A 144,179-nucleotide genomic window follows, 5' to 3' on the forward strand; every position below is an offset into this window, starting at 1 on the left:
GTCGCCGTCGATGTAGCTTAGCACAAGCACCAGCAGGCAGTGGGTGGAAATGTCGTCTCGTCTGTTTGAATGGTGATAAAATCAGCGCTCTTTACTTCTTCCAGAATGTAATCCTTCAGCAGTGACAGCATGCAGTCCAACAGCTCGTTTTGTACCGTCTTTGACTGCCTTTAAAAACAGTAAGTTAGCTGTCAAGGTGCTCCTCCAGCACACTGTCTAGGGAGGCAACAAAATGCACCAGTCCCCTGAACATGCCAGGGTTGTCCGAGGAGTCAGCCTCGTCATGCCCACGCAAGGCCGACCCAAAAGCCCCACAAAACTTCACACAATCGATTATTTTTGATAAAATATGCCTGTTTTATTCACCTCCTCGCTGTGTTTCCTCACCGCGATCCTGTGGCCATCGTCCAGCTGCGTAGCGGTGTTCACTGTGCCAAATGTGGCTAAGGTTAGCTTGACAGAATTATCCATGTGTGCCATGGTGTTCTTATGCTTCTTTACTTTCTCAGACAGGTGCTTAATATCCCTCACTCCCATAACTGACCATGCTGGATCTGATGACGAGGTTTTCCAAAGTTCTCCTCGAGAACTTTCTCGATGGAGGTCCTGACCATAGACTGTATAAAAGAAGGTCCTGACCTACTAGCAGTGGCTCGCTTGGAGCGCTTGGAATCACCGTTTTCGAATTAGATTTGAGGAATTTTATGTCATAGGTTCATATCTTTGACTAAACTGTTAGTCAGACCCGCCTCCTGTGGCCGATTTCTCCGTCGTCCCAGAGCTGCTGAGACATGCAGACAGGCGGAGGGGACGTGTAGGAAAAGCATGTATGTTGTGCAGATGATTTTCTATCATATTTTACACACATTACTGGGTGCACTCCATATTTCAAACACACAAATACTGACAATTTGTTTAATTTATTATTATTATTGTTAATAATTTTTTTTTGTGGCTCAAAGGCTCAAGGAGGGCGGCGCCTACTAATGGCCAGCCCCACTGGTCTCTCTCTCTCTCTATATGTTTCTCAGAGCTAGATCAAATTAATGATTTGTAATTGATATGTTATTCTTAATGTTTAAATAATAGGTCTAAATGAACAATTTGATAGTATTTCCGATCTTTGCTGAGAAAGAGCTTTGTGCGAAAGGAATTAAAGGCCTTTAAAGGCCTGACCCATAGTGTCCTGTCTCATAGATAGGCAGGGTGAGTTCAGTGATTGAAGCAAATAAAAGCCTGTGCTTTTAATTGAAGTTTTAGGTTAAGTGTATTTCCCAATATGTTGAACTATTCAACATGTATTTTAAATGTTTATTAGATGCTAAATATATACATAGAATGAAAAAAACCCATATTTTCTCACTTACCTCTAGCTGTATGTATACTGCAGCGCTGTCATTCCGCCATGCAGATAGTTTGGTTATATTTACTCAACTGTTTTCTTAGGAACTATTTCTTTGGTAGAAAGTCGTTCCAATAAAAACAGCAAGGTCTGTGGATTATCTAGGGGTGGAGGCAGAAATCCCAGATTCAAAACCTGGACAAATAAAACCAGAACTATCTATAGGCTACTACATTGCTAGATACCACTAGAGTTAAGTGACCTAAACCTTTAATTTGAACTGTGACACAGTCTCTCAGCAAATGTCCACATGGATTAAAAGAGCAGAGTTCCTCTGATGGTCCAGATGTCATCGATCACACTGCTGGTAGATTCCTAACTAGGGGTCCTCATGGAACACACCAGTGCACTCTTTGTCATAATGTGGCTATATATGTAATATTACCATGCATTACTATATATTTGATGCATCTTGCGTACTTGGTTATTTTCTTTGTCTGTTGTAATGTGTGTTTATTTTCAGCTTTTGTTCCTAAACGTGTCATTCAAAGGTTGAAAAAAATGTTTCAAGAAGATTCCTTACTGAAAGCTTTCCTCAGTAAATCAAATGGCACAGACTGTAGTGTGGGGATGCTCTTCCTTATATGTTGAATATCAGCTCCAGCACCTCCAACAAGCCTTTATCTAGTGACCGGTGATCTTTATATATTAAACTGAAGGAAACCTGTCCCAGCACAGGGACCCTCTGGGGTGTGCTCCTCTTTGCAAACAGCTACCTCCTCTGGAAGGAAAGATGAGTGTGTGTCCTGCTCTGCATCATGCATTCATCATTCATGGAGAAGATTACAATCAGGCGTCCTTCAGCCATCCCTCAGCGTGGTCTTGGTCTCATCCAATTCCACTTGTGGTTCCTCCTGCATGAAAATAATTATCTGGTTGCACTCTGCAGGCTGTAGAAGCATTGTCCCACCTCAGAATGAGAATTTGGAAACAGTAACAAAGCACTAATCACACAGGGCAGAAAACTAGTGCTGCACTGGCCTCTACAGGTTCAACACAGGTTATTGCACTCACTTGGTGGCAGTGGAACCTATGATTAAACCTGCAGAGGCCAGTGCTATGCTGGCTCCCTGCAACATGTGACAGAGCGGGTTTGTAACTGTGGTGTAGCTCAGACTCCTACCATCCGTTATTCATTCCAGGTGTTCAGCTGTCTCTCTGACAGTGTGGATCTTTAGAAACTGTATTATTCATCAGTTATTATTCCGACATCTTTACGAACAATAAGGGTTATGAATATTCAGGTTGGTGGGTCACTCAGTTTGAGAAAGCAGAACTATTTCCTGTTCTGATTTTGTCCAAGAACTCACTACAGACATGGGGGGGGGGCACCACTGATCTACTGTGATGTCATATACATCTTTGTTTATGCATTTAATGCATGCCACTGGGACTCTCTGCCATATATTGTGTAAAAACCCTAAAGCATTGACATGGTGTCCGTTCTGTCACCGACAGGTTTGTTTCACTTTTTACTTTTACCGCTCGCTGCCATCTGGAGCCACGAGCGCTTGATTTAGTCAAAGAGGGTGCAGTCGAGGTGAGACGAGCGCGGGAAACCACTGCTGCTGCCTGTTATAGCCGAGACCCCTGCCAGTGTACCAAACGCCTCCAAAATATACTTCTATTTACAGTTCATTCATTTTTTATGCCATTTGGGGGCAGCACAACAAAACTATAAAAAACAACTGACATATTTTTATTTTATAGAGTTGATATGGCGAACATGTTAGCAAACAGTTGTCTGTTTTTAGGGGTGTAAAGATGAACTGATCTGTATTAGAAAACCATCACAGGAGTCAGAGATTTGACCAGGTTGATACACAGCCACATGAAATTCAGAAAATAATCGATGTATCGATATATATAGTCAAAACCGATATTTCGAAGTAAGAAAGGGGTAAGACCCGCCTCTTCCTGCTAGCTTGTTTGTTCCCCAATCACATACGTGCTTCACAGCATTCCCACATGTTAGCAGGTTAGCAGCTGATGCTACTTCGCCCGTGAAGCCGTGTGCAGTTTTATTCACGCGGACAGGCGGCCGCACAGTGCTGCTGAAACAGGAGCAGCCTGCAGCATTAGTGAAGAATCCATCCTCCGCAGCGACTGGACAACATGTCGTCCAGCGTATCACTGCCTGTGTTTGTTTGTGTGGAAGAAGATAGAACTTTCTGGGGCTTGAAATAAAAATGGAGGAAATATGTGATTGTGTGGGAAAGGCATTGGTGATAGTTTGTTTTTGTTTTATTTGCCCAGGTTCTGAAATATCTGTCTCTAAGATTTCTCCATCCACCCCAGTACAACGGAGGTGAATGGAATTTTGTGTAATAATGATTTAATAACAATTTCATAGGGATGATTTGTTGGGTAGAAAGTAGTTCCGATGAAAACTGTTGGATTATCCAGAGGAACCAGGACAATGATTCCGAAAAGACACTGCTTGAATTTTTTAAATAAAAAATACTGTGAGCACCACAAATGAAATTCCACTGACGTCCATTGTATTTGGGTGGAGGCAGACATCTCAAAACCAGGACAGATGCAAATGAAACTATCTGCTTGGCTAGATACCACCAGAGGTAATTGAGAAAATGTGTGTGTGTGTGTGTGTGTGTGTGTAAACAGGTATTTTCCTCCTGGTCTTTATACTTCTCTGCTGCTGAATACACAAACTTTGTAACCCAGTCTCTCACAGTTTCTCCTTGAAATAGTGTGACCCCGTGCATGACACTGGCCTCTGACCTGGTCGAAAAGACCAGAAAATGACAAGTGCACGTGCCGAACTGAGCACTGACACATTTGAACACATTAAATCAAAATAAAATGATTTACTGGGTTTATAAGGACTGTTGTTCTGTATGCATGTGTGCCTCTGAGATGTGGTTGCTATAAAAGCCTTTTATTTACTTATTTGTTGGTTTCCTGTCATGACTATCTCAGTTATAGTCCGGGGACAAACGTCCGTGGGCAAAAAGGTTCAAACAAATATTTTTACTTGGAAAACCAAACTGTGACTTTGGTTGGATCTCGACTGGAACATGTGGACCCGGAAAACGAACTGGTTTTTCGGAAGTCCCAGCTCTGGGGCCTGAAATGAGGACATTCCTGTTAGACAGCCTGGGTGGAATTTGAATAGTTCAGAGGAACCGCCTGACGCTGATTGGTCGAGAACCACATATTTCGAGAGCGCCAGTCTGTCACTCAACAGATCCCAGGCAGCTGATTGGCTCTTCCTGAAGAGGGCGGACTCTCTGGCTTGCCTATATATATTTATATATATATATATATATCTTCTGGTTTCAGGCCATCTGCAAATGAATGCTGGCTTTCAGAGGGAGGCGGATCTCTGTGTCCAATGTTTCTCCACAGAGCTGACTTGAAGCGCTCTCCTCGAACAAAACGATTCCCACTGAGAGAGCTGAGAGTCGGGTTTCGTCTCCCGGAGAGGAGCTAGAGGTGGACCGGGGCAACAGAATAATGATCAACACCATGGAATGCGCAGCAGACGCGCAAAGCCTGATCTCCATTTCCTTAATGAAGATCCACAACTCCAGGACGCAGAGGGGGGGGATCAAGCTGCACAAAAACCTGCTGGTCTCCTATGTGCTGCGGAACGCCAGGCAGGTCTACATCAAGGAGAAATACGCGGAGATATACAGGATGCAGCAGTACGAGGAGGTGATGACGGTCTGCAACGAGATCCAGGAGCTCAACCCGCTGGATCTGGACTCAGAGGACGCCGACGATGGGGAGCGGGCGCAGGCTGCTTGCTGCGGCGAAGAGGCGAGTGTGTGCGGCTCTGCGTGCCACCGAGGCGCGGCTCAGCCAGCGGCGCACGCCCGGACGGCGAGCGCTCTCCCCGGCTGCTCTCCCCTCGAGGACGACAGCAAGGAGCCGGAGCCGGAGCCGTCCTACTACCGAAGCTGCTGCATGGAGGCTTCCCCCGTGTCACACCGCGAGCCGTTTCCTGCAAACAGCAGCGCGCACTGCAACAAAACCACGGTGCTGGATTTGGACACGCATGTGGTGACCACGGTGGAGAACGGCTACCTCCACCAGGACTGCTGCTGCGACGCGCTCCAGTGCGGCCAGGGCGCGCAGTCCGCGGCCAGGAAACGGAAGGTTGAGTTCGGCTGTTGTATTTCCGACGCCGAAGAAGTATCGGATTTTACAGCGGCTCGCAAAAGGGCCAAACGCGAGGACTGTTCCTACTCCAACCTGGACTACATGGACACGTCCAACATCTCCAACCTGATCTCCATCTTCGGTTCGGGGTTTTCAGGGCTGCTGAGCAGACAGGCGGACTTGGAACAGATCTGTAGCAAACAGGTCCTGGCCAGTCTGGGAGCATGGACCCGGGCGATTGTGGCTTTTTGATCTAACACTTTATTTTAGGGGGGACCAGGGTCAGTTGTAACACGTCTTTCCACAAAGTAGGCCTGTTAGCAAACAGAAGTTTGTTCTGAGCTCAGGAGAAGGTTCCTGTTCCACATCTCCAACAACTTCGTGTTGAAAAAGATGTCCAACCTGATATTTGTGTACCTTCGCATAGTAACACTATGATATTAGGAACACTGAGCAAATGTGCTGCGGAGACAAGAGTCAGTGATCGTTTCTGAAACCTTCCAGGAATGTTCTTAGGCCAAGCAAATCAGACCAAAACGGTCCAGAAAATAAATGGGAACCTTAGGGGAACGTTACCCCTGCACAGTTTCTAAAGGACGGTTCCACGTCCTCTGGATGCGTTCATGTGGTACTATCTAACCCTCTTAACTTCATGTTTGAACCTAATACATATTCATTATTCAATATGTTAAACACCAACAAGAAATTTGGAACATTTAGCTAAATCAGTATTAGCATGCGTTTCAACCGACCCCCCAGGGTCAGCCATAGTAAAACGCCATGTGCTGAAATCACAACTATGACATTAACCGCAGTACAGACCCGTAACTAAAGACAGACATTCAAAATGTACAGCAGATAAAAGTATCAAGGATTATACCTCAAAGCACACCTTTGTCTTAAAAAATCAATACCATGTGAGTGCGGTTCACTGGTGTGCACTGGGTGACATCACTCACACTCGTTTCTGATTGGAGGAAGTGGAGGTGTTACAATGGAACCCGGTCTCCCCTGCAAGGTCTAAATCAACTTTATTTTTGTAGGAAAAAGAAAAGCTATTTAAAAACTGAGCATTTGAATGACAATAGTTGTTGGGAGAGGAGAGAGTTTGTACAGGAGACACGCGTCTGCAGAGTACACCTTTGTGGCTGATGAAATGGAGTGACTTCCTTTGCCTTAAATCCAGTGCACACACTGCGAGCTGTCGTCCCGAACTGAGCGTACACAGACAGTGACTGGACGCGCCTCCTGTCCTGGGCTGAGGAGCCTTTTGGAAAAACCCCTTCTCCGGTTTGAAATGGACCTTGCACATTCTGAGCAGTTTGTTGTCACGTGAAACACCTTCAAGACTCCCTCCTCAACACTCTTTAGGTACATGGACTGAACCAGCTCGTATCACTTAGTGGAGTGCCAACGCTTCCATTCTGTAACCCTTTCTGGGCTGTTGCTGTGGCCATCGCTTCACCTCCTCTCCCAGTGTGTGACAGTAAACAGTTTGACATCCTCTCTGAATCACGGTTGTTTCTCAAAGACTTCACAGCAATTCATAATTCCAACATGTCTTGGTTTTGTGAGTTTTACTTGTTTTGTAAAAGAATGATCTTAGTCCTTTTGTTTTAAAAAGGCAAACTCATGATTTAGCCATAACCTGAGGATCCACGCATTAGCTTTATGAGCACTATGTGTACCAAAATAAAGAGAGTATTCAGCCATTCTCTACATATTTTGTTGTTATTCTTGTATTTTTGTGCTTACTAAATTGTATATCACCGGGTAAAACTGTTTCAGAAAATATTTGTTAAAAATTTATAATCTTAATAAAAAATGAAAACCTTAATCTTAACTGTTGTGTTTGACTGCGGTTATGAAGCCGTTTGTGAAGATTAAAGACTAATGCGGTACCAGGCCCACGGTGGCTGACCATCGGCACACATGATACCGTTATGAAAAACACACTTTGTAATACGCAAGCAAGACACCCTTTAAAGAGGGCTTATAAATTGTAAGTAATGGCTTTATTACTAGTTAATAAATAATTTATTAATGCTTTATAGACCAGTTACACACCATCGCTAACTTTTGTTCACATGGTGAAACATTTCTTTGGCTGGTGTGTATCCCAACGAACAAAACTAGTTTTTTCCAGGCTAGCTGTCTCCAGTCTTTGAGCTAAGCTAAGCTAACCAGCTGCTGGCTGGAGCCTTATATTTAACGGACAGTCGTCGGCGTGGCGTCAATCTGCTCCTTTAATAAGTTGTTAATAAGTGGATTGTGGTTCAGATTCTGCACAAGCCTTTTCCAACATTAATAAAGCCATTTGGAACAACTTATTAAGCCTAGGAAAGTGGAAACAATACTATATAATATAATGCAATATAATACTGTCCAATACGACGCCACCTATTTTTTTTTTACTTTGGAAACAGTAGTAGAAAAAAGAAAAAAAAAACTTAACTCAGGGTCCACTTGTTTTTCCGGGCTTTCAGTTGCATGTAATGGTCTTCCTCAGTGGATGGAGTTTGCATATTATATAAATTCCACTCATTATAATATAAAATATTTCATACTTGGGTCACATGATGACAACTGAGCAACCTCTACTGCGAGAGGCAGTTGAAAGCTCCAGAAGAAGCTATTAAGTAGACATTTAGTTAGTTATTCATCTTTTCACAGACTACAGCTTCTGAAAGTCTCTGACCCAAACTGAGCTTTATAACGGCACAGCGATGGGACGCATTGCAGGGCTGTTGTATTCGATTGCATTAGACTGTACAGGGGTGTTGTTTTACTGCTCGCAGTGGATACACTACTACAAAGATAAATCATCAAATACTCAATGATCTAAAACAGCTAAGGTTTGGCATTCTATCTCTGCTGAACGTCATACAGGCCCGTTCTCCAGTTTTGCTGCCTGCCGTCACAATGCACTGTACCAGATGTGACTTAGCCTACACTTCATCTCCCCGAGCAAAACTCTGAGGCCTGTTGCCTCTGCTCTGTGCCACTTGGTGGTGTTCTTTAAAATCAATGAATGAAGATATCAGTAGGGTTGTGTATGCAGAGCAGAGCCACCTCAGGCTGACCCCCCCCCGGCTGGCTCGTACAGCGCGGCATCGCTCTGTCTCAACACATCACATACACTGCAGCTGCTCGTTCGCTCCTCCAGCTCTGCAGTGGCTAGTTGGGAACGGAAGTGGCAACGGGAACAATGCATTGTGGAATTATGCAGAAATGGGATGCAGGTATTTTGGTGCAAAACAATAAACACAGTAGAAATATAAAGAAACATAAAGCAAGTACTGCAGGTCAAGAATCCTAACTATACAATTGACAATAAGATATTAAAGAATATTAAAAAATATAAGAAAATAATAAAGAATATGTACAATATGACATTGTAATAATATTATTGTGCAATGTGCAAAATATATTGCAATACTGCATTAATACACAAAATCTTTGCTTGGAAATAAAAATTCCAACAAAACAAAATTTGAAATTTTATCAGAAACCAACCATGGCTCAGCCCTCTCGCTCCGGTTTTGTTTCCAGCTGTATAAACAGCTCCTCCAGCTGGAGTGGGAAAGACTGACACCCAACACACAATCAAAATCTTTGATTTCCTTTTGGCATCAGTGATTTTTCATCAATTTTATTTCCCATATTTGTATTTACCTTTGCATTTAGGTATTTTCCCCTCAGTATTTTCATTTGGTTTGGTTTGATTCTGTCATAAAATATTGTACAGGCTACCTAATATATGCAAAATATACAGACAAAATAAAAAACTCAAGTATCCAAAGTGAATAGTGTATGCAATGTGGGAAGACAAAACATCAATAAAATAAAATCTATACATTTGAAGCATGATTTAGGATAAAAACACTAAAAGTCAACTTATTGACGTGGGGGTGGGGGTGGGGTGACTAGTGTTGGTGTGTGGACATGCTGGGAGGAGGAGGGGTAGACAACAGAGGGAGAGGTGAGAGGTGCAGCCATGAGGGGTTGGGGAGGACGGACGGAGGGAGGGAGGGAGGGAGGCATGCTTTGTCAGGAGAGGGAGTTGATGTGTTGGGGGTTTGCAGAGGGGGAGGCCACATGTGACAGCAGAAGGTGGGGGTGCACAGAGGTCTGTGGGGGAGGGAGGGGGAAGAGGAGGTCAGGGAGGGTGTTTGTCAGAACGATCTGATGCGGACACATCTGAACACTCCGGTTTTTAAACCGGTTTCGGTCTTCCATGTAAACCAGGCTGCTGGTTTTCCGCTACTTCGATGTTTTTCTAAAGTTTTCTCCAGATTGGACAAATCAGAACACTGCTGTCACATTGCTGTGAACAGTTAACAGCTTTCTGAAAATGCTGTTATGATGGTCAAGCTTTAATAGACGTGTTGAATCAACCCTGTAACATTGCTGTCAAAGGGTTTATTTAAAGGTCCAGTGTGGAGGATTTAGTGGCATCTAGTGGTGAAACTGCACTTTGCAACCATTTGAATCCCGCTCGCCTCCCCCTCCCCTTCCAAGTATGTAGGAGAAACTACGGTGAAGCGAAACTCACGAACGGCCCTATCTAGAGCCAGTGTTTGGTTTGTCCGTTCTAGGCTACTGTAGAAACATGGCGGTGCAACATGGCGGCCTCCGTGGAAGGGGACCCGCTCCCTCTGTAGATAAAAACGGCCTTTTCTAAGGTAACAAAAACACAACGCTTCTTATTTTCAGGTGATTATACACTAATGAAAACATTCTTATGAATATTATGTTCCATTTCTGCCAACAGCTCCTCCTAAATGTTCCACACTGGACCTTTAATATTAAAATATTATTTATTCACCTGAATTAACTTTGTCAGAAAGATCTGATGCGGACACATGGGTAACTTTGTTTCATGGTGCGAGCAGAACCATCTGCAGCTCAATGCGACAAAGTCTAAGGAGCTGGTTGTGGATCTACGAAGGGCCAAGGCACCAGTGACCCCGGTTTCCATCCAGGGGGTCAGTGTGGACATGGTAGAGGATTACAAGTACCTGGGCGTACACATGGACAACAAACTGGACTAGACTAAGAACACTCAGGCTCTTTACAGGAAGGGCCAGAGCCGCCTCTATTTTCTGAGGAGGCTGAGGTCCTTCAACATCTTCGACAAGGCTGAGGATGTTTTATGAGTCTGTGGTGGCCAGTGCTGTCCTGTATGCTGTTGCATGCTGGGGCAGCAGGCTGAGGGTAGCGGACGCTAACAGGCTCAACAAACTGATCTGTAAGGCCGGTGACATTGTGGGGGTGGAGCTGGACTCGCTAAACTACACGCCATCTTGGACAGCGTCTCCCACCCGCTCCATGACGTGCTGGTCAAACAAAGGAGCGCCTTCAGAGGAAGACTCATCCCCCCACAATGCACCACAGAGCGCCACAGGAAGTCATTCCTGCCTGTGGCCATCAGACTCTTTAACTCCTCCCTCTAAGTGTCAGTCTGTATGACCCGAAGTCACTAAACTGGACACTGATCATTAACATCTCTGCAATAATTAATAATTGTGCAATATTCTGGGTACTACTTCCGTGCAATATTAGTTTTCCCTTGTTAGTTTTTCTTATTTATTGCTACTGAAACTATATACCTCAATTACTCTTCGACAGTACATGCACCTCCGCTTATTAATATTATTTATTACATAATTAGTTACATTGTATTTTAGACTGTACTTTCATCATCAACCAGTAAACCCACTTGGTACTCGACACTTAGTTTATCTTATACTTATAGCGACATGATACTTAATTTATTTTCTGACCTGTTTTATAGTGTTTATAGTGTATCATATCGTTTGCTAGTACTTTCTCCTGTGTGCACTGACGTAAAGGCGAGCTGCTGGAACAAAGAGTTTCCCTACGGGGATCAATAAAGTATTTCTGATTCTGATTCTGATTCTGATTACAAACAAACAAACAAAACTTATTTTCTCACTTACCTTTAGTGGTATCCAACAATGCAAATTTTATCCATCCAGGATTTGGATTTCCGCCTCCACCCCAATACAATGGGCCTGAACAGAATTTGGTTTATGGTGCTTACAGCGTTGAAAACTTGTAATTTACACACGAGTCTACAGTCATGCTAGCAGCTCTGAGGCTGTTCTTAGGGACACCACCATGCTCACCAAGTTTGCACGCTAATTATCACTTAACACAAAATACTAACAAAGCGAAGGCTGATGGTTTGGTAGGTGTTTGGTCATGAACCAAAAAAGTACTGGACAAACAACTTTGACCTGATGGTGGCGCTAGATGGAAAGTCAGAGGATCACCAGAGTTATTACAGTTCATCCTGAGGGGAGCATGAATGTCATGATGTCCATTCAATAGTAACTGAGATAATTCAGTCTGGACCGACGTGGTGGACAGACTGCCTGTTTAACCTCATCACTGTTGGGTGTGATCATAGGTGCAACACGGCAGACTTCTGACCACACCCATCAGTGATGTCACCGGGTTTTAAATAATAATTGTAAATGATCATAAGAAAGGGGGATTTCCTGGGACAAATGCAGCCACAGCTTTCAGAGTGACTCAGTGTGACGTGTGGACTCCAAGCTGCTTTCACAGCAGTGCTTCTGATGAGGGTGGAAAGCACGGACTCCGCTCTGCTCCAGCATGAACATGGGTTTCTGTGAATTAACAAGGCTCATCAGTTTTGGGTTTAACCTAATTTTGTTGGTTTTGTTTCCACATAAAAAAATGTGTTTTCTGCTACAAGATGACACTGTTCACGGAAATTTACTTAAGGGTCCTCTTGCTTCTGCAAATATAGTGTTGAGAAGAAATGGTAGAACACACAACTGAGCTGCTGACTACTTGCATATTAAATATAAATATGGCACCTGTCCTATTTAATGAAAAACAGGCCACAGCCCTATTCACATATTTCTATTTTATACAAGATGACATAGATTAAGTTACGCCCAAACAGGATCGCACTCTTATTTGCATTCTGAAGAAAAAATAGACCACATCCGTATTTACATATAGGCCACTCCCTTATTTGCATAATACCAGAGTGGACCGCTCTATATTGCATATCAACTAGGCCACACGGCAAGTTTCATAGAGGAAAAGATGAAAATAAAAAAAATCGACCACACCTCTTGTGCCTACGTAAGGAAGAAATGCATTTTGATTAAAAAGACAAACCACACCCACATTTTAACATTCAAAGAAACGGGCCACGCCTCCATTTGAATATTAAATAGCCATTGGACCCTATAGCATATTGAAAACTAGGTTACGCCCTTATTTGCATATGGGGGATGAACTATGCTTATTTTCATATCATAATAAAAACAAATCAGGTCACAGTCTTACTTGCACACTGAAAGGAAAACATGTAAAATAGGCCACACCCATGAGGAAATTCTGGAAGAAAATAAATCAAGATCATTTTGTATGTACATTTTAAAATGATAGTAACTTTAGCTAATAAAAACTTATATCGTGATATGATTATTACTCATTTCTATTACTATTTCCCAATGAAGCCATTTGGGGCTTTTGTACCTTTTATTCTTTTTGCAACAACTTGAAGTTACTGGCTCCTGGACTGGACTGAGGTAAACCGTTGAACGTGTTTGATGTGAGCCTTGTGTCACCGTGTGTAGCTCTTTGGGCAATAACCAGCCCTGCTGAGGTTAGACCCTGTACAGATAGAAGGAAAGTGGCTGGAGCTCGGATGGGAGAGGAGGTCGGCCATTAATTGCAGGGTTGGTGGTTCCTGTCCACATGTTGAAGTGCCCTTGAGCACGACACTGAACCCCATATTGCTCCTGATGAAATGTGGATGTGAAGAAACGTTAAGTGGGAACTGTGAACACCGGGACAGGCTGACTGGATGCCTGTGCTGAGCATGTGTTGCTGCTCTACAGATCCTTTCCTCAGGTAAAAGTATTAATGCAACAATATGAAGATAATCCATTACAAGTGAACGTTCTACATTTTAAATCATACTAGCAAAAGTACAGAAATATTATCAGCTAAATGTACTTTTGGATACTTATACTATCAAAGCAACAGTACTTGGCCCTGTGAGTGTTATTTTACTAGTTTTAACTAATTTACATGCAGTTTCTACAGGTCACTTAGTTCAGTGGTTGGCCCTCCTCCATTTTTATTTTCTCTAATCTTTGCTTTTCTGTGAAAGACGGTAATTTGACCTCTTTTAGCCTTTATTCAAATGAAACCATCTGAGAAGTTAAGAGGGAGAATTCACTCTTTGGTGGAAACAACAACTCGTAGACCTCTGAAACATTTGACATGGGCCCCAAGGGGTCACAAGCCATAAAGGTTGGGACAACTGATTTAAGAAATAAGGCACTGCATTTTATCTCTCTCTCTCTCTCTCTCTCTCTCTCTCTCTCTCTCTCCATCGATAGATAGATATTAAATTCTTAACCTTGAAAGTAGGGCTGTCACGATATCAGATTTTAACTACACGATTATCATGGCCAAAATAATGATAATATTATCGCAATATCTAATTTAAAAAACATTAGCTAGATAAAAAGTAGCTAAAAGCAAGCTAGTTACTGCACCTTCCTTTTTACGTTTTATGGCGGGTGGCAACCAGCGTTAAGGTGCATCACCGCCACCTACTATGACAAAGCGAGGACGTAAAGAAAACCGGAAATGATTTAAGAGGTGCTGGATTATTTACACGACATTATCATATGTGTATTATTAACAGGATATCAATATTTCATTTTTAAATGTCATGATTATCGTCAACACCGGTATATCGCGACTCCCCTACTTGAAAGTAACTACAGTGTAGTGCAGTAGAAGCATAAAGTAGCATCAAATGGGAATATTCGAGTAAAGTACAAGTTCCTCAAATTGTACCTAAGCACAATACTTAGTTACTTTCCACCACTGCTCTCCTCTATCTTAAGTCTGCAGCTGCATCCCATTTCAGAAACCGCCTCCATGGAAGTCCACGTTTCAAGCCCAGACATGTGAGAACGGGTCGACGCAGCTGTCCCATTCCAAACATTCCTCCGAGCGAGGCCAAGAAATCCAGCCTTTTTCCTCAGATTTGTGCCCCAAATCCATCATGCACACTCACTCGTTCCATGCTAACACCTGAGCGGTAAATCCCAGTAGTAGACAAGTTCTGTGATACCTCGACATTACTAGTTGTGATGTTTCACTTCAACACAATGCACAACTGGCAAACAATACTTCTAAATTGTCAATATAAGAGAATTTTTTCCATCACGATGTGCGTAAGATGGTAAGGCCAGCAGCTCAGCGTATTACTTTGTTCGCAAATCCACCAGTTTGCTTGTTAGAACAGGCATATTGACTTTCTGAGAGTCGACCGCTGGTTTGGCAACATGTTCGGGCTGTTGACAAGAACAAACAGCGGCGTTGCAGCCTGGCTTCCAGTGGATCTATTTACCACTGACTGAACACGAAGACCTGAGAGAATACCACCTGAGGATTGGCAGACTTGGTAAGGTGAAGAGGATCGCTTGAATGCACCGGTGCTTTTCTTTCTCTGCGAGTGAAGGGGCAAGAGCTCACGATACTACGTTGATTCATGTGGGGAGCTTTGATGCCTCTAAAGGACACACCTTCACGGGCTGCGTCACACACTGCGTCCCTCAGTCGCCTTTGGACTGCTGTGCTTTATTCCACCACTCTCTGCACTGCAGTCCAACATCCTGTATGTAAGGGGAATTCCACCTCAGTCCTTTTCAGGACTCATTGTAAGTGAAAAAAAAAGGGCTGTTGCATGTTGTTTTGGAATTGTAAATTTGACCTGAGCTGGAGTTCCCCTACTCCTGGTAACCACGTCTGTTAAAAAATAATCATCCTTCACATGGAGGAGTCCTTAAAGTGTCCTGACTCATGCAATATTCAACACTTTCTCCCCTCATCTCAGAATCCATCTGCCCCACTCCGGGGTTCATCTCTGGGTCACAAGCAAGTCAAAGTCTTTTTCCAATAAAACAATGGGCCTCCTGCAGGAACCACTCACACAAACAGAATCTTCTCTTGCGTATGAACTAAACTGGTCCGGACCTGCCGAACGGGTACAAATAGTAAAACACTCATTAGATCTGAAATCCTAAAGCCTTCATCTGAATGGTCTAGGTTAAATATGAGGCCAAATTTAATCAAGACCAAACTTGCAATGCAAAATGTAATTCTGTTAACCATATCATCATCATCTTCTTCTTCTTCATCATCTTCATCATCATCATCATCATGACTGCCAATTTACTGAGAGTTTTTAGATTTTAGGTTAGTTTTTTATTGACATATTCCAGCACAGCTTATACATTTCAGTCGTTTCTGGAGAAACTCTCTCTCACAGCTGCCAGCGTCTTAAAGCAGGTCTCTGTCCAGCAGCATCCTCCCGACAGTGCATCATCATCACTGCATCTAATATCTCCATGGCGGTCACATGAGCACCTCTCCCGTCAGTCATGGGCTGCTTTGCTTCTTTTACTTCGTTTCAAATCATTCCCTCTTTATTCCTCTCAGTACGGCGCTTCTCTGACGACATGTTGATGACAGCTGTACTAGTAATACATTTTAAAAGATTTTTTCAGAATTCAAACCAACCAAATTGAAGCCTGTTACACGTGATGCAGCTGAATGAGGACGGAAAGACAAAATGTACTAAATCAGGTTTGACAGGTCAGCGTCGAAACACCAAAATAGCTTCTTTTATTAAATGATCTTGACTTCCCAAAGGAAACACATGCAGAACTTAACACTCATTTAAAACTGGATTCAAATCTGGGGTAAAAAACTACAATACTTGAACTAGGTTGAGAATTTTGAGAAAAAAGCTGCGCAGTAAACCCACAAGAATTTATTCAAGTGTGGTCTGTCAATTTACAATGTGACGTAAAATAAATGGAACTGAAGACTGGGGTGAGCTGGGACTATGATGAAGACATGGGTGTAGACTATTGACAGTGACTGGTCAGGGAAAATAAAACTAGCAACAAAGATTTCATACAAAGATTCTTACCTAAACGGACTTTTCATTAAATTATGGTGAATGGAATTCTGCACATTCCATTTTGGACGAGCTGTTATGGAAGCTTTAAAAATCTCATCTGTGAGCAAGACACTGAGATGTCAGGACATTTGGTTTAGGAAAGTGGGCACTTAAAATACCGGTACATTTGCAACTAAATTAAAACATTTGGCCTTAAAAGCAAAACCAAGAAAATACCTAAAACTGAAGAAGAAACTGAAGAATTCTGAAGAAGTCACACAAAGTCTTATTTGCATCACCTCACTCTGAATGAGCCTACTGCTCAGGAGGTAAATTCAAGCATTAAGCATCAGTGAGCACACACAAAAAAATAATAATCCCCTCGTCCCCTCAAAAAGGAGCCTGATTCAAACTTTATCCATTATATAAATAAATTGACAAAAATATAAAGTTGCTCCAAAATCACAAAGGCCATCCACAACATGCTCTGCATTCAAGTCATGGATGACCTACAAGCTTTCATGACCACACGCGTTCACATGTGGGAATGCGTGTGTCAAACTACATGTGGTTGATTTTTGCTACGGTTGTATTTGCATGTGAGGATGCCAGAGGAAGGGCGAGCTGTTGGGATTTTGGTCTCTCCGTCGCGTGCGTGGCATGAGCGTCAAGGCTTCGTTGGCTGGATGGACAGCAGGCTACCGAATTTGAAGTGCTGAATCACAGGGAACTTCTCCAAGCACTGGAGATGGGAGGAGAGAAAAGAGAGGGACTGTTTTACGAACATGAGAAAAATGAGAAAAAAACAAGCAAGCATTTAAACGGAAGATGGTTAAAGCCTCAGAATGCCTCAAACAAAGGGCAGGCAGCATCCGACAAATGTCGTAACTTTCCGAAACTGACACTGATGCCTGCTCTTCTTTTATCCTTCTACAACTACTAGTCACTTTCTCTGTGTACAACACCATGAATGCTTTCCAGGAAATACTGTCCTTAAAGAGTAACTAAAGCCCCAAAGTAGTCTAATGGGCGAGTTATGAAGGCGTGGATAACAGTTTCCAGATTTTTGAAAGAAATGGTCTAATCCTGGCGATGTTTCTGAGATGATGAAAAACTGAATTAACGTCTGTCTTTGTCTCATTACTGAATGGGAGACTACGGCTGGGTTAACATTCTTTCTTGAGCTACACCCATAGATTAGCCATACTGATATATCAGCTGATATTATCTCACTGCAGAGATATTGGCACTGGATTTCTTTACCTCAAATATTCCTATCGGTATTGGCCTGAAGAAACCCGGTATCTGTTAGGCTATAGCTTTCATTCACTGGGACAGGGAGCAGTGATGGCGGTGAGCAAAAGGTTGGCCGTGCCTGAAGGTTAGAGACAGGACAAGTCCTCGTCTTTAAGCCCAAACGCAGAGTTAACCTTGACCTAAAGCGTTGCTGTTAACTCTTCCCTCGGGCCTTTCACTCTGAACACGTTCAAAATGGCCGTGGATCAACCCAGACGAGGCCCTTTGTGTGTGCTGACATGGACCCAGTGTTGGGGAGCAGGGGTGGGGGTTTTGGGTGTCTGCAGTGGGGGTTGGGAGGCTGTGGAATTGAACTCTTGTGCTCAGTCTGTCTGTGCAGTGACACTTTCAGTCATGATCATCTGGGTGGAATAACGCGCCTCACAGAACTTTGATCTAAACAGATATTTAATCAATGCCAATTTGTCAAATCACATGCCGTCAATGAAATCTGTGTTAATACATTTTAATAAGCTAGTTCTCTGAACTGAATAAAGTTATGGCAAACCCATTGATGACGTCTCCGAACTTAATCCACACGTATAGTTGTTTGTGCTCTATATCGTACATGGCTTCCCCAGTGTTTTTAAACGTTTTACTCCTTACCTCCAAAGCACACTTTACATACTGCTGGCCGTTTTCTACGGCATACCATAATGTCAGACAGACAGGTAGGTTTGATGACATTCTATATTTTTCAGATCCCATAAAAAGCCTCAAAGCAACAATGAATGTATCTACTGACAAGTGTTGTGTGTGTATAAAGCCTGACATATCTTCTATTAAAACCCATCAGCGAGCCGCTCTGCTGCACTGGCTGACATGTTCCTTCATCACCATGAACACACACACTGTAGTTTATTCTGCCTCAGCCCCACACACACCGTCCTGCTGCCCCAAACACTCACTGCAGCACCACATGTGGATTCATCCAACTTTTGCTAAAAACTACAGCTTCCTGTTTCAGGAATTTACTAAGGCTTTTTTGAAAATGAAAATATTTTTGTGAATCTTTTAGATTCATGTCTTCAGTAGGAACCAATGTGCTTGGAGCTGAGAGCCACACAGTCAGAAGGTGGTGAGAGACGGACTAACACTGTTTGTTTTGGTCTCTTCATGAGATTTAACAATGAGAAAAGTATAGATTAACACCAGCCTGATCTGGTAAGTGCTTTTTTGAATGTGTTGCCTTCTTTCAGGCAGTCTGGATTTCATTCATTTCCCTCTAGTATGTAAATGAAGCTGTTGAGACTTACAACCAGCTTGTTTTTAACAACAACAATCAGACATGATGTTCACTGAGACGAATTATCCATCTCAAGCAAGTTTCAAGCCTGTGCAAGTTGATTGTTGTCTATAGTGCAGTGAAATGTTGTGAACCCAACAGCTGCCTGAAAAACCCCCCACTTATACACGACTGGTAGTAAACGGGCTAAAATGTGCAAAAAACGCTAGTAGGGGCCTTTAAAATGTATAGGTGGTGAGAGCTGGGTGGCTGATCATCTTTTCAAGTATGGACAATACTGTGAAATTCTGTGTAATCCATTCAAGTCAAGCTAACAGGCCAAGTCCATCCACCAGTTTCCCTGAGCGCGTGTCATTTCACGCACTCAGTTTGTTCCAAACAGGCGTCAAGGCCCCAGAATCGCCTTCTCTCACAGAAAATGGTGGATTCTGCTCTCTCTCGGTCTAGTACAACTCCCTGCCCGGAACCCTGTGTGGGGCCAGGAAAAGGGAGAGAGGAATGCAAGTCTGCTGATGGTTGCTCCAGGCTTGGAGGAAGGTCGGGACAGAGGGAGGGGAGGATTTAATGAAGGGAACGGCAGGGGTGGGGGTGGGGGGGACAGACAGCTTGGCCCCTCAGCTCTTTGGGAAGACTCACAGGCTGCTCTGGAAAACACAGGATGTGGGCATGCAGGCGGGGAGAACGGGCTTAGACATCCCACCAACCCCACCCCCAACCGCCCACACACACACACACACACACACACACACACACACCCATTCTTTCCATTCCTCTCTTAACCCTTTCCTGCCTCTCTCCCAGTGTTCGGGCCTTTAGCTCATAAGGAACCTGCAGTCGGCTTTCAGCAGAAACCTGATTTCTTTCTTGTCATGTAAACAAGAAAACTCAGTTTCTGTAATCAGGGTGAAGGATTACAAGAAATCCAGTTTACACAGCTTCTGGTTCTAGTTTCTTGACCACGTATTGCCTAACCGGGTTTCTATTTGAATATGTGCATTTCAAAGCCGTCATAGGAAAAATATCAGTGCTGAGGGAGGAAAGAAAAGATCATTACATGTAGCTATGCCTCTATGTATACGAAATAATCAAGTTCAAACTGAAATCGAGTCTGAAGTCCAATCGGTCCAAAAGCTCCAAATAGAAAAAAACACACCGTCAAGCTGCAGCGTAACACAATATGCTGGTAATCTTTACTTAAGCCATTCCTAAGGTGTAAACAAGACTAAAGGCCTTTTTTCACAGAGACGCTGCAATGCTGCCGTAAAGAAGACCTGTCATTACGCCGGCTTTGCTTTCTTACACTGAACCAAACAAAAAAAGGATTCTGGAAAGGTGGGCGGAGCTGATCGTCATAGCAACGCTATTCCAGCAGTTGGGAAACAACACAGGGAGCTTTGGTGCTGAGAAGCTGCAGCCTTTATTCACTGACAGACTGTAACCTCCACTGTACACTACACACACACACACACACGTGTGCCTCCGCTGCCGGCTCAAAGGCGGCACAACAATGCCCCCCCATTCCGTGCTCGTATATATGACTGCGTAAGAATCCCACCTCGAACAGGCTGTAGAAAAGGGGCTGGTCGCTGCGAGCTACATGCTTACACCAGCATGCTAACATGCTCACAGTGACAATGCTAACATGTTGATGATTTGCAAATGTACCCTTTACTATGGTTGCCATCTTTAGTGTTTAGTGTGTTAGCATTGTAACATTTGCTAATTAGCATGAAACAAAAGTCCAGCTGAGGCTGATGTGATTGTCATTAGTTTGCAGGTATTTGGTCATAAACCAAACAAAAAACTAAATGATTTAAATAGTTTATTACCAGCTAAAGTAAATGACAGTGTGCATATAATATCGTGCAAATTATTATAAAAACTAATAAATAAATTCAATCAGCTGATTAAAGAGTGGGATGCAGAGTGGCAGCAGAGAGAGGGAGCGTGTGAATATGGACAGAAGAGTGGACGTGATATAAAAACTCACTTCAGTGATCGTGAAGCGTGATGTTACTCTACAGTTGTGCTTCATCAGTGAAGTGTGTGACTGTGGAAACAGTCAACAGGCAGACAGATCGCCGCTCGAGCCGCTCGTCTCTGTGGAACGTCTGTTCCGCACTGCGCCGCATTCCTCTCAACTACCATCGGCTGCTCGTGCTCACTCTCCCTCTTCACCTCCTTTCACTGCTCGTGCATTACTTCCTGTTGTTGACCGTATGCTGCTGTGCTGCTTTGACATACAGTATTTGGTGTTCAAGCTTGCTGTCTGCTGTGGTGTAAAAGTTTTCAAATTGTTGTAAATTGTTGTTAATAACTATTAGATATATCCTGGCCATTCCAATGAATTAAAAAAACATGAATATCGCGCACCATTTAGTATGATGTCATTATATAGACGGACCTTCTCTCCGCACCCCCAACTGTGACCGACCTCCAGCGTCCCTGGTTTGTACATATAATGTAGTGCAAAAGAAAAACGAAAAAATAACAAAATGTAAGATTAAACTAAAATGAAGATAACATTTTGGGCATATAATTTAGTGCCAAATATTATCAAAACCAAAAATGTAAGATCAATTTAAAATGAAGATAAATTAAAATACACACAGTAGATGGGGCTTATGGCCTACACAGAACAGGCATTGCTTTCGTTGTAACACTCGTTTCTTTGCGAGACAGTGAGCGCAAACAGCAAATGACCCGCTTATTCCAATGTTTTAAAATATTACTGTAAATCTCAACATTTTCATTAATTAATGGGTTGATGGCAACTGAATATGAAATAAAAATATGTAAAAAAATAAAAATCGGTCGGGTCCAATCAGGTTCGGACAGAGAATAAAAGCTCTAAAGGGGATCGCCAAAGTCAGTCATTATTCATTTTCTAGGGACAATAAATGTCTGGACCTAATTTCATGGCAATCCATCCAAAAGTATTTCAGTCTCGCCCACAAGTGTCAGCCTCATGGTGGCGCTAGAGCGAAAGTCAGCGGATCACCAAAGTCAGACATTTAATGGTTCCAAGAGGACGGAACCCAATGACTTTGTTGATCCTCTGACTTTTCCTCTAGCGCCACCATGAGGTTGACATTTGTGGTTTTTAGTGTAATGTCTCAACAGCTATTGGTGCAGTCGTTCATGTTCCCCTCAGGATGAACTGTAATAACTTTGGCGATCCTCTGACTTGTCATGTAGCGCCACCATCAGGTCAAATTCTTGAATTGTCCTGTGCTTTGGTTTCAGCCTCTGCTGTACTTTCTGTATTTAATGCTAATTAGCAAATGTTTGCATGCTAACATGCTAAACTAAAGTGGTGAACATGGTAAACATTATATATCTTAACATCAGCATGTTAGCATTGTCATTGTGAGCATGCTGACATTAGCATTAACGTCGACGCACTGCTAAGTACAGCCTCACTGTGCTGCTAGCATGACCAACTCTTCTTCTTAAACATCGTTGAAAAATCTTTTTAGACAGCCTTTCTAACAGTCATTTTTCAGACTCAAATCAGTTCATTTCAACAGAATTGCCGTGATCAGTGGATTTCTTTCTGCAGGCCAAGTAAAATCCTCACAATGCTTTAGCACAGATTTCAACTTCGGTGGTAAGAAAACTCGCACCGTTGAGCGAATACAAATCTCCACAGTGCTGACTTTGAGGTCCAAACTGGATGGAAGGATGCAGTTTAAGTTTTGTGGTTTTCTATGTAAGTTGTAATTTATGTTCTTTTCACTTTTTTAAATTTTGGGTCAGCCAAGACTTCAAGCAGCAATATTAGACTGATGCTTTAAAACCTGCATGGACTCTTTGGCCACCAAGCTATTTATCAGACTGATAAATCACTGAAGAACTGGACTGATCCGTGACGAAGAGAGAGAGCGCAGCAGGCGTACCTCGGCCTTGTACATTCTGATCAGACCCTGGTTGACTTTGGACCAGGAAGGAACAGCGCTGATGTTCCACAGCTGGTTGGAGTGTTCAGCAAACGGACCAGTCTTCATCTACAGAAGAGGGAAAGAGTGACAAAGATGAGGTGAAGAGGGACAAGTGAGACGTCTGGTGTAGCTCATCCACACTCATACAAAAGGACAGGACTTGGCACTGGACTTCACACTGTGTTGATTATGTAGGAGAATGACAAGGAAATGGAGCATGTTCATTATTGCATCGAAGCAGGCAAAGTGTATGTTTGTGCGCAGGCTTAAGTCACAAAATTATGCTTAATAACCATCTAACTCCAACCTTTGATTAATAGATATTGTATATAAATCACAGTTCACCTCTTTAGTTAATTCTATTGCACCACAAGGTTTGAATGATTTTTAACAGGACAGCTCTTAAACCTTCCTTTTAGTCCTCTTGAAACCATCATTAAAGCCAAACTCTGTTTTTAGAGTAGCAAACACTCAGCGGCTTTGAAGAGGTTTGCGTTTCATCAGTGACGGAGCTTTGGTCAGCCTGAGTTGAGTCAGCTACAGTGGCTCCAATGATGACCCATGTTCATGGCAGAAAAGCCATGTTTTGGCAAAACTGAGTTTTTGGAACACAGCAAGCTTATCCAGTGGAGAAGCACACGGTGAAAATGGGTCACCGGTGGAATCCACCGTAAATAACTGAATTCAAGCTGACTGAAGCTGCTTTTTCCCCAATCAAACAAATTTCAGTGTGTAATTCCCAAAACAAATACTACACTGTAACCCAGACTACTTACACACATTCCATTACCAAATAACTCTTATAGTACCTGCCCCTTTCTCAACAAATACAGATGCCCCCCCCCCCTTTTCTTTTCACAGATTACATAAAATTCAATACATACTCAAAAGTCAATGACAGTCATCTTAACATAAATGTTACTCAGTAAGATCATGTCAGATACATTTTCTTAAATTGAATAATATTTGAGCAACATTTTAAGTCACCGTCCAGAGAATTCCACAGTTTCACTCCATATAGTCAAATACACATCTGCTTTAATGTAGCAAGTGCATACGGACGTTTGAAATTCAATTTCCTTCTATGATCCTCGCCGTTTAATCTTAATATAAACACAACACATGATTAATAACGTTTTTAAATCAACTCAATTTTTTAAATTTCAGCCTACTGGTATGTTCTCTTACATCCACCTTGCTTATTATTCTCATTGCTCTTTTCGGTAATACATACAAAGACTTAACCAAAATATGGAAGAATAAGTGATCAGTACACAATATGAAGTGCAGCAAATCTAAAATCCTTTGCTTTGTTCAAAACTGCAATACTTTTACACACTTTTCTCCTTATATATTCTATAGGAGGTTTCCAACCAAGGGTGTGGTTCATTATGACTCCCAAAATTTGCTTCAAATACTTTCAATGAACTCCCTCTATAGCCATTTTGAATTGATCATCCTTTTTCAATTACCGAAAACCATAAAATGAGTTTTTTATTTTTGTGCAAACCACTTTTCAAGCACCTTAGAAAGCAGAGAAAGCAACAACTCTGCTCTGTAGTTATTCAAACTGTTGGAATTACCTTTGCTATTTTCTTCCATGTGCCTTTTATGCCACCTAGTTTCCTTCAACCTCTCATAATATTCGTTAGTTTGTCTCATTATTGTTGTCAACTTATTTTTGTACATTGTCCATTTCTGCAGTCTTAGTTTGATATTTAACATCATCTCTATATAATTGTGTTTCTTCGTGCGTGCCTTTTGGAATCCCTGCGTCAGCCAAGGCTTTTTTTAACCATAATTTTGTTTCCTCCCACACAGCAGTATAGGACAATTCTTGTCATACAGTGATATGTAAGTCATATGCTGCTTCGCCTCCTCCACATATACTCCAAACCAGTCTTCTTCTACAAAGGTCATTCTGGAATTTATTTTTTTATTGTTTCATCTGTTCTTAATCTAACAAATGTGGGCCGATATATTTCCTTATTTTTCTTGAGTTGACAATCATTTTATAAAAACAGGTAAATCATCATTTATTTATAGCTCACTTTAAATAGTATTCTGAACTTCATTTGTGAAAATATCAATTATTGTAGCACAAACTAGTCACTCTACCGGGCTGAGTGATCACTGGGTGTATGCTCCTACTATATAATCATCCATGTCTACATTGAGGAAATGGATATTGAAATCCCTACATATTAACCAGGCTTTTCTGTAATTTATTCTCTCTACTAAACTCTTTCTTTAAAAAGGTCTACATTTGACCCTGGTGTTCTACAGATACAGGCAACAACATTTCTTGTCTTTTCCATCTCACTTTCAACAGCTATACATTCCAACACAACATCCGTAACTGTTCTACATGTTTAGCCATGTTTCAGATAAAGCTATTATTTTGAACGAACTTCTGAATGTATTCAAATATTCACTGATCTTATTGAAATTTAAGACTAAAGACTTCTCCAGTTGAAATGAATGAGTGAAAAATGATCCCCTAACTTAACGCTCACATTAAATTGATCATCAGTTTAATAATTCCAAGTGTCATTGATACAATTAAACACATGGCTTTCCGGATCGACATCATATTCATAATCCTGCATCCTATGTTCAGTGAGGCCTTTTGTACAATAAATAGTCATATCGTTTCCTTCACAATTTTCAGGCACCGAGTAGTTTCTGACGTTCTTCCTTCGGGCTCGTCTTTCAAGATCCTCACAGTTTGCTTCCAACTGTTTCTGCACTTGCAGGGTTTGGATCAACACTTTATTAATATTCCTTTCATGGTCTTCATTTTCTGAAATCCTCACTTCTGCTGCATCCATTCTTTTTTCCTATCTCCAAGAGCTTCCCGTAGTTCAGTAATTTCTCTCCAGTGTTCCAAAGTTTACTGAAGTTTTCATGCGGAATTCTCTCAATAATTCAGCAATGCCCGACACGACTTCCACGCTCTCATCGGTTGAGTGTTCTCGGGAGATTGTTTGTGTGTGCCAGGCTCCTGTTGTTTGGTAGAATGTCTTTGCCTCTGCTTTGACATTTTCTTCCTTCTCACTACTCATCTACAATAAAAGTTTCTTGTTTCGATTGCGATGATATATTTTAGAAGCATCTCAATCCAGAAACTTAGATAGTTCCGTTTGCTTGCGGAGAGTAACAACTAGTTCACCAGTCAGGCAGCCATCTTGATTCGGGAGCGTCGGTCAGCTCATCGTTTTGGTTTTCTTGGCCACAATGTGGTTTTGATTCACTCTCACTGCTCTCATCGCTTTGGCTGCAGCAGGTCTGAAAACTACCTGCTCAGCAGCAAACAGCAGACAGACACTGTTAGCGACTAGCTGGTGAACACAGGAGCGTTTAGCAGCTAAAGAGCCAGATATTTTTCTCAGGAGTCGGTGGAGACCAAACACAGAGCTAACAGAGAGAGAATCATCAGATGACCAGTACAACAACTCCAAATGAATGCTAACGCTGTTCTGTGTCTGTTGGATGTGTGTATTACGCCACATCAACTTTAAGGGTGATAATATTTGCTTGTTTGTGCTGCACCCAAGTGGCTGAAAATCAGTTATTGCATGTTTAAAGCTGCATTCATTACATTTTTTGGGGCACATGAGGGCAGCAGAAAAAGCTGTAAACAACATTGTGGGTGAAGTCACAGACGTTACAGCCAAAACAATGAGCTGAAAGATGCTCAACTCTGTAGAGCTGGGGGGAACGGCACAGCCGGGTGAGAATTCTCTGCAGGCTTGTCACTGTGAGCGACATCTGTCACATTACATGTAGTCATTTGACCTATTGTTAATATTAAAATGTTGATTAGTGCAGCTTTAAATATGACATATGAGAGGTGGCTGTAAAACAGTTTTGCACTCACAGGCAACTGATAAAACTTCTCATCAGGGAAGCAATTTTCCAATAGGACAGCATCGTTTTGGCATACTTTTTAATTAATCTGCACATTTGGCTTTATTTCCATGTAGATATTGAAAGATATTGAAATGGTAAGAAATGTTTTGGAAGGGCAATATTAATGCCAGAAAAAAAACGTGGAAATTGTTACACAAACCTAAGGCAGTGTGGGATACATTCATGACTTACAGGTTTGAGACAGAATTTGTTACAAAAGATTTACTGTATTTATATACTTTGATCACAGATCTCATATCCCTTTGATCTAATACAGAAAATCTATTTACTGCAGGGAGTGTAGTCCCTGTGGAGTTTATTGATGCTGCTGGCTGGCTAGTCAATGATTATAATTTAAAAGCTGCACTCACCAGCACCCAGTAGTGCCCCCACTGTAGATGTCTGGAACAGCAACTGTGGAAATGATCCTAAAAGCACACTGAACCTGGTTATGTAGCCCCTAATGCTGTGATGGTACGGTTGTTTCTGATTATTGCATTTTTCTTGGCTCCGTTATCATCTTTAGTAATATGCTTAAAGAAGCTGAAGGAAAAATACAGAGCAAGAAGAATGAGTGTGACTGCACACAACAGCCTGTTTTCTCAGTCCCCCTTATAATGAAAACATGCAAAAAAGCTACTGGTTACATTGCTTTCTTATTACATTGATTACTCTGCTTTCAGCAATATAATGAATGTAGTAAAAAGAACATGCAGAATTTAAGAATACATTCTGGAATCAACGAGTGAGTTGAGCTTACAGACAAAAGAACAATAGGTAGAAAGCCACTGTGACATGTAAGACTGACAAAAACAAATGAATTCATAAATGAATGAAGTGAGCACTATAGACTGTTTTCCCACCATTTTCTCCCAAGAGGCAGAGGAACCCAAACCCAGACCCTGCGGCATCAATCTAACAGCTCCTCCTCTTTCCACCCCCCCCACTGCTGTAGACACTTTCCAGGGCCTCGCATGAGAACACATGGGGGAAGGGCATGGAAGAGGGAGGAAAGGGGGGTGGAGACAGCCCATATTCCCTGGAGGAAGGAGTGATTCACAGCAGTATGTGGGGAAGGAAGTGACTCATGTTCAGGACGATGCGCGTACGTACGTACACACACACACACACACACACACACAAGCCTTGTGTGTGAATTAAAAAAAGAACATGAGTTTGAAGTATCCACATGTGTGTGAATAGGAGGAAAATACTTGGGTGTACATGTGGAGTGTTGCATGCTTCCAGGCCCGTCTGAGCGACAGTAAACAAAAGAGGAAAAACAAGTCTGCAGTCAAGACTGAAGTCGAGTAATAGATCCAAGAAAGGAAAGAATCATTTACCAAAAACAAATACTGTATATTTAACATGTTTTGTAACCATCATTTCACCAGTGAGAGTTAACTGGTGAACTATTACGCCTCGTGTTGTTGCTATGGTTACCGAAACCTTGCACTTTGAGTTAGAATGGAACCACCTTTAATGTGTCCCCGTGTTTTAACCACTATTGTGACTGACTAGCACTAGCGGGCCAGCTACACCAACTAGCCCTGCGAGCATATTCACGACAACAAGCTTCTAGAACCAAACATTTCGCAAACAAGTGCGTATGAATTTTGCTGGACGACTTTCTGGCGTGACCAGGCCTCCACTCTTCTCTTTATAACTAAATGAGCCATTTGCAGGTGACCAGCTGAACTTGTCAAAAACAAGCAGTACACCACCGCCTTTTACTGGTCAGCAGTGTCATCAGATGTTTCCACCTGGGCTCTGTTCTTCGAACACGGATACGCGAGTTAGCTTGATTTGATCCTTTTATGATCTGACGCGAGTCTGGATTTTTCAGTTCTTCAAAAGCTGGCTTAAAATGTATCTGGATCTGTTGTCATAGCAACAAGTCCTTAAGCCCAAACCTGCCAAAGCAGACTCGTTTTATATGAACTCATTTTCAGATACAAATGACTCCTTTTCTTAGACGTATGGTGAATTGTTTTTATATAATCATGATTTTAGATGAGAACATGTAGGTTACTGAGCCATCATGTTGGTGTAAGTATCAAAATATAATATCATTTTCACAGTAAAGAGTTAAATATACTATATAAATATACTTTGATCAAAGTTTACTAAATTCACTTGCCCAACTGGGCAAGAGAAAAAATACATTAACGTTGAACCCTGGTATGACAATAATGGAAATGTGAAAACAGCGGAGCACAATGTATGGCACACCACCAGAATATTGACCACTTTCAGGGGACGTTGTACTGGAAGATGGTGAAGGATGCTGTGCAAATCTTTCAACACGTTTTACTGGTTAGCCTGAGTGCTCTGCTGCTGTCAGAGACCAAGGTAGTGCTTCTTCGTGGTTGAAAGGCCACCATGTTTCCTACACTAACTTACATTTCAATTCAAGGGAAAGAAAAGGGAGAGAAAGCCAGACTGAAAACATATCAGGGCTGTGACTAACTATTATTTTCATTATTGATACATTTTGATTCAATTATTTCCTTAATTGTTATATAGTTAGTTTATTAAATGTCAGGAAAAAGTGAAAAAAAAAGTCTATTTTCAGAGCCCAAGGTGACATCTTCAAATGACCAGTTTACAATGATATAAAAACAGACAAAAGCAGCAAATCCTCAGTTTGGATAAGCTGCAATGACCAAAATGACTAATTAATTATCTAAATAGTTGCAGATTCATTTTCTGTCAATCGACTAACTGTTTAACCAACTCATTGTTTCAGCTCTAAAACTCAGTCACACCAAAGATACCAAATTAAAGTCAACAAAACTGACAATGAAGAAGACAAAACGACAGAGTGAAGTCACAAGAAATTCTAATTGAGAAACGGATGAGGAGGACCACGGAGGCCCTTCTTGACACAACAGCAGCATCCTTTCATGACCGTGAGGAGGAGGGAGAGGTCAAGCAGCAGCAGGAGGAGGAGGAGAAAAAAGGGAAGGAGGTGCTACGTCTGAGTGGGAAGGAGGAAAAGGATGTAGCTGCTACACCAACGCCCTCCTCTACTACCCCCCCCCTTCCTCCAAAACCAAAAACAAAGCACACAATTCCTGCTCTGGCACTCTACCAACAGAATCCATCTGCCTTACCCCCGTCTTCCTTTTCCTGGACAAAACCACATTCAGCTGTGGTCCACCAATTTAATTCCAACAGCTACATCAGTACAAAGTAGATAGGATACAGCAAGAAAAAAATGGAAATGGTCCAGTGTGGAGGATTTAGTGGCATATAGTGGTGAAACTGCAGTTTGCAGCCATCTGAATACCGCTCGCCTCGCCCTCCCCTTCCAAGCGTGTAGGAGAAACTACGTTGGCCGCAAAACTGGCGAAAAACGCCAACGGCCCTATCTAGAGCCAGAGTTTGGTTTGTCCGTTCTGGGCTACTGTAGAAACACGGCGGTGCAACATGGCGGCCTCCGTGGAAGGGGACCCGCTCCCTCTGTAGATAAAAACGGCTTATTCTAAGGTAACAAAAACACAACGCTTCTTATTTTCAGGTGATTATACACTAATGAAAACATACTTATGAATATTATGTTCCATTTCTGCCAACAGCTCCTCCTAAAAGTTCCACACTGGAGCTTTAAAGAAATTGGAAGAATTCAACCACACAATGAGGGTAATGTCCATTAGGGGGCAGTACTCCATTTTGATACCTCCCCACGTAATGCAGAATTGACAGATTGTTCACACCCTTTGTCAGGAAACAAAAATAAAAAATAAACAACTTATAAAACAGCAGGAAAGCTGAGGTCAACTAAACTAACCCCTGGTTTATGGCTAATTTCCAGCATTAATATACAAATTTAACCTGTCAGCAATTTTTAACATTTTCTATCTCTTGACAATTTTATCTCAAAAGAGATATAAGAGATATACATTTGGAATGAGGTATTCCAGTGTTTCAGTTTTACTACATTTGTATCACTTTCAAGAAAAAGATTTTCAGTGTAGCCCCGAGGTTAGCATCAACTTCAGCCCTGGAGGAAAACAAAGTCTTCCCTGTGCTTCCCGAACACAGTCTTCCTCCAGGGCTGAAGTTGATGCTAACCTCGGGGCTACACCGAAAATCTTTTTCTTAAAAGAAAAAAACAAAACAATGATGTCATCATTCATCCCAATGTTTCACTGATGACATCGTCATATGCCAATTTGGTAGATATCGCCCACCCTAATCTGGAGTATCAGGGACACTGTGTCTGGAAAGAGATGATGTTGTTAAATTATTTGAATGTATTTTTTCACAGCAGCACAAACTAAATTCCATTCACCTCATTCATGAATGCTAGTCCAATATTCACTCTCTCTCTGTTTTGGTCTCCACCAACTCCCGAGAAAAATATCTGGCTTAGCTGCTAAATGCTCCACTGTGTTCACCAGCTAGCTGTTAACTGTGTCTGTGTGCTGTTTGCTGCAGGGCAGGTAGTGTACTGTGGGTTTATCAGGGCTTCTTTTGTTGAAAAGAACTGGCTGCTGCTGCTGGAAGCGAGGTTGATGAGAACAAAAACAGTAAAGTTGTGGGGTGTAAAGCCAAAACAATGAACTGAAAGATGCAAAAAGCTTCCGTAGAGCTGAGCAGATCTGCAGATTGCTAATTCTCTGTGGGTTCATCACTATGAAAGACACCTTTCACATTACACATGGTCATCTGAGCCATTGTAAATATAAAAATATTGATTAGAGCGGCTTTAAAGTATTCTATTCTAAAGTTGTCCTGTTTTGTCCATATAATGCCACCATAGCATGGACTCAAATTTTAAAACCTATTTGACACTGCTCAAAAACATTAGAAGCATAACGAGGGAGTATATATTGCATGCCCCCCCCCGTGTACCTTCAGTTAGTATACAGTAGTAACTACCATTTTGTAAGGTGAATATGCAGTGTGCATGTTGAATAAAAGTACACAGATCACACGAGTACTTGTTTGAGCAAACAAAAAGCAGATTCAAAAAAGAAATCAAATGTGACGATTGTGAAAGTCATTTTCCCACCTCATTTATGAACTTGATGCAATCCAGAAACATGTAGTCTTGGTGATACTCGTTCACCACCCTCTCATCGATAAAGTGCCGAGGCTCCAGTGTTGGGTGATCTGAAGGGAGAATGAGCTGTAAGTGCACATGTTCGCCACCCGGTGTCACCATTCACCTACCCATTGACTGACATCAGCCTGCTCTCCCTACGCTGTGGAGAGGTAGGGATGTGTACATTTATCAATATCATGGGGACTCTGTCCCAAACCTGACCTTCTACCACTACACAGGATGAACAGAACTGCAGCAATGACTTCTAATCAGCATTAGCAGAGTTTTCTGTCTTTCAGCACAGGTGTAAATAATCAAATGAATGACAGCTGAATTCCATTTAGCTGCTTCAGTTTCAGGCTCCTGGTATTGTTCATGCTGGCTCACTCATGGCTTACTGGGACACCTGACTACGACAGAGCCAATGTTAATGTAATTAGTAACACCTGTGGTTTTCCTACGATGAGTCAAAATGACTGCTGTGAAAAAGTCTTATTGTCTACAATTCTAAAGATCATGTCAGCCCTGTTTTAGATTGGCTTTTAAATCTCAATGTTAAGCACTATTGTTTTATAGCATTTCATGGCCTAATACCTACCTATACGTCAGAGCTTCAATCAGTTCCTCAGACAACAGGGACCTCTGAAAGGTGCTTTCACACCTAACCTGGGTGGTGGAGTTCGTAAACTCATCATCAGTCACTTAGACTGGGGTGAAAGCTGTCAGTGGAACCCTGGTGCAGACCACTCAACCAGACACTGGTGCGTTTTTTTGTTTAGGTGTGAAATCAAAGCAGACCAACCACAGGATTTGATGATGATGATGATGATGATGATGATGATGATGATGATGATGAATGTGATTTTAGCATAAATTCAAAAGCTAAACTACTATTAAATCCATCTGCTGATCGTGAACTGTTGAGGAGGCGATCTCCTGATCAGCAAGCTATAAGTAATGTACTGCCTATATTTATGCAAGATCATTTGGTAACCATGGTAACACATATGTGCGTCACCACAGGAGTGCTGTGATTTTCCCTGATCAATCAGAGACTGAGTTAAACCAGAGGTGCATTGTGCAGTTTCACAATAAAAGGTGAGTGAAATGTAGCGACCACGTAATATTACGGTACAAAATACTTCTTTCTTGTCCCGTTTCTGCACGTTGGTCACTATTTATATATGATAATGATACATGAGGACCAGCTGCAGTCTGGATTACTAATGCTCATAATCAGTTACTCTTTGGTGAGCTCTTTGTGACACCAGAGAGGTAAGTAAACACATCAGGCCATGTAGCGCTGATGATGCAGGATGACATCACCAACACTGTCCAATCAATGAGTTAACAGTCAGTCCATATGACCTCATGTTTACTCCTTTTGGTTTGTTAGTAATAAGTGTGAGTGTAGCTTTTTTTTCTTGGTCTGGACCAAATTAACTGAACTACAGGTGTGAAAGTGGCCTAAGCTGTCCCCGAATCCAAGTTAAAAAGTACGGGTGGCCAAGGCTTAGCGGTCAGGCCCTGAGCGGGGGCGATTGTTAAATTGCGATTGTCTTCTATAAATCTAACTAAAGGCCGGTATTTGTGGTCGACATTCTATTTAAACAAGATATGTTTGTACCGAAAATGATCACATATTTGTTGTTTATGTCCTTTTTTCTGTTATTGTTATTATTTTTTTTAATCACAGAGAAAAGTCTTGCCTAGTTTTCTATAGAAAAGTTTCACACGCTGTGGTTAAGGTCTGGTTAGGTTTAGGCACATAAACCACTTGGTTAGGGTTAGGGAAACAGCACGATTTGGGTTCAAATACCCCGTCGCCAGAAAGAGGCCAGCAAATGTCCCAACGTCTCGCTAAAATACCCGGTGGTGTTGGTTGAAATGGTGGTCTCTGCTGCTTTTGCTTCCCCAGCTATCTGACTGTCGGTCGAACCACCACCCTCATCCAGCTAAGAATGTCACTTCTTAAAGATGTCTGAACCACGTCACGTTACCTATGATACATATTGTAGAAATGCTGACATGATACGTATTATATGTAGTAAAATGTCAATATTCAACGTGGTTTGCAGAAACGTACAAAGCCAACATTGGCTTTGTTTCTGGCATCATGCTATATGGGTTGTGTTTGAATTACATGTTAGTTTGAATTTGTTTGATCTGGACTTTTTAAGAAAGTGACGGTCCTACCACCGATCATTTATGTAGAAAAAGACTCTCCACTCCTCTGGTCAGGCGTAAACGTACAGACAGCGGCATGCTGAGAGCATATTAACCAGGCAGCAGACAGGATTTCTTTCTCGTTTCGCTAACTAACAGATTTAATGTGTAATGACAGCTCAGTAAATTTGCTGTTGACCATTGTCATTATAGATGGTGAAATGAACAGTCGCCGGCTTAAACAGTAACCTTTTACAGCTTGTTAAGACACGGTTAATTATGTAAGTTAGAATATAAAATTGTGGATCTTGTGATTAGAAAATTGCACTTTCAAATCAAGATAAAAAATGTAAAAATCTGTATAAAAACAATGAATCATTCAGCCCTAGTAACTCCTGTGTGGTAACAGTTCCAGCTTCACATCAACCTGTATTTACTAATGCCACTTTAGGCTCCTTTCACACATATGGAATTCTTTGTTTGAATGGATTAGTTTCCACACTTGTGTTCCCCATTCTGACAGTGTAACATCAACATTATAGCACTACATGTCCCAACCTCAATTACCCCATCTGCATCCTCCTCAGATACAGCCAGGCTCTTACCTATAAACTGGGAGCTTCCCCAGATGAAGGGTAGAAACTGGAAGTCATCCAGGCCCCACACACCTTGGCTTCCAGCTGGCTCCATTCTGTAGGTCCTCTGCAGCTTCCGCATCACTGAGAGATACCTGCAAAATCACATTACAACACAACAGCGTACACACACACACACACACACAGAGCAGGATGTTGTAGGAGGGTTAGAAAAGACAGTGATCAATATCAACAGTTAAGCTAATACCGTGCTAGCTGCACTCTGAACTAGAGATAATGTTGGGATTGTTAGCAGAAAGTAGTGTACATATCATGGACACTACTGTTTTAGTTCCACTGTTGGAATGTTTGAGGACACTAATAACTATACTCCCTTCATCCAAGGTCTCTGCCTCTTAAAGGAAGTTTTTCCTTGCCACTGTGGCCAAATGCTTGCTCATGGTGGGATTTGGTGGGTCTCTGTAAATAATACTATAAAGAGTTCGGTCTAGACCTGCTCTGTAGGAACAGTGCAGCGAGATAACTTCTGTTATGAATTGGCGCTATATAAATAAAATAAATTGAATTAATAAGTAGATACATTTCGCACAGGATTCCGGCACATGGCAGAGGTAAGTAAAGTGCACTGTGTAGTGAATATGGAGTGATTGTGGACAAAGTCTACAGCTAGCGGCGCTGTGAGGTTTTAAAGCTCTCTGTAAAGAGAACCAAACTGTTAAGACAGATAAACCAAAGTACTGGACAAATTGAAAGTTTGACCTGATGATGGAATTACATGGAAAGTCAGAGGATCACCAACATTATTAGGATTCATCCTGTGGGGTCCATAAATGTCTGTACAAAATCTCACGGAAATCCATCCAGTAAGTGAAATATTTCAGTCTGAACCAAAGTGGTGGAGCCGACTGGCAGACAGAATGAAGCACACCGTCACATTATCTGTATAGCAGTGCGTAACATGAAGCAGACCACAGCAGTAACAGCTCACCTGTTAAAAACCTTAAAAATGATAGCCAGCTGATCATCTACCCTGAGAGCTCCAACCTTACAGAGACAGCAGAGGAACGCAGCAAAAGCAGCTTCATGACCTGAGAAGATAAATATACACACATTACAGATCTTCAGACGTGAACAGATCTGCGTGAGGTCCCTTCCTGGATTTGACAGTAACAGGAGGAACAAAACTTGACAATATTAATCAAGCTACTAATTCTGCTTTTAACTATACAACTTACTACTACTACAATCAGTTACATTACTTTTAGTTTAGATAATACTACTGATACTAGCACTACATTAACTTCTGCCTGAGTAACGTTAACAGGATATTTGGCCTTTTGTCCAAATGTCTTCTTTACAAAAAGGTTCCAAGGAATCAATTTTAAATTTCTTGACTCTTTGCAAAGAATGACACTCCTGCTCCATACATTATTATAACCTAGTTTCCAATGTATCTACAGGACATTTGGCTTACACATATTGCAAATTTGTTTTTAAATTCACGTGTAGTATTTTAAAACACTCAAGGTCTTTTTCCTTGTCTAGTGTTATTTTTTACAGCTTCACTTTTGTAGGACTAAATGCCTGCTGACTTTGTAAAGCTCTGGATCAAGCCTACTTTGTACACAGTGAAACATACACTATTGTCTGTGTTGTATATCTACAGCCTGAAATATAACACGCAGCTACGCAGTCATCTCTCAACATGACAGATCTCAACAGGGTTTTGGACAGAAGTGCTGTGACTGGCCTGCAAAACTGGAAGGTGGGGATTAGGGAATAGATCAACTGTTACATTTAGATATAAATCATGAAATGGTTGTAATGTTTAGTTTAAAGGATTGGTCCGCCCAAATTACATTTTCTCACTTATCTCTAGAGGTTATCTGTTCTTACATATATGAGTTTCTGGAGCTCACAGCTAAAAAATATTTTTAAAATTCTACACGAATGTTTTTGCAGAAACACTGTCCCTGTTATTGCAGATCATCCACAGTACACACTGGGAGTTTTCTTGGGACTATTTCTTTGGTAGAAATGTGTTTCAATGAAAACTGTTGACAGTGAGGTCCGTGGATTATCCACATTAAAGTTTTAAATATATATTATATATAATTTTTCAGCACTGTGAGCATCACAAACTAAATTCCATTCACCTCTATTTTTTGGGGTGGAGGCAGAAATCTCAGAGACAGATACATGAACAAATAAAACCAAAATTGCATGGAAAGGTAACACTAGGGCTAAGTGAGAGCTGACTCTTTAACATTAAAGATGGTGGGGGTTATGCAAAGGTTTGGTGCAGTTTTAATGTTAGCGGGAGAATGTCGGCAGGAACAACCCAAACTTTTCTAATGTAACACCGCAAAGAACCGCTAAATGCAATACAATATGACAGCAAAGTTTTTGCTTTACGTTTTTAGTGAAAAATATGTTATTTTTTTTAGTATTGTTGGGGCATTTTAGCCTTTATTAGATAATACGTAGCGGGAAACTTACAGGAAAGGAGGAGGGAGAGGGGCAGGGATGACATGCAACAAAAGGTCCCCAGCCTAGGTCAGCAGGGCCTCTGATTTCTCTGTTACTATGATTTTATACTGCCCCATAACTTCTGCTAAACAGCTGATTAACCTGAGTGCCTAGTATAGAATTATAGTATTGGACTGAAACATAAAACACCAACACACAGACCTGTTCCATAGTCTATCCTGGTGGCATTCCCCACAGACTCTTTCAGATAGACAGCTATCTCTGGAGCTGCAGCACATCTGTCAGCAGGGAGCAGTCCTGACACCAAGGCCTCTGCTTCCTACACACACACACACACACACAAGGCATCTACATACAGAGCATGTGGTCGTATGCATGGCTGTGAGAGAGCGTGTGTGTGTTAAATTAAACATGGGGAAGCTGTGTGGATTGTGTGGAATGAGATTAGTTACAGTCTCATTTAGGGATGCACTGTGTTGGCGCAGACACTGACCTAATTAAGCGGATTGGGTGTCGGCCAGACGTGGCTGATCCACAGTAAATACAGTTTTCTGTTCTGCTCGGTTCACTTAATGTGGTGAGCAAATTATGCGTAATGCTACTGCTGATACTAGGTCACTTCCTGCATGAGCCTCACAATAAGTGCATTTTAATGTGAAAGCAGTGGTAGGCCTTTACTTTAAAACTGGATATTCGCTGTAACATTAACTAAAATTAATTAAAAATTAAGTTTTAGCAACTGCAGTCATAAAACACTGCGGAGGAGCTACGATGCTTCAGGTCGGTTTTGGTTTGTGAGAAAAAACAGGCATGAACAGGCACAGTGTTTTGGTGAAGAGGTGTAGAAACATGTATCTCCACATGGACACACAGAACAGCATGCAGCGTCAGCTGTGGTCACAGCCACTCCCTGCAGCTCCGCGCGGTCTGTATCTGCAGGAACTGTGTGTGTAACATGCACTAGACGAGCTGACCGTGATGGCGTGTCTGCTGCTAAGAGGTTAATGCAAGAACCTGCCAGTTCATAAATCTTAGCTTTATCTTTCTTTATATATTTCTACTGTGTTTATTGTTTCGCACCTAAATACCAAAGCAAATCCCTCATATGTGTGAACCTACTTGGCAATAGAGCTGGTTCTGATTCTGATAGGCTATGACTGAAATCTGTACAACCCTAAAAAGGATAGTGTGATCCGCCTCACTTGTAGTTAACAACTGATATGTAGTTATGGTCTGTCGTTACCTTACCCATAGCCGAATGATCGTAATCAGTACCACGCAGAGGTTTACCGATTTTACATTTTGGAAAATGTAGAACGCTGGTATCAGATCGGCATCAGGCAGTGTTTAAAAAGTGCTAGAGTAACGTTTATTTTCCAGAGATCCCACAATACTGCCGGAAAGAAGATTACGCCGGCTTTGCTTTCTTACACTAAACATACGTTCATACAGAACGGAGAGGCAGAATAGCCGCGCAACAATCCCGCCTTGAACAGGCTGTATAAAAGGGGCTATTGTCTGAGCTCTTGGACGTGTGTGTGTGTGTGTGTGTGTGTACTAACCTGGTCTAATTTGGTGTACCAGGTTCTGTAGGCCTTATTACCAAAGCGTGATGGCTGGTCAACAGGAGGGGTCTCGTTGATCCATCGGTCCAGAGTCCCCAAAAGATCTAGTAACTTCTCCACTGTCTGTGAGACAACAAGACAACAGTGACTGTAGCAACACTGTAACTGATATTTATCATCATCATCATCACATGATGGGTTTTAATGAGCATAAAGAGAAAAAGGGCAAACAATAAACTAGCATCTTTAGCTCAGGGGTGGGTGTTATAGTCAGACCCTGCCTGCTGAGCCTCAGCTGGTCAAACCTCTGTGGTCACTTACTTTGTGTTTCAATATAGCAGAACGTCAACTGAGTTGTTCCCATGGACACGTTTTTCTGTTTCTGTTCTCAGACAAATGGCCAAGTATGAAAAAGTGATTATTTCCTGGCTCATAAATGCGGCTTGAGGGAGAACAGTAACTCCTATGCTGCTGCACCGAGACGTCGATCACAACACTATTTTATACTGTGCTGTCATCTGATGGCTTAAACAGAAATACAGGTATGTTTACATTTTAAATGAGTGCTTGTGGAAAAAACGGGAGGCAACAGGAAGTGGTCTTCTACCACATGGTACCTGACCATGTGTGAGCTGGCTTACAGTATGTCACAGTTTCAGGAACACTCTGATTTTCCCATCCACTCTACAACAAGAGACCTGCGGTTTCAAATTCCTCCGCTCTGGAGAGCGTTATTGAAAAAAGCTGGTCAGATAACATGACTGAGCAAACTCTATCCGCTGATGAAGACTGAGATGCGGTTGAAAGTTCCAGAAAAGAAATTGTAAGTGGACATTGAGTTGAGTTTTTTTTTTTTTGTCAAACTACTATTACCAAGGTCAAGAATGATTTTTCACACATGTTGTACTTAACTGGACTCTTGCTGAAGGATGAGTAGCGTCAGCTCCATCACGCACTGTATATACAACTCAAGTCATTTAAACATACTTCACACACAAGCAGATGTTCACTAAAGTGAAAACAAAACAGACTGAAAGATCAAAATAATTATTGATTTGTATGTGATCATCAAATGTTCTCAGCCAAAACTGTTCAAATCAAGTTATGAAACGTTGCCCCCTCAAAAACATTTGTATTCATGACGCCCGACTCTTTCAACGAAACACGGCCACGAGTATTGTTTTCCTATCCTTTCACCCCCAATAATAACAATAATCCTTTTAAATGTCAAAGGTTACTAGCACATTCTTTTAGAGGCCACTGATAAGAAAGGCAACATACCTCTGACACCTTATATTCACATGTGAGCTTCTTTCCCTTCACACCTTCATTCAGTGTCAGAACGAAGCCCATGTAGTCAGCATACGCCTGTAAGGAGGAGAGGATCTGTTGGGTCTCTGTAAATAATATTATAAAGAGTTCGGTCTGGACCTGCTCTACAGGAAAAGTGCAATGAGCTAACTTCTGTTGTGAATTGGCGCTATATAAATAAAATTAAGTTGAACTGAGATGTGTTGAAAACTGGAATGTATCAGGATGAGTAGTCAGACGAACTGCTACAAGACCTAAAATAATGTGATACATTTTTACTAAATTGATATTGATCACGATAAGGAAAATGTTGTGTCACACATGCACTTCAAGAACTTAATAACTTAGTCAACAATCATTTTCCTAGGTTTTTATAATAATTTGCTTGGAATCAGAAAATAACAATTCTGCAAACCATAAATTACAAGAAACTCCCTACAGGAACCAAACTACAGGTGTGAACAAAGCCTAGAACTGCTGATCATTTTTGTTGTTAAGAGATTAATTTAACGCCAAATTCACTTTTACTATGTAAGAAACCAGTGAGCATTAAAGGGTGATTTGAGAAACATGGGCTGGTCCCAGTGTCCACATGTTATTTCTAACAAAATAGACAAAAATAGAAGATTCTGAAACATGTTCACACAGCAACCTACTTGAGATCGCTTCCACTTGCCCATGTCAGGCACCATACTGATTTCTTTCTTGGGTACCATGAAGGTGTCGCTGGCTGTGACTTCAGGTGCTTCATCCTCAGGGGTGGATCCTAAATAATTAAGCAGAGACGGTTTTCTTATATGAATGCCAATTGATTTAAATAAACCTATTCAGAGATAATTCCAGTTTAGATATGCAGCAGATATCTTGTAGTTTTGTGGCAGCTAACTTTAGGTTTTCCAAATAAGTGAATTAGGTATTCACTGGATCAGATCTTGTTAATTGTATACATGTTCTACTATAGATTTATCACAGGAAACTGGATGTTTACCAAGCAGGGATCGTCTAATGAAAAGATGCTATTAAGTTGCATTATGGGAAATGTAGGATCCAGTATTTTCGGAGCTTGACCCAAACTAGGGACTACTATTCGGGGTATTTCGTGTTTAAATCTGTCTCTTGTGACTCGACCAACTCTATGGAAGTGAAATACTAAATTGCTAGATCAGCCCTTTAATCACAACGTTCATTCAATGGCAACGTGAATACTTGGCTCCATTCGTCATATCAGTCTTTGTGACGGCTGGTTTGCATTTATAAAGCGCAATCGTGGAATAATTGAACCCTCCGACTTTTAAACAGAGTTTGTCCTGATGATGTTCTCAATGAATTAGGAAAAGGCAGTGGTGCAACACTGCAAACTGTCTCCTGCTAACTCCCTCGACGTGCTAGCTAACACATCCCGGACAGTAACGCAAGCGAGTTGGGTTTTTTTTTGTTGTTGTTCTGTTGTGTGACAACGGCTGCTAACGAAGCAATACAGAGTAACTGGTTGAGTAATTAAAGTAATGGCAACTTCAGTTATTCAAAATATAACGCTATCTTGGTAGCTTTGCCTGAGGACAGCGGTGACATGCCTTCTGGGCTTCCCTAACTAACATAAAGTTGATTCGTTAAACGTCCCGTGTGGCGGGGTGCCGTACCTGCTAACGCTAGCAGCTTTTAACGCAAGAGAGCAAAGGTGATACAGAACTTGCTGCTGCTGAGCAGAAGCATTGAGCTGTGCGTTTACAATTACCTGACTGCTGTTCTGTTTCCGCCATGGCGAGGCTGACAGGCTTCTGCGTGGGTTTTAGGCAGATTTAAAACAGCCGCAGCTCATTACTGCCCCCCGCTGCTCGGAAAGCACAAGACATCCCGGGTGCTCAGCTCTGCTGCCAGTAGAGGTGGTAGTACAGTAGTAGTACAGTAGTACAATAAACATAGTAGAAATATAAAGCAAGTACTGCGGGTCAAGAATCGTAACTATAAAATTGGTAATAAGATATTAAAGAATATTAAAACAAAAATATTATAAGAAAATAATAATAAAGAATATGTATAATATGTTATTCCAATTACAGTGTGTGCAACGTGCAACATATTTCCAAGTGAATGTGCAAAGATTTACAGTATTACTATAACGGTGGCGTGAGGTTTGGGTCCAGAGGCTACAGGTCCTGGACGGAAGGCCAGCCACCTTCTGTGCACGCTGCAGGCTGCGCTCGTCCTTGGCGGGGGCAGCAGAGTACCAGATGGTGATGGAGGAGGTGAGGATGGACTGGATGATGGCGGTGTAGAAGGCGCCATCATTGTCTTTGGCAGGTGAAACTTCTTCAGCTGCCGCAGGAAGAAGACCCTCTGCTGCGGTCCTGGGGGGATGATGGTGCCCAGGAAGCATCTCCACTGTCTGAACAGCGTTGGGCTCCAGGTGGTTCTGGCTGCACCAGGTCCACAGGTGGTCAATCTCCCACCTGTTGGCGGACCCATCCCCACCAGAGAGGAGCCCAGTGAGGGTGGTGTCGTCCGCAAACTCCAGGAGCTTGACGGACTGGTGACTGGAGGTGCAGCAGCTGGTGTAAAAATGGACTGAAAGTATCAAATATAACAGTGTTTATGCCGCCCGTTAGTCCCTCTTTCAGAATGACATATTGTCATGTGTTTATATTATATATTGCAAGATTGCTCAGTATTCATTTACTGAATCTGACTGTCAATAAGTCCCACCCGGCGCTTGTTCCCGCAGACGGGCGTTGACAGCTGAGCCCCCCCCGCCGCTGTGTGCTGGTGAAGTCAGCGGCGCGTCCAGTCTGTCTCCAGTGGGTCCGGTGTTGACCAAGCGCCGATAAAATACCTAGCTAAAAGCTGCACTTCCAGCACTGACGGACCTGACGGACCTGAGTCTGTGGGCGGGTCTTTGAAAGCACAATGTGGGGCATTTGCAGCAGAACCGTGGTAAGTAACGCAACCTTCACCTTTAGTTGACCATGCTTGTTTACACTGGCCAAAAGCCAACTTTTGCTTAAGTTACTGCAATTTATTAATAACTTGATAACTATTGTCACCGACGTATCAGTTAACGCTGGTTAAGCTAGCTAACTAGGTGGTGAAGGGATGTTTGCTAGCTGTTAGCAAAGTTGGCTAACTTAGAACGTAATGAACTGAAATAGCGGTCGTCAACAGTTAGCGTTAGCTAACCTAACTGGGTCAAAGGTGACTTGTGGCTAGGACAAGCTTGACTGATCATGTAATATTCACTTTTATTTGGTCTAACGATACGTATCTGTATAGTGAATCATAGTTAACTAACGTTATATATGGTGAGTGAAGTTGACATAACGTTAACTTAATGTTATCATCAGACGGATCATGCTATTCGATAAACGAACGATGTCTGAAAACCATTTAATTTATTTGACATAAAGATAGTCCAGTAAGCGGCAAAAGCTGTAAATGTGGTTCCGTTTCTACGACGCTGAACTGGCTGTTTCCTCATCCTCGCCAGGTCACACGCTAACAGTGACATGCTGCGGAGACCTGGCTAACACCTGCTCGTTAGGTTCTTTCCAGTAGAATCACTTGAGTCGCACGTGCACTGGGAACCTTTTTGAAAATAGCTTCTTAATACATTGTCATTTACTTCTTATTACTTTTGTTGACGTATTTTTCCTGCTCTAGTCGAGATGAAAATGAGTACAGACTGGCCTCTACCGGCGATACGTGTCGCTTTTAAGCCTCATTTGGTTTTAGATAGGGTCATAATTTATGATAGCTGTTATGTTAACCAAAAATAGCTGTGATAGCAGAAACGACTGTAACACCAAATTCCAAGGAGAATCTTGCAAACAAGTCAAGTCAGTTTATTTAGCACATTAAAAAACCTAAAAGTTGACCAAAGTTATTTAAATGAATTTAAAAAAACAAACATTGATCAGATTCAGCATGTCGTGTTGTATAATGTCACTGAATGTGTATGTGCAGGACATTTCTCCCATGTCTTTTGTATGCTGCACCAGAATACAACAACAAAAAACTCTATCAAAAATAAGAAACAAGAAACATACTGTACATACGGCAGCAACAAAGACACTATAAACACCAGTAATAGCAAACATCAAGTGCAAGTAGTAGAATGTTCAAAGTGCAACAATGAAAGGTGGACTATATTATATAGATAATATAAAACTCTGGCTACAAAATTGCTGGCATTGCAAAATAATGATGTTCAAGTGCAGACTGTTCCAGTAAGTCAGATGTTTTGCAGTGTTATTTTTCACAGTTGAATGGGGAAATAACCACAACACACTCTCAACAAAATTACACTACAAACTTGTATTTAATGTACACCCTTTTGTCTCTCAGGTGAAGGTGGGAATGGCGAAACCCTGTGGCCTAATGAAACCCTGTCACTTGGTGAAGCCTGTATCAGCGACTCGGGTCAGTGGCAGATACCTGACCCACCAGAAGGGACTGCCCAGTCTGCCTGTCCCCCCTCTGCAGCAGACCTGTGAGCGCTACATCACTGCCCTGGAGCCCATCGTGGAGGTGGACGAACTGAAGCACACTAAAGAGCTGGTGGAAGAGTTTCAGAAGGCAGGAGGGGTTGGAGAGAGACTGCAGAGAGGCCTGGAAAAGAGAGCACGCATCACTGAGAACTGGGTGAGTTTAACAGCCGGGCTGCGGACACTTTGGATTAGAAAAGTGTTGTGACGTCGGAATATATGATTTACATACGATACAATGCTTCCCTGACACAACCTGTCTGCTTTCATTCTCTACACAATTTAATTGCAAACTCCACTGACATTTGACTTATTTCCTTTTTATGAACTTTATCATTCTGCAATTATGTTGATCTGTTATTGACCGTGTCTGTATCTGTGTGTCTCTGTGTATTTGCAGTTGTCAGAGTGGTGGGTGCAGGTTGCTTATTTGGATTACCGGATGCCTGTGGTGGTTCATTCAAGTCCTGGGTTGGTCTTGCCCCGCATGAACTTCAGTGATAAGCAGGGACAAATAAGGTGATCACACACAAAAACAGAGCATGTGTTTGGCAACAATTATGACAACCTTAAGATGTTGTGACTTTCAGTCACAGTCCCTTTTTTAAAATGTATTTATTTACTAAATATGTTTTTACAATTGTGAGTCACAGTGGATGTAATTGCCCCTGTACCGCCCATGCACCTCATTTACAACAGTTTGATAAGCCTCCTTTAGAAAACAGAGATTGCAGAGAATTACAGTGTTTTTGTTACTGTTGACGAATTGAAACCATTTACACACAGTATTTCAGATATATATATATATATATATATCTCAACTCCGGTTTAATACAGTATGTCTCATTACTTTTTCCTACGTATTACCACCACATACTGTGGTGATACTGCCGTGATCAATTCTGTTTTTTAAAAGTGAAATGTTCATACAAGTTAACATTTAAATGAATATGAATCACGTTCTCTCTGTTTAGGTTTGCTGCCAAACTGATAGCGGGTGTTTTGGACTTTAAGACAATGATTGACAAGTGAGTACTGAGCTTATAATATTGTCCTTATTGACTTTATGCAGCCCGCCCATTTTTTGTTTGTTCCATTTACGGTTTTGTCTTTTAACGTCCGGTTGTTTTTACTGCCTATAGGAAATACTAGGGGTGTAATGGTAAACACAATTCATGGTTGGATATGTACCTCGGTTTCAGGGTCACGGTTCGGTACGTTTTCGGTACACCAGGGAAAACAAAAAAAAATAACCTGGTTAAACGGGCTAAGCCGACTAGCATACTAAAGCTGATAGACAGCAGCCAAGCGTTCGGGTAAAATCTGCGCTCTAAAGAGGAGATAAGGCCTGACACCACCACATCCCCAAAGATATCAGATTAAAAAGATAATATTTGGTGCAAAGGTAACTATAGAGTTAACTAGTTTACAGCTAAACTAGCTCAACTAGCTTACTGTGGGTTGCAGCAGCTCTTTCTATGGTGAAAATGTTTTTAAGAGCTCTGATGCTAACTTATCAGTATGATGATGCAGGTTATTACATTTTTTACATAATTTGCATTCTTCACAAACAATCACTAAATCAGCTGATTTTTACTTTGTTGGTCTGGAATCAGATTTATCAACATGGATAAAAACACATCTTTTCACCCATCTATGTGATTATATAATATATATTTTATTGATAATATAAAATGGAATAATTAGCTTGTTGCACAATAATAAGCCTATATCATGGAAAACTGTGACTGTATTTTGGGTGAAGAAATATTGTATAAACACATGTTTTGATCAGCCACAATCAGACAACTTCTGTTATGATATCATATTGTTCTAAACACATAATAAACAAGACTAGGTCGAACCTAGTATATGGCTGGCCCGTGCATGGTCAATGTGCTCCTGAGGACGCCTCGCTGTAAAGCTGGGTTCATGCTCAACACACTGAGTTGTTTATACAGAATAACACTACTGCAGTACAGGAAGATACCAGTGAAATGAGGAGATTCAGTATGCCTTGGATCTGAGGTCTATTAGAGGTCTGGCAAGCTCCATTCAATGGTATGTTAGGAGTAGGTGGAGGAATAGGTGGCGCTGAAGTGGGAGAGAGATTGGTGCGTCTCCTCTTGTTCCCCTCCTCTGGCTCACTGTCTGAATCACCAAAGATGTGCCTTAAAAAATAAAGGAAAACACACCAAGGCTTAGTTAACGATGTGGCATGTGCAAAAACCAAACAGAAGCTAGTTGAGACAATAAAAAATGCAGATATCAATGTACACAATGCAACACATTCCCACTTCCGGTGTAGATGGGAAGTTAAAAGACAATAACAACAGAGTCAAAGCAAGTCAATACCAGACACGAGAGCTACCTAGCTACCATCCGGCCACTTTTAATCATTTTTGTCTCGGTAAAGCAATGTATTGTGGCACAAAATGTAATATGACTATGCATTGTCCTTTACATTAGATGCTGTGAGAGGATGCAGTGAGTTGGGTTTGTTGACCAACTAAGGTGACTGTAGGATGTTAGTCTGATCAAGTAGGTCGCTAATCTTTATAAGAACACTCATCTAGGCATTTTTTGTTCTTTAGTTTAGTTTATGTGGATAATAATCTGTATGTAGCACGAAGAGCTATAAAAAAATCTATCGATAAACTCTCCTATAAAACCTTTTTTTGCACTCATTCTTTATGTCTGTAATGCACATGGAATCCTCTACAATTCTAGTTTGTTTTTCTTCAAGCCTTTAAATATTGTGTGTGCATCAAACCCTGAACCATGTTTCATGTGTCAGGTGAACTTCATAATTTCTCTTATCATGCAGATGATAAGGCGAAACTCGAGTCAAAGATGGAGGCTGCACTACTTTACTCAAAGTAGTCCAGTACATCCAGTAAATGTGGTAACTTCAGGGACATGTGGTGATAGTGTTTAATGGCAGAGCTTGTATGTTTTGCAGTGAGACACTACCAGTAGAATATCTGGGAGGGAAGCCCCTGTGTATGAATCAGTACTATGAAGTGCTGTCGTCCTGCCGTATCCCTGGTCTGAAGAGAGACTCAGTGGTGAACCACGCCAAGAGCTCCAGGCCCCCCAAACACATCACTGTAGTACACAACTTTCAGGTGAGAAGCACTGGTCAAAGTCCCACATCTGTGTCTGAGCTCTTCTGGCACCAGGGGCCTGCATCACAAAGCGAGTTCGACTTAGTCTGGGTCTCTTTGGGATCCCTGGCCTGACATTAGTGCGCCAGGATAACCGATATCAACAAGCACACTGAACTCTGGGTTTTCCAGTGTGTCTGGCATTTTCAACATGTTCAGTAATCTAGATTGAGTAATATAATGACAAGTCAGTCCTTTGTCACATGAAAAACAAACTATTATGAATAAGTGATGAAGTTAATCACAGTTAAAAGCTAAGTTTCTGCTGCCAAAGCAGAGAAGAAAACAAACAAGATAGTCTGTGCAAAAAAAGGCTTGAAGAATTGCTGCTTACGGTCTAAGCTATAATCACCATTCATTAGGCTGTTAGTGGAGTAAACTGTAATCTCTCTGTTTGTTAGAAGCCTTGTAGACACGTGGTTGTGTAAAAAATGGTTCTGCTATTGTGGTAGGCAAAGTTATTCTACTGATATATAAAAATGTGCTCTTTATTACCTATCCCTTGATTTTAAAAACAGTAGTCTATGTTTGTCCCTCTCAGGATGCTGTAGTAGTGATGACTCAATTTCTCCGGTGATCTGATTGGTCAGGAGGTGGGTGTGTCCATGTCCAGGTTCAGTCCTCTGAACTGAACCTGTTATGGGCAGGTTAGCCATGTAGCATAGGTTACCATGGTGATCTACTTAAAAGTGTGCCAGTTTTGTGATACCAGAAAACTTGAGTTAAACCCAACGGTAGCTGGATAACTACCACTACTCTTGCTTTGTGGTCCAGGCCTCAGGTCTTCAGATTTTCATAATTTGTTGGGTCAGGAGACCTATAAGTCATTTTTGAGTTAAGCTTAAGATCATTGTATTTTATTTATATATATATATAATTTGTATGTATTTATTTATATATGTGTATATTTTACAGACATCTATCTATCTCTCTATAGATAGAGAGAGAGAGAGAGAGAGAGAGAGATATATCAAATAATCATATAGATGATATAGATTATTAGTGTTATCAGCTAGATGTAACAACAACTGTAGCTAATTAATTAATTAATTAGCTACAGTTGTGGTTACATCTGGCAAACCCACAATTGTCAACTAAAAGTGAGAAGCTTGACTGAGCCTTTTCTTGTCTTTCCTCCTATTGGATTCAGTTCTTTGTGTTGGACGTGTATAACATTGATGGGACTCCACTGACAGCTGATCAGCTCTGTGTTCAGCTGGAGAGAATCTGCAGCTCCTCACTACAGACCAACATGGAGCCTGTCGGCATCCTCACCACCCAGCATCGTGACTCCTGGGGGAAAGCCTACGTCAACCTCATGAAGGGTGAGTTAAAATACCATCGACACTGAGCCCAAGGACACTGGAGTCTTCTCAAATACCTGAAAAGCAGTGAGCATGGAGCACCAGTGAGAGTGATTAATTGTCATTGTTAACTGCAGTGGAATTTTTCTAAATCAAATTTAAATTAATTATAATAACATGGGGGTAACACATTAAGTGCATCCCTAATATGAACATTATGAATAGATACAGATATCTAAATTAGTTAACTGTTACAATCTGATTACAAAATAACATCATGTTTGTTTTGTGTGCGTGACCTTGATGTGTCCAGATAAGACCAACAAAGAATCAGTGTCAGCTATCCAAAAGAGCATCTTCACACTGTGTTTGGATGGAGCGATGCCTTCAGTGTCTGATGAGATGTACCGCAGCTGTGCTGCCATCCAAATGCTGCATGGAGGAGGCAGCCAGTGGAACAGTGGCAACCGCTGGTTTGACAAGACGCTGCAGGTGACACACAGTCGTGTTTCCATAACTTCAGAGGACATGACATTGACTTACATTCATTTTCTGGAGACATACCCTAACGATAACCACTGCTTGCCTAACCCTAACCCTAACCCTTATCCTACACCTAACCTTACCCTAACCTTAAACCAAAAGGACACTCCTTTTTTTTCATGCCTTCACATCAGTTGTCAGCTCTGTTTCTATCTTCACCTGAGTTCTAAGACATACAGTGGAAGATCTGATGATACAGCTATGGAGTTAATAATAGATATTAGGTTTTCTGGTACCAAGTACACTTAAGAACTACTGTAAGCTCAAATGTAGTGTTTGTTACGGACATTAGGCAGGCTGGTCTTCCCAGTCACCCCCAGGTTCCACACTTGTTCCCCACATGATTATTGAAGTTGCAGAATTATAGAATCCCCAGGCAGTGCCCTCGAAAAGAACTGTTTCGTCGTTTGGCCACGTCAGAAATCAAAAGTGTTTATAGCTGCCACACTGTAAGGCAAGGTGAAAAACCTGCTGTCATAGATAGGAGGCTGACGTGATAATCATTTAATTGGGGATAATCGCGCACATTTTCAAAGAGTCTCTCCCAGTATAGACATTCATAGTTTTGCACTCGTTTTTACACACGAAAAGTGACAGAAGTAAACATGAGACTAGGTCGAAACTTTATAGGCTGGACCTTGTTTGGTCAGTGTGCTAAATTGTGGTCAAATTGTTACACAGATAGTCAGTGGTAGTGTCTATAATGTGAATTCCAGGATATTAAATGTTCATGTGCAATTTTCTGTTGTAGTCTCAGTAATATTTGTTCTTAAAGTGTACTGTAGCATATCACATGACATGGTTAAGCTATGTTTGAGTGAAAAATGTTTGAGTGTTATAAATGCAGTTGCAAGAACAATACTTTCTACTCATGTCTTAATTCAGTTAAATTTTATTTATATAGTGCCAATTCATAACAGAAGTTATCTCATTGCACTTGTCCTATAGAGCAGGTCTAGACTGTACTCTTTATAATATTAATTACAGAGACCCAACAAATCCCACCATGAGCAAGCATTTGACGACAGTGGCAAGGAAAAACTTGCCAGAGGCAGAAACCTTGGACAGAACCAGACTCAATGGTGGGCTGCCGTGTTGGGGGGGGCACAATGCAAAGACCACGTATAATTATTATTCCTGTTATTTTTTTTAATAGTAGAATACTAATTGTAGTGTTAATATTAATAAATTAATAATAATAGGAATGACAGCCATAGGAAAAATAATGCCAGTATTAGTAACAGAGCCAATAACAACAACTGTAGTAGCAGTTGTCGAGCAGGAACACGGGGGCAGCAGGTGGCCCACAACCACAGATCCAGACTCTGCAGCTCCGGAGGCAGAAATACCTGCTGAAAGTGACAGAAGGAGAGAGGAGAGAAATGAGAAAGCACAGAACTACAGGAGAGAGAAGATGTCGAGTTAGTAACATGCAGTAATGGGATAAAAATGCATACAGTTGGAGAGGGAGAGAAGGTGAGAGGAAAGAGGTGCATCATGGGAAGTCTCCTGGCAGTCTAGGCCTATAGCAGCTTAAGATGCTTGATTTGAAAGAGAAAAACAAATGACACTCGAGTTGATTAATTAGCCAGTATATTATACAGTTTAGACAAGGTGAAAGGTATGAGTGTAACATACAGTATGTAAAGTTGAAAGTATTTTTCTGTTTTTTATTGGAGAATGTGTATTAAAAGAATACATGGTACAATTGGTGTGTAACAATATATTCATACATAGTAGGATGATTAATAATGATGTAGGTTAATGACAGAGATTGAAGATGATGTAGTGGGGTTGTTAGGAAAGGGGTGAAGATCACAGAAATACGTAGAACATGAAGTTAGATGTAATTCTTTTCAAGATGTTGATGAGTTTAGGTTGTATTATTTTATGTAATTGTTTACTCCTGAGCTTTAAAGAAGGAAGAAAAAAGCAAACAAGTAGCAGCAAGACACATTTAAACCAACAAAGACAAGATGTTGATCAAATTTGTAAAGAGTATTTATTTGTTCTATCTCAACTGTAATGGAAATTGGTTCTTGATCTAGTTGTAGCAAGTTTTCACTGGCATGTTTTTGCACTCAAGTTGTGGAGTCAATCTTATCGTAAATTCTCAAATAGTGGCCAGGGCCTTGATTTACCTCAACTGCAAAGGGTACCAGGCCTTTATTTGAAGCAGGCTTGTTGTATATTAGAGACAGGCCTTTATTTCTAATTCCCTCTCTTTGCTAAGTATATGTGCTCATATTTTAGCATGATGCCTCTTTGTTTTCTGATCTGTTGTAAGTTCTGTTACTGCATTATGCAGTTAATACAAACTCAACACTTCCTGTATCCATTTCAAATTAAAAGCCCCCTAGCGTTGCACGGTTCCCAAACAGTACTTCTCATGTAGCTATTGCCATCTTTTGGCACTTATACGTTACTACAAAATACAGTTGGGCTGGGACATTAACATACATACTCCCACAGTGACTGAAATAGGACAATAACACTTAAGATGAGTAATCCAGAACATCAAAGTGTTGAAAATAGCATTTATATTGTTGAATCTATTAAATTAAAGCAATTGGAATGTACATTATGCATACACATTATATGACAAGCCTCTGGAGGATATTCATTATTTGAGACCCATTGAAATAAAACAATTATTTCTCCTCATAACGTTGCTTGGCTTCTACCAGCAGTTTGTTATAATATTCTGTGTCTCTAAAATCTGTCGCCATCTATAGTGGATAGAAAATGAATACACCCCCTTCAGATTATGTTGACCTATAGCCTGGAATTAAAATGAAATAAATCTATGTATTTTACACTACAATCTACACACAATACTTTGAAACACATTTCAAAGTGAAAAAACAAATTATAAAAATGTTCTAACATTAATTAATAATAAACAATTGCAATTAAAGTACTTGGTTTGATAAGCATACACCTCCTTTACTGAAGTATTACTTAAACTATCTCAGGAATAGCCAAATCCCTTCAAGATCAAACAGTAACTCAATGTGGGATTTGTTGGGTCTCTGTAAATAATATAAAGAGTACAGTCTAGACCTGCGCTACAGGAACAGTGCAATGAGATAACTTCTGTTATAAATTGGTGCTATATAAATTGAATTGAATTGTTCAACACCTGTGTGGAATCACCACAATTAACTTGATGACATGAATATAAACTGTTTACCACAGTCCCTCTGTTTGGAAGTGCAGTCTCACACAAAGGGCTTTGAAGGCTTTGAAGATACCTCAAAGTAATGTTAAGACCATCATTAAAAAGTGGAAAGTGTATGACTCCAACCACAGTCTACCAACATCAGGGCGTCCATCTAAACTAGATGACCAGGAGAGAAGTCATGTGTTCAGAGAGGCTACGTGGAATCCAATGTCAATCTTGAAAGACCTACAGGGTTTTATGGCCAACAGAGGGCAACGTGTGCATCACACAGAAATGGTGGTGGTGACAAAGGATCCAGGGTTTGAACTTCTCTCTCAGCTCTGTTTTTTTGTTCTTGACACAACTGTTTCTGTCACTTCTCATGTGAACAAACAAGTCCAACACTAGGGATATCTTCCAGGAGAGAATGTCTGAAAATGTGCACCCTTATCCCCATATTTTAATGATATCTCTATGACGGACGGCTTTTCACTCCGCCTCCCAGTGTGCACATTCGGAACAACTATAAACACTTTTGATTTCCGCCATAGTCAGACAACACATCATACAATCTAGTTCTTCTCTAGTATAACCCGGCCTGCTTTGCCTTGGGAGACCTAGCACCCAGAGTCACAGACACACAGAAACTCCTCCCCCACGATAAAGTGGACATTCACATTCACAACATTTATTTAGTCAGTATGATTACAATTATTTGTTTATGAAAACTTGATACTTGATTTTGACTGACTTGACTTGCTTAAAAAGACTTGAAAATAAATACCAATGTAAAACTGGCAAGGTAATAACCGTTTCTGGTCTTTCTTTCAGTTTATCATTGGAGAGGACGGGACATGTGGTGCGAACTACGAGCATGCCCCAGCCGAGGGCCCACCCATAGTGGCCTTGATCGACCATGTAGTAGAATACACGTAAGTAGGTCAAAGCTTATTTAGGCTCTGTAGGTGTCTATTTGAATTTTTTGTTGTTATATGTTTGAAATGTCAGCAACAAGACGGAGTGCACAGACACTCACAACAAAATCCCAACTCTGCTACTAGCATGGACGGGTTTGACAGACATTAAGTATGACTTTGGTTTTTCACTACATTTGTTTTTGTTCCATCTCATGAGTCATTTCTTTTCTTTCTTGTTTGTGGTAACAGGAGGAAGCCAGAGATGATGCAGTCTCCCATGGTGCCTTTGCCCATGCCCCAAAAACTACACTTCAACATCACACCTGAGATCAAACAAGACATTGAGGAAGCCAAGCACAACATGAACATGTGAGGGCAGATTTTACAATGACACTCAGTGACCAGTATAATAAGTACATACATATTTATACTTCATGTCATTAGGCATAAAGAAAGGGTATCACTGTCCTGACATTTCTCCCACCACAGACTGGCCCAAGACCTGGATATGAGGGTCATGGTATTTGGCCACTTTGGGAAAAGTGTTCCAAAGGCCCACAAGATGAGCCCTGATGCTTTCATACAGATAGCGCTACAACTAGCTTACTACAGGTGAGATGCTGAATAATCGTGTGGAAACAGACTTTGTATGCAGGCTTTTTACTATTAAAATTCTACATCAATGCTAACTAGAGAGCTTCATGCAAAAAAAACCTTATCATACAGTTTCATACATATTCTTGTATCCATTAATTGAGATGAAATGGACTCACCCAGTTTTCAGGTACTCATAATAATCTGGGCTGATACGTACAGTATAACGATCTAAATAATGGTCCTGAACTTTGACTCACGAGTCAGACAATTCCTGGTAAAAAGTAAGACATTGTATAAAGAAGCTAAAAGTCCATTTTAGCAAAGTTTTAGTGTGATTCTTCTGTACATGTGCACTGGCATGTTCATTTAGAATAAGCTTTATCACTGTAATTTCTGCATTTTTGTCTTTCAAACTCAGCGGAGTTTTTGTATTTCATAGCCTGGATAATGTAATTTAATGTAAACAAACAAAAGTTATGTTTACATTCAGTGTTACTCACCAAAACACACTGTGTGTACAAACAACAACGATGTTGACTGCATCTTCTTCCTCATAAAACGTTTCAAATGTTTCCATGTTAACCGCTAGCAGCCTTCTTCTTCCCTGCCTTTGTTGGCGCTTTTCTGCATGTACTGGTGCGTTCCCACCACCTGTAGATCAGTGGAGTAGTTTGAAATCATTGGCAGGAATGTGTATCGTGTCACCTGCGTGCATGTGTGCGCACATGTGTACTCGTTCGCATGCACACAAACAAAACAGGGACCCACTATAATCCATAACGCTAACAGAGGCCAGAAACTCCACAGGGTAACTTTAAAGTGAACATTAGGAAGAATCTCACAAGTGTGTGAATGTTTGATTGCATCCATGCTGAATCCATCATGTCCTGAATTTTATCATTTCAACTTTGTCATGTTGTGTTTTATTGTGGGCAGACCTTGTGACAGACCTTGTATCTTTTATCAACTTACTGTATCATCATACATTTCCAAAATCTCTATTCTGTGTTGATAGTGCTGCTGCTCTCTCCACACTGACTGAGGAGACCTCAGGAGCTCTCTGAAATCATTTGCGAGCTGAGACCTGAAGTCTGCACACTTAAAGTTGTTTATGCATGGCATTTACTCTCACTTGGAAATGATAACTGGACTGTACTTGTACTCGCCTTTCTAGTCTTCCGACCACTCAAAGCGCTTCACACACTACATATCACATTCACCTACATATCACATTCACCCCATTCACACACTGATGGCAGAACTGCTCATCAGTTCAAGGAAACTAACTAATCATTCACACACACTCACACACCTCGGGCGTCTTGTCCAAGGACACTTCGACATGTGGGCTGGGGGAAGCCGGGATCGAACCGCCAACCTTCCGATTGGTGGACGACCCGCTCAACCACTAAGCCACAGTGTAGAATAAGAGCAAAATGACATCATTCTTAGAATTTTTACGCACTCCCGCCGATATTTTTGTCTGAGCGGCTTTATACGTAAAGGCCCTGATGAGTCTTAATGTTAGACACCGAGTGTGTTACAGAGTTTTCTCACACTGTCTCTCTTGTCTCGGCAGGATGTACCAGCGCTGCTGTGCCACATATGAAAGTGCCTCCCTGCGTATGTTCAGACTGGGCCGTACAGATACAATCCGATCAGCTTCAACGGCCTCAGCCACCTTTGTCAAGGCCTTTGATGACCCCAGCAAACAGGTCTGACAAGACGGAACACTTTAATGGACTGTATTTGTATTCACAGCAACAGTTTTGGCAGTAAACTGACCAACTCTCTGACATGCTAATACTGGGCTTTATCAATCAACTTAAACACTAAGTGGCACAACAGTCAGGTTAAAAGAGAACTTATAGCTGTGTCATACAACAGCACATGACCACTGAACCTGTCCTGAGCCAAAGACAAGATGATAATGTATGAGAACCATTTGTTCTTGTAATGTTGAGGAATTTCAGTTTTACACATAAAGTGTAAAAAGTCAACTTTTCCAATATATTTGAACACTGTTAAACAATAATCTACTATAAGACATGTTGTAATGTTCCTGCCTTCTTCCTGTTTTTCACAGAACACAGAGAAGGTGGATTTAATGGAGAAAGCTGTAAAAGCACACAGGTCATACACTAACATGGTGAGTAGTCACAGTGCCAAAGTTAAGGACAGGTCTGGTGACAGGTCTATATTTTTCTTATTGTCAACACATCCGATGTGCAGACCCAAACCATCATGAACGTATCTGCTAACGAGTGTGTGTGAACACAGCTGATGGATCTTCTTCCTCCACTGTTGTCCAGAAACTGTTAAAACACATCAGTGAGCCGCTCTGTTGTTCCTTCATCACCATGAACACACACACTGTAGTTTATTCTGACTCAGCCCCACACACACCGTCCTGCTGCCCCAAACACTCACTACAGCACCACATGTGGATTCATCCGCCGCTGAAAATAGTCCCCAACAGATGCTCTGTTTCCTCCTGTTAGTCTGATAAAAACTACAGCGAGCAGCTGTTTGAGGAAATATTGTACCTAGTGTTTACTGCTAGGTGTTTGCAATAATAAAAATAAAGAATATTGCAAGCCATATTTTTTAGTAGTTAACATCTGGTGACTGACATCATGAATTCTCTCCATCCCCACAGGCAGTCAGTGGCCAGGCCATAGACAGACACCTTCTGGGCCTCAAGATGCAGGCTGGAAAGGAAAAAATCTCCATACCTGATATCTTCACAGACACAGCCTACGCCAAAGCCTTACACTACCAGCTATCTACAAGTCAGGTATGGGCCAGGGTTGAAACTGACAAAAAAGATATTTTCTTCCTATGACAAAAAAATCACAGTAAAGAAAATGCTTGCTTCGTGCCACAACATTTATATAAATACACATCGGTTCAAAGAAGTAGTAGGTGGTAGTAAATGGAAAATATGCCTCAAGTATTTGACCATATACCCAAAACTGTTTGCTAACTAACCACTACATTCTCATTTCTTCACAAGGTACCGTCCAAGACTGACTGCGTCATGTGTTTCGGCCCGGTTGTACCCAACGGATACGGCGTGTGCTACAATCCTATGAACGATCACATAAACTTTGCAGTGTCGTCTTTCAACACCTGTGAAAAAACGAATGCAGCGCGTCTGGCCCAGGCCGTGGAGACTGCACTGCTGGACATGAGGACACTGCTGGATCAAACCCCAAGAGCCAAACTGTGAAGCTCCTCCAAACTTCACTTACTCTGCGTAGATGAAGCGGATGCTACAGGGCTAGTCTCAGTGGTGGCGCTAATGAGTCAGACTTGATAGGAATACCACTCTTAGTGTGATTGAGTGACATTGAGATGACCAGACCTCACACCTGGTGCAAGACTACCAAGCTCCAGATGGTAGTCTGAACCATTATTCTGTTTTCTCACCATATTATTGATCGCCATCATGCACTTTAAATGATGCTGTGATACCTGCTGTGTAGTGACTGGGAGGTGCTGTTCCTCTGGCATTAATAATGAAGCACACACTTTTTTACCAGACATTTCTGTTTCAAAGTGTAACACTCAAATATCATCAACAGAAATGATCTCGTTAATGGATATGGATGGATATTTTATCTTTTTATTGTCATGAAATCACCCAGTGAGACCAGACTCTACAATCAACTGATTGTATTAACAAATATTGTCTGCATAGCCACAAACTGGTTTATGCCAAAGTTCCTTAGACCCCCATTGTCTAAAAACTGTTAAAACTATTGAAACCACAGCTGCGTTCGATGACATTTTGCTTCATTACGGCGTGGTTTACGATGGCATTTTTGATTGCACCATTGCTGCATTGTACGGAGCCCGCCAGAAGTCCCATGGTAGAAAAATACAGGTGTGGAAACCCGAGTGCATAGATTTAGTCTCCACAATCTCCACGGACTAATAATCCATGTGAACGGATTGATAAACTGAGGACATTTGAAACAAAGACTTCCAGACTATGCATTTGCCGCTTAGAACACGCCTTTCATTTAGTGGGTGTAAAGATTACATAATAAATTACCCTTTTAATCTGAAGGTCCGTATCATGAACGCACCTTTACTGAGCGTTTTTTGGTTTTTTGATTTTTTCACCTCTCACATCATTCGTCCGTGTGCACAGATTGCTACACTGAACATATGGTATATACAGTAAGTCCACACTCTTTATTTAATTAGTTTTTTAATCTCTCCGCTCTGATTTCCACATCCACATTTAAAATTTCTACCATATGATACCCAGCGGGCTCTGTAGTATTGCATTCTGTATTGCTGTCTTTTTTTTCCTACTACCACTGGGAGTCACGAAAGTCCGAATCGAGTCCTACAAATAGGATCTTTATTGATTTGATCAGTTTAAAGTTGCCATGTTTGAGATGATGTAATATCGGCTTTTTTGCAAAGCCAAGTGATGTGATGGTTTGTTGTTCAAATTGTTCAATACTTCCTCCCAAATTAAATGCATATTTGTTTTGTCCTTACAGTAGCATGTTTCTTAAGTTGTAGTGTAGCACCGTTCTCCTTTTCAGCCCCGTCTCAATGCACTCGTGACATGCCAGCAGAAACCATGGCATAGTGAGATTTTATTAATCCAGTGGTTTACTATTGCATGTCCATAAAGTTGGGGGACAGATATTAATAAAAGAATGGACAGAATCTGTGCAGCAGAGGCCGAGATATCCTGACTTTTATACCTCATTTACATCTGGTGTGAAAATGCGAATGGAGATAGATTTGTCTCAGTGTTATTTGTGCGAACAGATCGACAGTCCGTGAGTAAATGTGGAATCTGTAAATATAAAACACCTACCACAACTACAAAAAAGATTTGTAAACTCACAAAAATATTTTTCAAATACACAAATTCCACAAATATATAAATATCTGTTACATTAAATTGTTTTACAAATAAATGAAAAGCATTTGTGAATATCTTCGAGCAGGCATTTGTGGATCTCAATTCTACGCTTGTGGATTTGCATTTTACACACACAGGTTTGAGACCAACTTTCTGCCTGCCTGAACGAAAATCCACTTTTATCACTCGGCCATTTTTGGATAGCACGATTGCCTGCTGAAGACGTCGTTTCCGTATTTCAAACTAAGAGCATGCAGTTTCTCTGAGATTTAAAAATAAATAAATAAATAAATCAGTGATAACTAACATGCATTTATTATTTTATTATATTAAGTGTTCTTGGGCAAGACACTGAACCCCAAATTGCTCCCCAGGTGTCCTGAGTGTGTGTGAATGATTAGTTAGTTTCTTTGGACTGATGAGCAGTTAGCATCTGCCATTGTGTGTGGATGTGATATGTAGTGTGTGAAGAGCTTTGAGTGGTTGGAAGACTAGAAAGGCGCTATACATTTACCATAATGTTAATGTGACTCAGTGAGTATTAGTGGCACGAGGATGCTTGTGGGCAACTTTCTGGTGCCTAAAGCGGTGGGCTTGCACTGCTTTCCAAACCTATACCTTTGGAGCCACAGAAGACTTTAGATTTTAGTAGTAGTAGTACTCCTCATTATGAGTTAATCTGCCCTACAAACTATGATTTTTTTTAAAATAAGTTTTATTTCTATTGAATGTTCACTGTGTGGGAGGTGTAATGCTATGACTTTCCAAACAGCTGACAACAGATTAGTCAGTGTGGCTTTTACTGGTACTGAAGTCCCAGCCCATCCCTGAACAGCCACTTTACTAGAGGAGCTACCGTCTGTAAGCAAGGAACTGTCGCCATGTTCTTGTTTAAATGATTTAAACTGGACACTGTACGTATGGAGACCCAAAGTGTTCAAAATTAAATAAATAAATGAGATAGTGAAAAAAATACAAGGTATGAAATATAATAATTATATTAATAAATATAATTAAATTGATACACCAATTATTTTTTACTTTCATTAACAGTGCGAGTCTACGGCAAAATTAACTGAATTTGTCGCACGTGCACGAACTCGTCATAATTAAAGTGAATGGCATACAACAAAACATAAGAAACACCTCAAACATCGCTGTAGAAACAAATGCAGCAGGTATGTAAGAAACAAGCATTTTCTTACCTGAAAATTTCACCCACGTGAATCATTCAGATCTGTAAAAAAATATTTTATGGTCGCGCTAGCTTCTCTGTCCTCTTCTCTGTGTGTTTGACCGAGGGTGGGGCTCAGCTCCTGCACGCGCACACACACACACACACACAGAGCAGAGAGGCTGCTGTGTAGACAGTAAACCAGGTTATGTGAAGGTAACCTTTTACAGCAGTTGACGACAACTCGAGGAAAAAGTAGAAAAGCGATGTTTCCTGCAATTGTTGTTGTTACAACCACAGCGCGCTTGCTTGACAAACTGTTATTCTAATAGTTTTGGAAATATATCCAGACATATATAGTGGTTACGCTTGCAGATTTGCATATAATGGAAGACTTGGTGGAGGTCTGCGCTCCTTCTAGTTTCACAATGCAGTTCTTCCCAGTGACCCGTTTATAGCCGCGTTTTCACCCAAAGTACCCAGAACTTTTATTCCCAGGAACTACTTTCCAAGGAACTAAAAAGTTCTTCAGCCCATTGTTGTGTGCGTTTCCACAGCATTCTGAAGACTCGCGAAGATTAGGCAAATGACACCCATTAGGTTACACCATCACACAGCAAAACTCTATTGTTTTAACGTAGAAAAGGTTTCAGTTGTAGTCATCTGGACACTGTTTTCAGAATCAAGACATTTCGGCTCCCATCCGGAAGTCATTCTCAATTGTGAAAAATGGTCTGAGAACTCAGAAATTTAAGCTACTCTGTGTTACTTAAGCCCTGCCCTCTCTCTTGAGGATTTTTGAGGAAAATCCATCGGAGGAGGTGATAGACAGGCCTCTGTACTACAGACTATACCCTGGAGAAGCCATTCCATGCATCTATGGCCTTCCCAAAATTCACAAAGAGAATGTTCCACTCAGACCCATCGTGTGTAGCATAGACTCCATCACATACAACGTAGCCAAACATTTGACTACAATCTTGGCTCCGTTGGTGGGGAACACAGAACATCATGTGGAAAACACACAGAAATTTGTGGACAAAGTGAAACATCTCCAGTTGGACCCAGATGACGTAATGGTTTCATATGATGTTGTGTCCTTGTTCACCTGCATCCCGACCTCAGAAGCAGTGACAGCGGTGAGGAGGAGACTGCAGGAGGACTCCACTTTGCAGCAAAGGACCAAGCTTACACCTGAACACATATGCAAACTATTAGACATCTGTCTTAACACAACCTACTTCCAATTCCGGGGACACTTCTACAGACAGATTCACGGCTGTGCTGTGGGCTCTCCGGTCTCTCCCATCGTGGCCAACCTGTACATGGAACAGTTTGAGAAGAAGGCATTGTCCTCGTTCCCGGGCACACCACCAAGTCATTGGTACCGCTACGTGGATGACACCTTTGTGAAGATCAAGAAACAAGACTTGGAAGCGTTCTCAGACCATGTCAATAGTGTGGACCCCAACATCAAGTTCACATGAGAGGATGCCAAAGAGAACCGCCTGGCCTTTCTTGATTGTTCTACACTCAGAGGAGAGGACGGAAAGCTCCAGATAGAAGTGTACAGGAAACCAACACATACGGATCAATACTTGCTCTTTGACTCACACCATCCACTACAGCACAACCTGGGTGTAATCCGGACATTACAACATAGAGCCCAAGAAGTGCCCACCGGCTCAGAGGGTAAGAAGAAAGAGGAAAGGCATGTTCAGAATGCACTCTCAGCCTGTGGTTATCCTACTTGGGCTCTCAACAAAGTTCTCAAAGAGCCAAAAAACAGGACAAAAGTGTAACAGAACCAAGAAGGAACGGCGTCTCCATCCCTTATGTATCTGGACTGTCTGAAAAACTACAAAGGATCTTTAGACAGCACGATGTTCCTGTTTTCTTTAAACCAGGCAACACTTTAAGACAGAAACCTGTTCATCCTAAGGACAAGATGCCCACACAAAAACAGAGCAATGTTGTCTACTCCATTCAGTGCAGTGAGGAAAACTGCAAAGAACGGTACATAGGTGAGACTTTATCAGCACAGACGACATGCTAACTCAGGATTGCAGAGCGCCGTGCATTTGCATCTAAAAGCTACAAACCACACATTTGATGACAGTGAGGTGAAGATTCTAAGTAGAGAGAAGAGTTGGTTTGAAAGAGGAGTCAAAGAAGCCATTTTTGTGAAAACAGAAAACCCCTCTTTGAACAGAATTGGTGGTCTGAGATTCAACCTGTCAACGATCTACCACAGTGTATTATCACCATGGTCAAGCCAATCATATGCTAATCAGGTACTTAACAGTGATGAGGGAGGTGCAGCCAGAAAACAATAGGCCTGATTACTGATTACTGGGCCATCATGGAAACAAAAGAAGGTCAGTTTCAAGTGAAACTAGGCAGGGTAAACAGCAGAAACTCAGGAAGACTCCTTCCTGAGGGCAGGGCTTAAGTAACTCAGAGTAGCGAGAGAGTTCTCAGACCATTTTCACAATTGAGAATGACTTCCGGATGGGAGCCGAAACGTCTTGATTCTGAAAACAGTCTCCAGATGACTACGACTGAAACCTTTTCTACGATGGAACACTCCTGGACGAATGAGGGACTACACCGTCTCTATTGTTTTAACTTATTAAACACATCACCTGCAATTCAGCATAAATTCCTTTGCTTTTTTTAACCTGTGCACTCTCACCTATTTTAAATACTGAGCTTACTGGTGTATAATGGTGAAACTGACAGCCACTGCTTCCTCAGAGCGCTGTAAATATTAGAACATGGTAACACAAGCATTACATGTCGTTTTACATATATAGATGCACTATACACACATTTGGTTCCACAACTATTTATTAATCTGCAGAAATATAAATGTGCAAAATACAGCGTTTGTGTGCTTCAGCAGGAGACGTGGGTCGAGGGCTGCTGTTGGTCACAGGAGTAAACACTCCTACTACTGTCTCTGCAGCCTGCAGTTCAGTGTGTGCACCCGTTTTATCTGAAAAACATGGTGAAAAAAAATAAACGTTGTGTCTCAATGCGACGACATTAATAAGATATCATTTTGTCCCTGGAACTTAATTTAGACCCTGGTCCCTGTGGTGGAAATGCAGTTCCTCCAAAGGTTGCTAGTCCCTTGGGAAAGTTGTCACTTTTCATCATGAAGTTCAATCATAAAGTTTTTGTCTGTCACGACAAACAGGGCAGAGCTAGTTATGTGACTGGCTGTTGTTTTCATTTAAATGAGTGAAGAGCCAATCAGCCAACCAGTGGTGGAAGAAGTATTCAGATCCTTTACTTCAGTAAAAGTACTAATGCCACACTGTGAAAATACTCCACTACAAGCAAAGGTCCTGCATTCAAAACCTTACTTAAGTAGAAGTATGTAAGTATTATCAGCAAAATGTACTTAAACGTACATTTTCAGTATCAAAAGTAAACGTATTCGTTGTGCAGTAAAATTGTCCCTGACTGTGTTTTACTATGAAAAATGATATTTCTGGATTAATATTACTATAGTAGGAGATTAAAAGTATGAGAAATCAGAAAAATTCTAATTCACAATCACAGAGATACATGGGTTTCACTGGACAGGAAAGGTATGAAAAATTGTAATCTGAAAAGTCACTAAAGCTGTCAGACAAATGCAGTGGAGTAAAAAGTACAATAGTTGCCTCTGAGATGTAGGAGAGTAGAAGCTGCAAGCAGCATAAAATGGAAATACTCAGGTAAAGTGCCTTAAGTACAGTACTCATACTTTGTTACATTCCACCACTGCCAGTCACATGGCTTTATCCACCTTGTTTGTCTTGAGTGGCAGACATTTTGAAATAAAAACTGCTGTAATTAAAGAAAAATGACCCGAAATGTTAAGGAAGCAGATTAAATAACATTTTAATAATAATCACCTGATAGTGACCTGACCATATTTTGTCTGTATGTATTCATATAATCATTTATTTCATAATGTCTTGTTCATTTAATTTTTTTAATATTGACCACTTTGGGCCTCCATAGCTGTGAGTGTTGTTATGAGATAACTTCAGCTTTGAATTGGTGCTATAGACATAAAATAAACTATAATGCGATATGCTTGATTCCATCTTTGGTGTAATGAGTGTTATGATCACTCATTAGATAGAAATGCACTGAACAGTGACAGTGTGTGAATTTATACTGTATGTTCAGTTTAGGCAGCTGGAACTGCTTTTGCTTATTTTTGCATTATTTCAACCTAAGAGAGATGTGATGAAGTTTGACTACCATGCACAAATGTGTGTATTGTGTGTGTATTTGAATGACGTTTAGTAGAGCCCATTACAGAAGAGGAATTATGAAGATACTATCTATTGTGAAATGTTGTGCCACTACCAATGAAATACCAACCCGCGCTTCCTTAACTTTTCCTTAAAATGTAATCTTCCTGTTGCACTTTTGTAACTCAGTGGCCTCAGCTTCCTCTTCTATATTTACTTTCCTCTGGAAACTGCTCACTGACAGGAGTATTTTGAGAAACATTTACTGTACGTGAACTGATGGAAATCTCACACTCAACATAAAAGGTTCTCACTTGGTATTAAACTATTGTGTATACTTAAACATTAAATAAATAAACATTTTCAAGAAGTAGTACAGATTCTGGATTTCGCTCTACAGTACAGCTGGCACTTTGACCCATGAGAATTAATCATAATAAATAAAGTGGAATTTTCTTACGGTCTTGATGAAGGCCCACTGCTCTGAGATCCTGACGCGAGTTTTTGTAAAGTTCTTTCCAAGTATCAAAACATTCTGAGTGCAATTTAGGCATGTCTGGTCTGGCCACTGTGACTCACGATTACCAGTAAGCAGCCTCTCCATTTCCTGCGTTGAGGTCCACATGGATTTCACAATCATTATGAGCTCAAACAGCAAATGGATTTTTCAAGCATGCATCATTGGCTACTTTTGAAGGGAGTGTTGCTTCAGGGAGTAACTTGACACTAACTTTTTTTTTTTGATTGTTAGCCCTTATAGCCTTCAATTTAAATGAATTCCCTGTGTAAGATCCACAACAACCAGTCAGACTTGCTCATGTGAGTATTTGAAATCATCTTTATAAAAATGCCTTGGTAATATGCTTTTCAATGAAGTAAATATTTTACACTGAACAAATGGATGTTTTTTTAAAATGTTTTTTCTATGATGAAACCGGTAAATCCATCAAGACTTGCCAACAAGTTTACCTTAAAGGATTAGCAACAACTGATTGAAAGGAGGATTATAATGGTCGCATGGTTATTACTGGTCTCACTGGCCATTTGCACACAAGATGCAAATGGCCAAGAAAATGGTGAGTATGTCATCCTTTAACTTCTGATAGCCTGCAGGTATAAAGAGTGCTATTTATAGCTGTAAAGAATACTATACTGTATTAATAGCATAAGAATGTTGCCCTATTTTCAAGTGAATTTATAATGCTATAATCTATAATTACTTTGTATTTGAAATAAGATAATTGTGTCTTTACTTGTTTACATTCACTGTACATATGCAGCCTATTGACTAATAATATTTAGAATTACAGTAGAAAAAACAATTTTTGGTTTTCACAGTGCTTTTAAAATTGTTTTCTTGTACTGACATGCTATTGGCAATATGAATAGATATAGTATATATTAGACTGCTTAATTTGCACTAGCATGCAGTGTTGGGTGGAGGTGCAGTCATAGACCACCTCAGCCAAAACTTTAATATATGCAAAGATCAAGGCAGTAGCCAGGAATTCATTTCTGAGGGTCCGAGGGAGGTGGACAAAATGTCTTCAAGATCATCTAAGGTCCACTAGATTTAGTAGATCTGTGTGTTTTTTCTTCCTTACTTTTCTTGAATATAGGGCAGATTATTTGTCCTCATCTTGAGTCTCAGGAATGCAGATCAGAGGGCTGGGTCTTGGGGAAAGACTGTATGATTATACTTCCCTTCAGGTTTTGCCTCTGACACTCATAACAGAGGGCCCTGAGCATACAACAAGACTAAAGCCTGTTTCACACTACCGCGTGGCAACCACCCTGACAACCGCCAACCTGCAAGAGCGTTCCCCTAAAAAAGCAAAGTGTTTTTAAAAGGTGCTTTAAAAACGCAGGCAGGTGCTTTGGTGAATGTCATAGCGTTGGTACAACCCACCCAAAAGTCACAGCACATACGCTAGCTTGCAAATCACATCGAAAACCACGCATTTGCCATAGTAGTAGCTGTGCAAGCTGGCTTGGCACCGTGTAAATAATTCCCCAAGAAAATAAGCGTTATTGGTTCCACAATGTGATGTGCAAGTAGAATATATTGTTTAAAAACAAAACAAAACACACTGTCGTACGATGGTGTGGTATGTGGACCCAAATGCAGATGACCTGGAAGCGCTATGAGGGTGAAGCAGCCGGATGGGTGATGAGGTTTATAGACAGGTAAGGCAGACAGACCGGCAGGCAGACAGGCAACAAACAGGTAACAGGCAAATGGGCAGATACAGGTCCAGGTACAAGAATAAATGTCGTAAACGTCACGCCCTGCTAGATTGAACTAATCAAATCAAAATGCATTGAATTTATGTGTTAATGAAATAATGTTATAACCCACTATATTGTGTATATCATCTAAAGTTCCTTATAAGTAGCTAGTGCCGTGTTGTACAACTCTGTGTATTCAGATTATTATCAGCTCCACCATCGCTTTTCTTTCTGACCCGCAATGCTTGCTTTCTTCTATTTCAGCGATGCTTGCAGCGGGCAGGCAGGTGGGCAGGCAGGCAGGTGGGCAGGCAGGCAGGTGGGCAGGCAGGTGGGCAGGCAGGCAGGTGGGCAGGCAGGTGGGCAGGCAGGCAGGCAGGCAGGCAGGCAGGCGGGCAGGCAGGCGGGCGGGCAGGCAGGCGGGCAGGCAGGCAGGCAGGCAGGCAGGCAGGTGGGCAGGCAGGCAGGCAGGCAGGCGGGCGGGCAGGCAGGCGGGCAGGCAGGCAGGCAGGCAGGCGGGCGGGCAGGCGGGCGGGCAGGCAGGCGGGCGGGCAGGCAGGCGGGCAGGCAGGCGGGCAGGCAGGCGGGCAGGCAGGCAGGCAGGCAGGCAGGCGGGCAGGCAGGCAGGCAGGCGGGCGGGCGGGCGGGCAGGCAGGCAGGCAGGCGTGCAGGCAGGCAGGTGGGCAGGCAGGTGGGCAGGCAGGTGGGCAGGCAGGTGGGCAGGCAGGCAGGCAGGCAGGCAGGCGGGCAGGCAGGCAGGCAGGCAGGCGGGCAGGCAGTTTAGTCTTCACTGATTGGTTACAGAAACTTTAAACGTATTGGCTATGCAAAACAGAATTAGGGGCTCATTATCCTATGGAAAGACGGCGTTAAAAGCTGCGTTCTGAATGCTGTCAAATTCGTCATAATATACGTCATAAAAATTTCTGAAACGCCGTAAATAACGTTTTTAAGGGTTTTGCACATTATTTCTGCCCGTAGATGGAGGCGTAAAAAAGTTGCGTTTTGATGGATATTACAACGTAAATAGGAGTGTGCTGTTGTAAAGTGTGTGTAAATAGAGGAGAATTATGGCACTAATGGCTTTCCATAGCCTATCAAGACAGGACGAGTGTGCATGTAGACAGACAGACAGGTGAAACTGAAATTGAACTTTTATCTAATAATAATATAATAATAATTATTGGGTATAATTCAGTGTATTTTTCAGGTTTATAAGTGAAGTGTATGGAACTAAACTGCAGACTGGAGTCTCTGCTAACAGTGAGAAGCAGGGTGACAGCTTTGTCACATGAATGGATCCAATGTGGGTCAAACGCATGAGCAGAGCTGCATCATACACACGCCTGTTGTCTGAAAGGGGTATATTGGGAATATAGGTACTTAACAAATTTCACTTGATAATGGTGCTAGATACCAAAGATATTACAATTCATCCTGAGGAGAACATGAATGACTGTACCAAATTCCATGGCAATCCATAATGTAGCCGAGATATTTCACTCTGACCCACTTGCTGGTGGTACTAGAGGGAAAGTCAGGGGAACATACGGTCATTAGGGTTCATCCTCTGGGGACCATATCTGTACCAGATTTCATGGCAATCCATCCAGTAGTTGTTGAGATATTTCAGTCTGGACCAAAGTGGTGGACCGACATTGCCATCCACAGAGCCATGCCACTAGTTTGCCTACAAGTCACAAATCAGTGACTGTTTTTGTTATCTGCTCAGCAACAGAATTAGCAATGGCCTGGTTCAACATCTACAAAAGACAGAAAGTCTTCTGATTACACACTGGCCCTTATCTTGCTTTTTATCCACATGACTAATGCAGATAGACAGTTTGCAGAGCAATCTTTCATTTCATAATTAATTAAGTGCTTCACCAGTACTTTCTTGTCAGCGAATCCACTGTTATGGGCTCGTTCTACAAGGTCAAGTTGTCCTGAATTCTCATTCCTTCTGTGAGTAATTTCTTCGTGGCCGTAAACTTATGGTTTCTGTTATAGATTTTTTTTAAACAAACAAAAAAAAACATGCAGAGGGTGGACCCTGACCAGGGTACTAAGCCTCTGTAAACCCAGAGAACATAAAGGGACAATTAACAAAAGTTGAATTTGTGTTAAGTGATTTTGAGTAGTAAGATCACTGGATCCAATGACTCTGAATTAGTGAGCTACTGTACTCTGTGGGTTCATATAGTTTCTATTAGAGACACTGTATTCCATTCAGATGGGTTTTATAAGAATGCGGGGCATCCACAGGGCCGGCCTAAGGCTCTCTGGGGCCCTGGACAAAATTTGATCGCTTCCAGCCCCCCGTGCCCCCACCTCCAAAAAAGTGTCTCATAACTTGTGCTTTGGGCAGTCACACAAAAGTCTAGTCACAAATGTAAAAACATAAGTGGGACCAGGAATTTTTTATTATTTAACGTTTCTACATTTTCTTTAGTTTCACCCCAAAAATGAAAATAAATAAAACGTGTAAATATTCAAAACAACAATAAACTATTATTTAAAGCAACAAAGTAAATGAAAATGGTAAAACCGTATCAGTAACACTGGACTTAAATTCCCATATAGCATTTAAAACCAATATATAAATGCTTTAATTGTTTACACTTTATTAAAGTTGTAAGCAGATATAAGGTCATTTTAAGTCTTTATTAATGTATTTATCAACAACTATAACTTCTCCCATGAAGAAGTTAATGTCCACTTACTAGATTTCTTCCAGAGCTTTCAGCCACATCATCATCAGTGTTTGCAGTGAAGAAATGGCATTTGTAAATTAAAAAATACTCAATTAATAAATACAATTAACCAATATAGTTGAAACGATACATATATTTGATACTTTTTCATATTCGATATGAAATATGATAACACGTTTACATAATTATAGCTCTTTTATATTGTCAGTTATTCATTATCAGTTTATACACTAGTTACTGATGCTTCACAACAGTTGTTATTGTTGCCTAATACTTTAACAAACACTTAAAATGTCTTCATATCTGCTTACAAAGACTTTACAGTATGTTATAGTGTGTTATAAGCCATTTATTAACTGTTTATACAAATGCTAAATTTGGAGGGTCAAAATAAAGTGTTAACAGAAAGGGTACAGACCTTGTGAGTCGTTTAACAAGCGAACAACAGGACTGATGATTATGATGAAAAAAAAGTACAGATGTGAATAACATTCAAATGTTTGAAGTATTTTTTTAAATATATTTTTTTATGAAATAAGGCCAAATAATGTCCAAGTAAAGCCACTAGGACTGCTGTCATGTTGTCCCATAGCTGCTGATGTCCACTATTGTTTGTCTCTTCGCTGTTCGGGATAAGGAAAGTCCTTTAAAATGTCCTAGGATCCTTTTCCTCAGGTGTCTTGCATTGTGGACCTCAGAATCTGACACTTACCAGCTCTGACCAGATGATCCTGTTAACATGGGAAGACGACCCTTCGTGCTCTGCAGTACATGACGTGCTGATCTATGAGCTGGAGGTTCTCATAGCAGACAAGCAAGCACATTATGTAAGAGTTCATTTGTATTACACCAATGTTAGCGACTTCCATAACAATAACCTCAGCTTCTGGAATAGCCAAATGAACTTACCTCTAATTTGGTTGTGAAAATATTTTAGGAGGAAGTTACTGTGACGCCTGACCAGATAGGATCTACTCACTCCTGGAACTGGACGTCCCATTTGGCATTGGAGTGCGCTTCCCATTCAGTCAGGCTCAGTTCCCGATACAAAAACCATACAAGCCCATGGAAACAAGAACAGAGTCTTCCTGGTTTGTATTACTCTTATTTAACTTCATATTTTGATCATCAAAAAAATTCAAGCTAACATTCTTACACATTTGACAGTTATGGTACTCCTTCAGATGCTAATTATGTATTTTATTATTATTATACTTTTGCAGGGATAGAAAACCTAAAAGACCTAGAGGTTTTTCCACGGGACAAACTGTTTAAAGTTGGCAGCAATGTCACCTTCTGCTGCGTTCTGCCGGTGGGGCAATTATTTTCCAAAATGTATCTGACTGGGTATGAGGGTGGTTATATGAACACTACCCAGATCAGCAATCAGACATATGCCTTGACTGTCCACCTGAACCGGGCATCAAAAGAGAGTTGCACTGATGTAAAATGTCAAGCACACAAAGCTGACAACGGGGCTTGTGCTTATATCGGATGTAAGTATGACCTTTTTGCTTATTTTAGAGTCTTAAATACGTCTTGTTAATAAATGCTGGCTGTTCCCTTTTTTTGATACTTGACATGACTCAGACCCACCTGGTGATGAGGCTCTTTGGTGTGAAACCCGAGATCTGGAATCAGTCGAATGCCACTGGACAGTAGGAAGAATGACACACCTATCCAAGAGTCCAACAGTTTATCGGCTACTTGGAAGGTAAAATAAAACGATACCTGATGTAGCCTCAGGTTGGAGTATGGAAGCAAAAAAGGCTGCAAGGATTTGAATCTTATAAGCAACAATAAATAACTGTGAAATTTCAATACCTCTAAATAAAAAAGAATACTTCTTCGATTTAGCATCGCACTCCGAACACATTGTCAGACTCATGATGGACAGTTCAATCTGAGGTTCATGTGTGTTATGCTAGTAGCTGCTAATGTAGCCTGGAGCCTCCAGCCTCAAGCAGAGATGAGCAGCTCCACGCCCCCAGACTTGTTTCATTTTCAGACTTGTAGTCTTCGGCCCCAACTGACGCTGACTCAAGTGACATCACTTGAGGACATTTATCAGACTTCACACAGCTCCGTCTGAGACACTGATGGCTTTATACAACTTGTTTCACATAAGCAGTAGAACTCCCCAACACCTGGAAACACACTTTGATGTATAAAATTGCTGGAGTTCTCCTTAAATGTTGGTAATTATATACCACAGAATATAAAGCATTATAAATATACAGTATATATACAGAATATAAATATTTTACTTTGAAAACCATCAGAATTTAAGTGGTTTGAACGGCCTGCTTTTAAATTTCCAGGTATTTTATATTTATATAGATTTGTGCAATTTCAAATGTAAGGTTTTTTTCAGGGTTTACAAATTCAGATAAAAAAAGTGTCCAATATGTCATCAGTGCTGCAGGTATTTGGTCAGAAACCAAAATATTGGACAAAATTCAATTTTGACCTGATGGTGGTGCTGGATGAAAAGTCAGAGGATCACCAGAATTATTACAGTTCATCCTGAGGGGAGCATGATCCTCTGTGCAATATTTCATGGCAAAACATCCATTAGTTGTCTGGACCAAAGTGGTGGACAGTCTAACAGACAGACTGGCCAACACTGCCATGCCTAGAGCCATGACTAAAAACTGTATCCAAGTTGCTCAGATTCAGTTTTCTTTCTTTCTCAGATTGATTTGCTGTGAGTTGCTGAGTTTTGGAGATATCGGCCGTAGAGATGTCTGCCTTTTCTGAATATAACGGGACTATATGGCCCTCGGCTTGTGCTGCTCAAAGCGCCAAAAAAAAAAATACATTTGAAAAACTCAACTGTATTTTCAGGAATCTTGACCCAGTTATGTAGTTCCTACATGAAACTGCTCACAACAAATCTATGGATAAATGTACTTTTCTGGCGCTTTGAGCAGCACAAGCCGAGTGCCATCTTGTCCCATTATATTAAAAAAATGTCTCCAAAACTCGGCGACTCACACCAAAACAATCTCTACATGGATAAACAGCGCTACAGGTGAGAGGAGAAATATGTATTTTTGATTTGGGGGTGAACTGTCCCTTTAAACAAGGATTAGCTATCAAGCCTCAACGAAACTGATCACATGATCCAAGAAAGAGAAGTTCTGATGAGTGACTGCACACCTGGGACACATTCATTTTCTATCAGAATTATTAAGCTAGATTGTAAACGTACGTGAAATTACCTTCTGTAAATGTTAAACAGGGGATTTCAAATCACATAAATTCAGACAGATGCTTTTCAAAGTAAAATATGTCAACGGTATAATTTCAGTGGTATTTAGATTTTAACATCCAGCAACAAGTATTCATGGTAATTTAGTTTAATAATTAGGTATTCAGTTGCTTACAAATTTCAAATTTATGGCGTTTCTTTGCTTTCATTTTGGAGGTGTAGTCCTGGTTACCTGTATTTTTATGTTGTGGGAAAGAATCAAGCAATTTATATCAAACTAAACGTTAGATTCTGTTGGCATTTGTATTTCAGTCAGTGTGCAAATGAGTTTACGGGGAAATGTTCTCAAAAAGTGCAAGTGGATGTTGGTGAGAAAAACTGGACGTTAACAGCAGAAAATCAGCTCGGGAAGGTGGAGCTCCAAGACAGTGCAGACCTGACTAAAAGAGGTAGACTTCTATAAACATGTGCGTGGTAAAATGCTTATTTGGCTAATGACATGTCTTTTTAATCATTAAATTCAACTAATTGTTGTTTGTCTTTTCTTTCAGTGCACATGTTTGCTCCAACAGGAGTGACAGCTTCGACTGTGAATGCCAGAAATGTCAGCCTGAACTGGAAGTGGACGGTGCAACAGTACAATAATCTCAATATAACATGCCAAGTAAACATTAGCCATGGTGAAACTAATACCATAGTGAGTTGACAAAAAAGGAGGGTGAGATATTGGCAAGGTTTTCAAAGTAAGATCCTTTTCTAAATGACACTAACATCATTCGTATGTCATCATATGTAAAGTATCAACCCGTTTTCATTCTCAGGCTTTCAGATAGTGACGTTTTGTCACGCCCCTCGGCGTTGTATACAGGCGCACATGGTGCCCTGTAGCAGCAGTGGAAACTGCTTGGTTAGGTAGTAGGAAGTCACGTGACGTAAGTGACGTAAGTGACGTAAGTGACGTAAGTCACACGTTGGTTAGGTTTAGGCCGCCAAAACGTAGCAAAACCTTTATTTAAACAGAAATGGTGGTGTGTTGAACCCTGCTGTGTACGCAAGCGCACTGCACTGCAGTGCCTTTTTAATACTGCAGGGACTGTATACATGTGGCTGCTGACTGGGTGACCTCTGACACACCCACCAAACGAGAGAAAACGTGCCTCGAAGCCTGTTGCACGCAGTTGCACACGGTTTTGAGGAAACATGGCGTTCAACCCGGAAACCGTAGCAAAATGGTGATTAAACATGCCCCATGTTACTTTTAATAACTCAACGTTAACTTTTGGTTTCACTTTTTCGGTTTTACTTAGTGTATTTAGTCCGGGGTTTTTGCTTTGTTCATTGTTGGGTCGTTGCCCTTGTCATGTGCATTTTGGTTGCGCTTTGTTCCCGTGTCACGTATCCTGGATTTTGTTCCCTGTAAGTTTTGTCGGACTGACTCCTTGTTTCCTTGGACCTTGCCTGCATTGTGGACTTTTGCATTTTGCCTGCTCCCTGTCGGATGGGTTTGCTTTTGGACTTCTCTGTTTTGACCGCTGCCTGCCGCGCCACTCCAGCCAAGCCAGAACCTCCACTCCCCGTCTCCGTCTCCGTCCCCGTCCCCGTCCCCGGAGCCTCGCCGCTCTGGAAGAGCTCCGATCCCCCAGTGTTTGCTTGCAGTTTATAATAAAAACGGTTGCTACCTCATCCACATACCACTTCACTTGTGTCCTGCGTTTGGGTTCTAAAATCGTGCACATAACAAAATTTGCTTTTAATTTTTTTATTTTCTCTTACTATGTTTATTGTTATGCACCAAAACACCAAGACAAATTCCTTATGTGAAAACCTGATTCTGATTCTTGCCCATATTGTGTTCACAGAGTGAAAACTTTGGAGTTGGCCTTAATTTTGCAGTTTTGAATGACTTGATACCAAATTGGACATATAATGTGAAAGTACGATGTGGAACAACGCAACATTTCTGGAAATGGAGTGACTGGAGCCCAAGTGTCAACTTCCACACAAGGGGTGATGGTAAGTATTGAAAAAAGCCAACAACAAACTTTTAACCAATTTGGGCCATTTAATGGATAGATACATTTTCTGGTCACTGACTGTCTAGCTGTCCCACAGTTCCAGATGCTCTTGATGTGTGGATGCAGATGAAGGATAACCAAATTATAATCATTTGGAAAGTAAGTCAGATGAGTTGATACCACTTTCTAATAAGCTGCTCTTTATAAAGCCTTTCTTAGTTGTAATTAATGGCTTTTTTATGGCTAGTAAATCATTCACTAATGCTTAATAGGGCAGTTCTAATGTAGGTTGCCAGGTTGTGAAAAATCTCTCCAGCTCTCTGTTTATCCTCCTCCAGCAGGACACTTGTCTTTTTAGCTCCTTAGTTCATCAGATAGACCTCTCCAATGGAGCGACTGACCTCTGACCTTCTGGAAAAGTGCTGCAGAGCATCTGGACCAAAATCCATTTATCAACAACTTATTGATATTTACAGTTAAAGATTTAATGGATTGCTGTAAAAACCCTTTACTATTAACACATTAATATTTATAATTTCAGACGACGAACTGACTTTTGCTGTTGACTTATTAGAAAGTGAGAAGCCTGGGCGGCCGGTAGCTCACCTGGTAGAGCGCATAGCACGTATCAAGGCTGAGGCCTCACCGCGGAGTCCCACCTCCGCTGCACGTCATCCCACCTCCGCTGCACGTCATCCCACCTCCGCTGCACGTCATCCCCTCTCTCCCCTCTCTCCCCTGCCTTTCCCGTCTCTCTTTGCTATCTCTATCAAAAATAAAGCCGACACAAATTGAGGAACCTGTAAGTCTTATTATTGAGGACTTGCTAACATTTATAACTGCAGACTTGATGGCTTGTTAGAAAGTGAGACACACGTTACCCTTAATTAATGACTGAATTAATAACTCACTAGTTTTTCCCATCGTGGCATCAGGTAATTAATGGCCTTAAACTAATCTGTAAGACATTGGTAAATGATTTATTAACTATTAATAAAGCTATTAGTTATAACTTATAAAGTCTTTATAAAGGGTGTCTTATTAGAAAGTGGTGTTGATGAGGGCATGATCTCCATACGTGTGCTTTGCCAGGTAAGCTAAAGTCCTGATGTCCTCTCTGCAGATGCCACTGGCCAACCAGAGTCATGGAAACATCATAGACTATGAAGTGACCTGGGCAAGGACCACAGAGAGAGAACAACCAACTGTAATCTCATTGGGTCCCAACAACCACAGTCATATCCTCAGTCAAGACTGTATATCGTGTATCGTCACAGTTACTGCTAGGAATACATACGGCAGCTCATCCCCGTCAGCCATCACCATCCCCAGCCTCACTCCAGGTATGAAGCTAACACAGCTGTGCATGTTACAGTGAGGGAATTCAGGCCCCAAACCTGCGCTGATCACCTTTGCTTCACCTGAAGCAAACCAGGTAGAGAGAATACCTCTTTTGGTGTATTTTGGTGCAAATGAATGGACACAATATTGGATTCTGGTTTACAGTTCTATTAATACATTCATGGACTTTAATCATAATAATAGCCACACGTGCGCTACCACCACAATCAAAGCTTGAGTTAACAGTAAAGATGCTATTTTTAGCCCCACTTTATCAGTAATGGGGCTAAAACATTTTTTGTAGTATACGAAAGGCCATGGGGTCAAAAGGGTTTATCCTCTGGGGGCCAAATTAAAGTTCACACTGAACAGAAATATGGCCATTAGTTCTAGAAGTATCAAATTTGTTTGATAGACAGACAGTTTTAGCCGTGATGCTAACCGAGGAAAACAGCCTTGTTAACAAAATGGCACAATATAGTGTACAACACAAAGTGTAGAGCTGGTTTGTCATGTCTAAAAATTAAAAAGAATCAATACAAGAACTTGCATACATATAAGCCGGGATCAAACCGCTGACCTTCCAAATGGTGGACAACCCGCTCTGCCACTAAGCCACAGCTGCCCCTGAAACAGAATACTTGCTGCAAAGTGGGATTTAAAAACTAAAATTCCAACATTTGCTCCTCACTGAATTGTCTGTGATGCTTTACAGTGATATACAAGAAAGTTTTTATCAAAGATGTTTATGGAATTATAGGATGCTCATATAGATATTGCTATCTTCTTAGCGACAAATACTTGCCACATTACCTGTAGCTATATGTTTAAGTCAAATCAAACTTCCAAAGAGTCTTCATTTTCAGACAGAACCAGAGAGAACACTTCTTGGATCAATGGCAGCAAGGGTAGCTTTGACCTGTCCTGGTCTGCCAGTCCTGCAGCCAGCTGTGGCTACATAGTGGACTGGCGTCCTACCTTAGAGCGTTGCAGTGTGGAGTGGCTGAAAGTTCCTCCCAGTGAAACTAATGCCCGTATATTTTCAAGTAAGTCTGATTCTTTGCTCACAAAACAGTTGCACCTATGTAACATTATATTTCCTTGTGTTACAATACATCTCTCTTGTCATTTCTCCACCCCAGAAAACTTCCGTGAGGGAGTGAGATACTCATTGTCCGTACACGCCTGCACCCAGGGAGCTCCAGTGCTACTAGAAAGACTAGAAGGCTATGCCAGCGAGAAAAGTAAGATTGAACTGTTTGACTTTCCTGTGGTGCACTGTTTGTTGGTTTCTATTTTATGGTACTTACACATTTATTAAGAAGTGTTTTCCCCAATGTTATGCTTTGCCAGGAATAGAGGACGGCCTGTTTAAATCATTAAAATGGAAACAGCGGTTTTCAGATGTTGAGGTATCCTGGGACCCTATATCTCTAAGAGAACAGACTGCTTTGATCCGAGGCTATGTTCTATATTGTTTGGACGACAACGGAAATATAGTCATCAATGTCAGCAAAGGTATTGTGACATCCAGTTATTTTCTGATGATAGGCCACAAATGCTCCTGTGAATGATATATACTCACTCTCACCTTCTGAACCTGCTAGCATACATACATAAAATCAGGACTTTAAAAAAGCAACACCTGCTGAAAGTGTGGTTTAACATCATCATCTTGCTGCAGTGCCGTAGAGGTGTACCTGAGGGTGTGTCAGTACACCCTGACATCACTGTTGGGTGCGTTTAAAGGTGCAACAGAGTGCCCAACCACACCAGTCACTGATGCTGGGTGTAGTCAGAGGTGCAAGACATGACACTTTCAACCACACTGCTTTTCATCCACGATAAAGCTGGGGTAGGCAGTTTTCTTTTCTTCTACACCTGCTCTTGGCTCTGTTTTCAGGCTTTAGAAAATCTAGCCAATGACGGGAGACTTTGGCCAATCACAGGTCATTTCAGAGAGAGGACATTCCTTCTGGCTGTTCTACAAATGCATATGCACGTGCACATCCCTTCAGATGGTGAAAGCCTGATTCAATGGTGGAAAATCCTGCAACTTGTGATAAATTTCCAATACTTTCCAAATTATATTTGGAGCCAGAAGTGACCATATTTGGATGAGAGGGTGGCGCTAGCTAGGTTAGCAAGGTGCATCTGTAATTCACGTTAACTGTGAGATTAATTGGGATGCTAAGTTTGGCTAGCGAAAAACAGGCTTAAAACAAAATGAGCAGCTGACTCCTTAGAGCATCTTTCAGTACAACCGAACGCTGAACAAGACATTTTTAGGTGACCAAAATGTTGCAATTAACTTTCATGAACTGAAAACACTGAAAGGGTCCAAGTTCTTATACGAAAACACGACAGCACCCAAAAACAAGTTCACGGCTATTTAAATGTCCACAGTGCCATGGATACGCAGCGCCTCGATCCTGACTGACGGGTCGATCCCAAGGTAGCCACGGCCTGAAGCTTACCTTTATCGTCTGTTTTACTGTAAATGGGACCATCATTTCCAAAATGAAGATCGTGCTGTATTGAAGAAGACGTGAAAGAAGCATCTGAGACCATGAACTCATTAGGAAACCGTTTACTAGGGTAATAAGTGAGCAGTAGGGTCATTTTCTCATAGACTTCTATACAATGGGACTTCTTTTTGCAGCGAGTGGAGTCGCCCCCTGCTGGCCTGAATAATTCAGCTGCCTCTGAAGCCTGAGGCGCTCTGCCCTGGGGCCACAGAGTGCTGAAGGGGCGAGAGGGATTGGGGTCTTGGCAAGGTCCTACAAGGCACGAGGATTCCCAGGGCAACCGACCCCTGCTGCCGTTCAATTTGTGGGTTTGGTGGGAGGGGCTGAGTGAAATGCGGCAGCAGAAAGAGAGGCGGAAGGTTTTGCACTGTGTATGTTCAAACTGCCTACCCCAGCTTTAAGTTACTCTTTAATATTAAAACGTGCAAATGGATAATTACAAATGTGTATCCAGATAAATGATGTTATTCAGGACACACAGAGCTGGACAGGAGTCCTGTAGCATATCAAGGATTATAGATATTTATTGTGTTACTCCCAGTGATGGAAGAGGTATTCAAATCCTTTACTTAAGTAGTAAATAGCACAGTCTAAAAATACAACATTACAAGTAAAAGTCCTGAATTAAAAATGTTTCTTAAGTAAAAGTACAGAAGTAATCAGCAAAAGTGGCAATGCTTAAGATTTCAGTCCTGGTTGATTTGGCGTCACCTGTAGTTACTGGTGCTCATAGTTTAATACTACAGGTCACATAATTCTGGGGGCAGCAAAACAAACTATTGCTGTTTTAATAAAGAAGTCAGGCAATAATTGGTCTTTTTCCATCATTCTGTGAGCAACCATGATGTGATGTTATGCTGCACACGGCGTGAGTCGAATGAAAATCTTGGTGAATGCCAATTTAAAGTATCGAAGGTAAAGGTACTCATTATGCAGATTGGCTCCTTTCAGAGTGTTATATTATCATTATTATTATTATTACTATTATAGTATATTATTCTGTTTTTATTACAAATGCATGGATTGTACTGTTGTAGTTCTTCAAAGTGGAGCCAAGTTTAGATATTTTATATGCTCCTGGGGAGATTAATAGTATAGTACCGCATCACATAATATCAGTGTATCATGTTTTTTTATGTAAAATCTTAATCTGAAAAGTAACTAGTAACTATGAGTGTCAAATAAATGTAGTGAAGTAAAAAGTACAAAATTTCCCTCTGAAATGTAGTGGAGTAGAAGTATGAAGTTGCATAAAATGGAAATGCTCAAGTAAAGTACAAGTACAACACTTGAGTAAACGTACTAGTTACTTCTGCTAAAGTCTACCCGCCACCAGGCAGGGACGTCACATCGCTTTGGTGCCATGGTGCCACCATGCTACCGTGTGGATGATGCATTACAACTGCAATATTTCTAGAACATGTTCGTGCTTCAGGAAAGGGGAGCAGGACTTAGTGACTTAGTTGACAAAAAAAGTATGATATAACCATCCCTAATAGGCTAAAATAAATAAATAAACAAATTAAAAGGCCATCAGATAAATAGTGCCACTGTTTCTGAAATGACTTAAAGCAGCATTGATTGATTGATTTTCAGCCTCTTGTGGACAGTGGAACAAGCTGTGAACACAACTGTGACATATTCTTACAAAGATAGTGTACATGTTAACAAATGCCTGTTTACACATTCAGGAGACACGGAGCAACTTTAGCATTTACACAATTTAGCCTTTGTGTGGAGCACATAAAGTTGTGTTCCTGGAAACCTGAAAAATGTAAGTCCAACTTTCCCACTCCTTTTAGCTCTGTTTTGGACTCCACCAAGCCCTGAGAAATATCTGGCTCTTTAGCTGCTAAATGCTCCACTATGTTCACTACCACTACCTGCCCTGCATCACTATGTGGTGCTGGGCAGGTAGTGTACTGTGGCTTGATCATAGCTTTATTTTTACTAAAAACAGCTGCCTCATATGGCTGGAAACAAAGGTGATGAGAACAGTGAGACTGAACGGAAACAGTAAAGTTGCGGGCTGTAAAACCGAAACAACGAGCTGAAAGTTCCTAGAAAAATCAGTTGAAGTAAGTGTACTGAGTCACTGGTGAAGTGCCATTGTCAGTTCAGCTGTGATATACAATGTGTTACTTCCTGGATGTAAGCTTACTGAAAGACCGCTAAAACCACACACACAAAACATGGTGAAAACATCCTGTTGCAGGTAGTCGCTGAGCTCACAACCTTAACGACAGTACTTATATTTTGTACTGAACTGACCAAAACAGTGAATCAGCAACAGACTAAACTCATTACTTAACTGAAGACAGTCAGACACAGTGCTGTAAGCTCACGGTATTATGAATGGTCATGCACTCGGTTACCAATATGCGTACTGAACTAAATGAAGCAATTCGAATCAGCAAAGTGAGTCATAATTTCCACTTCTAGTCTCAACAGAATCAGGGGGACTGTCGGAAAGACCGCAGCAGGAGTCGTTTCAGCAGGTTCCCCAAGTGAATATATGTTTATATTCAAGTGACAAAGCCCCAAAGCAGCTGTAGTAGTTCTGCCGGGAGCCAAAAGAGGAAACGGAGGTGATTTTGTTATAGAGCTTTTTTTTTATTATGCATTTCCACAGTCATTCCCTAACCTTAACCACGTGGTTATTATTGGAACCATGACGACGAAGGTTCCCTAACCTTAGCTAAGTAGTCATTTGAACCCAAACCATGATCTTTCCCAGTGTCACATCTTAAAATGGATTTATTTTCCAGCAGAGATTTTAACGATTTTGGAAGGCACTGATGACATCCTGCTGATGAACTTGGTTAACTTACTGGACAATAGTGTCTTCAGTCAGAGAACCAGGGTTACAGACAGGACCAATTACACATTCTCAATCTGTATACATTCACAGATGTTGAAAACATTTGCAAGTCAGTATGCACCTTTACAAACTTTATTGTTAATGTCTTGACTTTATTTTGGCAACACTCAACTTTATGTCCCCTTATTTAGCTTTTATAAGCAGTATATAAACATGTAATCAATGGTTTATAACACACTATGATGTAGTTGTAATCAGATGTAAGTGCTTAATTATGTATTTGTTAACAACTGTAACTCCTGCCAGCACCCATACGTGGAGGTTGCTGTTTAAACAGATAATGAATGACAATACAATAAAACACAGTTGTAATATTAAATGTGTCTTCAGAGGAGAAGTTAGAATTGTTGACAAATACTGTACATTATAAACCATTTATTAAATGTTTGTATACTGAGTATATAGTAAAAGTGTTTACTTAACGCACTCTCTAGTGTTAAACTGTGACCTTGAAGGTTCTTCAGGATGTTTATTAATAACGACAATCTCTTTCTCCTGGTTTAGACAATCCTGAGGCCACCAGCCTGACAGCAAGAAACCTTCAGATCAGTTCCTACACATTCACAGTGAAGGCACAGACAGCCGTTGGAGAATGTGGTACTGCATCCATTACTGCCACCTTGAATTCATTGAGTATGTTGCTTCTTTTCCCTTTCAGACCATAATTTCTGCTTGTGTAGAAATCCATTTTCTTTTTTAAAACAACGGAAACAAAATCAAATCATGCATTTGTTACTTTATTTGATTCACTCCTGTTGCTTGTCTGGGCTGTTTGTCTTAACTCACCAGCTGATAACTTGATCGAGGCAGTTATCATTTCCCTGGTCGTCGTTTTTTGTCTCCTTTCCTTCATCACTATGCTTTGCTACAGACACTGGACATGGTAAGCTAGTCAACACATTAGTTTTCTATGCAATTTGCTCAATTGTTGCGTCCGATGGTGCCATTTGAATGAGCGCATGTTGTTGCCATATCTTGTTGAGATTTATTTTCATACATTCTTACATCCAACAGTATCAAACAGAAGGTCTATCCTCCAATCCCAAAACCAGTGTTGACGGACAAGTGGCTGACATCACCGGTAGGTTCTCACAACCATGTCTTAAAGGGGCACTCCACTAATTTTACACATGAAGATCAGTTAACTTGTCACAAGGAGTATTACTCAAACTGTGAAAACAGTTGTACATTGTCTTCTGTGGCTCTGCGGGGAGCTTTTTTACAGTCTGAGGAAACAACCCTGATGATGTCAGAATGATGTCATCAGCGTTATCTCAGATTTGGCTTAAGACACGAAATTTTTTGACAGAAAGCCTGTGTAAGAAACTGAAGTTTGAAAGACGTGGGCATTTAAAAGGCAGTCACGGTCTAATGACAGATGCCACTGAGTGGCATTATGGGAGGTGTAGGATCCAGCATTTTTGGAGCTTGACCAATACTAGAGACTAAAAGTCAGGATATCTCTGCTTGTGATGCTTTGATTTTGACCATTCTTTTTAGCCATGCTAGCGGTGTGGCGCTCTTGATGGCAATGTTGGTCTGTTGGTCCAGACTGAAATATCTCAACAACCATTGGATGGATTGCCATGAGAGTGTAAAAACATTCATGGTCCTCAGAGGATAAATCCTAATGATTTTGGTGATCCCCTGTTTTTTCATCGAGAGCCACAATGAGGTTAACATTTGTGGTTTTGAGTAAAATGTCTCAACAACTGGATTCCATGAAATTTGGTTCACACACTCATGTTCCCCTCAGGATGAATTGTGATCATTTGTAATCCTCTGCCTGTTCATCTAGTGCCACCATCAAGTCAAAATTTGGTCTATGACCCGTTACCTGAATGCCATATACATCAGCTGTACTTAGCTGTAGTAGCTGTTTAGTGCTTATATCATGTTAAACTAAGATGGTGAACATGGTAAGCATTAACTGCTAAACATATTAGCATGTTAGCATTGCCATTGTGAGCATATTAGCATGCTAACATTAGCATTTGGCTCAAAACTCTGCTGTGGCTTAGCAGCTTCACAGTGCCGCTAGCCTGGCTGTAGACTCTCAGTCTTATCTTACTATGTCTCTTGAGAGTCCCCCAACTTTATGGCAGTGCAACACTAAATCGGTGGAATACCCCTTTAATATTTGGTGAAAATAAAGTTTAATTGTCCTACTATAGAACATCATTGGTTCACAGGTTATCAGCATTTTTGCACACCAAACTACTACCCATATTTTCTATGATATGACGTCATTCTGTCTGTTTTCCAGGGTGAACATAGTTGTCGTCCTTTTCGCGTGGATCAGTGTCACCACAGCGAGGTAGATATCATGGATGTTCCGGAGCTGCATTGTAACACAGTGAATGGTTATGTCAGCCAGGAGAACATGCCTTTTGTTTTTGCACAAACTCTAAAGGATTACTACAACCAGCCCCTGAAAAAGTGCACCCCACCACCCCTCACTTTACCCACTACAGCCATCCCATCTCAGTCAGGGTTACCAACTTCTCCATTCAGAATTGTATTTCCTAACCCGTCATACAACTTGATAATGCAGACTGGGGATCAGCAGTCCAACTCAGGTCCTAAGTTTCAGGAGGGAACACCTTTAGAGAGAAGCTCCGGTGGATACCAGCCTCAGAGTAACACAGAAACCTTCACTATAAACCGGACAGAACAGGATCCAGAGAGTCCTATGTCTTGTATTTCCACTTACATTTTGTTACCATAGTCACCTTTCGAATAGCTGCTGCATGCACAGCCTATATGGTACATTATAGGTGGCAAATATCATAATGCTGCAACAAAACAGAAATTTGTCATGAATTTCACTGAAACACATTTTTATTACGTATACCAATTTATACAATACAATGTTATTTTAAGCATATTTTTAGCCATGCTAGCTCTAGGGATGGCAGTGTCTGTCTGTCCACCACTTTGATCTAGATACTGAAATATCTTACCAACTACTGGGTGAATTGCTATGAAATTTATAACAGACTTTCAAGGCCCCTAGTGGATACATTTTAATGACTTGGTGAGCCTCTGACTTCTCATGTAGCGCCACCAGTAGTTACATTTTTGTCTAGACAACTATGGGATATAGATATAGATATACATAGGTCCTCGCTTTATTGGACTGCATATACTATCGCTCTGCTTATTTTTGGGTGTGTGTGTGTGGTCTATAGTGTGGACAAGCTTTTGTCTCAGTGTGTTAGTGGGTTTCAAAAACCCAGGGATGTGGTGTTCCTTCTGAGTGTTTCAGATACTCCAGCCACGTATGGAATTACAATGTTGCTTCGTTTGTACTTTTCTTCTCCGCCTGTTGTGGTGTTATTTATTGGTCTTACTGGATCTTTCTATTTTAACGAAGGCCCAGTTCTGGGGCCTTGTTGAGGTGTTTATGCTCGTTCTGTTTCGAATCTAAAGCAGGTTCAGTTGCCCCTTGACTTTGCTCCTCTGGATGTATATACCATCACCTGGATAACTGAGAATCTTCACAGGCATACTGTCAGACTCGTTGTTTCATGAATGATCACTGATAAAGTAACATACACTGCGAGTTATATTGTATAATAAAAACTTGACTGTAATGGTTTGGCTGAGGTTTTGCCAATGCAATATATATGTATAAATAAATTACAGGAATGCATTTAACTTGTGAACCACTGTGTGTACCACAAAATAAAATGGGAAAAACTCTGTCTTAATTTCTATTGACCACTCACCTACAGTAAGTATCAAATACAATGCAATCCTTCTGTAAAGCAAAATCCTAAATCCATGCCAATATCTAATAGCATGAATGAGGGACTACACCATCTAATAGCATGCTTTGAAAATCCATTTGCAGCTTGAGTTCGGTAATAATTGTGAAATCAATGTGGAGTTACATGCAGGGAATGCTTTTTCGTAATTGTGAGTCACAGTGGCCAGGTCAGACTTGCCTAACTTGCACTCAGAATACTGTAGTAGTTGGAAATGACCAATAGTGAAACTGAGATGCTGAAGTTAAAACATTGGTCAAAACCACATGACTTTATTTTAAATTCTAGATCCTAAAGTTTCCAAAGACAAAATATGTGGGGGAAATTATGCAGAAAACATGTAGAACATTGGTTACACTTTATTTGGATTGTCCGCCTAGAGACAGTTTAGAGAGTATTTGTAACATTTCAATAGCGTATTAGTTGTGACTCAACAATTCAGTTGTTTCACAAATAAAACCATTTTGTAGGTTTGGTTAGGTTTAGGCACAAAGAACATCTTGGTCAGGGTTTGTTCGTGAATTGTCACATATACTCTACTGATAATCTGTTAAACACCTACAGACAAAGCAAAACAGTTGAAATGTACAAATACTCTATAAACTATCTGTAGGCTGACTATTCAATTCAATTCTATTTATACAGCGGCAATTCAGAACAGCAGAAGTTATCTCATTGCACTTTTCCTATAGAGCAGGTCTAGACTGTACTCTTTATTATATTATTTACAGAGACCCAACAAATCCCACCATGAGCAAGCATTTGGCAACAGTGGCAAGGAAAAACTTCCTTTAAGAGGCAGAAACCTTGGACAGAACCAGACTCAATGGTGGGCGGCCATCTGCCGCTGCTGTGTCAGGTTTGAGAGAGAGAGAGAGAGGTGGGGGAGAGGGAAGCACAATGCAAATTCCACATAGAATTTTAAAATAGTAATAATGTAATGGTAGTGTTAATATTAATAAAGTAATAATAATAGGAATAACAGTCATAGGAATAATAATGATAATAGTAATACCTGATGTGCTGTGGTAAGCGTATTGTGTCATTTCCGGTCCCGGGTGTTTGTGTTTTACTAGTAGCGTATTTCTGCTGCTCTAGCTCATCACAGTTCATTTCGTTCAATTGTTCATTATAGTGATTAACTATCAGCTATAAACTTACATTAGTTCTGCTCAAGCACTCATAGCTCTCTCCTTCTTTTAACGACTTTCTCGCTAATCCCACAGTTTACACGCTATTCAGTTTTACTAGCTACCGTTTTATAGCTTAGCAGTTAGTGATGGCTTCTCACTCTCCCCCTCACTCTCCTGCTCTCTCTTGCTCGGTGTATCAATTGTTTAGCTATTCTTCTGCCTCCTTTAGTGAGAATGGTACATGTAATAAATGTAGTTTATGTGTAGCATTGGAGGTGAGGCTTAGTGAATTGAAAACGCAGTTACGCACCATGGGAAATCAATCATTAGCTGCTGTAGTTAGCCAGCCCCCAGCAGGTAGCTCCTGTTAGCCTATCAGCTCCCGAGCAGCCGGGAAACCAGGGAGGCTGGGTGACTGTGCGAAGGAAGCATAGCCCTAAGCAGAAGCCCACGGTTCACCACCAACCTGTTCACGTTTCTAACAAGTTCTCCCTACTCAGTGACACACCTGCTGAGAAAAAACTGATTATTGGCAGCTCCATTTTGAGAAACGTGAAGTTAGTGACACCAGCGACCATAGTCAAATGTCTTCCTGGGGCCAGAGTGGGCAACGTTGAATCCTATTTAAAACTGCTGGCCAAGGATAAACGTAAATTCATTAAGATTGTTATTCACGTCGGCGGTAACGACTCCCGATTACTGCAATCGGAGGTCACTAAAGTTAATGTTGGACTCTGTAGTTTTCTCTGGGCCTCTGCCTAACCTGACCAGTGATGACATGTTAAGCCACATGGCTTCATTCAGCCGCTAGCTGTCGAGGTGGTGTCCAGCAAACGATGTGGGCTTTGTAGATAATTGGTGGACTGTTTGGGGAAGACCTGGTCTGATTAGGAGAGACAGCATTCATCCCACTTTGGATGGAGCAGCTCTCATGTCCAGAAATCTGACTGAGTTTATTAGTGGACCAAAACCATGACAACCCAGAGCTGAGACCAGGAGGCAGAGTTGCAGTCCTACACGCTTCTCTGCGCTTCCAGAGCAGTTACCCACCCAAAACTCCTTAGTGACGGTGTCTGCCCGCCGACCACTTCAATTAATAAAACCAAAAGTTAACAGAAGAGGAGTTTTACATAAAAACCTAAACAAAAACATTGAAATAGCACAACAAAATAGGAGAATTGAATGTGGACTCTTAAACATCAGATCTCTGTCATCTAACTAGTGAACGATTTAATATCAGAGTATCATATCGACTTATTTTGTCTTACTGAAACCTGGCTGGGTCACGAAGAATATAGCCTAAATGAATCCACTCCGCCCAGTCATATTAATGCTCATATTCCTCATCTAGAGATCATATTTCTCCAATATTAACTTCTCTGCACTGGCTCCCTGTAAAATTTAGAACAGAATTTAAAATCCTTCTCCTCACCTACAAAGCTCTCAATGGTCTGGCACCATTGTATCTTAAAGATCTCATAATACCTTATTACCCGACTAGAACGCTGCGCTCCCAGAATACAGCTTTACTTGTGATTCCTAGAGTCTCCAAAAGTAGAATGGGAGCTAGAGCCTTCAGTTATCAAGCTCCTCTCCTGTGGAATCAGATCCCAGTTTGGATTCGGGAGGAAGACACCATCTCCACATTTAAGAGTAGGCTTAAGACTTTCCTCTTTGATAAAGCTTATAGTTAGGGCTGGCTTGGGTGAGTCCTGAACCATTCCATAGTTCTGCTGCTATAGGCCTAGACTGCCGGGAGACTTCCCATGATGCACCTCTTTCCACTCTCCTTCTCTCCCTCTACATCTGTATGCATTTTTATCCCATTACTGCATGTTACTAACTCGACATCTTCTCTCTCCCGTAGTTTTGTGCTTTCTCATTTCTCTCCTCTCTCCTTCTGTCGCTTTCAGCAGGTATTTGTGCCTCCGGAGCTGCAGAGTCTGGATCTGTGGTTGTGGGCCACCTGCTGCCCTCGTGTTCCTGCTCGACAACTGCTACTACAGTTGTTGTTGGCTCTGTTACTAATACTGACATTATTCTTCCTATAGCTGTCATTCCTATTATTACTAATTTATCAATATTAACACTACAATTACTATTCTACTAAATAAAAAAAAAATTCTACGTGGTCTTTCCATTGTGCCTCCTCTTGAGGAAGAGGAAAGTCTTAAGCCTTCTATTAAGTGTGGAGATGGTGTCTGCCTCCAAAACCCACATTGGGATGTGATTCCACAGGAGAGGAGCTTGATAACTGAAGGCTCTGGCTCCCATTCTACTTTTGGAGACTCTAGGAACCACAAGTAAGCCTGCATCCTGGGAGCGCAGTGTTCTAGTCGGGTAATAAGGTTTTATGAGATCTTTAAGATACGATGGTGCCTGACCATTAAGAGCTTTGTAGGTGAGGAGAAGGATTTTAAATTCTATTCTAGATTTCACAGGGAGCCAGTGCAGAGAAGCTAATATTGGAGAAATCTGATCTATTTTCCTTGTTCTTGTCAGTACATGTGCCACTCATTGTCCTCCTGGAAAACAAATCTTCTCCCAAGTTTTTTGCAGACTGCATCAAGTTGTCCTCCAGGATTGCCCTGGATTTTGCTGCTTTCATTTTACTCTCACAAGCCTTCCAGGGCCTGCTACAGAGAAGTAACCACACAGCATGATGCTACCACCACCATGCCTCATGCTGGGGATGCTATGTTTATAATTATTTACCAAACATGGTGTTTAATTTGATGTCAAAAACATTACATTTTGGTTTCATCAGACCACCCTTCTTCCAGTTGACTTCAAAGTCTCTAAACTGTGGCCGAGATTATTATTATTATTTTTTAAGTTTATTTGCTTTGGCACTTTTGCCTTTATTTGATAGCAGATAGTATAGAGGCAGACAAGAGTTGCCTCTCAGGTCACCTGTGGCTCTCATACAGACAGAGACAGCTACACCTCCTCTGTACTGGACTACGTCAACATCACCATAGACAGTGTTACAACTCAGAGGCAGATCACCACATACCCAAATCAGAAACCATGGATCAACAAGGAGGTGCACCTCCTGTTGAAGGCACACAACACTGCCTTCAGATCAGGTGACACACAGGCCTACAGCACTTCCAGGGCAAATCTGAGAGGAGGCATCAAAAAGGCCAAGCACTGCTACAAGCTAAAGTTAGAGGAGCACTTTTCTAACTCCGAACCTCAACGCATGTGGTAGGGCATCCAGGCCATCAGCAACTACAAACCCAGACACTCCACCCCCGTAGCCACAGATGTCTCTTTCCTGAACAAGCTTAACGGCTTTCATGCTCATTTCAAGAGAGACAATAGGGAAATTGCCACCAAGCTCACACCCTCAGCTGACCCCCCAACCATCACACTCACCTCCACAGATGTCTACACTGCACTGAGTCGGATCAATGCGCGCAAGGCTGCTGGACCAGACGGCATCCCCGGTCGCGTACTCAAGGCATGTGCAGTGCAGCTCTCTGGGGTCTTTACGGATATTTTCCCTCGCCCAAGCAGCTGTGTCAGCATGCTTTAAATCCACCTCCATTATGCCACTGCCGAAACACTCTAGTCCAACGTGCCTGAACGACTACCTCGACTGCAGGCCTGTGCACGGATCTAACGCCATCATCAAGTTTGCGGACGATACTACGGTTATTGGTCTCATCAGCAACAACGATGAGACTGCCTACAGGGAGGAGGTCCAGCACCTGGCCACATGGTGCTCAGACAATAATTTGCTCCTCAACCTCCAAAACAAAGGAGCTCATCGTGGACTTCAGGAAGGAGAGAGGAGGCACACGTGACCCCATCCACATTAACGGGATGGCTGTTGAGCCTGTCTCCAGCTTCAAGTTCCTGGTGGACCCATATTTCGGAGAACCTGTCCTGGACCACCAACACCTCCTGCCTTGTCAAGAAGGCTCACCAGCGCCCTTTTTTCCTGAAGACACTGAAGAAGAACCAACTGTCCTCAGCTATCCTGGTGAACTTCTATCGCTGCACAGTAGAGAGCATCCTAACCAACTGTGTCACAGTCTGGTATGGGAACTGCTCTGCTGCAGAGCGCAAGACACTGGAGCGGGTGGTGAAAACTGCCCAGCACATCACGGGGACTCCACTTCCAGCCACTGAGGACATCCAGAGGAAACACTGTCTGCATCGAGCTCGGAGCATTCTTAAGGACTCCTCTCACCCCTGCCTTTCGGCAGGCGCCTCAGGTGCCTCCGGACCAGGACCAGCAGACTGAGGAACAGCTTTTTCCCCAGATCTGTCTTCTTACTGAACTCTGCCCCCTGCTGAATCCACTGTCCTCTCATATACCTTAACTTAAATGCTGCTATATTGTTTTTGCTACATGTACCACATGTTCATTTGCACTACCGGACTATTTATTTATACATATACTCCAGTACTCTGTACTGAATACTGCAATAACTCATCTACTGCACTGTTAACTATTTCCATAATTTGCACTACTTTATATTCATTGCACTACTGTTCTGCCCAGTCCAATTCATTATTGTACATATCCATCAGTATACTTCTGTTTATAGTAATGCCATCTGTATATAATATATATAATAGTGGTCCATAGCATCACTTGTAAAATGTTTTCATATTACTGCTCTATCCTGCATTTATGCACATACTTTATATCCTGCACTCGCTTACTGCACTTCTGGTTAGACCTAAACAGCATTTCGTTGCCTTGTACTTTTCCATGTGTAATGACAATGAAGTTGAATCTAATCTAAAAAAAAAAGAGGAATGACTTGTGACCGGTGAAGCACTTGGCCAACTGTTGTTGTATGCACAGTCTCTTGGTGGCTTCCCTCACTAGTCTTCTCACTACTGTGACTACACACAGGTGCTCTCCATTTAACTTATAATGTCACTTCTAAAACCGGTTGGCTGCACCAGTGATGATTTAGGTGTGTCCTATTAAAGGGGTGAATATTTATGCAAACATGTATTTTGTATTTTATATTTGTAATTCATTTCGATAACTTTGCAGAGATATGTTTAAACTGTGACATTAAAGGGTCTTTTTCAATGTTGTATAACAAAACACAAAAACTTTCAAGGGGGGTGAATACTTTTTATAGGGAAAGTATTTTAGATAATGTGAGCCATGTGGGAACACTTTGCTCCATTTATGCTTTTTTTAAATAAGACCGCAAAGTGAATGCAATATATTGCATTATTCCATATTAAATCATATCCTGATTGATGCAGTCTTCTTTGAATCATTAAATCCTGCCAGTTTCCTCAGAGAGTCTTCACTGGATCCCCAGTTGGATTTTCAGTATGTGGAAACTTCTGCAGATCTTCTTTAGTAAACATAAGTTTATAGTTGTTACTGAAACAGGAAACAGGTACATTTAACTGATATTTATTAAGTATCATGAAGAATATGTGACAAGCTGTGTTGTTGAGCACTAGAGGGAGCTAGCACTACATTACTGATGAGAGGATTCTGTGTAGACAAAGACTGAACTGTTACATTGTATCGGTCAGGGGCGGAAAATAAGTACATTTGCTCAAGTACTGTACTACTTGTGTATTTCCATTTTATGCTACTTTATACTTGTACTCCACTACATCTCAGAGGCAATTATTTTACTTTTTACTCCACTACGTTTGTTTGCAGTCACTGGTTACTTTTCTTATTAAATATTAAACCAGTGGTTCCCAATCTTTTTGGCTTGTGACTCCTTACAAAAAACAAAGTGTCTAATTGGGGCCTCTTGTCATGTTTCATTTGTCTGAGTTGTTAGCAGTTCCACCAAAGAAACATTTCTCCTCTAAACGTCTCAGATGGTTTCATTTAAATAACTGTTTGAGGCTCAAAGAGGTCAAATCATCCAATATTTCACAAAAAACAAAGACTAGAAAGATTAGAAGGAAAGTCTGAAAACTAATATAAATTTGTGTAACAGGCCTTTTTTTCTTCTTTCCTCTCCCATTAATCATCTCACGACAAAACTACCCAACTGTATATAAGTCAGTTAAAACTAGCTCCAACAGTAAAATGCTGCTCTAACATTGATGCATCAGTGTTAATCTAATAATGCCAGATAGAATCAGTTTTTCAGTTATAGAGGATACAGAGATGTTTTTGCAGGATGAACTTTTGATACTTTAAGTACATTATACTACAAACATTCTGTACATTTACTTAATTAAAATTTTGAATGCAGGACTTTAACTTGTAATAGAGCATTTTTACATTGTAGTTTTGCCACATTTACATAAGTAAAGGATCTGAGTACTTCTTCCACCATTGGTTATTGTTCATCAGTACCAGATGGGGGACAAATGAAAGGAAAAACCTGAATAAAAGAGTGGAGAAACATATCAAATGCAGATGCTTCCGTGCACCAGTGCTCACTGAACGGTTTGGTGAGGATGAAAATGACGTGAATAAAATGCTGCAGCCTTTACAGTCACCAGATCTCAACAGTTTCACAGCTGTGGAAGGTTTAGGACTAACGCGTAAGAGAAGACTATTTATCTTATTATTCTCTTATATGTGCACCCGTGCACAGTGTTTAAGATTTGGAGCTGCGCGCGCTGCTGCTTTTCACCACCATCTCCATAAGACCAAATGATATAACAAACTTTCATCTTCAGATCTGTGTAGTGACGTCTGAGACTGTCTCTGAAGCTGTATGTCCTTTTGTTTGTGTTTCTCTCTACCTGCTGTACTCAGGTCTGTCTGATCTCAGTGAGACGACCTGATTAAAGGTATATAGAAAGGGACCATCTTTTGGAGGAGGTGTTCATCCCTCCAATAGAGCTCCACAGACTTGGCAAGCAGCACTGAAGCTGTTCTGGAGGCTCGTGGCAGCCTGACTCCATACTAACACACTTCATGTTGGTTTTTCCTTTCATTTGTCGCCCATCTGTATATAAATACAACCAGAATACAGCAATGATTGTTATAAAATCTACAGTGGGCACCAGAATGTATTTGTGCTTAACTAGAAACATTATTGCATTTACTATTTTGGCAGTTGTTTTATTAATACAAGAAAAAGGCTGGTGTTATTTCATATCCCATAAAAAGACCAAAACCAACAATGTGTTAGTCCATCTTCCCTGGACCACAGCATAGAGTTGGGCCAGCCCTATAAACGCAGAAGTCTGTCACTGAGTGAGTAATGAAGTTACACCATTGGTCGGTCGAGTGTTGGAGTTTCCCCATTGGCCGTTGCTCTTTCAAAATGAATAGGCGCATGAGTATCGCAAGAACCGGACAACAGATGTGAGATTGAACATGGCTGTCTCCAGCTGTAGGCAGCAAGACTAGCCCAGACATTTCATACAAGGAAATTCCACTCATTAAAACAAAAACCATAGACTACCTTTGTTTTGGACTAATCTCATGTGGGTTATGCGGAAAAGATTATCCTCACAGTGGAGGATTTATCAGACTTGGTGGCCTTTTTCAATCATTAAAATCATCAACAAAACAACTGGACTCCAACACTGGCAGCAGCACATCCACCAAACCTTCCAAAAGAAAAAAACAACATTCATCTACAGACACAGAGGACCTACAGATGACAGAGATCCATGTTAGTGTCCTGTCCAGCATTAATAAAAAACTTCTCGTGTCGCTTCACGAAGAAATAAAAGAGCTAAGGTCTAGCTGGAATATGTCCACAATCACAGGACACCCATCAAAAAAGTAAACAACTCGTTACAGTCATCCGTTAAAACTCTAACCGAACAGATTGAAAATGTGCGACCTGCAACCTCGAAGCATGCGAGTTAATCTCATCTTCTCCGGTATTTCTGAAACTGCACCCGACACCCCTGAGACTAAGTTTAAAGACTTAATGAAAACTTCCACCAGATACTGTAAACAACATAACCTTTCATCGAGTACACCATCAACTAAAGGACCCAGACCAATCATCGCAAAGTTCGAACATTTTCAACAGAAATAATTAATCAAAAGCAAAGGGAAATAATCAAAAGGAACTAAACTCTGTCTTAATGACCAGTTTCTGCGTGAAGTGAATGAGCACACACACACACACACACACACACACACACACACACACACACACACTCTGACTGTTGTGCCACACAACAAAGGAAACACTCCATAAACTCAATGTTAAGCGGATGATACCCAATTATATCTATCGATCAAGCCAGAAACTAACCAGTTAGCTAAAATTCAAGCATTCCTTAAGGACATAAAGACCTGGATGACCTGCAATTTTCTGATGTTAATCTCTGACAAAACTGAAGTTATTGTACTTGGTCCCAAACACCTCCGAGACACATTATCTAAAGATATAGTTGCTCTAGATGGCATTGCCCTGGCCTCCAGCTGCACCGTCAGGAACCTCAAAGTTATCTTTGATCAGGATTTATCCTTTAACTCCCACATGAAACAAACTTCAAGGACTGCCTTCTTTCACCTATGCAACATTGCAAAAATCAGGCACAACCTGTCTAAAAATGATGCAGAAAATCTAGTCAATGCATTTGTTACTTCTAAGCTGGATTATTGAAATTCCTTATTATCAGGCTGCCTGAATAAGTCCCTTAAGACTCTCCAGTTGATCTAGAATGCTGTGGCATGTGTAATGACAAGAACTAGGAAAAGAGATCATATTTCTCAATATTAGCTTCTCTGCACTGGCTCCCTGTAAAATCCAGAATAGAATTTAAAATCCTTCTCCTCACCTACAAAGCGCTTAATGGTCAGGCACCATTGTATCTTAAAGCGCTCATAATACCATATTGTCCCACTAGAACAATGAGCTCCCAGAATATGTGGTTACTTGTGGTTCCTAGAGTCTCCAAAAGTAGACCGGGAGCCAGAGCCTTCAGTTATCAAGCTCCTCTCCTGTGGAATCAGATCCCAGTTTGGGTTCGGGAGGCAGACACCATCTCCACATTTAAGAGTAGGCTTAAGACTTTCCTCTTTGATAAAGCTTATAGTTAGGGCTGGCTTGGGTGAGTCCTGAACCATGCATTAGTAATTCTGCTATAGGCCTAGACTTCCGGGTAGAATGAAAGTTTATGGAGTGTTTCCTAATAATATTGCCTAAAGGAAGCATATATAAGGAGAATAGAATTGGTCCAAGCACAGAACCATGTGGAATTCCATGACTTATTTTGGCGGGCATGGAGGACTCACCGCTAACATGAACAAACTTAGATTGATCTGATAGATAGGATTTAAACCAGCTTAGTGCGGTTCCTTTAATGGCAGTTGAATGTTCCAGTCTCTGTAATAGGATGTGATGGTCAATGGTGTTGAATGTAGCACTAAGCTCTAACAAGACAAGTATAGAGACAAGTCCATTGTCTGATGCGATTAAAAGGTCATTTGTAATTTTCACCAGTGCTGTCTCTGTACTATAATGCATTCTAAACCCTGAAATAAACTATTGTTATTTAGAAAGTCACACAACTGATTGGCGACTGCTTTCTCAAGGATCTTAGAGAGTAAGGGAAGGTTAGATATAGGTCTGTAGTTGGCTTAAACCCCTGGATCAAGAGTGGGCTTTTTAAGAAGAGGTTTAATTACAGCTACTTTAAAGGACTGTGGGACATAGCCTGTTAATACAGACAGATTGATCATATCCAGTAAGTGCTAACTAAGGGTAAAACATCTTTAAGCAGCCTAGTTGGAATGGGGTCTAAGAGACAGGTTGATGGCTTAGATGAAGTAATTGTCGAAGTTAGTTGAAGAAGGTCGATAGGAGCAAAGCAGTTAAAATATATATATCAGGTTTTATAGCTGTTTCCAAGGTTCCTGTGTTTGAAGACAAATCGGTACCAGTTGAGGGCAGGACGTGATGGGTTTTTTCTTTAATAGTCAAAATTGTATTATTAAAGAAGCTTATGAAGTTGTTACTACTGAGGGCTATAGGAATACATGGTTCAATAGAGCTATGACTCTCTGTCAGCCTGGCTACAGTGCTGAAAAGAAACCTGGGGTTGTCTTTATTTTCCTCTATTAATGAGTTGGAGTGGAGCTAACCTTCTTTGTTTTATTATCTTCTTTTTTAGAATTGATTGTCATTTGCAGTGAGCCTGCAGCACTATCAGCTAGATTATCAATTTGGGAGGGGCTGCGATTTGCATAGTTATATTGAGACAGCCCCGAATTAAATGCAGATGGGATCACTTCCTTAAATTTAGCTACATCACCATCAGATAGACATCTGGTGTAGGAGTTTTTGCCTAATGGCGTGTAGTCCAGTAATAGCAGTTCAAAAGTTATTAAATAATGGTCCGATAATGAAAGATTCTGTGGAAAGACTGTTAAACGTTCAATTTCAATGCCATATACCAGAACAAGGTCGAGGGTGTGGTTAAAACAATGAGTGGGTTTATGTACACCCTGACAAAAGCCATTCGAATCTAATAATGAGATAAACGCAGTACTAAGGCTATCATTTTCATCGTCCACATGAATATTGAAATCACCTACAATAATTACTTTATCTGTTTTAAGGACTAAACTTGATAAAAACTCTGAGAATTCAAATAAAAATTCATAATAAGGACCAGGAGCGTGATATACTATAACAAATAGAATTGGCTGTCATGTTTTCCAGGTTGGGTGTGAAAGACTATGAACAGGACTTTCGAATGAGTTATAATTTAGTTTAGGTTTAGGGTTGATTAATAAGCTTGAATCGAAGATGGCTGAAACTCCACCTCCTCGGACGGTGCCTCAAGGAATGTGAGCATTAGGCTAACATATTCTTCATGACCCAGCCAGGTTTCAGTAAGACAAAATATGTCAATATGATACTCTGATATTAATTCGTTCACCAGTACAGCTTTAGATGACAGAGATCTGATGTTTAAGAGTCCACATTTAATTCTCCTATTTTGTTGTGCTATTATAGCTGTGGTAATTTTGTTTAGGTTTTTATGTATAACTCTTCTTACGTTTACTTTAGATTTTATTAATTTAAGTGGTCGGGGGGCAGACACCGTCACTAAGGAGTTTTCGATGGGTAACTATTCTGGAAGCGCAGAGAAGCGTGTAGGACTGCAACTCTGCCTCCTTCAAGTCTCCTCTCTATCTTACCCCCATACCCTGGAAGTAAACCCAGAAGCTAGAAAACTTTTTTGGCGCGCAATTCTCATTGGATTGAATAGGCACCATCTTAGAGTTGGGTATCCAGTTCTAATAATACATCCATGGTTGGGGGTAGAGAGACCAACATGCAAATCATCAACAAGCGGTCGCAACAGCTGCAGACCGCAATGTTTCAAATTTCAAGAGGATCCGCACACCTGCTGCAATTACGGTTTGCGGTTGCGCACATGAGTCTGCAAAGCCCAGCACGAGAACCACACAGAGGACCTTACTCTGGTTGTGTGGTATGCAAAGCTAGCCTTGCCACTGCAACCTCAAGCTCATACTGCTATCTTTGTAAAGTAACACACATTAAACATACCAATAATTGAATACAGCAGCAGCATGTTGTTTCCGTCTGTACTTCACCCACAAATTATGAATATTTTCATCCAAACAGACTTTCTGTGGCCAGGAATACCAGAAAACAAAACATTGTATGGCTGTAATTAACTGTGCAGCCTCCAGGGGACACTAGCAGGGCTGCAGACTGATGGTCTGGTTAATAGCTTATGGTCAAAAATATTTAATCATTTACCCTGTGTTTTTAATTGTATGATCAAATTGATGTTGTTTTGTTCATTTACTTTCTCCAACATGTTCCCTCCCACTGAAGGACAACTCATCTCCTTCTCAATAGACAGTGAACACATCTGCTGTAAAGCTGTGTGTGTGTGTGTGTGTGTGTGTGTGTGTGTGTGTGTGTGTGTGTGTGTGTGTGTGTGTTGGCTGCTCCACCTACAGTAAGAACTGTAATTACTTCGCCCTGCCAAAGTGAACACTATCATTACACATATACACACACACATACACACATACACACACATACACACACAGACACACACGCAGTGGTTATTTGTTGGTTGGTCTTCAGACTTTTAATATTTGGACAATCAATAATCAGAATTGTTGGTTTCTCAGCTAAATGACTGAAATTGACAGTTGATGAAAATCACTATCTGATCAGGTCTGATATGATGAATCAATCAGCTAAATTGATTCCTTACTGAATATAAAACTGCCCTTAGCTACCAGTGAGGTCACAGAGGTCATGGCCTTTGTATTGTTTCCGTGAACTTAAGAATTTTCATTCTCTACAATTACACATGTTTTACACATGGGTGTGTCATAATCAGGGCTGTTTTGAGTTTTTTTGTGTGGGGTCACCATCTCTGAACGTGGCTCAGGCTTGACAGCCAATCCTTGTTTAAAGGGGCAGTTCACCCCAAAATCAGAAATACATATATTTCCTCTTAGCTGTGAAGCTGTTTATCCATCTAGATTGATTTGCTGTGAGTTTTGGAGATATCGGCCGCAGAGATGTCTGCCTTTTTTGAATATAATGGGACGACATGGCACTCAGCTTGTGGTGCTCAAAGTGCCAAAAAATACATTTGAAAAACTCAACAGCAATGTCTCTTTCCAGAAATCATGACCCTGTTATTCAAGATAATCCACAGATTTGTGGTGAGCAGTTTCATGTAGGAACTATTTTCTTTCTACCGAACTACACCCAGCAACTGTATCACCGCGCAGAAGGGAGAGTGCATCTACTAGAGAGGCTCATGCTTATGACTAAGGATATAAACATTAATGGTGTCCTCCTCAGCTGAGCTGTAACGTTAGCTAGCTCAGTGGTGCTAGGTGAGCTAGCAGTATCATTGTATCACTGCGCGCTTCCTTCTGCGCAGTGATACGGTGTAGTTTGGTAAAAAGAAAATAGTCCCGTTTCTAACTTTAATTGGCATTGCCCCAAAAAATCTGTTAGCATACGTGTGCAAAATTGTGATTTACGTCACGGTTACTCACATGACACAATTAGCCAGTACATTTTTAGATATTGCTTTCTGAAAGTATGATATATGTGGCTACCAAAGAATTAGATTTTTTTAACCTCTTCTTTACATTTTTTTACATTGATGTTCAAAAGGGCTCCGGTCCTACGGTTACGCAGTCCTTGACTACAGGTAAGAGGAAAAATATGTATTTTTGACTTTGGGGTGAACTGTCCCTTTAAGACAAAACTATTCAGTTAAATTGAAAGGTATAATATGTAACATTTCTGAATTAAAAACGACTAGACCTGTGTTATATATTTTGTTGAGTTGTGCACTTAGATTATCCCAAATATTTCCAACAATGTTCAAACCCAGAGAAATATGTCATTTTAGTCAAGGTAACAGTGCGTTTCATTTGATCACTTTACTCCCTCTAGCTGTTTAATAACTTCTGGGAAAACAAAGGATACGTCAGAGAGTGAGGAAGGAAGTCGGCAAACGTGACTAAACATAACTTGAATAAAACTTTAATACATTACCTCATCCGTGAACATGATTTCTGCCTGAGTCATGTCAGATAAATTTTCATAGGCAATGGTGGTTGTTTAACAATGAAGACAACAACTCTCATGATTCCACGCTACTTCACGATGTCATCAAACTACGTCTTTTGTTATTGTTTTAAAGTGAGAAACCCATAGCGGCTGAAATTACATATTGTGTGTTTAAATAAAAATGAAAGGACTTTGTGTGTGTTTAAACCAGAATCATGTTCCTGGATGTGGAGAATTCTTTGAAACAGCATTTTGGCCTCCATGTAGGGAGATAAAATTGTAAAAAGTAAATATAATGTGGGAAAAAAGGGAATTTTAAAATCCTGGCCACAGCCTTGCTGTACTGTATATTGTTCAGAGTTCAGAGATGATGACTACGATTAGGGACTGTACAAAAACTGATTGTTTTTTTTCTTTTTGTTTAAATGGGGGGTAGTCAAATTTTTGGCTGGACCGCAGCAAAGTGGGGCCAGCCCTCTCAACGGGACACGCTGAGTGATTAAGTTACAATATTAATCAGTTGAGTGTTCGAGTTTGCCTGGCTGCTTCATAATGATTAGGCGCGAACAGAGGCACACAAATGTTTGGGCCCGACAAAAAAAGGTTTGAAAAAAAGGCCCCCCGATGGCCACTCACATTGGCACATTTTGCAATGCAGCTATAAACCCCCTTAAACCTCTAAAGGTAGGCCTTATCCTTTCATAATATTAGATAGCCTCGTGAACACTGTTACTCTTCTTTGTTGTTCAAATACTCATATGTGTGTGCATGGTGATATTTATTATTTTTTAATAAATTATTATAACGTTTCAGAATCAGAATCAATAATACTTTATTGATCCCCGAGTGGAAACTCTTTCGTTACAGCTGCTCACTATCACGTCAATGCAAACAGGAAAAGAAGTACTAAGCAATTGACCAAATACATTTTTTTACTGAATTGACTGCATGCATTTTTATGGGGGCGTGGGTGGCCTTAATGTGCTTCTTTGCCTGGTGCCTTCCAGAGTCAAGGACCGCCACTGGGCACGAACAGTCCTAAATTACGTCCTCAGGAGCCTTTTAAGCTTTGTTTATGTTCCAGCGAAACACTATGGCCTCTGCAGATGGCACATGAGCTACGAGCACGCACAGAGGTGTTTATGCTCAACATGCTTTCTGTTGCAGTATTCTCCAAAATGCTAGGGGATGTTCAAACGAAACATTCTATGAAGAAGCAAGAAGGCAACGAGTGTTACCAGAAGAACACCATAGACCCAACCATTGATGGTTTATAAAGATGGACGCTTTGCAAAAATGAAGCCAAAACATCTTGATCGCCCCCTGGTGGCTGGCTGCAGTATAGGTCATAAACCCCGCCCCCTCCACATTAGCAGATGGGACATGGGCCAAACTAAAAAAGTACGCGTCAAATACATTTCTAATGAGTTTGAAGATCTGTGACAAAGACAGATAAGGTTACCATCAAGGTAAGTATCGTAGAAAAGGTTTCAGTCGTAGTCATCTGGACACTGTTTTCAGAATCAAGACGTTTGGCTCCCATCCGGAAGTCATTCTCAATTGGCAATTGAGAATGACTTCCGGATGGGAGCCAAACGCCTTGATTCTGAAAAAACAGTGTCCAGATGACTACGACTGAAACCTTTTCTACGATAGAACACTCCTGGACGAATGAGGGACTACACCATCAAGGTAAGTATTTAGCACTAAAACAGTTTGCTGGTTTACAGGTTACTGACAGCTACAGGTTTGATTTGTGAAACATGAAAGGTCGGGTGGACCCTCATAGACTGAGGTAAACGGAGTCTCACAGCGGTGGGGCTAATGATACGTTCAATTATGAACGGTCCAATGTAGCGGGGGGATAATTTTTGGGATTCGGTATGTAATGGAATGTTTCTGGAAGATAACCAAACTTTCTGACCTGGCTCGTAAGCGGGTGCTGGAGTCCTACGTCGATCTGCCGATTCCGTTCTGACGACCGACACAGCGCTGCTCGGGTCTCTCGCCATACCTTGTCGCAGCGGCGAAGATGGTGGTAAAGAGGGGGGGCAGGTAACCTAAAGACTCCTCAAAAGGAGAGAGACCAGAAGCAGAGCAGGTTAATGAATTATGGGCATATTCAATCCCGGTGAGGTGGGAGCTCCAGGTCGACGGGTTTGCGGCAACCACGCAGCGCAAGGCGGCCTCGAGGTCCTGGTTGGCCCTCTCAGTCTGACCATTAGACTGGGGATGGAACCCTGAGGAGAGACTGGCGGTTGCCCCCAGCGCCTGGCAGAAGGCCTTCCACACTTGGGAAACGAACTGGGGCCCCCGGTCAGAAACTATATCCAGGGGTATGCCATGTAGACGGAAGACATGTTGTACGACGAGGTCAGCCATCTCTCGGGCTGAAGGAAGTTTGGTTAAGGCTATGAAGTGGACCGCCTTCGAGAAATGATCCACAGTGGTGAGGATGGCGGTATAGCCATGTGAACGGGGAAGACCGGTGACAAAATCCAGGGCAATGTGTGACCATGGATGACCGGGGATGGGGAGAGGTTGAAGTAGGCCTGCTGGTGGCTTATGTGAAGTCTTGCCTCGGGCGCAGGTGCAACACGCAGCGACAAAGGCCCGGGTGTCAGCCTCCATAGTCGTCCACCAAAAATACCTTTTTAAAAGTGAAAGAGTACGGGTCGCTCCGGGATGGCAGGCGAAGCACGAGTTGTGTCCCCACTGTAGCACCTGAGAACGGACTGAGTCCGGGACGAACAGTCAATTCGGGGGGCCGTTCCCGGGGTCGGGCTGATCACGTTGGGCCGCTCTCACAATAGACTCAATTTCCCATGTGACGGCAGCTACTATGCAGGTAGACGGGAGAATGGTATCTGGTTCGGGGGAACTGTCCAAGGTATAATGTTGCCGGGAGAGGGCGTCTGGCTTGGTGTTCTTAGACCCAGGGCGATAAGTTAAAGTAAACTTGAAGGGGCCAAAGAACAGGGCCCAGCGTGCTTGGTGGGAGTTTAACCTCTTTGCTGTCTGAATATACTCCAGGTTTTTATGATCGGTCCATAAAATAAAAGGCTGCTCCACTCCCTCCAACCAGTGCCGCCACTCCTCTAGGGCTAGCTTGACTGCAAGGAGCTCTCTATTTCCAATGTCGTAATTTTGTTCGGCCGGAGAGAGTTGTCGCGAAAAGAAGGCGCACGGGTGGAGTTTCTGATTCGTGGGGGAGCGTTGCGAGAGAACGGCTCCGACGCCGATGTCGGAGGCGTCCACCTCCACAGTGAATTGTCGTGAGGAGTCGGGCTGAATGAGGATGGGAGCCGATGTGAAAAGGTCCTTTAAACGGGTCCAGGCCGCCTCAGCTTCCGTGGACCAGGAGAAAGGGCTCTTGGGGGAGGTGAGACTAGTCAATGGCGCTGCCATCCGGCTATAATCCCGAATGAACTGCCGATAGAAGTTTGCGAATCCCAAGAAACGCTGTAGCTGTTTGCGGGTGGTGGGTCTAGGCCACTCTGCCAGCGCTTGCGTCTTGGCAGGATCAGTCCTCATCTGACCACTCTCCAGGACATACCCCAGGAAACTTACTGATCGGGCATGGAATTCGCATTTCTCCGCCTTGACGAATAGCCGGTTCTCCAGGAGCCTCTGAAGTACTTGCTGGGCATGGAGGACGTGGCTGGATTGGTCCGGGGAGAAGATAAGTACATTGTCCAGGTAAATGAAGACAAAGTGATTGAGGAAATCCCGTAGCACATCATTCACCAGAGCCTGAAAGACAGCCGGGGCGTTCGTGAGTCCGAATGGCATTACTAGATTTGATACAATTTGATGCTATAAAAACAGGATCTCATGTCATGATTGACAGCTGAGATGTTTCGGTTCCCATCTGGAAGTCATTCTCAAAGAGAGAGAGACAGACAGACAGAGAGAAAGAGAGAGAGAGAAAGAGGGAGAGACAGAGAGAGGGAGAGAAAGAGACAGAGAGAGAGAGAGGGAGAGAGAAGGAGAGGGAGAGAGAAAGAGACACACAGAGACAGAGAGAGAGACGGAGAGAAAGAGAGACAGAAAGACAGAGACAGAGAGAGGGACGGAGGGAGACAGAGAGAGAGAGAGAGAGGGAGGGAGGGAGATAAAGAGAGAGAATTTTTTAATTTTAACATTTTTTTACAAGAAACTCTCCTATTCACAACACACTTCTACAAAGTACATTTGTATTTTTTTACTCACAAAGTATGTGAAAAAATCAATTCACCCTCAAAAACAGAGCACAGAGCCTCATGACAACACCAAATACATTCAAATGTGGCAAAATCATTAATAGACTTATAATACAAAAAGTCAACCATAACTCTTGATTTCAAGTTAGAAAACAATGCTACTAAGTTCTGATTTATATTTTGATCTATTTTCTTTTTCCTACTTGTATAAATGGCCAGTTTTGCTTGGCCTAGAACAAAATTCAGAAGCTGACAAACAAATCTTTTTTTCTCACATATTTGTACCCCAAAATAAACGTCTCCAGAGAAAAGGTCTCATTACAACTCCTAAAAACATTGCTTACAACTAGAAATAAAGGCTGCAATCTACTACAATTCATAAAGGCATGAAATACAGTTTCTCTATTAGAACAAAAAGGGCATGTAGACGCAACCTCAGGGTTTAAAACAGAAACAAAAGCATTAACCGCGATTGCACCATGGAGAATTCTCCATTGTAAATCACCTGTTCTCTTGGTCAGCGGTGGTTTATGCAAGGATCTCCACTCAGGTTTTGTGCCTTGATCCAGTTTTAAAAAAATCACGCCAGGGAGAATCAACTTTTCCATTTAACACCTTTTTGTTAAAAACTAAAACATAAAGCCTGTACAATATTTACCAATACTCGAGAAAAAGTTTACACACAAAGATGCACCACTTTCAATGAAAGGGGATGTAATCCCTTCAACATTGATTGACAAAAACAAACAAGGAAAAGAGTCTTTGGGATTAGGAGCACAGGAACCTACACAATGCTCTGTTAACAAGTCTATTTCAGTTGTTTTGAGGGCAGCTTTCCATTTCATGAGCAACTGGGTAACCAACCGAATAGACCTGACTCCCAAGTGTGGAGCTAGTGCTGCTCCATTCTTTAAATCCGACCATACAATATTTAGTAGGTGACTAGTCAGCTAGACCAATCAGCAACAGACTAAGTCCAGGAAAAAAAGAGCTGTCCGTTAAGTCCAACCGAGAGCCATGGATTAAAGGTTCCTCCAGTAGCCAGTGAAGAGAATGTGAGCTTTCTGGTCATTGAACAACAAAGAGACTCCAAACTTTAAAGATGTTCTTATAAAAAATTGGCAATGTAGAAGTGTCCACCTTTAGGGGATCCATCAAAAAAAGTCCTTTGTCCAGCCCCAGATCTACAAAACTACGTAAAATCAGGCATGAAACAGCACGCCAGCTACAATTTAAACGAACTGCAGATGAAAAGTTGCAATTCTGCTTTGAAGATGGATCAGTCCTTGACCACCTTCCTCTTTAGGCAAAAACAATACATTTTGTGAGACCCAATGCAACCTATCCGAAAAAAAATCCACCAGGATAGCCTGGATTTTTGAAAGTAGCTGCAAAGGAGGATCTACGCATGCAAACTTATGCCATAAGGAAGAGGCCACCAAATTGTTAACAATTAAAATACGTCCTTGTCTAGGCGTCCTTTGACTTTTTCAATCAAACCTTCCCAGTTTTTCTGTACTATTGTTTCATTACCTAAAAAGACACCCAAATATTTAAAACCTTCATTTCCCCAGTGTAAGCCAGCAGGAAGTTTTGGTTTTCCACTTTTCCAGCTTCCTATCAGTAAAGCTTCACTTTTATTCCAATTAATATTAGCAGAAGATAAACCTTTACATTTTTCAAGCAATTCAGATAAAACATGTACATCACTTTGCTTACTGATCATAACTACTACTATATTATCAGCATATGCTGATAATAAAAACTTACCATTGCAATTTGGCAAAGATATACCATGAAGTTTTACTCTTATTTGCTGTAATAAAGGCTCTATGGCCAAAGAATACAGCATACCTGAAAGCGAACAGCCCTGTCTAATACCTCTGCAAGCTCCAAAAGGAGCACATAATCCACCGTTGACCTTGAGAATACTCTGAACGTCATTGTAGAGAACTTTCACCTGATCTATACATTTTTGACAAAAACCAAAGGCCCCCAAAACTCTCCATAAATAACCATGTTCAACATGGTCAAAAGCTTTCTCCTGATCCAACGATATTAACCCACAATCTAAATTTAACATCTTAGAGACATCAAGAAGATCTCGAATCAAGGAAACATTATCAACGATTGACCTACCGGGGACACAGTATGTTTGGTCAGGGTGTATGACCTGGTCCATAACCTCTGCCAACCGATTAGCTAAAACTTTAGACAGTAGTTTGTAGTCACTGCACAGCAAGGAGACTGGCCGCCAGCACTTGATGTCCGTCAGATCCCCTTTTTTGGGTAGGAGAGTCAAGACTGCTCTGCGGCAACTCAACGGCAGTAGCCCTCCAGCTAAACTGTCATTCAGTACCTCCAGCAAGTCTTCTCCAAACTCTGACCAAAGAGACTTATAAAAGTCGACTGGCAGACCGTCAATCCCTGGTGCTTTTCCCAGCTGCATACCTTGGAGGGCTTTATATAGCTCCCCCATGGTCAAGGCACCTGAAATCCTTGCGTTGACTTCCTCTGCCAATTGAGGAAGATTATCAAAAAAAAAACACTGTCATTCCTATAATCTGGACCCAGTTCATTTTTATATAAAGATTCATAAAAAGTGACTGCTCTCCCACGAATGTCTTTGGGATCAGTCAATAATGCTCCAGATTCAGAACGTAGAGCATGAATGACCCTGTTCTGTCCATTTTTCTTCTCCAAACCAAAAAAAAATCCTTGACGGTACGTCCATCTCATTTGCACTTAGAAAACGTGACCTGACCAAAGCACCCTGTGCTTTAACCCCTAACAGATCAGATAACTGAGTCTTCTTATTTTTTATGAGAGACTCCACATCACTTTGATTTCCATGCAAGTGAGCCAATTCTTGCAGTTTTAAAATATCAGTCTCTAAGGTGTTCAACATCACGGTTACTTCTCTAGTGACGTTCTGAGAGTATTGCTGACAAAACTGTTTTATCTGGACCTTCCCAAAATCCCACCATTGCTGCAGTGTTCTAAAGGAATTCTTTGTAGTTTTAAAGACATCCCAAATTTTTTTCAAACTTTCTTTAAAGCACAAATCACTCAATAAAGTGGTATTAAAATGCCAATACACACTCTTTGGCTTTACAGAGTTTAAATAAATAGTGCAATGGACCATGCAATAAGTAATAAAACAACTTTCAACAATATTACCATGATGTTTAAAAACATAAAACCTATCCAATTGTGCTGAAGAAAGGTAAGAAAGCTTGTGATTTCTATCCAACTTGGACTCTGTGCAATTAAACTAAGTACTCATCGACAGCCACACTTTGTAACAGAACACAAAGTATTTAAAAATCAAATTCTTTCAACAGCTGAAGTTGGTATATACACACAAATGAAAACAAATTTTCAGGGAGGGAGAGAGAGAGAGGGAGGGAGGGAGAGAGAGAGGGAGAGAGAGAGAGGGAGAGACAGAGGAGTGAGAGAGAGAGAGAGAGAGGAGAGAGAGAGAGAGAGAGAGAGAGAGAGAGAGAAAGAGAGAGAGAGAGGGAGGGAGAGAGAGAGAGAGAGAGAGAGAGAGAGAGAGAGAGAGAGAGAGAGAGAGAGAGAGAGAGAGAGAGAGAGAGAGAGAGAGAGAGAGAGAGAGAGAGAGAGAGAGAGAGAGAGAGAGAGAGAGAGAGAGAGAGAGAGAGAGAGAGAGAGAGAGAGAGAGAGAGAGAGAGAGAGAGAGAGAGAGAGAGAGAGAGAGAGAGAGAGAGAGAGAGAGAGAGAGAGAGAGAGAGAGAGAGAGAGAGAGAGAGAGAGAGAGAGAGAGAGAGAGAGAGAGAGAGAGAGAGAGAGAGAGAGAGAGAGAGAGAGAGAGAGAGAGAGAGAGAGAGAGAGAGAGAGAGAGAGAGAGAGAGAGAGAGAGAGAGAGAGAGAGAGAGAGAGAGAGAGAGAGAGAGAGAGAGAGAGAGAGAGAGAGAGAGAGAGAGAGAGAGAGAGAGAGAGAGAGAGAGAGAGAGAGAGAGAGAGAGAGAGAGAGAGAGAGAGAGAGAGAGAGAGAGAGAGAGAGAGAGAGAGAGAGAGAGAGAGAGAGAGAGAGAGAGAGAGAGAGAGAGAGAGAGAGAGAGAGAGAGAGAGAGAGAGAGAGAGAGAGAGAGAGAGAGAGAGAGAGAGAGAGAGAGAGAGAGAGAGAGAGAGAGAGAGAGAGAGAGAGAGAGAGAGAGAGAGAGAGAGAGAGAGAGAGAGAGAGAGAGAGAGAGAGAGAGAGAGAGAGAGAGAGAGAGAGAGAGAGAGAGAGAGAGAGAGAGAGAGAGAGAGAGAGAGAGAGAGAGAGAGAGAGAGAGAGAGAGAGAGAGAGAGAGAGAGAGAGAGAGAGAGAGAGAGAGAGAGAGAGAGAGAGAGAGAGAGAGAGAGAGAGAGAGAGAGAGAGAGAGAGAGAGAGAGAGAGAGAGAGAGAGAGAGAGAGGGAGAGACAGAGGGAGGGAGGAGGAGTGGAGTCGGGCTCTCCCGCTCTGACTCCCTCTCTCTGCTCTGGACGCCTCAGCAGCTCTCTGCGTCTCTCTGTGAGTATGGACCTTTCCAGACATTATTGTGGTTCATTTGAACATCCAGCCGCTGTGCCGGGTGTAGTGTGTTCGGCTTCGGGTGGAGCTGTTGGGGTTCGTTAGTCACGCAGGGTGATGGCGGTAATGCCGCTCTTCTCCCGGGCTGAAGTTAACGGCTGTACCGGGAACTTGAACGTGCTTAATGCGGGTTGAACGTCTGCTAAAGTCCTGACAGCTGAGAGGAGCAGAGGTTTCCCTGCCTGGCTCTTAGTCCACCGTCTGAGGGAAAGCCATTACTAATGATTATTTATTGTTTCAACAGCAATAACAACGTCAACATCATGCGATTCATATTTAACCTATGTATTAATAATGAGCTCTGCGCTGGTATGAGAATATGTCCCAGGCAGGCTATATTAGAATGCATTATTGGATTATCATTATTGTTGGATTGACATGTAAGCAGTATTTTAATGTTGTAGCTTGTGGAGGGAGAGCTGAGTTGAACTATTCAACACACTGTTGAGTTGTTAAATTTATAAGATTCATCATATTTTATTAACTAATGATTTATTTTGTATGTAAATCTTTATTTGCAAAGTAACTGTCAAATACATGTAGTGGAGTAAAAAGTACATATATTTCCCTCTGAAATGTAAGAAGTATAAAGCAGCAGAAAATGGAAATGATATTGGCTGATATTAGCTTATTGCACTGTATCAGAATCGGTGTATGTGTTGGCTGATAAGTAACAAGGAATGCTGGTAGGTTGGAGGTCATTTAGAAACAGTGTCACCATAACACGTCTGTCCACCAGAGAGCACTGACAAGTAGTGGCGCTAATATGGCCTCGAAATAATAATGACAACTGGTCGACTCAGTGCAGCTGGTGAGCACCAGACCAACTCAGACCTGGTGTTTGACTGCCGGCCGCGTTTTGGGTTGTCCATCTGTCCGTCTGTCCGTCCGTCCCATTCTCGTGAATGCAATATCTCAGGAACACCTTGAGGGAATTTCTTCAAATTTGGCACAAACGTCCACTTGGACACAAGAATGACCTGATTAGATTTGGTGGTCAAAGGTCAAAGGTCAACGTCACTGTGACATCATAATGTCCATTATTCAACACCATAACACCAAAGGGGAGACTGTGGCCTGTTTCACAGTCAGACACTGGAGAGGTGACTCAAAGGTCACTGTGACCTCAGAATAGGTTTTTAGGATTCCAGATTTCACACACACACACGTTGACTGGGGCGACACAATGAGAACAGGTTTTCCTCCATCTCGTCCATTCTGCCTTTCACTTCCTGCCTCATTCTGAATTTCGAGCGTCATCAGAATCACGTGACAGCAAACAATGTGTTGGAGTGCGTGTAGCTAGCTAATCGTGATTCTGTGATTCAGGCTTCGCATCTAAAAACGCCAGGAGAGAACAAAAGCTGCCTGAGAGCCAATTTCGCCTAGTCTAGCCTGCCTAGTCAACAACTTAAAGTTTCCCTTTTTTCCTCAGACACTCAATGTGCAAGGTGACTCAGATCCTCACGCGCCTCGTCTTGTGGTCACTTTGGTTACTAGATTAAGTATCTGGCCTTGTTGTGTGATGTAGCCTCTGCTCTTTTACCTCTCAGGGTTAAGGTTCACATTTGTCTTAAAACAATACTCACATGCCTATATTTACAATGAAACAGCTGTTGGTCACTGTAATTGTTTGTCCTGTTCATATTGGCCACAAAGATCGCTTCTTAAAGCAATTTCAATGGAAGTGAGGGGGAAAAACCCAGTCCTCGTTCTGTGTGAAAATGCATTCCAAAAGCGTTCAGCAAAAGCTAACGTGAGGCTTCAGCAGCCTGAATTTGACAAATCAAGTGGATATCTTCCAAAGCTACAGTCTTTTCCATACACAAGGAAACACTGTCCATTGAAGCACAAAGAGGACACAGCAATCAATAACCCTTTCAGTGTGCATATTGGCATGTAATTATTGTATTAAGATACACTTGAAAACCTGTGACCCTGTTCTTTAATGTTATCAAACCACTTCCACACGCCAGAAGTCGCTCCAACCCCTCCACAGCAGAGCCAGCAGCAATGATCAGCCATGTGTGTTGCTGCTGTACATAGTTATGACATAAATACGTCATGACATTGTAATATCGTTATTATCATGATATGACAAATTTTAAATCACATTAATATTGTATATGTTCATTGTCCGACTCTAAAACTTCCTGCTCAGTACATGTTGTATTTATTGTGGTCAAAATTCATTAAAAAAACTATTTAAGGGATCTGAATTGAAAAATGTTTGTTATGTCAACAGATATACCATAATCAGATTTTTCAACTGTCAAATATCAGTCGGGCTATACTATTATTATATACTATTATATTTAAGTACAGTACTTAAAGGCCCTGAAATCACATTTTGTCAGTCTAACCCTTACTTTGAGCGGTACGGTCGTACATTAACACACAGTTTTGCACCAGAGGGATTTCTGTGTTTGAGTTTTTGTCTGTGCTCTTCTCACCGGTTTGAAGTGGGCAGTGCTCAGTTGGAGACGGCTGATGTCATGTATTTCGGTGCACCAATCAGGGTTTAACAACATCTGAATCAAAATGTGACCACAGTTGTGGGCTTGTTTGCTCATGTTACCAGACCACCATCAATCAAATGTGATCAAACCGTACCCACACAGTCCTGATGGAGCAGATTAGCTGGGTTTTGGACTGTTAAACTCAAACTTTAACCTTTAACTTTGATTGTTGCTTATTTAGTAATGAACATTGTTATGTTATAAATACTTAAAGGTACCATGTTTTTGACTACTACTAGCGCTACGGAGCAATGTGTTTACGAGTGGGTCCCCTTTTGTAAATGTATCATGCACACGCACAAGGATGCACATGCATGTGATACACATTCCTGCCACCAGTTTGCGCTATTCTGCTGATCAGCAGTTGCAGTCTTTATAGCAAACAGCTAGCCAACATAGATGTAAACACTGCACGATTTAAAATATTAAAAATAATGGCTTTGCAAGTTTGTTTGACCTCAGGGATGCACACATTGACTTTTGGTGAGAAACACTGCATGTAAACATAATGTTTGTTTGTTTATAAGAAAACTCCACCTCCATTAAGAGCACCTTTAATATTTGAAATCAAGGGGCTTTAAGTAAAGTTAGTTACTTTCCACCACTGGATTCCATATTGATTACATATACTATATACTGATGAACTGAATACTCGATGATGAAAGCACACATTCATACTGCTATTACTACTAATAATCTTAATGATAAGAATAAATGTTTTATTAGTCATGTCAGTACATATATTCAAATCAAATAGAAAAATAAAATAATGATGTGGATTAAAGGCAACAATGAACACAATTTACTTAAAACAAACCAGAATGCTGCTGTAGCTCAGGTGGTAGAGTAGGTCAGTGTTTTGGGTTTGAGCCCCTGCTCCTCCTGTCCACATGTCAACGTGTCCTTGAGCAAAACACTGAAGCCCAAATTTCCCCAGAGGTTTATATGTAGAAAAAATGTTGCTTTGTTGCCAAATTAATGTAATGTAAATACTGTGTATGGTCACAGGAACCTCCAAGTAATGTTCTCCAGATTTTAAAAATAGCCTTCAGTGAATGATCCCTGACACTGGTTACTGTATGGAACCTTATTAGAACATTTAATGGGGACTTTAAGGGGATATTGCAGAAATGTTTCCTGTTTAATTTAGTAATAGTAAAAAAGTTCATAAAAAATGTAAAATGTGCAAATAATTAAATATTAGAATAAAAATCTAAAATGCAAAAACTACAATATGTGAACAGTGTACAGACATTAATGCATCAACATCCTTGAGCATGAAAGTTAATTCCTGACCTTGTGAAGTTAGTAGTGATCAAGGTCCACTTAATGGCTTTTTCCAAAGCTTTCAACCAAATCTCACTGTTTTCATCCAATTCAGTTAATGTAAGTATCCCATTTGAAAGACTAAATTCAACTGATTGATAACAGTGGAACTACCAGTATTATACAATTGTCTTCAATCTCACCTCAGACTGTAAAAAACACCCTAAATGTACAGAAATACACACACGCATGCGTTCATCAGTGGTATCAGTAGTGTCAGCACACCTCAGTAATCTTTCAGTCCTCTTCATCCTCCTCTTTCTCTCTCAGACATGTTTGTTTTTCCTGCAGGCACTTATCATCTCTTCTTCTTCTTCTTCCTCTTCTTTCTCTCTTCGTCCTGCCTTCACCCTCCAGCCACCGACGTCAGTGGAGCATTTCAATCCCCTCTGATATTCAGGTTAATCTGATTATGAAGATTTCCTCTGAGACGTTTCTTCGTCAATGACGGCCAAGATGGAGACTCCTTTCTACCACGACGACTCCCCCGCTGTCCCCGGCTTCAGCCAGATCGCAGAATACGAGCGTTACCCGGGAAACAAGATGCTGATGAGTAAGAAGGCCATGTCAGTGGCAGGCAATCATCACTTTCCCGGTGGTGGTGCAGCAGGAAGTAGGGGCGGGAACACCAACAACCTGGGGCTCGCCGGCAACAGCTCCCTGATGACATCAGCTGCGCCCTCGGCAGACATGAACCTGCTGAAGCTGGCATCCCCCGACCTGGAGCACCTGATCATCCAGTCCAACCAGGGACTGGTCACCACCAGCCCTGTGTCCAACTCCACCAACCCCTTCATCTACCGCAACCAGGCCACCAACGAGCAGGAAGGATTTGCTGATGGCTTTGTCAAAGCACTCGCTGACCTTCACAAGCAGAACCAGCTGGTGGGGGGCCCCATGTCCCCGTCCTCGTCCTCCACCGTCTCACTGCAGGCATCATACCAGAGGAACCTGATGTCTGGTGGAGACATGCCCATCTACACCAACCTCAGCAGCTACAACCCGGGCCAGATGGCGTACTCTGGAGCACAGATGGCATACGGTAGCAGCTCAGGCCACGGTGGCGGCGGAGCCCCTCAGCCCCATGCCCGAGGCCTGGACGCCCCTCAGACCGTTCCTGAGGTGCCTCATGTGCCGGGCGACCCCACGTCCCCACCCTCCCTCTCCCCAATCGACTTGGAGACACAGGAGCGAATCAAAGCAGAACGCAAGAAGCTCCGCAACCGCATTGCCGCATCCAAGTGCCGCAAGCGCAAGCTGGAGCGGATCTCACGGCTGGAAGAGAAGGTGAAGGTCCTGAAGAGCCAGAACTCAGACCTGGCTTCCACTGCCGCCATGCTGCGGGAGCAGGTCGCTCAGCTGAAACAGAAGGTCATGAGCCACGTCACCAATGGCTGCCAGATTGCCGTCGGCTCGGCCGCTGCTAAGTCCGGGGCAGGAGGGGGAGGCACCGGCAGCGAGGACTCCAGCTGCTGAGGAGGCAAGGCACCAGGAGATTGAGGGTGTAAAAATAAGCCGAGAGGCAGAGGGTTTACTGTTACGATTTTGGCATTTCGCTCACACTCTCGGCCAGAGCGAGCAGAGAACAAGGTGTCAACGACGCCTCAACAGGACAGGTGGATGTTTAACGGGATTTATGTAGCCCCGTAAACCACTGTCGATCATCCAGCCAGAGGGGACAGAGCTTAGAGGAAGGAGGGATAAATTCGTAATACAAATTTGTATGATTTGAATTTTGATGATGAATTTTTCAAGAAGAGATGGCGACTGATGTAATTTGATGAGACTGTTAAGAAGCAGGGTTTGACACTCTAAGAGGTGTGTCTGTGAACAGACGCGACACATTTATTCAACAGGTGAAATAAATTTACTGAGAGATTTCCAAGTTTCCAGTACAGAAGGTTTTCTACAGTTTGAAAAGCTCATGACAATATTCTTTATTTTCAGATGTCATTACATCTCAGTGAATAAACTGTATTGGAAATAGAGGAAATTATTATCCACCACTGATTTGTTTTCATTTCCAGTCAAAACATTGTTATAAATAAATAAATGACATGTTAGAATGAACATTTATACAGTGTGAAATGTATCTTTTATTATTTAAAATAGAGTTGAGAAGATTGCTCATAAAATATAATCACAATACTTCAATGAAATCTCTGATGTAATTTATGTGGAAAACAGTGTCAAGTAATCAGATTACTTTTAGTACCAGAGTGAGGACTGTAATTAGAATTTTCTTGTCATAATTTACAATAATCAGTTTTCAAAGAGACAATTTCACCCAATTTTTTTCCAAATCCAGTGAACGCCTCGCTCAAAATGGCAGATCCCGCAGTTTGTTTTGTAATCTGATTACTGTAATCTCTTTACTTTTTTTGTACTCCAACTGTGTGTTAACACAGCTAAAGAAACAAGATCTTCACTTTAACAGCTCTGTTTTTACAGTAACTCTTCATGGTAACTGTGATAGATTTATGTAATCTGATTACTGCAACCTCTTTACATGTCTACAGCTAAAGCTCAGCTGTGTTTGGTTATAATCCAGTGACTGTTTAAATGTTTAAGTGTGTTTCTGTGTTTTCTGTCTGTTGCTGCTGGAAGTTAAAAACCTTTAAAGCTACGTTTTGATCAGGAAATAGAGGTTGAAGTTTCATCGTTCTGTTTTTCCGGCTGACAGGCTGTTTTCGGCTGGTGAAAACTTTTCTTACTTTCTCTGGATCTTTCGGGAATCAGGACTTTGAAATGTTCAATTTAAGATCTGCCAGTCTGAATATGGCTTGAGTTTGGAAACTGACATGTGCAAAACTGACTCATATTTATTTGAATCCAAATTAATGAGAGTTTGAATCTTTCAGTGTAAAAATCAGGGTTGTTGTTTTTTTTTTTTACTGATGTGGGGAGAGAATTTCACTTCCAACTCAACGGCACATTTTTTTAAATTGTTAAAATCAAAGTACAGTACAGTCTGTACAGTGTATTTGAGTGATTGTTGACATTAATATTTTCTACTGCAGCAGAAATATTTATGAGCATAAACGAAGAAAAATGTCAGATGAAGCATTTCAGATCTCCTTTTATTCTCATTTCTTAACAATGCTGTGCAAATAAGATGTGACTATTGAATAATATTTATTATTTTGATAATTATAATGTTCATAATATACCTGTTATTCCTTTACCTTTTCTACACAGTAAACGTATCATTTCATATGAGTCAATTGATTTGGTTTGTTTGTTTGCGGGTTTATATGGAAGCCCATTTCTGCCAGGGAAAGAGAAAAAAAGATGAAATGTTAGAAATGATGAAAATAATTCTCATAATTTGACCTACCATTCTGTCATTATGGCATTTACATGTAACAACACATTTTGACTTTGTATCATAATTTGACTTAAAAAGTCACAATTTCAACCTTGTATCACATAATTTAGAGTTACTACCTCTTACTATATTTTTGTCATTCTTAACATGTTTCCCCAGGCAGTAATGGGCTTAGGCTAAAGACTTTCTGAAAGGCAGAAACATAAACCTGCTGCTGGTTCTGGTGTACATACAATTCTTGAATTTGATTTTGATTTTGTTTACACAAAAATGATCTCAGGGGAATATCAAATGTGTTCCACCTGCTTTGGTAAGAAAACACCTTTAAGACTCAATTTCAGGTTAAATCACTTGATAAACTGGATATATTTTTACAGTGTAAAAACAGCCAAACTGGAAAAAAGCCTGAAATTGAAGGCACAACCCATAATCCCAAATGTAAGCAAAATCTACATGAGGGATAATCCACTCGTTGCTGTGCAGTTAGGATGAAGGGCTTCCTGACATCCCTGAAGGGGTTGTAAAAGTACTTGAGTGTGTTCCTGAGGCCCCAGAGAAGGTAGTAGAGGTCCTTGAGGAGGTTCCTGAGGTCACTGAGTGAGTTGACCTCTAACGGAGACTGAAGTTTAGTACACCTTAAGTTCTGATTTAAAACAGTGGTTAAACTGTTGACCTGAACTATGTTTATGTCCACAGGTGTCTGATAAAAATCCACAGATTTTATCAGACACCTGCCAGCCAATCAGAGAGCAGTATGTTCTATTGCCGTGGTATAATGAAAACACTCGATCTGTTACCTTTGAGAGTGCGTTATTGTTCTATAACTGTACATTTTGTTTTGTCTTACTTACTGCAGCTGTCAGATAGAAAAACATACAACTGCAAAAAATAAGATAAATAAATAAAAATTGTGAGCAACAAAAAATATAAAGCTTCGCTACTTTAAAAGAATTACATCAGAGTTTTAAATGAACATTAATACTCGAGTATGAAAAAATTCAGTTGCAGTTACATGTTTTCTGTTTGACAAATTAGAAAGTTTCAGAAATACTGTTAGTGATTATCAAGCAAATATTTATTTTTTTTAACTTGAACGAGGCTTTTGGCGTCTCTAATGATTCTATTTTTGTACAAATGTATAAAAAACGTTATTAATATTCTAAAATGATGTGTGTGTATGTACAAGCTCTTTGATTGGATCACTTTATGTCTCTATTTATTATGAATATCTTTTTTGTTATACATATGTGTGTTTATTTCCTTCTGCTGTGTTGAGATGTTTGTGTCAATATCAGTGATGAAATATTCACCTGCTGCAGGTTTGCTGTTTGTAAATTGTTGAGTTGGAGTAATGAGTTTTCCACGTGACAATGGCCACATGTTGTAATAAGTGCACTTTCCTAAACTCATTTTAGCTGGGTCTCAAAAATTTCATGTAAAGGATGAAAAATTCAACAATCAAAATGTAAATTCACTGTTGAAGCTGCCCTGACTTCAGGTAAGACAGATGTTGATTTAATGTTGAGAAATTTGGGGATTATTGTAATTACAAAGTACATCATGCACTTCCTTATTAGGACGTTTCCTAGTTTTGTTTTTACTGTAAAATGAGACACTTGACAGAACCAGATGAATGAATCCTGATGAAATCCTCAAACCTGCAGATCTCCATCTGGGTTTTTATATTTTCATAAGAAACTATGTAGGTATTATTGTAATTACAGTAAAAACAGTAACGTGAAAATACCTCTTCAAAAGGAAACCTGGAGACAAAAAGTATGTGGACAGCTGAACATTCCAGCCATATGTCATATTCAAATAACGATGAAAATGAACGTGCAGGTGTAACACCCTGAAAAGGGAGAGAATAAATAAAGATGTCTGCACATGATGTTCACTCTCTGGTATCTTTATCAGGAATGTATTGCTGAACAGAAAAACATATTAACGAAACAACATGAGAACAGTCATGTTCATAATAATAAGTCTATTTTCACTGTAACTGTGAAAATAACTGAATCATCTTAGTCCTTTGTCCTTTACACACAAACGGTGTAATGTATGAACGCTCCAAGGAATCTCATTAATTACAATTTCCCCATAGCTAACCAAGCAACGATGACATCTGCTAACCGCTACTGGGAGGAGATGTTTCACTCTATTTTAATCACAGGATATTTTATCATTTGTCTTATTGTCTTTTCACTAGCAAGGACTACACCATCAACAAGACACATTTATATGATTTATTAACAGGAACGGAAGATTATGAGCGCAGCTTGAACTCTTGTACTTCTTCAGTCTGCTGCTGCGCTGTGGGGAAGCTTCAGTGAATCCGCGAGCGAAAGAGGGGGAGAGGGTTAGGAGGGTGTTTATAGGAATGTCAGAAGTGGCACGATTGAGGTGGTGGTGCTGCTCTTGAAACTCTGATGATAGTTTCAATTCACTAGCAAGGACCACACCATGAGGGTACTTTTGTGTCTTTATCATACAATCAAACAGAATAGATTTGAGAGCAAAACTATTGGCACTGCAATCAAAAAATGTTTTATTGCAAGTAAAATAAAATTGTAATTAAAAATGTATTAATGCAAATCCCAAAAACATTTTTTTCTAATCAAAAGTTTTGCTTGTTGCTGAGCTGAATCTTGTGGGCGGGACCGACGCTGAAAGATGTAAGACATGTCCCTATTGGCCAGCATCGATCGGAGCGACAGCTTGGCAAAATCCACAGTTAGTAAAGCGAGCGGGAGAGGAGAAGACAGAAAACCAGTGCACAGGGAGGATTACACAGAACGTCCATCTTAGTGATAGCAAGAATGTTGTGTTTGAACTGGTGCACGTCGATTGCTTTTGTTTAACGACCTCTGATATTGTAATGGGTTAAAAATACATATTATTCTGTCAGCCTGGAGTTGCTAGCTTAGCTCAACAAGCTAGTCACTACCGTTACGTGCCCAGGCTGCCTATTGGCCTGCATGACGTTGTGCATGAAGCTACTAGTTAACAGGACTATTTGTGTTCAATGATCTAACGTTAGTTAATCTTATATTTGTGATGTGCTGTATTATTTTATCAGCCTGTGGCCAGCTTAATGTTAATGCTCACTTTCTCGCCTTCGGTGTCTTGCTAGCTGAGCTGTCTGGGTTCCATCCACCTGTTTTTATGCGCATTTTCGATTTTAATAATAGCGGCAGAACTGTGACCTGTCAGATCTGTGTGGAGCGATGAGGGGACTGTAACCTTCCTCACATTAATACATGAAACAAACCGTTTTCTACCGTTTGAGGTTTGAATGGTGCTCGCTCAATTACGTCATGTTGTTGCGCCCTCATATTCTAATGGAACCTGACTGGAGAATTGGCGCCACCTACTGCTTATCTCGATGAACTCCTAATAATCGCATTACAGGGAGTGGATGGAAACTAGCATTCATTCGCATTTTCTTTTGGCGATTTTTGGGCCACCAATTGAAATTACCTTTGGGAATATGGCTTTATGGTTACTTAGCTTTATAAGTATGCCTTTAGACACACAAAAAGTATAGATTCATGTTTGATGTAATTGATGTTGATGTTGATTGATATGATATGATGATAAGTTAATGTACCTACAGTGAGCTTAATACTCATTAGGCCAAGAGCGTTTAGTTAGTGCATTTTACCCATTTGTTTACAACTGTCTTTTATGTAGTTCTGCAGTTATTCAAATACAATAATACAGTAACTATACAATTGTGTATATATAGAACTTGCCAAGAACAGTCACTCATGTGCACTAAAATAATAGTTTTAATATTTGTTTTTACATTGTTTAATAAGACCAGTTCCAATGAGAATTATTTACTAAAATACTTAAAACCACAAAACATGTCTCTTGGAAGTTAATACATTTATAAATATTTACACATATAGGCTCCTAGATAAACAGGTAAGATATCTGACAAGTATAGGAGACAAAGGGGTTACTGGTGTTTACAGTTACCATCTCTGTTATCATTTCATCATCCCTTTCAACTGTTATGTTCTCCTCAGTATCAGTAATGAAATCACATCAGTTCAATCCAGCTGCCAGTGCCTGACCAGAAGACTCCCCTACCACATGGCAAACCTCATAGACCCTACTGGCTGTTACTCTGGGCTGGCACATCTCAGACTGCTCGTGTGCCCTCTTCTATCATAGCTGCAATCTCCTGTGTGACTCCAAATGGAAGAACTGGTAGCAGTTTGGGACAAAGTGTACAGCGATGGAAAATTTGCCACCATCCACAGGGAGTTTGTGGAATGCTGGGGCATCTGGGTGTTTGACATGACTTGTGGCCACAACAGGAGGACACTGATATGACAGTGGTGAACCTTGTGGCACTGGAGTCAGCCAGTGAACCCAGACAGCTCAGCTAGAGTGACACCTAAGATGAGAAAGTGACCAACATTAACTAACGTTAAGCTGGCTACAGACTGATAAAATAATACAGCACATCACAAATATAACTGTTAGAGTTAACGATCTAAAAGACCCAAAAGCAGGATGCAGAGAGAGAGATCTGGAGGTTATATATACACAGACAGACAGACAGACAGACAGACAGACAGACAGACAGATAGATAGATAGATAGATATAGTGGATCACTTGTAGGTGAGAGCTCCAGAGCGGGCGAGGCAGGCGGAGGATGCTGGAGCTGGCGGCAGGACTTCCGATGAGGCTCGTGGCGTACTGGCAGGACCCAGAGGGTGAAGGTGGTGGGTAGAATTTGCTGGAGGTGGCTCGAGTAGCATGGCAGACAGAGAGGTGAAGGCAGCTTGACTGGAGACCGAAGAGACTCTGGTTGATCATGCTGGCTGGGATCACTGGCAGGAAATGGATCTGAGGCAGAGACAGACAAGGTCAGACAGGAAAAACAAGCAAACTTGAACACTAGACTGGGTCGGGATTTGGCCGTAGCGAAAGTACCACAATGGTGCACTGAGACGATCTGGCGATGATTGAAGTGTACAGCCGGTAGGATATACTGTGAGGCTTGATTGGATTATGAGCATCAGGTGTGCCGGTGCTCAGCAGCAGGAGGGAGACCAGAGCGCCAGGCCCAGGCCAGTACACACACACACACACACACAGAGACAGACAGGGGGCCGACAAGGAACACAGGGAGGGGAGAAACACAACAGCACATAAGAATAGGGGGAGAGATATGGCTGGACATATATATGACAATAACATTAACGGTAGATCATTGAACACAATAGTCCTGTTAACTACTAGCTAGCTACATGCACAACGCCATTCAGGCTAATAGGCAGCCTGGGCATGTAACGGTATTGACTAGCTTATTGAGCTAAGCTAGCAACTACAGGCTGACAAAATCATTTTTAATTTTTTTAACCCATTACAATATCACAGATCGTTAAATAAAAGCAATCTATGTGCATCAGTTTAAACATAACATTCTTGCTATTACTAAGATGGAAGATCTGTGTAAACATACCAGTCAAACATTTACCAGTCTGAATTTTTATCTGAATTTTTATCAAGTTTAGTCCTTAAAACAGATAAAGTAATTATTGTAGGTGATTTCAATAGTCATGTGGACATTGAAAATGATGCCTTAGTACTGCGTTTATCTCATTATTAGATTAAATTGGCTTTTGTCAGAGTGTACATGAAGCCACTCACTGTTTTAACCACACCCTCGACCTTGTTCTGGTATATGGCATTGAAATTGAACATTTAATAGTCTTTCCACAGAATCCTTCATTATCGGACCATTATTAATAACTTTTGAACTGCTATTGCTGGACTACACACCATTAGGCAAAAACTCGATGTCTAGATGTCTATCTGACAGTGCTGTAGCTAAATTTAAGGAAGCGATCCCATCTTCATTTAATTCAATGTTATGTCTCAATATAACAGAGGACTCCTATGCAAATCGCAGCCCCTCCCAAATTGACCATCTAGTTGATAGCGCTGCAGGCTCACTGCGAACGACACTCGATTCTATCGCTCCTCTAAAATAGAAGATAATAAAACAAAGAAGGTTAGCTCCATGGTATAACCTCCAAACCCGCAAATTAAAGCAAACATCACGAAAACTTGAAAGGAAATGGCGTTCCAACAACCTGGAAGAATCCTGTTTAGTTTGGCAAGATAGTCTTAAAACATATAGGAAGGCCCTCCGTAATGCCAGAGCAGCTTACTACTCATCATTAATAGAGGAAAATAAAAACAACCCTGGGTTTCTTTTCAGCACTGTAGCCAGACTGACAGAGAGTCATAGCTCTATTGAACCATGTATTCCTCTAGCTCTCAGTAGTAACGACTTCATGAGCTTCTTTAATAATACAATTTTGACTATTAAAGAAAAAATACATCACGTCCTGCCATCAACCAGTACTGTTTATCTTCAAACACAGAGACCTCAGAAACAACTGTAAAACTTGATATATATTTTGACTGCTTTGCTCCTATCGATCTTCTTCAACTAACTTTTAATTGCATCAGACAATGGACTTGTCTCTGTACTTGTCTTGTTGTCAATTCACCTACACAACATTGCAGAAATCAGGCACATCCTGTCTCAAAATGATGCCGAAAATGCATTTGTTACTTCTAGGCTGGACTATTGCAATTATCAGGCTGCCCGAATAAGTCCCTTAAGATTCTCCATTTGATCCAGAATGCTGCAGCACATGTACTGACAATAATTAGGAAAATAGATCATATTTCTCCAATATTAGCTTATCTGCACTGGCTCCTTGTAAAATCCAGAATAGAATTTAAAATCCTTCTGCTCATCTACAAAGATCTTATTGGTCAGGCACCATAATATCTTAAAAGAGCTCATGGTTCCTAGAGTCTCCAAAAGTAGAATGGGAGCCAGAGCCTTCAGCTATCAAGCTCCTCTCCATAGCATATTAGCTATCAGACCCTGAAATGAAACAGTGTTTGATCAGATGGTGACACACTGATGAGGTTCTCATGTGTCAGTTTCAGTCAAGAGGGAACTCACACTCATCAGGGGATTTTACAGAATTGCCTGTACCAACAGAAATGCTGATTCAAAATTACTGACGTCTGTTTATGTACCTTTTGATAGGATTATCCCCTATCTTTATTCAAGAGTGTGGTTTTTAAATTTGACTTATTGATTTCAGTTCAGATTTTGTAATGGTAAACCCCACCCTCACACTCAAATAGAACCTGCTTAAATTTGCTCTGCTTCTGCTCAAATTGTGTGCTTGCACCAGATATATTGCTGCTTGCACAGATTTCTTGCGCTCCAGCTTCAGCCCTTCTCCTTGCGCTCAGGCTGCTTCTGTGCGCTCACAAAACTTCTGCTCTCTGATTTCTCTGTGCAATCCCATACAGGCGGTTACTCTTTAACCGGGTTCATCCACTGCTGCCCTCCATGTCTTTATTTTATATACAGTATCTCACAGAAGTGAGTACACCCCTCACATTTTTGTAAATATGTTATCTCTTCATGTGACAACACTGAAGAAATGACACTTGGCTACAATGTAAAGTTGTGAGTGTACAGCTTGTATAACAGTGTAAATTTGCAGTCCCCTGAAAATATCTCAGACAGCCATTAATGTCTAAACCGCTGGCCACAAAAGTGAGTACACCCCTAAGTGAAAATGTCCAAATTGGGCCCAAAGTGTCAATATTGTGTGTGGCCACCATCATTTTCCAGCACTGCCTTTACCCTCTTGGGCCTGGAGTTCACCAGAGCTTCACAGGCTACCACTGGAGTCCTCTTCCACTCCTCCATGATGACATGACGGAGCTGGTGGATGTCAGAGACCTTGCGCTCCTCCACCTTCCGTTTGAGGATACCCCACAGATGCTCAACAGGGTTTAGGTCTGGAGACATGCTTGGCCAGTCCATCACCTTTCCCCTCAGCTTCTTCAGCAAGGCAGTGGTGTGTTTGGGGTCGTTATCATGTTGGAACACTGCCCTGCGGCCCAGTGTCCGAAGGGAGGGGGTCGTGCTCTGCTTCAGTATGTCACAGTACATGTTGGCCTTCATGGTTCCCTCAGTGAACAGCTGCAGACCGTGACACTCCCACCACCATGCTTGACTGAAGGCAAGACACACTTGTCTTTGTACTCTTCACCTGGTTGCCGCCACACACGCTTGACAACATCTGAACCAAATAAGTCTGTCTTGGTCTCATCAGACCACAGGACATGGTTCCAGTAATCCATGTCCTTAGTCTGCTTGTCTTCAGCAAACTGTTTGCGGGCTTTCTTGTGCATCATCTTCAGAAGAGGACTCCTTCAGGGACGACAGCCATGCAGACCAGTTTGATGCGGTGTCTGGTCCCCCCCCACCCCCCCACCCCTTTAACCTCTGCAGCAATGCTGGCAGCACTCGTACTCTATTTCCCAAACACAACCTCTGGATATGACGCTGAGCATGTGCACTCAGCTTCTTTGGTCGACCCTGGCGAGGCTTGTTCTGAGTGGAACCTGTCCTGTTAAACCGCTATGTGGTCTTGGCCACCGTGCTTTTTTTCCAGATCCTCAGAGAGTTCTTTGCCATTAGGTGCCATGTTGAACTTCCAGTGACCAGTATGAGAGAGTGAGAGCGATGACACCAGATTTAACACACCTGCTCCCCATTCACACCTGAGACCTTGTAACACTAACGAGTCACATGACACCGGGGAGAGAAAATGGCTAATTGGGCCAAATTTGGACATTTTCACTGAGGGGTGTACTCACTTTAGACATTAATGGCTTTGTGTTGAGATATTGTGTTATACAAGCTGTACACTCACAACTTTGTAGCAAAGTGTCATTTCTTCAGTGTTGTCACATGAAAAGATATAATAAAATATTTACAAAAATGTGAGGGGTGTACTCACTTCTGTGAGATACTGTATACTTCCCTTGCTTTCTTTACATTTTCTGGAATAAAATGACAGTTATTACAGAGCTTTACTACAATAGCTAAATACTAAAGGAATGTGAAGGTACGTCACACCGTGTTGCATGTCAGGATGGGGGTGCCATCTTGTGAGGAACACAGTCTGTTGTTAACTGTGCCTGATACAGTGGTTAACAGAGTTGCCTGCTTACCTTTTGTTTTGTTTGGATAAAAAGTTGGTTAAATCGGTCAAATCTGATGGAGAAGAAAAAAGAGAAAGAAAAGTGAAAAATCCCTAGAAGTTCATGAATACTTTTGCAGTGGATGGGTGCGAAGTCGGACAAACTGCAAGATCACAGTCATAGATGCAAAATTAAGGTGGCACTCCTCTTTTTGGCCCAATTATTAAACCAAACAAAATACAAAACTTTCAAAAGCATCCAGCTATGTGATTATTTTATTCAGTCATAGGCTATATTTACAAGCTTTTGGTTAGTACACTGTGTGTAGCTGTTGCCATAACTACACATTTGAAGTTGGTGTAACCTCTAACTCATTCTTGCATACAGGCCAACACATCACATCATTACATTTAGCTGCAACAAGGGATGTTGCCTGCCAGACCGACCCACCACAGAGACACACTGACTCTTAAGCCTCACAATGAAGTGCAGGTTTGCAGCTTAATAAATTACTGTTTAATAATTGTACTTTGAGCTACAATGACCTGTTGCAGCTTTTAGTAGTTGTACTTACACTGTAATATTGCTATGTATTTGTCATACAAGTAACTGAATCTGCCATGTTTTACAGATGCTGATGAAGGTCAAGTGTTCCTGGACCCAGGAACACCTGACCTTCATCAGCATCCTTCTCTGCACTGGCTGCCTGTAAAATCCAGAATAGAATTCAAAATCCTTCTCCTCACCTACAAAGCTCATAATACCTTATTTCCCGACTGGAACACTGCACTCCCAGGATGCAGGGTTACTTGTGGTTCCTAGAGTCTCCAAAAGTAGAATGGGAGCCAGAGCCTTCAGTTATCAAGCTCCTCTCCTGTGGAATCAGTTCCCAGTTTGGGTTCGGGAGGCAGACACCATCTCCACATTTAAGAGTAGGCTTAAGACTTTCCTCTTTGATAAAGCTTATAGTTAGGGCTGGCTTGGGTGAGCCCTGAACCATCCCTTAGTTATGCTGCTATAGGCCTAGACTTCTGGGAGACTTCCCATGATGCACATCTTTCCTCTCTCCTTCTGTATGCATTTTTATCCCATTACTGCATGTTACTAACTCGACATCTTCTCTCTCCCGTAGTTTTGTGCTTTCTCGTTTCTCTCCTCTCTCCTTCTGTCGCTTTCAGCAGGTATTTCTGCCTCCAGAGCTGCAGAGACTGGATCTGTGGTTGTGGGCCACCTGCTGCCCCCGTATTGGTATTTGCATTGTGCTCCCCCCCCCCCTCAACCTAACATGGCAGCGGCAGATGGCCGCCCATCACTGAGCCTGGTTCTGCTCGATGTTTCTGCCTCTTAAAAGGAAGTTTTTCCTTGCCACTGTCGCCAAGTGCTTGCTCATGGTGGGATTTGTTGGGTCTGTGTAAATAAACCTGCTCTATAGGAAAAGTGCAATGAGATAACATGGTTATGAATTGGCACTACATAAATAAAATTGAATTGGATCAGAGGAGGAAGTTATTGCTTGGGAGGTGTCATGACATAACAAGTGACGACCTGAAGACAACACAGCGGCCAGCAGCATCAGGAAAGTCTTATCCACAGGAAGACATATCAGGATGAACACTGCGACCTGAGAGCCACAATACCAGCTGACACTTCAGTAACCCTTTACCTCAGTGGAGGACATGATCTGGACAGTTTACATAAAAGTTATAGCTTTGCTACTTTGTGCATTATATGTACACAATATATATTTCCATTTCATTGGCTATGAATAAAGTGTTTTATTTTTAAAGAGCATCATTTTTCACTTTAGTAGTAAGTGTGGTATTAGAGAAACATGTTCTTTCAAGGTTTTATGTAATTTCAAGGTGATATAAAAAACTTGCATTTAGAAGGGTCAAAAAACCTGGTTCATTTACATCCTGACTATGACGATGTGAAAGAGTTTTCCTAAGAATCCTTTACTACAGGTAATAAATAATGACTAAGCAACACAAGACATCTGTATCACAGAAACTTTATTAGTGTTGACAGATCACAATATAAGTTATTCAATATTCTCTACAGTATTTTAAAAATGTGTCAAACTGATTATCTGCAGCTTTGACAAATATTTTAAAACATATATATGGAAATAATTGTCTGACAAGTAAAAACCTCTCAAGTGAAAACATCCAAGTTACTCTGAAACATGGACACAGTACAGCCCTCACAGCAGCTGCAGATACTTTGGTTACCATGCCGTTTTTCAACTAAATAAGTTACTTTATAAGATCAGCGATTCTTTCAGTAATGTTGACTAACTAAGTAACTTACAGGATAAAGTCTATTCCAGGCAGGTTGCTGCCTCATTATGGTGTCACTGGTGTAATTAAACTAATGTGTAGTCAGGTTAACACACAGGGGCTATTGATTACTTTAGTGGATGTATTTGTTGTCTTTTTACCAGAAATAATTGCTTGACTGTTTCACTGTTTTATTGTTTCATATCATAATTTCCACCCCCACATCCCAGTAATTACTGTGTTTACATAAGCTACATACTGTGCTACATGCACATGCTAACATGTTACCTCTGTGTCTCCTCACAACAAATACTATCTACTTCACTGGGTCACTTTTCATACATGTACCTGTGAAGACAAACGTAAAACAGAGTGTATGTTTAGAGAGTTTAGGCATAAATACCAACAACTAACATTATGTGACAAAGAGATATACAGTAAATAATATTAGCAGTATTTATCTTAGAAACGTACCTTCACAGATTCCCTATACATCATTTATAGTAACAAGTACGGGCACTGGTATATGTAATAACTGTCCTTTATTCAAAAAGTTGTAAAGAAAGCAAGAGAAGTATATATGATAAAGACATGGAGGGTGGGAGTTGATGAACCCAGTTAAAGAGTAACCGCCCGTATGGGACGCTCTAAGAAGTAAAGTGAACGCACCCGCAACAAAGCAGGGATCATTTCATTAGTCAACATTACACCTGGCATTCTATTGGTTGGGGGATTTTTACAGGGTTATTGCACAAAAAAATCTGAGGCAGACGTTTCGTGAATGCACAGAAGCATCCTGAGCGCAAGGAGAAGGGCTGAAGCACAGGGAATCTGTGCAAGCAACAATATATCTGAGCGCAAGCACAGCAGAATCAGAGCAAATCTGCAAGCAGGGGCTGTTTGAGCATGAAGGCAGGGGTTTTGAGAAAAAGCATTACAAAATTTTAACTGAAATCATGAAATATAGCACCAATTCATAACAGAAGTTATCTCATTGTACTTTTCCTATAGAGCAGGTCTAGACCGAACTCTTTATAATATTATTTACAGAGACCCAACAAATCCCACTATGAGCAAGCATTTGGCAATAGTGGCAAGGAAAAACTTCCTTTAAGAGGCAGAAACCTCGAGCAGAACCAGACTCAATGGTGTGCGGCCATCCGTCGCTGCCGTGTTAGGTTGAAAGTATTCAGTTGTGGTTAAATGTCACAATTAGGTATGGAGTTATTTAAAAATTAAAATCTCAACAACTGAATCCATAAGTTTAACCAAAGTTTCATAATAAATCATTAAGTTTACTCACAAATACAACCTTTTACTAAAGATTTAAGGCATAAATGAACTCAATTTCAAATATTCAATCATCATTTGAATCTCAGAATTCAGTTGGACGTAACAGAGACCTGACAGGTGAAAGTTTGGACTTATCTCTGTTTTGTTGTTGAGGATGGAGCCAAACTGAGTCACCTATCTTGATGACAGTATTTATGGAAATCCTTCAATGACAGATCAGTCAGACTGTTATCAGTCAAACACACAGGTCAGTCCAGACAACCGCTGGCTGCTTTCAGAGGAAAACAGGACTACACTCTTCAATGAAACCTTTAATCAGATGACACAGACCTCCATAGTGGTTGCACAGTCGAGCTTTTTTTAGAAATAGAAAATGTTTGTACATTTTTTATCTGCATTTTGTTGTGCTGAATTTCATGTGTCAGACCTATGACCACTGAGTTATGGCCATTTTAACTCAAATTTAGCAGGATCATGTTTGTTATAGAATCAAAACCTGTTAATTGTTTTTACTACAAATTACCAACAGTAAATGCATTTTAATTTTTTTTTAATGCTGCTGGGATTATGTTTTTTTATCTACATAAAAATATTAAGAATGGATAAAATGACTACGTCAAGTCAATTTATTTATATAGCCCAAAATCATTAATCACAAATTTGCCTCAGGGGGCTTTACAATCTGTACAGCATACAACACCCTCTCCAAAAAAAACTTTAACGGTCCAGTATGTAGGATTTTGTGGCATCTCATGGTGAAATAGCAGTTTGCAACCATTTGACTACCTCTCGCCTCAGCCTCCCCTTCAAAGCGTGTAAGAGAAAGTACGGTGGCCGGGAAATTCGCAAAACACACATTTTCACCGTTTGTCTTCGCGGACAGAAGGATAACCACTGAGCCTCTCTCTCTCCACTAAAAGTCGATTGCTGCTTCCCTCCGCTGCCGCCCAAAGGAACAGTTTCGACATTGAACCCGCCAACAGCGCAGGCCCCGGCCACATCAGCATCCAAGCTTGAGGGGACTGCCAGATAATCCAAACGGACTGACGCATTAAATCGCTGTCTAGAGCAATCCCAAGTAAGACCCTTGAGTCTGGGCAGAGATAGATTTTATAACTATTTCATCTAAGAGTCATTTGTTGTGAATTGTGTTTTACATTATTGTGGAAAGTAATGGACCACCGTGTCCTGTTTCTACGGCATGTTTTCGTGCTTAGCACATTTCATTTGTGTCGGTACCACGCCGGACCGTTATCTGTGTTAGTTTTAGCCACTGTGGAAGCTAGTAACTGTGCTTTATCAGCCCAAGTCCAGTAACACGGCTGTTAAATGCAAGTTTGCTGCTGGGTTCCTGTGTGATAAAGGGCCCTTGTGCCTTACTCTGTGTGCTTCTCTTTCTCTCTCCTCTTCACTAACCCACACACATTGACACGTACATACATACGTACATGCCGACACACATATCTCAAACAACCCAGACAGTGTGGTAGCATAACTAGTTACGCTCCACGCCATCTTGATGACAAATAGAGCGTCCTCCGTTTTAGCTCTCAACCTTTGTTTGAGTTTCATGGGTCTGCCCACCATTTTGGATCTGTGCATGACGACTACCCAAGTGGTGACGTCCGCCATCTTCCTCGCTTCCCCTTCCCTATTGTCTGTCTCTCTCTCTCTCTCTCTCTCACACACACACACACACAGATGGTTGTATGCATATTGTGTTTAGAATAGACAATAGTGGTTGTTGGCTGAAGTTATTGATCAGTGCTAAGGTTAAATAACCTCTGTTGTACCTTTAAAGAGCAGTTGCCTGTGGTTATTGTGTGTATGTGTTGTAATAACCGCTGGTTGTGACGGTCAGCACTTGGACTCATCCTTCACTGTCCACCCTTGGTACTATAAATATCAGCATTTCTAAGTGGACAGCCACCTTTGAGACTGTTTTTCATGTTTGGTAATTGGTCCCTGATCCCAGGGAGGTGCCCCGTAATTATTAATCCATATTAATAATTTGATTAAAATTCAAATATATTTGGTATTTTGCTAATAACCAAACCTGCCCTACCTGAATGCCAACACTTCATCTGTCCACATTAACTGTTTTTCTGATGGTTTGACACTTTTAATCAGCTGGGAATAAGTACGCAGGAGAAGCAGGGAACTATCGACATCTGAGGAACATTGTCCATCAACTTTGACTACGTTTGAGCACCAAGTATCATTGATGCAAACACAGAGTCCACCTCCCCACGTCTTACCAGAGCCTTGCGTTCTGTCAGCGCGGAACACGGTCCGCCTGTCGAGTGCGATAGCTTGATCCAGGATGTGTCTGCCTGTTCTGTCAAATGCAGACAGTACAGGCAGACTGGTGCAGTTCAATGATTTGTTTGTATTTTACTGGCAGGTACTGGTAGCAGACCAGTAGGCAGACAGGCAGGAACACAGGAAGGTAAACAGGTAAGTAGACAAGCAACAAAGGCAGCAGAAACACAAAGAAAAAAACAGCATTGCAACTGGGACAAACTGACCAAGAACAAAGGAAGTGAACCAGTATATATGGTGAGTGGCTGAAGAGGGAATGAGTTGCAGGTGAGGAGTGGGCAGAGTAGGCCAAGTAACTGCAGGGCTGATGAGGGAGAGTGGAAACAGGTGTGCAGATGGGTGGGGCAGTCAGGTGATGGGGAAAGGAGGGAAAGGGGTTATTGCGGGGCAGGAGGGAGTGGCTGAATGTGGGAATGAGATAACTGGGACAGGAGAAAAAGTCAAAGGGCCGGACGAGAAAGGCAATGTGCTTGAGGAAGTGGGAATGTGGCTGAAGAGCAAAGTGTGACATCAGCATATGGACTTTGAGCATCACGGCTGGTTCAGGAAGAGTGATGTTCTCTCCTTAGTATCCAGGTTATATGTAAATCACGCTCTCCTTGGACCCTCCTCTCCACGCCAAAACGGTGACAGAAAGTTGAAACTGAAAATCAGTGACACTGAAAAAAAGCTGACAGTGTAAAAAAAACCCTGAAAAAGTGACATGAAGAAAAAACAGAAAACAGTGTCATTGAAAAACACATCTGAATGCATAAAATATAAAAATAAAATGAAATAATTTTTAATGTCTGTGTTTTATTTTTCAGTGAACCTTTTTTTTAGTGCCAATACAACTTTTTCCAGTACAAATGCCATTGTCCTTTTCAGTTCCAGTTTTTTTTCCAATGTCAAATTTTCTTGTCAATGCCAAATTCAAAGTCACTGTCCTGGCTCTATAGATTTAAAGCTGAAGTAGGCATTATATTAGAATTTCAGTTGAAATACCAAATTTTGACCATTGCACGTCACTAACAATATTCAATTGAAGGGATCCTTTAAAACAATGTGTCTGTGGGGGCCCGCCCCTTTGTATTTACCCAGTCTGAAAACAACCAATCAGGCTTAGCTAGCACGTAACTAGCCAATCACAGCGACTCCTTCCAGACCCATGTAGAGAGCTGTGCTATGTGTGTGGAGTGTAATGCTTTCGCCTTTCACACAGGGCTTGAAGCAGGAGAGGGCCATGGCGCAGCGTATGTTATTTTATCTTTATCGTGCACTGTGTGCTTATGGCGCTTGTGAACTGGTGTGTGTTAGTGCCTGTGAGCTCTGGTGGTCCAGTGGGGCACTGGCCACATCCAGCTTCGCCCTCATCCTCTCTCTACATGGCTCTGCTCCCTTCCTCTCTGCTAGGCTCAGCGGATACAGTTCCAGTACCTCCTTTGCCTACAACGGCGAATAGCAGGCTACAAAAGGAGCCAAAAGAAGGAAGAGCTTGGAGGAGAAGAGAGAGAAAAAGAAAGCACTCAATTAAAAACGGAGTAGAGGCTAACAACAGGATAGCCAACGTTCGTTATCTTTTTTTTGCTAGGTTAGCTTAATTTAGTTGGTTTAGTTAGATATCAACATTGCACGGGTGACTTGTTGTAGTGCTACCGTTAGCACTTGTCAAAAAGGAATAGGGCAACCTCGGCATCGCTCTTCAGCTGCTTACCATAGACTGCATCAGGGAGGCTAACAGCAGGCTAGCCGCGGACGCTAATTATCTTGTAACAAACACCTAGAAACCAAATGACCCATATTTGTACAGAGTCGCTGTGATTGGCTAGTTAAATGCTAGCTAAGCCTGATTGGTTGTTTGATTCAGACTGGGTCCAGTTTTTAAAAAACCTAAATACAAAGGGGTGGACCCCCACAGACACATTTTTTTATAGGAACCCTTCAATTAAATATTGTTAGTGACGTGCAATGGTCAAAATGAGGTATTTCAACCAAAATAATGAAATAATATTGCCTACTTCAGCTTTAAGGGAAAAATTCGGGACATTTAAGGAATAAAATCATGTGTTTAGGTTGGTAATTATGCTGATTTAGAGCAAATCTAGTCTAAAAGAGTAACAAGTGATCCAACTAGCCGATCATCTCACGTTTGACTGTTTTTATTTTGTACTGACTTCAGACTAACAGTTTTTTTATGTTGAAACGTTTGGTAGAAAACGTTGTGTTGCTGTTTTTCCATATTCTGCTCCAGATGGAGTGACCCACTTACTAAGAGAGAGAGGGAGGCGCGGTGCCATTTCTGGTGACTAATACCCCCTCCACCCACACCTCAACACACACACACACACACACACACACACACACAAAACTGCATTGGTGTTTGCCGTCTTGTTGTTTCTCTGTGTTTCTGCTCTCTGATGATTCTGTTTGTTAAAAATAAAGACGTTTGTGAATAAATGAGTGTTGACAGTGAACGTCAGCGCCTGTAGTTTTACATGTTTTCAGCTCAGAAACCTGCAGCCCAACACTCACTGCTGCTTCATGACACTTTTTGAATAAAAAAAACTGTAAGACCTTTAAATCAAATGAAGGGACTTTTTACACCAAACTATTATATTTTTTAATTCAATTCAATTAAATTTTATTTATATAGCGCCAATTCATAACAAAAGTTATCTCATTCCACTTTTCCTATAGAGCAGGTCTAGACCGTACTCTTCATAATATCATTTACAGAGACCCAACAAATCCCACCATGAGCAAGCATTTGGCGACAGTGGCAAGGAAAAACTTCCTTTAAGAGGCAGAAACCTTGGACAGAACCAGGCTCAATGGTGGGCGCCGCTGCCGTGTTAGGTTTTGAAGGGGGGGGGCACAATGCAAATACCACGTAGAATTTATTATTTTTTAACAGTAGAATAGTAATTGTAGTGTTAATATTAATAAATTAGTAATAATAGGAATGATAGCTATAGGAAAAATAATGTCAGCATCAGTAAGAGAGCCAACAACAACAACTGTAGTAGCAGTTGTCGAGCAGGAACACGGGGGCAGCAGGTGGCCCACAACCACAGATCCAGTCTCTGCAGCTCCGGAGGCAGAAATACCTGCTGAAAGCGACAGAAGGAGAGAGGAGAGGCAAGAAAGCACAAAACTACGGGAGAGAGAAGATATTGAGTTAGTAACATGCAGTAATGGGATAAAAATGCATACAGATGGAGAGGGAGAGAAGGAGAGAAGAAAGAGGCGCATTATGTGAAGTCTCCCGGCAGTCTAGGCCTATAGCAGCATAACTAAGGGATGGTTCAGGACTCACCCAAGCCAGCCCTAATTATAAGCTTTATCAAAGAGGAAAGACTTTAGCCTACTCTTAAATGTGGAGATGGTGTCTTCCTCCCGAATCCAAACTGGGACCTGATTCCACAGGAGAGGAGCTTGATAACTGAAGGCTCTAGCTCCCATTCTACTTTTGGAGACTCTAGGAACCACAAGTAACCCTGCATCCTGGGAGCGCAGTGTTCTAGTCAGATAATATGGTATTATGAGCTCTTTAAGATATGATGGTGCCAGACCATTAAGAGCTTTGTAGGTGAGGAGAAGGATTTTAAATTCTATTCTGGATTTTACAGGGAGCCAGTGCAGAGAAGCTAATATTGGAGAGATATGATCACTTTTCCTAGTTCTTGTCAGTACACGTGTCGTAGCATTCTGGATCAACTGGAGAATCTTAAGGGACTTATTTGGGTAGCCAGATAATAAGGAATTGCAGTAGTCCAGCCTAGAAGTAACAAATGCATGCACACATTTTTCAGCATCATTTTGAGACAGGATGTGCCTGATTTTTACAATATTACAGAGGTGAAAGAAGGCAGTCCTTGAAGTTTGTTTCATGTGGGAGTTAAAGGATAAATCCTGATCAAAGATAACTCTGAGGTTCCTTACGGTGCTGCTGGAGGCCAGGGCAATGCCATCTAGAGTAACTATATCTTTAGATAATGTGTCTCGGAGGTGTTTGGGACCAAGTACAATAACTTCAGTTTTGTCAGAGTTTAACATCAGAAAGTTGCAGGTCATCCAGGTTTTTATGTCCTTAAGGCATGCTTGAAATTTAGTTAACTGGTTAGTTTCATCTGGCTTGATCAATAGATATAATTGGGTATCATCTGCATAGCAATGAAAGTTTATGGAGTGTTTCCTAATAATATTGCCTAGAGGAAGCACATGTAAGGTGAATAGAATCGGTCCAAGCACTGAAACTTGTGGAACTCCGTGACTAACTTTGGTGTGCACAGAGGACTCACCGTTAACATGTACAAACTGAGATCGATCTGATAGATGGGAAAGCTGACAGCTTAGTGCGGTTCCTTTAATGCCAATTACATGTTCCAGTCTCTGTAATAGGATGTGATGGTCTGTGGTGTCGAACGCAGCACTAAGATCTAACAAGACAAGTACAGAGACAAGTCCATTGTCTGATGCAATTAAAAGGTCATTTGTAATTTTCACCAGTGCTGTCTCTGTGCTATGATGCACTCTAATTCCCGACTGAAAATCCTCAAATAAACTAATATTTTGAAAGTCACACAACTGATTGGCGACTGCTTTCTCAAGGATCTTAGAAGGAAAGGGAAGGTTAGATATAGGTCTATAGTTGGCTAAAACCCCAGGATCAAGAGTGGGCTTTTTAAGAAGCGGTTTAATTACAGCTACTTTAAAGGATTGTGGTACATAGCCTGTTAATAAAGACAGATTGATCATATAGTAAAGAAGTGCAAATTAAGGGTAAAACGTCTTTAAGCAGCCTAGTTGGAATGGGGTCTAAGAGACAGGTTGATGGCTTAGATGAATTAATTGTCGAAGTCAGCTGAAGAAGATTGACACAAGTAAAGCAGCCAAAACACACACATCAGGCTCTACAGCTGTTTCCAAGGTTCCTGTGTTTAAAGACAAGTCGGCACCAGTTAAAGGCCGGACTTGATGAATTTTTTTCTCTGATAGTTAAAATTTATTTATTAAAGAAGCTCATGAAGTCGTTGCTACTGATCTATAGGAATACATGGCTCAATAGAGCTGTGACTCTCTGTCAGCCTGGCTACAGTGCTGAAAAGAAACCTGGGGTTGTTTTAGTTTTCCTCTATTAATGATGAGTAGTAAGCTGCTCTGGCATTAGGGAGGGCTTTCCTAAATGTTCTAAGACTATCTTGCCAGACTAAATGAGATTCTTCTTCTACAATAATGCCGTGTAGTCTAGTAATAGCAGTTCAAAAGTTATTAAAATATCATCCGATAGTGAAGGATTCTGTGGAAAGACTATTAAATGTTCGATTTCAATGCCATATACCAGAACAAGGTCGAGGGTGTGGTTAAAACAGTGAGTGGCTTCATGTAGACTCAAAAGCCAATCGAATCCAATAATGAGATAAATGCAGTACTAAGGATATCATTTACAACATCCACATGAATATTGAAATCACCTACAATAATTACTTTATCTGTTTTAAGGACTAAACTTGATAAAAACTCACTACTACACTGTGTTTGGGGGAGAAGAAGAAGAGCTTGAGAACAGATACGTAAATCAGATTAATGAACCTCTTTGTTTGAAGCTGACTTCAGGTCAGACCGCTGAACACACCAGCTCTGAGCCCTGCCCCCCACCTGGAGGGAAATAGTCGCCAGTCAGACATCTTCTTTCATTCCTTCTTTCTGCCTCATTAAATATTCATGAGACCCACCTGAGGCGTTGCAGAGCCCCCCTACTGCACTGAGCCGTAATGTCATACTGAGGTGACGGCGGTTTTCTTGATGTGAGCGAGTCTCTGGGGAAGAAATGATACAACATGGTGGATGTCAGTGAGGATCTGAAAGAACAAGGAGATCTGACTGCTTGACAGCAGCTGACTGACAGCACAGTCTGCTTCACCTCCTCTGTCAAAACTAATAGTGTCATCGCCTGAGCTGTCAGACCAACTGCAGCATCTGTCCTACTCCAGGATCTGTTGGCTCCAGAACGTCCAGGGATGAAGATCATCCATTCACATCTTGACTCTGATCCTAGATTCAGAGGCACCACCCACATTTTCCACACCATTGTCTCTGATGTACTGCTGATACAGTATTTGCCCAATACTGCGTATAGAATATAATATACATTTATAGTGAGTTTACAATATAAATTATACTTCCCACTTATAAGACTACAAATTACAAATACTTCCCGCTTATACAACTACAAAATGTAAATACATCCCACTTTAAAGGTAGGGTATGCAATTCTAATCCAATACACATCTTTCTGTCAAATTCAGTGAATTTCTCCTCACAGTCCGCTAGCTGTCCGTTCAGCGTGAACGCTAAAAAAACCTCCGGTGTTTGTACTCAGCCCTGGCTCTGTGAATGGGAAACACACAAAGATGCTCGGACCGAGCCGCACAGCACTAGTCCAGCCATGATTTGTGTGTCAGTAAGGTTAAATGACTTGTCCACGGACATTCAGCTGACTCTCTAGTTTGCCAAGATCTGCTGCTGTTGCGATGTTAGCTATAGCAGCAGGAGAGTTGTGAGCGTCGCTGTCTGGAGCTGCTGTGCTGGCTCTGTCATTGTATTGGATTTCTCCACCTTTAATGACTACAAACTGTAAATACTGGCGTTATGACGAAAAATTGGAAATATATCCTGGTTTTTAGAACTACAAACTGTCAATTCAATTCAATTTTATTTATATAGCACCAATTCACAACATAAGTTATTTCATTGCACTTTTCCTATAGAGCAGGTCTAGACCGTACTCTTTATAATAATGTCACACATGCTGTGTTCATGTCATATCAGAGTAATTCGTAGTAGTAGTAGTTTAGAATAATAATACTAAACCAAACAAACATGGATGCCTCATGTGAGCTATCTATTACCAAAGGTAATTCCATTATTGCATTTAATAGATATAGTGCTCTGAATGCACAGTATGTGTAACATTCACACAACCAACTCTGTAATGATACAACTGCCATCAGTAGTCTGATGACATGAACACTCGCAAGCCATAAATATGGGAATCTTTCCCACCTCTACCATCTATCCCATGTAACAGAATATGACATCAGTCTCAGTGAGTGACATTTCTCTGTGCTCAGAGTGTTGATGAAGCCCTCTGATTGGTCTACTTGTCCTCTCTCTCCTTTACTCTTTCTCTCTCTCCGTTGATGTTGTTGACTGACTCAAACAATGACTGCCTGTTACATAACCACACACACACACACACACACACACACACACACACACACACACACACAGAGAGAGAGAGAGAGTGAAAGTTTTCAGCTCTTTGTTTGGTGTTTGGGTTTGATGTTACTATGGCAACGCTGACTAGAAACAAAAACAGAGGTAGAAAACAAAAAGACAAGCATGACAGGAGACTGTAAAACACATCTGTAAACATTCATAAACTGAACCAATTATATATTCAGTCAGAGAAGGAGCTTGTTTCGTTGTTTATGTGACTGAACACTTTTGAACCACCTTTCACAGTGCATGCTGGGAGAGGATTTGTTTGTTTGAACAAATGATAACAATGAATAATTGGAAATCATTCATTCAACTAAATAAATGAATGACTGGAGCAAAGAACAGTCAGATTGAGTGAATGAATGACTGAATCTGTGAGAATAGAAGTGAAGCTCCCTGTGTGAAAGTAAACTGATCTCACTGGTGAAAAGCAGAGTTCAGAGCTGATGTGTTATGCAACCAAACGTTTGTCTGTTCTCTGAAGAAAACAGTTTCTGCTTCAAAGCCAAAACACAAACTGAGCAGATCTGACCAGAAAAACAGTGAAGATTTAAGAAAATCATTTCTAATCAGTGTTGTCCTGAACCTGTTGGAGAGATGATGGAGGGATGATGGAGGTGTGCAGGGATGGAGGAATGTATTATTGGCTCTGTAGTTGTTTGAGGGTGACTCAGATGCTCCACCCACAGACTCACTGAGTCACCATGAACCGCCAAGCACTCCGTGTGTGTGTGTGTGCGTGTGTGTGTGTGATGTACCTGATTTAAATGTCAGTAAAGTGAGAATCTGACGCTCTCTCACAGTTTTTTTTCTTCATCTTCTGATTGGACGATGTGACTCTGAGAGGTTACAGCAAGAACACACACTTAAATGATCTGAAACATAATGAGGCACAAACTCGTTTACCTCCATGCTGTTGTAAAGTGAAGCATCCTAGTTTTCTTTCTTAAGACTCATAGGACTCCATTTCCCAGAAACCCTGGTGGTTGTTTTTAGTCATTGCTAATTTCTGTAAGATTTATGACCTTTGGAATGAAAAGGGATTTATGATCTCTGTGAAAAGACACTTATTTGCCCCCTCTAGCAGCAGTCAGCTGAAACAATTAGCTGATTAACAAATGTGTCTATCAACAGAAAAACAATTCTGATAATGAATTAATCATTTCTGTCATTAATAGAGCAAAAAGCCCTAAATATTCTCTGGTTCTCAAGTGTGGATTTATCTTTTTTTTCTGTGTTATAGTTGCAAATTGCACATTTTTCACTGTTTTCTGACTGCACTCTCAGAACAACAAGTCACAAACTATTCAACACCTCAATATCTCTGCTGCTACACCCTAAATCAGGGGTGTCCAACCCTGAATCTGCAGGAACTATTAAAGTTTACTCCTAATGTGCTGCTGGGCCTTGGACTGAAGAATTGCTGTCAGGTCAGGTGTAAGTAGTAGTGAAGATGCAAAGTACATCAGGAAGGTGACTGTCATTCATCTCAGTCTGTTCTTGTTCAGTGTCATCAAAGAAAATGCTTGCTCACATTTGTATGGAGATGTAAATAAACTGAGCATCCTTGGCGTGGCACCTCATCTGGGGAAATGTGGACAGAACTCTGACAGTGGGAGCTGCTGGTGGCAACTTCGAAGAGTATCATCATATCACATTTCAGTAAGCTCCAGCTGCATGTCCTGCTGTTCTCCTTCCACGTCAACAGAGAAAGGCATATTCAAAAAGCATATTCTACTACTCAAGGGCATAACTTTGGCCTCTGTGGTCACGCTGCCTGCCCTGGTCGTGGTAGGGCCATAACACACCTCCTGCTGGGAAGAGATTTTTCTCTTTTTGTTGTTGACCAACCAACAGCTCCTGTCTTTTGTCGCTCCTCCTTTCACTTTGTACAAGTGCAGTGGCCGTTCAAAACGTGCCTGTTCGGAGCAGGCCGATTGCTTGGCCTCCGGTACTGCTGCTTCAACGCATAGAAAACTAATACTGTTGATATGAGGTGTGAATGAAAGCATCTAACATTCTATTATACACAGATGTTAAGTACTGTGATAGTGAATCTTTTCTCATTTCAAGTAGCCTCCAGCCTGATGAGGGCTGCATTTAAAAATAAAGTGGATTGATCATATTTGGCTCTCAGACTCTTTATTTTCTGTGCCTTCAGACCATTTGTATATTTGCTCAAAAGATTTGTGCTTATGTGAGACATAACTACTGGTTTTAACCTGCCGTGGGAAAAAGCCTAAATGCTGTGTTTTCGCTGTTCACTTTTCTCTTAGAGCACACGGCAGAAAAACTGTTCCCTGACCCCCTGCAGCTCTGACTACAGGCTGTGCTCATGGTTTTATTATTATGGAGTACACTCACACTTTGTTATTTGACTGTTATGCACGTCATTTAGCCATTTCCAGTGAGGTCCTGTGCAATTTCCAAGTCATCAAATTTGATCCGGAGTAAGAATATCCACTCACACCAATCTAAGTTCAGTTCCAGTTTCCAGGCCTGGAATTAAGTCATTTTATTTATTAAAGGCCACTTTGGCCTTTAATAAATACAAATTTATGTCAATGTCAGACAATCTCATCATACTTCAGCAGTTACCTAGTGTTTCTGTAGTGGTGACAAAACTATAAAAAAAATATATACATACAGTAGCTCCCTGCGGGAAAATATTACACCAAACTCTCTTTAAGAAATAGGACATATTCTAGTTAGCTATTTGCTAAACATTTAAGTGATCTGATGCTAACTACCGCACTCTTAACTGGGCTTGTGTTTAACTGTTCTGCAGCAGAAAAGAGATCAGAGAAAATAATAGTTACTGGATGTAACTCCAGTTCTATGAGTAGCTCTTTAATGGCTTCGCTATTGGTTAACCCAGTGTAGTTCAAGTTCCAGTTCAAGTTTTTATTGTCACATACACAATCATACACAGTACAACGTACAGTGAAATTCTTAGGTGCGCAGGTGTTGCGTGTCAACCGAGGGAGGTAACTGACAGCCGCTCTTTTTGGCCACGGGGGTTTAGTGCTGGCCACACATCATCTATTGTTGGCTGTTGTATGGCACTAGCTAATGCTACAAAGCTATCATTTTGCATTCACTCATTCAGAACAAACTGGGGCATCTTAGCTAACTTTCCATGTGTATGCATATGTGAGCCAGGCTTTATCACCCAACATCAGTGTTGAACCTCACTAATGAGCTTGAGTCTGAATGGGAGCAAATCCCTGCAGCCAGATTCCATCTGGTTGAAAGTCTTCCCATCAGCTATGAAAAACCAGTGAAGCTCCCACTGCAACAGCAGATAAAGTCCTAAAAGACACATTAAGATGGATATTTTTTACAGCGTGGTGTTGAGGGTGTTTCCTCCACTGAAGAAGAACATCTGACCTGGAGTGTCCCTGCCTCATGCTGAGACAAGAGGTCAGGAGGTCACACAGACTACAACCCTCTTCTCCTCGCTCCGTCCACACGCATCACTTCCTGCAGGCGTTTGATTTGTTTTTTTCTCTCTAAATAACAACAGCAGCTCATTCTTCAGTCTGAGGAGCAGATTTGGCTGCCGGGACGTCAGTCTGCATTAAACTGTGCTGAGTCCGATCTCATTTTAGCTCTGACCTCCAGGCTCCATCACACATCAGACAGTCTGCTTCCAAAACGCCGAGCGTCCATGTTGGAGGACGAGTCCAGTTAGCAGAGGCAGACTTCACCTTCAGGCAAACATAAAGTCCCAGAGGGTCCTGTGACAATGTTAATGAGATATGAACTGACTTCTCATTTAAACCTGTGACCCTAAAGTAGACTCACCTACAGTGGTCCTGGAGACTCCCACTGTAGCGGGAACTACCACAGAAGCGGTTTTGAGTACTTTGGCAGGTGTTCATATGTCTGTCTGTCTGTCTGTGGACAGATTTTGTTAACACGATAGCGTCGCAACCGTGCAAGATGCAGTCACGAAACGTTACAGGTGTGTAGTTGAGATAAAAATGAAGGCAGAGATGGAAGATGGGTGTGGTCCGAGCCATGAGAACTGAGAACTCATGTAATAACGTAGTAATGACTGCTGAGTACTCATGGGTCGGAACGTCAACATGGTGGCGGGCGTCGCTGCTGGTGTGATCCCGTCGCAAGATGGCCTCTGGTTTACTTTGGAATAAACCAAAATTTAGAACATATAGTTTCATCAAAACTGAAAATTATGTGAAATTTAACCCAACTGCTCAACTGAGGCATTTTACCACATCTGGAAAGTGGGCATTGGAATTGATGAATACGATGAAGAAAAGGTGACAGTTACAAATGAAATGCACTTTGTTTTAAATTGTCTTTTATATCATTATTTCATTATTATCTTTCATTACCTAAAAATGACAGCATCAGTCAAAGACCTCTAGCAGCCATAGGAGTTGACTCTTGTCTGTTGAGAGCAAAGGAGAAAGTAGTGTGATGTTGTTATAGACTGACAAAGTCAACAGATGGAGGAGGTCAGATTGGATGGGTGGCGCAAAAAAACTTGAGACTTTGACACAAGAGACTGCTGTTTGTTTCCTGTTTTCTACCGACAGTCACCACAATCATTTTCTAACCATAAAATAATAACCACTTGGTAGTTGATGACGAAGGTCCCCTAAGCTTAACGAGGTGGTTATCTTAACCCAAACATCAACCAAGTCGTTTTTGTGCCTAAACCTAACCAAACCGTAGTGTTGTCAGGTCAGAGAACTGATTTGTAGCAGGTTTGGAGGACTCTTTACAGCGGCCCTCAGGGTCAAAACACAACATTTCACAAAACACCCCCACATTTCACATAATAAGACATTTCAAAAAACAAAACCACATTTCACAAAGCACAATGACATTTCACAAAACAAAACATTTCACAAAATACATTTCACGAAACACTGACATTTCACAAAAGATGACAAAAGACGACCCAACACGGCCGCCCACCATTGAGTCTGGTTCTGCTCGAGGTTTCTGCCTGTTAAGGTAAGTTTTTCCTTGCCACTGTCGCCAAGTGCTTGCTCATGGTGGGATTGGTTGGGTCTCTGTAATTAATATTATAAAGAGTCCGGTCTGGACCTGCTCCATAGGAAAAGTGCAATGCGATAACTTCTGTTATGAATTGCTGCTATATAAATAAAACTGAATTAAATTGAACTGAATACATTTCACAAAATGCATTTCACACAAAAAACAACATTTCCATACACTCATACTCCTCGACCTTGTCTGCATGTTTTTCCAGGGGCTAAAATAAAATAATCCAGTTTTTGGATTGATTGTTTTGATTTACAGTTGACAATGTGTAATTATAATACTCTACTAAAGATGCTACTATTGAACATCAATCTAAGATAAGGCAGTAAAGGACAGAGCTCTGTGTAGTTAAGAAGCAAATACAACATTATGTACCATTAAGAATCAGATCTCTGTCAAGGAAAGTAAATGGTTTTAGGGTTAGTGCAGTCATAATTCAACAGTCTCTGCAGCATTTCTACTTTTTCTTTGACAAACATTATTATGGAACGTAGGATAACCAATATCATAATAATGTGTCATTTGCTAGACTGATGTAAAAAAGTATCTAAATGCGGGAAAAAGCATTTATTTTAGTTTTCTTTTTGTTTGTTTTTCTGACTTTATTGTGCCCCCCCACTTCTGAGTGGGGTATACGTTTTAAAGGTAAAAGTACTTGGTGTTTGATGCTCATTACAAACTTAAGCAAATGTTGTAAGACACAAACAGAATCAGTGTATTTTCCCATATTTTGGTGAAAATCTGGTGGGTTGGTGCTAGACTGGATCATTCAGAGGGACGCTCTGTTCAGCTGTTCTCTGAAGGGGGAAGCTCTAAACTGTTTACAGCGACATTTCAATCCTATGGGAGGAGAGATACTCAAAAAGGTTTTTGGTGGATTATTCCTTTAACAAAGATTTTTTTTTCCAGGTTAATAAAGTACAACAATGTTTTTATTGTAAATTCCCAATTTCATATTCAGTTACAAACTACAACTGCAGGAACACAGAGAAAATAAAACAAATTAAGACGGAGACATGAAATTGATCTAAAAGCAGAAGAGTAAATGATGAAAATAGATGAATCAGTGAAAATATTTTTTATTCA

The 144,179-nt window shown here is 41.3% G+C and overlaps 5 protein-coding genes and 1 long non-coding RNA gene across 10 annotated transcripts; 5 read left to right on the forward strand and 1 right to left on the reverse strand.

Annotated features, from left to right (window-relative positions):
• Positions 1 to 3,085: 3,085 nt before the first annotated feature.
• ier5l (immediate early response 5-like) lies at positions 3,086 to 7,364 on the forward strand. Its single transcript, XM_044174617.1, has one exon. It carries the CDS (start codon positions 4,880 to 4,882, stop codon positions 5,777 to 5,779), a length of 900 nt encoding a protein of 299 aa, XP_044030552.1. The 5' UTR covers positions 3,086 to 4,879; the 3' UTR covers positions 5,780 to 7,364.
• An 8,439-nt stretch (positions 7,365 to 15,803) lies between these two features.
• ptpa (protein phosphatase 2 phosphatase activator) lies at positions 15,804 to 41,950 on the reverse strand. 2 transcript variants are annotated; one of them, XM_044173493.1, is made up of 10 exons: positions 41,838 to 41,949; positions 40,759 to 40,868; positions 40,073 to 40,159; positions 38,789 to 38,914; positions 37,428 to 37,545; positions 35,725 to 35,824; positions 34,746 to 34,870; positions 31,942 to 32,042; positions 22,968 to 23,075; positions 15,804 to 17,268 (listed from the first exon to the last, which is right to left on the reverse strand). In XM_044173493.1, the coding sequence occupies exons 1-10, from the start codon at positions 41,860 to 41,862 to the stop codon at positions 17,194 to 17,196; spliced, it is 975 nt and encodes a 324-aa protein (XP_044029428.1). In that variant the 5' UTR covers positions 41,863 to 41,949; the 3' UTR covers positions 15,804 to 17,193. The 2 variants fall into 2 exon arrangements, with proteins under 2 accessions (XP_044029428.1, XP_044029429.1); XM_044173494.1 differs by lacking the exon at positions 22,968 to 23,075 and having other exon boundaries at positions 41,838 to 41,950.
• LOC122865287 lies at positions 30,362 to 31,863 on the forward strand. Its single transcript, XR_006375447.1, has 2 exons — positions 30,362 to 30,413; positions 30,503 to 31,863. It is a non-coding gene; the product is annotated as an uncharacterized LOC122865287 (long non-coding RNA).
• A 912-nt stretch (positions 41,951 to 42,862) lies between the features above and the next one.
• Positions 42,863 to 58,977, forward strand: crata (carnitine O-acetyltransferase a). Its single transcript, XM_044173492.1, has 14 exons — positions 42,863 to 43,033; positions 44,441 to 44,737; positions 44,981 to 45,099; positions 45,555 to 45,608; positions 47,543 to 47,708; positions 48,898 to 49,072; positions 49,365 to 49,543; positions 53,589 to 53,689; positions 53,924 to 54,043; positions 54,164 to 54,286; positions 55,851 to 55,986; positions 56,358 to 56,420; positions 56,931 to 57,068; positions 57,288 to 58,977. The coding sequence occupies exons 1-14, from the start codon at positions 43,007 to 43,009 to the stop codon at positions 57,501 to 57,503; spliced, it is 1,914 nt and encodes a 637-aa protein (XP_044029427.1). The 5' UTR covers positions 42,863 to 43,006; the 3' UTR covers positions 57,504 to 58,977.
• Positions 58,978 to 65,277: 6,300 nt separating this feature from the next.
• Positions 65,278 to 85,224, forward strand: LOC122865768 (leukemia inhibitory factor receptor-like). Of its 3 annotated transcripts, none has more exons than XM_044174618.1 (18): positions 65,278 to 65,414; positions 65,547 to 65,671; positions 70,199 to 70,365; positions 70,476 to 70,629; positions 70,762 to 71,034; positions 71,129 to 71,252; positions 73,065 to 73,201; positions 73,304 to 73,449; positions 74,612 to 74,765; positions 74,865 to 74,926; positions 75,891 to 76,110; positions 76,975 to 77,154; positions 77,251 to 77,352; positions 77,462 to 77,626; positions 82,022 to 82,150; positions 82,307 to 82,400; positions 82,532 to 82,598; positions 83,784 to 85,224. In XM_044174618.1, exons 2-18 carry the CDS (start codon positions 65,605 to 65,607, stop codon positions 84,243 to 84,245), a joined length of 2,703 nt encoding a protein of 900 aa, XP_044030553.1. In that variant the 5' UTR covers positions 65,278 to 65,414; positions 65,547 to 65,604; the 3' UTR covers positions 84,246 to 85,224. The 3 variants fall into 3 exon arrangements, with proteins under 3 accessions (XP_044030553.1, XP_044030554.1, XP_044030555.1); XM_044174619.1 differs by having other exon boundaries at positions 70,214 to 70,365; XM_044174620.1 differs by lacking the exon at positions 65,547 to 65,671 and having other exon boundaries at positions 65,286 to 65,414; positions 70,214 to 70,365.
• A 23,325-nt stretch (positions 85,225 to 108,549) lies between these two features.
• Positions 108,550 to 117,732, forward strand: june (JunE proto-oncogene, AP-1 transcription factor subunit). 2 transcript variants are annotated; one of them, XM_044174914.1, is made up of 2 exons: positions 108,550 to 108,608; positions 112,871 to 117,732. In XM_044174914.1, exon 2 carries the CDS (start codon positions 112,958 to 112,960, stop codon positions 113,987 to 113,989), a length of 1,032 nt encoding a protein of 343 aa, XP_044030849.1. In that variant the 5' UTR covers positions 108,550 to 108,608; positions 112,871 to 112,957; the 3' UTR covers positions 113,990 to 117,732. The 2 variants fall into 2 exon arrangements, with proteins under 2 accessions (XP_044030849.1, XP_044030850.1); XM_044174915.1 differs by having other exon boundaries at positions 108,570 to 108,608; positions 112,805 to 117,732.
• Positions 117,733 to 144,179: the final 26,447 nt, after the last annotated feature.

Source organism: Siniperca chuatsi, linkage group LG18, assembly GCF_020085105.1.
Source record: "Siniperca chuatsi isolate FFG_IHB_CAS linkage group LG18, ASM2008510v1, whole genome shotgun sequence".
In the NCBI taxonomy this organism is placed as follows: Eukaryota; Metazoa; Chordata; class Actinopteri; order Centrarchiformes; family Sinipercidae; genus Siniperca; species Siniperca chuatsi.

Bases quoted from the DNA above. Each gene is read 5' to 3' on its own strand.
- crata (XM_044173492.1), top strand. From the start codon at position 43,007: ATGTGGGGCATTTGCAGCAGAACCGTG. The intron at 43,034-44,440 runs GTAAGTAACGCA...TTTGTCTCTCAG, and splicing joins GCATTTGCAGCAGAACCGTG to GTGAAGGTGGGAATGGCGAA. The intron at 45,609-47,542 runs GTGAGTACTGAG...TATGTTTTGCAG, and splicing joins TTTAAGACAATGATTGACAA to TGAGACACTACCAGTAGAAT.
- ier5l (XM_044174617.1), top strand. From the start codon at position 4,880: ATGATCAACACCATGGAATGCGCAGCAGACGCGCAAAGCCTGATCTCC.
- ptpa (XM_044173493.1), bottom strand. From the start codon at position 41,862: ATGGCGGAAACAGAACAGCAGTCAG. The intron at 40,869-41,837 runs GTAATTGTAAAC...TTAATTATTTAG, and splicing joins GGAAACAGAACAGCAGTCAG to GATCCACCCCTGAGGATGAA. The intron at 37,546-38,788 runs GTTAGTACACAC...GTGTGTGTGTAG, and splicing joins GGTACACCAAATTAGACCAG to GAAGCAGAGGCCTTGGTGTC.
- june (XM_044174914.1), top strand. From the start codon at position 112,958: ATGACGGCCAAGATGGAGACTCCTTTCTACCACGACGACTCCCCCGCT.
- LOC122865768 (XM_044174618.1), top strand. From the start codon at position 65,605: ATGGTCGCATGGTTATTACTGGTCTCACTGGCCATTTGCACACAAGAT. The intron at 70,630-70,761 runs GTTTGTATTACT...ATACTTTTGCAG, and splicing joins ACAAGAACAGAGTCTTCCTG to GGATAGAAAACCTAAAAGAC. The intron at 71,253-73,064 runs GTAAAATAAAAC...TTTGTATTTCAG, and splicing joins GTTTATCGGCTACTTGGAAG to TCAGTGTGCAAATGAGTTTA.